The following is a 144,179-nucleotide window of genomic DNA, read 5'->3' on the forward strand; positions in this document are numbered from 1 at the left end:
GGGCCACTCTTATTTCGAGTTCGAGCAAGAGCTCACTCGACCATTATGCCTACGGGCTACATTACTTCGAGTTCGAAACATTCACTCGACTGCTAAGCCTACGAGCCACTTTTATTTCGAGTTCGAGCAAGCACTCACTCGACCATTACGCCTACAGGCTACATTACTTCGAGTTCGAAACATTCACTCGACTGCTAAGCCTACGAGCCACTTTTATTTTGAGTTCGAGCAAGCACTCACTCGACTATTATGCCTACGGGCTATATTACTTCAAGTTAGAAACATTCACTCAACTACTAAGCCTACGGGCCACTTTTATTTCGAGTTCGAGCAAGCACTCACTCGACCATTATGCCTACGAGCTCTATTTATTCGAGCTCGAATCACTGATTCAACTAATAAGCCTAAAGGCTACTTCACTTCAAGTTTGAGTAAGCCTGTGTTCGGACAATCACTCAGCTTGACAACAAAGCATACGAGTTGCCTTATTTCAAAGTTTGAGTAAGTGCTCGCTCGGTTATAAAGGCTACGAAGTCCAAATTTGATTAAGTTACTTAAATCCTTGTGAAAATATTCATAAGGCATGAATAAAATCTTCACAAGACTGGAAACAAAACAGAAGCAAGTCGGCAAAAAAGGGATATTTTTATATACAAAGTTATTTACATGATTGATTACAACATAAAAATTAAGGGCTAAGCTTCCTGGTTATCCCCAGGAGCAGTCTCTTCTCTATCCCCCCCCCTCCCCCCCGGTTCTCGGATTCACTCTTATTCCCATCGTCATCATCATTGTCATCATCATCGTCATCGAAAACCAAGGCTTCTGCATCGGCTTCGAGTTCTTTGGCCCTTTTTATCTCTTCAGCGAGGTCGAAACATCGAGCATGGATCTCCTCGAGGGTCTCCCTCCGAGATCGGCACTTAGCAAGTTTAGCGACCCAATGTGCTCGAGTATCGGCGGTCTCGACTGCCTCTCTTGCTTGGACCTGGACAGCTTCAGCATAGGCCCGATAGACGGCCACGAGTGCATCCGCACCGGCCTTTGCCTTTTTGGCGTTAGATGCGGCCTTGGCAAGTACAGAGTCCAACCGAGCCTCGAGCTCCTTTATTTTTCTTGCTTGGATCTAGCTTTTCTCTTTCATTTTTTGAAGTTGGTTTTTGGCCGATGACAATTGGGCTCGAGCAGTTTCTTTCTCTGCAGCGAAGCGGCCCACTCTTTCTTTCCACTTCAAAGACTCCGCTCTTATCACATCGACTTCTTCACGGAGTTTTCCGATCATCTCAATTTTCTGTTGCAGCTGTGAGACCGAAAGATTAGCCATCATTCCGGTATCAAGCCTATATGCTTTTAAAAGCATTATTACCTGCTCAGATAGATCGATCTGATCATGGTGAGCCCTGGCCAAATCAGCTTGGAGGTCTTTTATTTCCTCTCCCCTTTGGCCCAAAAGGAGTTTTAAGGAGTTCCTCTCCTCTGTAACTCGTTGAAGCTCGGCCTCGCATCGACGCAGCTCGGTTCGGGACTGAGAACATGATTCTCGATGAACTGCTGCGGCCTGCAAAGAAAGAAGAAATGAAGTCAGAAAAAGCAAACTTAAAGGTAACGCCATATGATTTAAGGCCTACCTGATTCAAAGCCTGTTGCACTCCGTGAAAAAGATCTGATGCCTCACTTGTACCGGCAGTGTCTTCGATGCCGATAAACAGGTCACGAAAAGGATCCTCTCCATCATGAGGCCTATCTAATTCGAGGTCCCCCAAAGCTTGGGCTTCCCGAATCGCACATGCGGAAAAAGCAGGGAAGGTGGGCGAGCCTTCGATTGCTACTGCCCCAAATGATTCATCTGGTGCATTCTCTTCGATTCTAAAAGATTCAGGAAGAGTCCCTTCAGATATATCTCCCACCCGTCGACTTCGATGAGAAACATATTCAATCTCCAACAACTCTGGGACTCTGCCCAAATCTCTCTCCGATATATCCTCAATTCAAGGCGGAGCCTTGTGAACCGCTATCGATCCAGCTGCCTGTGGAATGTCGGTGGTCTTCTTTGTTCGGGCCGCCAATGCAGACCCATCGTTTTCTTCTTCTTCTTCTTCTTCATCCCTCAGACGCAAAACTAATTCTACGGTTAAAGGAATGGCATTCTTGTTCGGCTTATGAGCCGTCCTCTTCTTCGGTTTTTGATCTTCAAGGACGGGGGCTCTTTTCCTCTTATTATCTTTCACCAGCTTTGGGACAGAGGCCGAAGCCTCTTCCTCGACGGATGAAGGCCTCAAAATCGCATCCTTGCCCACACCTGTATACGGAAAATTTTATCGAAATATGGGAAAACCATCTTATTCAAATTATCAAAAGATACGAGAGAGGTGCTCACCGTGATTTTTGGCCTCCCATCGGCCCTTTGACAAGTCGCGCCATGAGCGCTCGGCATATGAGGAGGTCAAAACCAGATCGCGTACCCAGTTCTTGAGATCAGGCACTGCGCTGGGCATCCAGGGAACCGCTGCATCTCAAAAAAGGGAATATTGGTGAGAAAAGAAATGAAAGAACAAAATAATAGAAGATAACAGTAGAATTACACTCACGCTTCATGTTCCATTCCCTGGGAAAAGGCATATTTTCGGTGGGGATCAAGTCCGAAGTCCTCACTCGAACGAACTGGCCCATCTAGCCTCGATCCTTATCCTCGTCTATACTCGAGAACAGAGCCTTGGTAGCTCGACGTTGGAGTTTTATTAACCCTCCTCGAAAAAGGCGAGGATGGTATAATCGAACAAGATGATCAAGGGTGAAAAGCATCCCCTCGATTTTACTCACAAAATATCAGATCAAAATAGCGATCCGCCAAAAGGAAGGATGTATCTGGCATAGGGTTATTAGGTATTTACGACAAAAATCTATGATAACAGGGTCGAGGGGACCAAACGTGAAAGGTTAAGTATACACGCTTAAAAACCCTCCCACGTGAGTAGTAATATCCTCTTCGGCAGACGGCACTACCACCTCTTTGTTCTCCCAGTTACAATCCTTTTTTATCCGCTCGATGTGCTCCCGAGTTATCGAGCAAATATATCTTGATACGGGCTCACATCGGCCAGGAACCAGCAAACTTTTATCGAGTTTGAAATCGAAGGTAAGAACACACGCCGCCGGAACGCACTCCTCAGGACGAGGGTCCACCGGTGTTTTATTGGCGACAGATTGGGAAGAAGAAACTTTTTATTTTTGGGGAATGGTTTTGGATGTCTTCACAATTTTGGATTTAAAGAAGGTAACGAAGATTTGGTACTTTGGAGGAAGAATTTTGCAAAGAGGAATCACTGATTTGCGAATAAACTCAGAGAATACGAAAAAGAAATTGGAAAATTTGGAAGACTGAAGATGTAAAAGTGATAAATGATGAAAGGAAGGGTTATTTATAGGTTTAAGCAATGGCGGTTCAGTATCAGCGGTGGTCGACCACCGTCTGACATGCATTAAATACCTTGAAAGACTAAATCAACGGGACAACTATCACGTGTGTCATGGTCGAGTCCGATGTAAACGTCAGCTTATAATCCGATCGAGCCGTTGAAAAATCATATCATTTCTCACCACATTCTTCCTGAGAAATGAGGGGACTATTTGTATACGGTCGAAATAGATTCCGGCCTTCGTACGATTGATCGAGTTCGAAATATAATCGATCGAAGCGAGACTTCGAGACGGGTTCCGAAGATGGCACAAACAAGCTTCGAATCCGAGGGGCCAATCAATGTCGAGCTCGATATCATTATCGACCCTGAATCCAAATCGAACTATGATACAAAGTAAAGTTATCGTGCTTGTGATCCAGAGACCGACCAACATTGACCCCGAATCAATTCAAGGGTCCGAGTCAGAATCGAGCTCAAGCCAAGATCGAGAGCTCGAGTCAAGACCGAAAACTCGAGTCAATATCGAACTCATAGACAAGAGCCGTTGTAACCCCATTAGAGGAGAGAATCTTGGCAGGAATTGCGGAAAAGCTAATTTACCATAGGTCTCCCACTATGTATTTTTAATTATATCTAAAGTAAGATCCCTCTACTATAAAAGGGGATGGTTATCATTTCTGTAGGGGGAAGTTTTTTGCTTACATTATAATTCGAGCACCATATTCTCCTATAGTGAAGAATTGTTCTTTCAAGCTTCTAAAATTGATTCCACTTGTTTAGTCCTAAAATTCATCTTCTTTGCAACCTTATCTATTTTGCATTCTTTGTAATCCATACTTGATATTTCTATTTATCCTTACGATTTCTATTAAGATTACACCACATATCCTTAGAACTACGTACAAATTCAACTCTATCCGTTTTTCGGGTAAACAATTATATTTTCAATGGACAACTTGTTTAAATTTCGATCCAAACCGCTTTATAGTTCAAAATATAAAGCCGGGTTTTGAAAACACTAGAAATATACTATAAAGTTAAAGTAAAATTCTTTTCAAAATATATATATATATATATATATATATATATATATAGAGAGAGAGAGAGAGAGAGAGAGAGAGAGAGATCCTCTGCTCTCTTTACTAGAAGAAGACAATACTTAACTAAATATAAATTCCCGAAAAGGAATAATACTGTAACGTATGAGATAGAAAAACAAAAACAAAAACAAAAAAAATAAAAAATAATAAGGCATGCAAAAGCAATGAAGTCCCACAATGTTTTCCCAAATTCATGGCGATTATTGTTCAACCAAAATATTATTTTTTCCCCGTATTTTTCTTACGTTTCTATATGTCTATTTCAAAGTGACGATCAACACACAACATATTTCATTGGGGTAAATTTCAGAAATAGTCATATAACTATGACTTTTTTCCACTAAAGTCATATAACTTTATTTTCTCACAGAAAAATCATAAAATTTTTACTAACTCACACAAAAATCACAACGACCGGAAAACACAACCTTCCGGTAGTATTTCTTATTTCATGTTTTTTAGTTTTTATTTTTTGTTTAATAAATAATAATCCAGTTAAAATAGGAATGACCCAACCCGACCCGACCAAATTCATATATATATATATATATATATATATATATATATATATATATATATATATACACACACAACACGATACTTCTATCTTTTTTTTTCTTTTCAAGGTTTTCATTCAAATTAATAATATTATTATTTCAAGAGTGTCACGACCCAAAATTCAACTAGCCGTGATGGCACCTAACCCAACCCGTTAGGTAAGCCAATTTATAAATATCCGATTCAAATAATATTTAACTGACTCTAATACACTCCCCAAGGATTGGTAGTACAAATCATGAGCTTCTAAGATTCATAATTTACAAAGTTGGTGTGAAATAAAATACATCATCTGTTTGAAAATACATGAACATATTTTTAAATCTAAAACTACCAAGATCAAGAGGCATCTATGACCAGAATGCAGGTACATCTCTAATGTCAGCTCCCGCCATACATAGCAACATCAGCATTCAAAATCTGCACGCAAGGTGCAGAAGTGTAGTATGAGTACAACCGATCACATGTACTCAATAAGTAACAAACCTAACCTTAGGTTGAAAGTAGTGACGAGCTGGGACAAGGATCAGAGTCCAACTCCAATAACTAATAACATCTCATAATAATACAATTTAAAGCATCACAAGTAATAACTCAATAATAAAATGCTCAACTCGTATAAAATTTTGAAAAAATAAATATGTCCTTTTCAATATAACAGTAAAACTCAAATCTTTTGCCGAAAGTCACCGAAAATATGAGTAAGTTTGAAACCTGTTATTTTTTTTCAAAAACTTTAACAACAGATAAGAAATCTCATTATTAGATAGCATGAGAAAAAATACTTCTATATGCCTACATATCAAGTATGCATGTCTAATGTAATGCAACACAATGATGAACGTACTCACACTCTCAGAGTACTCAATCTCACTGTCTCGCATTTTTACTCATCACGCTCAATATTCTGCACACTCAGTCGCTCGGCACTGTACAGGGCAGATCCAACCCAAATATAAATCACATCTTGTACACAGTCACTTAGTATTGTATATAGCCAATCCAGCACAGGGAAGATCTATCCCAAATATATATATATATATAATAACTGACATTCAGTCACTCAATACTATACAGGGCCAATCCAGCCAAGGAAACTCCACTCCAAATATAAATAAATAAATAAGGCAACTTCATGCCCTGAAAAATCCATCCCAAACATAAATAAATAAATAAGGCAACTCCATGCCATGGGAAGTTCATCCCAAACATAAATAAATAAGGCAACTCCATGCCCTAGGAAATCCATCCTAAATATAATGTCATTCGTGCTATAGTATCGATATCTGTATCCGCACGGACAACTCACATGCTATAATAAGTCAATCTGGCCTGCTGCGACGTGCAGCCCAATCTCATAATAATAAAGCCTATAAGGTCTGTTACGACGTGCAGTCCGATCCATATAATAATAAAGTATATAAAGCCAATATGGCATGCTGTGACATGCAGCCCGATCCCATAATTATCCTCATTCGGCCTCACTCAGTCATCAATCTCTCCAATCTCTCGGGCTCATAATGTCATGAAACTAGCCCAAAATGATGATATGATATATCAATAAATAACAACAGAGACTGAGATATGATATGCAATGAATGTATATGACCGAGTACGAAATTACAATTTAAACAAATAATTCAACAGCAACATGACCTCTGTGGGTCTCAATAATACCGGCATATAGCCTCAACAAGATTTTTAACATGATTCTCAGCTCGATTTTCCTTAACACATGAAAGTACATGGACAATGCTAAGATTATTTGACTACACAACTCCACGGAATCAATTACGTCATAGTTTCTACGGTGCATGCCCACACGCCCGTCATCTAGCATGTGCGTCACCTCCAAACAAATCATATAACACGTATTTTCGGGGTTTATACCCTCAGCTCCAAGTTTAGAAATCTTACTTACCTCGAACAAGTCGAATCCAATACCAAGCAAGATAAACAATACTCCAAAAATTTCATTCCGCGCTTATCAACCTCCAAATGCCTTTTTATCCCTCAATTCAAGCCAAACGATCTGTATCTATTCAAACAACGTGCAAATTAATCACAAATGTACTCCAATGCTTACAATTTAATAATTTATAAAAATTTCCAACTTCGCTCGAAAAGTCGACAGTGGGGACCACGTCTTAGAACCCGACGAAACTCATAAAATCCGATAACTCATTCAATTACGAGTCCAACCATACTAATTTTATTCAAATCCCACTCCGAATCGGTGTTCAAAACTTGAAAATTCATTTTATGAAATTGTAGAAAATTCCTCCGATTTCTCTTTAAAAATTAATAATCTAACGCTGAAAACGAAGATTAATTCATGAAATATAATCACAAGGGAGTCAAGAACACTTACCCCAAGTTGTGTGATAAAATTTCCCTCTGAAAATCGCCCAAACCGAGCTCCCCAACTCTGTTTATGTCAAAAATGGCGAAATCTACCGTTTATAGGGATTTAATGTTTGTAGCGCCATAGGTGGTGTGGGCCTGTGGCGCTGTTTCTAGAACTTAAAAAAAATCCTAGCGCCCCACGCTACCCTGTGCGCTGGTGACGAGATTTTTTTCTATTTCGCCCGGGTCAAGATTATTTCAGTAACCACCACTTTCACACAAGATTTATTCAAGAATTTTTCCGATGTACCAAACCTCAAAATTACGAATCACGCATTGATTCAAGCCTAAGAAATTTATGAACTTCCGAATTCCAAATTCTACATTCGATGCCGAAACCTAACAAATCAAGTTTGATTGACCTCAAATTTTGCACACAAGTCATAAATGACATAACGGACCTATCAAAATTTTCAGAACTGAATTTTGACCCCAGTATCAATAAAGGCAACTCCGGGTCAAACTTCCAAACCTTCCATTTCCAACTTTCGCCATTTCAAACCAAAATCAACTACGAACTTCTAAATAAATATTCTGACACACTCCTAAGTCCAAAATCACCATACGGAGTTATTGGAACCATCAAAACTTCATTCCGGAGTCATTTGCACAAAAGTCAAACTCCGGTCAACCCTTTTCATTTAAGCTTCCAACATGAAATTTATTCTTCCGAACTAATCCCGAAACACTTGAAATATCAAAACCGACGATTCACACACGTCATAATACATCATATGAAACTATTCAAGATTTTAAATAGTTGAAAGGAGCGTAAATGTTCAAAATGACAGGTCGGGTCGTTACAAGAACTCTCTAATTATTCATATTTTGTTTTTGTCATAATGCATTCTAACTAAGATTTGTTTTTTGGTGGGGAGGGGAGGATTCATTTTTAGTATTATTTTAATTTATATATATGAGTATTGGATCGTGCCGGGTTGAGTCATTCTTATTTAATAAAATATATATATAATTAACCGATGGGTTGGCTAATTGTATTCGCTAGCCAAAAATTATATAAAATATGTTAATTATATGTATATAATACATATATACAAAAAAAAAATATTTTATCGGCTATTATTTTTTCGAGTGGCTAAAATATATATTTCTCCTATTTTAATTAGGTTATTATTTATTAGAATAAAAATGTGAAATAAGAAAATACTACCGAAAAATTATGTTTTTCGGTCACTATGATTTTTGTGTGAGTTAGTGAAAATTTTATGATTTTTGTGTGAGAAAACAAAGTTATATGACTTTGGTAAAAAAAAATTCATGGTTATATGATTATTTGTAAAATTTACCCTATTTCATTGTTACTCAATGACTAAAAAGAAGTATGCAGCTTGCTTATATTTTTCACAAATTTTGAAACTATGGTGTGAAACATCCCTTGAATTTTTTATGGTTTCATAACATATTCATTAGTTAAATTTTCTATGGAGTTTACATTACTTAGGAGATTTTAATATCATGTATCAAAATTTTGACTAGTTCAGTTAATTTGAAACTATTTTCTACCAAGATGAACCCTTAAGATAATAATTGTTACAGTATTGATTACTATACTTGTAGAGTTACTGTCCTGTTTTCTTTTGTAGGCGAACAAATCGACGAAGCTTCTTGAATAAGTAGATTGTCAAAGTTCTCTTAGAATTTCTCAAATGTTTAGATTAAGAAAATGTAATGAGATCTAATAAAAGAAATAAATATGTTTAATAATTAATTTCACTTTAAAATGAAGGGGAGTTGATTTACGTAAGTTGACCAATATTCTTTCTAGTGGTTAGGTCTCATCTGCTAAATATCTTAAACTTGATTTACTTTTATACAATAGTTTTTATCAAGTGGTAATATAATAGTTGAAATACTTGCACAATATCACTTTCGCAAGCTGATCATTTAGCATATATTAGTAATAAGAACATCAAAACGTAATAGACGAATGTAAACTCAAATTCTGATGTGATTTGAATTTATGATTTTCTTTGAACTACTAATCTTTGTATTCACTAATCCTAGTGCGACATTAATGAAAATTACCATTATAAATATCTTCGCCATATTATATTTTATTTTACATTTTGGAATTAAAAATGACATTCTCATTACGTGTTGGAATCAGCTTAAAAGTAAAGAGGCGAATACTAGAAATGCAAAAGAATGGTGGAAAAAAAAAGAAGAAATGCAAAAGAATTGGGGTCACAATTGGAAAATACGAAACTTTTCATGAAAGACAATCGCAGTACTACTACGGAGTACTAATTAGAAAGGAGTATCTAGTGAGCCATCGAGAAGAGAAAAACGAAATGGCAGCGGAATCATCGTCGGCGGCAGTTGCAGTGTCTCCGATGACGGCGGAAGAGTTAACGCTGACGGTGAAATGGAGCGGAAAAGAGTACACCGTCAGAGTTTGCGGCGATGACACCGTCGGCGAGTTAAAACGACGCATATGTGAAGTGACAAGAGTGTTGCCTAAACGCCAGAAGCTTCTATACCCAAAAGTCGGTTCAAAACTCGCTGATGAGACTCTCCTTCTATCTCAGATTCCTCTCAAATCCTCTTTCAAAATGACTATGATCGGGTTAGCTTCTCCTCTCTCTCTCTCTCTCTCTCTCTCTCTCTCTCTCTCTCTCTCCACACAAAGCCCTGTCCAAATGGAGTGGAATTGATATAGAATGCTGATATAGCCAACTCTAACTAGTTTGGAATTGAGATAGTTGATTGATTGATTATTGTATGTATATGTCGAAAAAAGGTTTTAAGTTTTATACACTGACAGTGTAATTTACTCCATCTATTCAGGTTCACTGGTTATAGCAGATTATTATTTAATTTCTAGGTTATATATCAAGATTGTTATGAAGAGTTACTTGTTGTATTATAGTGTAAACAAATAAACAATGTATACACGGTCACAGAACTTAAATTTTTTTTAATCTCATTTTCAACAGAAAAATTGTGCAGAGACGTTTATGCTGGTTGCCAAATTGTATGATTTTAAGTATGAGAAGATGACGAGGCCAATGTGTATAGGATATTTCTGCTCGTGCTTTGTCAAATTCTAGTATAGTTTAAGATATCGTCCCACAGAGATTGAAAAATCTATGCTACAATCTTGTAATATTTTAGCTACTATTTGAGAGAACCAAATTGATGGAAAGAGAGTAGGATTTTGAATTTGTAAATTACTTAAACAAAAACAACTTTTGGAAAATTTATATTTAAAAAGTGTTGGGAATCATTGAATTCACTTGACAATATTTTTATAATGAAATCTCAAATTTTACATATATTTCACTAATGGATAATTGCTTATTGCTAATACAATTATGCTTTGCTCACTAGAAAGTAAACAATTAATAATACTCCTTGAGGTTATATTATTAACTGACTTACGACTAGTGACGATAAGACCGGAATATATATCTTGCCTGAATTGTGCCAAGAAGTAGTAAACACCTCTTGAGATTATCTTTACGAAAAAATCAATGATATTGCTTATAACAATTCCTTCGTGAGAATTAGAATTGAAGTAAGCAAAAATCAAGATTTGGAATGCTAGATTGCTGAAAATTACCCTCTATCTATTTATTCACACTAGTCAATATGTATCAATTTTGCTTCGTGAGAATTTCAAAATCAATACAAGTAACTTTAGAAATAAATAGATAGATGTAACTAATTAAAATCTAACATCCCAGCACAATATAAAAGTGGAGCTAGAGAATCCCAGTCCAAGTATGTAATAAGATTGAGAAAACTATTATAAATATATATCAAGCTTCATTAACTATCCCAACAAAAAGACACTACTCCATTATAGAGTATTTGAAAAAGAAAGGACTCTTATAATATGGCCTATATTGCCAACACTACCAGGAAATCTGAAAATTACAAGAAGTAAAGAAAGAAGAACAAGAAAGATTAAGAGACCAAAGCTTTAGAAAATAAAGTGGCTCTTTTGTTCCTTTTTTCCTCGATACCTACTACACAGAGGGTTGCCTTCTATTTATAGAAGTGCATTTCTTCTTGAAATGTTGTGATCTTAACTGAAGGAGATACATAGTGAGGAGAATGTGTCCCGGGGAAGATGCATCTCGAGGAAGATGCATCTTGAAGAAGATGTGTCTTGAAGAAGATGCGTCATAACCTTCTTGCGTTGTGAATTGAATCTGTTACAACCTTCTCGTTTCTTTCATTTTCTTGCTTTATTAATAGTATTCTTATCTCCTGCAAAACATTGTTAGAAAATACAGAGAGTCTAAATATTATATAAATACTTTTTTAAAATAGTATATTTTTAAGTATATAATATATGAATATTTTATATTCATCAAGTTTAACTTATAAGCATGTTCTCATTTCAATTGTTGTATACCAGCTAGCTGAATTGGTGAAAGGTTACTTGTGTTATTACGATAGTAAGGTAATATGAATAAACTAAGTAGTACATGTTAAATAGGTGTGGACATGAAAAATAAAATCTCAATAATCAAAATACTGTTAACTAGTTTTACATTGCTGGGAGAGGATGGAGCAAGTAGAGAGAAGGAACTCCTCTTTTATTTTGTTTTTTTGCTTTAACCGAGCAAATTACACGATAGGTATCAGTTCTAGCATATGATTTAAGTTTAATTTGGTTTCCCTAACACATGGTGGTACCCAGCATTTTGCATCTCAATGACTCAATATAGTGTTCGAATTTGGGATGCCATGTTGTGCCATTATTTTTAAGTCTACGTTAGAAAAGATAAATCTTGGATAGTTATTGACAAGTACTGCATAGCGAAGGTAGGATTCCCATGCATGTAGCAAGAGTTGAATGCTCAAAAGGATTCTAACAGTTATGTTTATCACAATGTTCAAGCTAAGAGTCTTAAGAGACCTATTTAAGAAAAGAAAAGATAAGAACAGATACTACACTTGATCTTAGCCAAAAGGTCGAGAAAGTTATATAGAAAAGAAAAGATAAAATCAGAAGAAAACATTCACGCTAATGACGATCTGAACAATTTTTGACTAGATTCCACAAAACCCTTTTCAGGAAATACTGTACTGTTGCAGATTCTGCAGGGCACCAAGATAGACTGTTATTTTTCTTATGTAGTTTTTATTTAGTGTAAGTTCTCCATAAATGTTATATTCACAGGTGAGTTTTCCATCCTCGTACCATGTTTGATTGACTATGATAAGGTGTTTATATTCTCAACATGGAAGGTGTAATATCTTATCTTGTGCATGTTTGATGTAAGGTGTTAGGCTATAGGGCAAGAGAAGGTTTTTCCTTTGTCGTCCTATCTGATTCTTTTTCCCTCTTGGATGTGAGAAGAATATCGCTTTAGTCTCTTTAGATGCAACTCTGTTTAGTCTCTACTTAAAAAAGAATACATTTTTCAGTGCAGGATATTTAAGAGGTGGGCTGAGATACAAGGCTTTTCTTTTAAGTCTTCTTTTAGATGCATATCTTGTCACAAAAGATTATGTGCAATCAAAGCTTTCTATATTATGTGGTTTCATGGTTTGGTAATAGTGAATGCTTGTTGCATGTTAGAAGTAAGTTCACCCTAACTTGAGGTTCTGGTCCATTTATGATAAGTAGAATCACAGATATTATTATAATTGTGTTCAAATGGCTGGTCATTTGAGGTAAGATCTGGCCATCTGGTGGCACCAAGCCTTACCTTTTTTTGGCGCAAGGCTCGATTTGGCAGTAACATTTAAATAATATACATGGATTGTCAGATGGAGAGAATGATAACATGGAAATTTTAATTCTAAAGGAGCATAATACGAAAGTATAAACTAACACGGGTTCACAATATGAGACATTTGTGTTGTGCTTCGTGTCTGCATGGATTGGAACCAAACTTGAACTACCGTGCGAATTATGCCCTAAGTCGTAATATATCAAATAACTTTTTTTTACTCAAAAAGTTATTATAACAAATATGGTAAACTCACCAGTAGTATGATTCACTATATTATAATATGTGAAATTAAGCACGTGTCTGTTCTTTTTCGAGAATTAGGGTGGACGGTTAGCAGGCAGCCGCTCGTGTCTATTCTTTTTCTCAGATTGGTAGCAGTAGTGTTAGCATAGTATCTCTTTATTCTTGGATTGATGGTACTATTTACTGTTTGATTGCATTCTTTCATTTTAGTTTTAGTTTTCTTGATACCTTGTTGTTGTTACCACCCGTTGCCACTAATTCTTTTCATCTTGTCTTTAGTCGAGGGTCTATCGGAAACCGCCTCTCTGCCCTCCAGGATAGGGGTAAGGTTTGCGTACACACTATCCTCCCCAGACCCCTGTTGTGAGAAATCACTGGGTTTGTTGTTGTTGTTGTTGTTGTAAGCACAAAATGTGTTTAAATTGGAACTATCAATAAAACAATTATGAAGTAAAAAAGCTTTAATTTGCATGTGGTCTATTAGTGGCTTAAATTGTCTTTCTAATATCAGCACAGATTATGATCTTTTGCAATGTAAAAATGGATTATTTTTGTCATTAATATCATAATATGGTTGAGTTCTAATCCATTTATTGTCAAAAACTACCTCCAGGTTGTATTGGATAATACAGAATTCTTCGTATTGCTAATATAGTGGATAGCCAAATAGAGGGAATTAGGAAAAATACAATCAAATGGCCAATTTGAAATATGGTTCCTAGTGTGGGGTGTAATTGACATACCAAATGTTGGCTCTCGATATGTTTGATAAAACTGCATGTCAATTTCTTGTTTGTCAATTTCACCTATATCCAGTTCCTAGTATGTGAACCAAACAACTATTAGTGGGTTGATTTCTCATTCTTGTATGACGTGATTATAATGAAGGCAAAATAGATGTTAGCATTCTGTTTCGAAGGAAAATAACAATTTCGTCTGTTTGAATTAGTGGGATTTGGAAACACATTTATGCCCTATTTATGTTATCTTGTATTGTATGAATTGATCTATGTTATATCTTTTATTCACTCTTAAAGTGCATTCACCTGTGACTTGGTGCCATTGCCCATTGTGCCATTTTTGGTCCACTCAGTTCTTTTTTTCTCGATATTTTCTAGAGAACATTTTTGATGTTTATGTTCTTGGCAACACTTGGGAGATGACAATTATATTCTTTCTTTTTCTTTCAGTTTAATTCTACTTTTTCTTCTTCTTCTACTATATATATATATATATATCCTCTTCTTCCTTTTTTTTTTGGTAACTATCCAGCTTTCATTAATTACCAAGTAAATATTTACAATTCTAGCTAGCAAAGAAAATCAAACAAAATAACTCCTAAACTTGAACTTTCCTATACTTAGCTAACTAGGAAATCTGCATTTCTGAAGAATCGAACTTAGATTCTTATCAGATCTAACATGACAAATATATGCTATTTCTCTAGCTATGACAAATATATGCTATTTCTCTAACTATGACAAATATATGCTATTTCGCTACCTATTGTACTCATTCTCTCCTCTTCCCTCCATCTCAAGGGATAAGTAATTGGGTTCGTCGTAGGTGCGAGTTGCTTGAGTTTGCAAAATTTGAATTATGAGAAATGAGTACAATAGGTCCCAATTCTAGAGATTTTTTTTGAATTGTAAAATAAAAAATTCCGTATCCAAGGTTTAGGTTCGAACCTCCACCCTTGAGGCATAAAACGCGCTCGACCAGTGGTCTCCCCATACTAGAGATTTATCTTAATCTCTTAATCTAGTTCTATTACTTTATCTAAGTTGTCTCCGTGTGACCTATAGGTCACGGGTTCAAACCGTAGAATCAGCCATTGATACTTGCATCAGGGTAGGCTGCCCACATCACACTCCCTTGAGGTACGGTCCTTCCTGGACCCTGCGTGAACGCGGGATGCTTCGTGCTCCAAGCAGTCCTTTACTTTTAATTTCTGTTACTTTATCTACAAATCTTCTATGAAGTCTTCTTAAAGGTCTTGTTGCAACAATATCTAGCAACTAACCTTATTTTTTTAAAAAGCTACCATTTAAGTGGAGAAGGGTAGAGGGGCGGGCCTATTATCCACCGAGTTTCGAACCGTACTCACCCTCGGAAATTTCTCGGTTATAAAAAAAATATAATGGGCTTTAATTTGGGAATAATGAGTATTATTTTGATTTGCAGGACTGTGGAGGATGATATAATTGTTGATCAAGTGGAATCTCCGGATATCATTGATGATTTTGAGCTTGGACAAGAGGAAGCTGTTGATATTAAGGATAAAGAAATCAACAAACAGAAGTTGAAGAGGCGTGTTGAGCAGCACAAGGTTTGTTCGCTTAACCTTTTCCACTCATATTATTAAAGTTTACACGAAACTTGTTAATATTTTAGGCCAATAGCTTTCCATACTACTTCATTTTCTTTTACTTATATGTTTCTTTTTCTTGCTTTTACTTGTATGTATCATTGGCACAACTAATTGAACACATTTCTGGAGCCGCTCGTTCTTTTGAATGAACGAAAAGGATTATAGTCAGATTGTGAAGTAGATGAATTCTTTTCTATAATTCTGGAAGAAGAATACATGACCAAAATTTTATAATAGACGGAGTTATATAGGGAAATAGAATGCATTAAATCACTTAAAAGCTCTAGACAAAAAGAGCATCCACAAGGTGATAGTCTAGTGGTTGAGGCATGGGAGTAACAACTTGGAGATACCAAGTTCGAATCCACCTATAACACTCGGTACGATCGCATCTCCTCCAGCCTTAGTGGGTAAGTTTACCTGGCACCCCTGATTGTAGGCGGTGCTGGTGGACTAATCAAGGTGTGCTCAAGTTAGCCCAAACACCACCATCATAATAAAAAATCATTTTTGGTTCATGGTGTTGGTGTTACATTCTTGTCATGAGAATCCTCTTGACCAAATGATAAATGTTCGATTAATCTGCATCTTTATAAAAGATAATTTTGGAACAATGAAAATTTACGTATGAAATCACACTTCTAAGACAAATAGTGGTGGCTCGGTGAGAATGTGGTTGATGAGGAGACAGGGTATGGATAGAGGGGCACACGGGTAATATACTGTCTTGTATTTGCGTTAAGCCCCAAAATATGGAGGCTAATGTTGTGGAGGTGGCAAGTTTCAACAAAATGACTATGGTATTTAGGCTATACGAGTTCCATTGGCACTTCAAATGACTTATTGAAGTAAGAAGACTACTTAACTGAAGTTATTTTACTACCAATGGCACCGTAAGTGGCTAAATTTGTAGAAAAAGATCCTAAATCCTAAAAATCAGCGGTCATTTTTGAAAGTCTTGGTAGAACTAATTAGGAACTTAATGGGGACGTTGCTTTAGTTTGTTATTGGTAATACTTTTACCATTTTCAAAAACTTTGTATTGGTAATTAATTGATAGAAGGTACTCAATTTTGTAATAGTTTTTACAAAAACACTAGAATGTATCCTTTATGATGGTGTAGTGTGTGCATGGAACCCGTGATCCCAATTAACCCTATCATTCTGGTCTTTTAAAGTTTGTTTCCACCTCTTGCACCATGATCATTGACGATAACATGCATTTTTATGCTAGATGCATAGAACTACTATTCTATATGAGTGTAAGAATTATTAACTATTTTTCTATTTAGCTAAGTTGCTTTTTGGTTAGATGGGGCTGTTGGTGCTCTATATTCAACTATATATAACTAAGTATAGTTATATTGAAATTGTACACAGTATATACTTTCAATAAGAAACAGCTGATATTTTATGTGGGTTAACTGTTTAAGATCATATCGTTTCTTACTTGCCATTTTTTATGATGATCACGTTTGTGATTATTCAGATTGAGCTCCGTAATCCTTGCCGTGAAGGTAAAAAGCTGCTTGTTCTGGATATTGATTATACTTTGTTTGATCACCGGTCAACTGCAGAGAACCCACTCGAACTCATGAGGCCTTGTAAGTGTCTTACCTGTTATATTTTCCAGTTACCCTTACCTTGTTTAACGTTTAATTTTTTCAATTATTGCATGCAGATCTTCATGAGTTTCTCTCAGCTGCTTATGCAGAATATGACATCATGATATGGTCGGCAACCAGGTTAGAATTTGCTTTTAGAATCATTTATAACTCTGATGTCTTTAATAAATCGGAGTATGAATTGGGAAAGAGCTTTGATCTATATGCATTGCCTTAATTCATTTTCAATTTGCAGCATGAAGTGGGTTGAGTTAAAAATGGGACAACTTGGTGTACTCGAGAATCCGAACTATAAAATTACAGCTCTGCTGGACCATATGGCAATGATAACAGTACAATCAGACCGTTATGGAGTTTTTGATTGCAAGCCTTTAGGCCTAATATGGGCTCATTTTCCAGAGGTTGACTTTTTTATTTAGTTGCTTCTTTCTTCTATGGATTTATGGCCTAGAGAGATGATTAAATGTTATGTTGATATTCTTATTGAATGTCCAAAAGATGGTAACTTGATTGGAAATGGACTGGTACCATAACTAGAACATTTATGCAGAAAAGTTTTTTCATATTTGGCACACTAACATGTAATCTTGATGTTTGCAGTTTTACAGTCCAAAAAACACTATAATGTTTGATGACTTGCGAAGGAACTTTGTGATGAACCCACAAAATGGGTTGGCTATAAAGCCATTCAGGAAGGCACACGTGAACCGGAGCAATGATCAGGAGCTCATGAAGCTTACTCAATATTTGCTTGCCATTGCAGATCTTGATGACTTAAGCGTTCTTGATCATAAGAATTGGGAGTCCTTCAATGAGGATAATTTCAAGAGACGCCGACATGCCTAAGCGTCGGGCAATTTTCTGAAACCAACGAAAACCTGTTTGTGTTGTTAGACAATACAAAAAGAAATGTATCCATTCTGTTTCCAGTACAAGGAGAAAACTGAACATTTCTGATGTATACTTCGAATTATTAGGCAGAAGGGACTATGTCTTCCTCAAGTTATTTTATATTTGGATAATTATGGAATCTTCTTGGTATATTAAGTTAAATTATTGAGCCACAGGTGGTTTTTAACATTATTGTGCAAAGTTCAGACACTAGTTGTGTTCTGATGCACTTTATCTTTCATATCCCACCTAAGAAAGTTAAAAAAAGTATAGACATATTGTAATTTTGTAGTTTTGTGTGCTATAGAAAGAAATGAATTAGTTCAAAAATTGCTCTATGTGCATAAGTTTGACAATGATATTAAATGGATTCTGGAAATTTTGCTTGTTAAAGAATTTGACAGGGACTGGCATTTGCATTGAGCATGAGATAATTTGTATATGTGGGTTACAGTCTCAGACAACTGTCTTTCTATAATAACCCAAAGGTCTACTAAAATCTTTGCTTATGCATCGTTCCAGCTGGAATCAATGAAGCCAGAATTTCTATAAAAAGGGAAAAAATAACAAAACATATTCAGATGATCATAAAATAAATAAAGAAAAAATAATTTCTTGTGTGAAATCGATTAGCCAAAAGTGATTTGATAAGGGCCGTTTGGTTGGAGGGAGTAGAAGAAATAATTCCAGCCTAAAATAATAGTTTTGCTGATTGTACTAAGAAAAATAATCCCCAAATAGCTAGTGCAATATTTGGTTAGTCATATAAGAAAAAATAATTCGCATAACTAAAGCAACATTTGGAGGTTTTAAATGATACTCGTATTAAGTTATGTCATACTATTGTTCACTACATAACACTCTCTACGTTATTAATCATTCGTAACAATCACTATGTTATTCACCACTTTTACATTATAATTCTCATATAACTAGTGTGGACTGAACGACCTGCAAAGTGTTTTAGGGAGGTTGAAATATTGAAATTGAAACGTGGGAACCAATTCTCATTTGTAACATAGTATGAATGCGATAAATTGGTTTAGATGGTACAAAATGGAAAGTATTATTAGTAGTAAGTAATGACAATCTAAAACGGCAAAAAGGGAGAGCCAAAAGCGTGAGTGACAATTGGAGATTAATCGTAACATACCATTCAAACTTCTCCCTTGAAATACGCATTCTTAGTACTAAGTCATAGTCTATACTCTTTAACTATTTTTGGGAAATCCAAAAATGTCCTACCTTAATTCATTGTCACCTTATTTATTACCAAATCCACTGTATTGTCTCTTTTTCTTCTTTCTTGTTCCTTCTTTTTGGCTTCCATTTCATCTTCTTTCTGTTAAACATTTGCAGAACTCAAACAAAAGCTTATGTTTTATGAATGAATTAGTACTGAACTTTTGTTGTCTTTTTGTCAAAGATCAATGGGCCGTGGCCTAATTTTGGTGTTATCTCTCATCCTTTTTATTTATCCAACCTGTGAGTATTATTTCTTTGAAATCATGAGACTTATCTGTGATCTGTTAGTATTTTAAAAGAAGAGAAATTTATACATATGGAATTTGTGATGGTTGATTTCAGTTGTAATGCAGATGGTTATGATCCACTGGACCCGAATGGGAATATCACTATCAAATGGGATATCATGCTAAACAATGAAGGTAGCCAAGACGTAAGTTTTTCCTACAATGAAATACAAAGGCAAATGCAGGTTTTCATGGACCCGAATATCTGAAATTAGCAATCATACGCGGACCCAGGATTTAAAGGTTCTGGGGCACATGAGCGAATTGCTCAACCATTATCCCATCGACCTTTAATCTTAAGGATTCCAAGTAAAATATATGACTTTTCTTTTAACTTATATACACATATATGTATAGAATTTTTGCCGAGGTTAACAGGGTCCAAGTGACCCCTCTACTCTAAACATAGGTCCGCCTATGTGTCAAAATAATCTGTATTTTATCTTTCTTGTTATGCATTATATCTCATTCAAGAGGCAGTGAAGACTAATTAGCAAACATTTCTCTGTTCGTTTGAACTATTTGTCTGTGCCAGGTTAAAGTTTCAATCTTTAATTACCAACTTTTCCGCCACATAGATCAACCTGGTTGGAAGTTAAGCTGGAGTTGGCCTGGCAATGAAGTAATTTGGGATATGTCAGGTGCTGAAGCTACTGAGCAAGGGGATTGTTCTGCAATCAAAGCAACACAACCGCCCCATTGCTGTGAAAAAGAGCCGGTGATTGTTGACCTCCTGTCCGGAGCTCCTTATAATAAACAGGTCGCAAATTGCTGCAGAGGAGGAGTACTTACATCTCTGACTCAAGACCCCGGAAAATATGGTGCTTCTTTTCAGATGAACATTGGAAGTGCTTCCTATAATGGATCCGAGCCTCGTGTACCTGAAAATTTCACACTTGGAATTCCTGGATATACTTGTGGTGATCCTTTTAAAGTCCCTCCAAGTAAGTTCAATGTAGATCAAGGACGACGAAAGACTCAAGCCATTGGTAAGTAAATGTAGCTTCTAGTTATCCTATAGGATTATTTTCCTGATAGTAAAATCTTAGATCTATTCAAGACTCCAGCTTTAATCTGTTTGTAACCATTATTGCAGCAACTTGGAATGTGATTTGTTCTTATTCCCAGTTTAGAGCATCATCTTCTCCAACATGTTGTGTTTCCTTGTCTGCTTTCTACAACAACACAATTGTGCCATGCCCCAAATGCAGTTGTGGTTGTCAGGGACAACTAGGAGCAGATCACTGTGTGAAGTAATTCTCATTTTCACTTTAACCCCAGTTTTCATACATTATTTTGTGCCTGATTAACAAGTCATACTCATTTTTATATTTTGTTCATCTAATTATGTCTCTCTTTTGTTGTGGTTGGAACTATAGGTATGGTGAGCTACCACCAGTTTTGCAACTAGACCATAACGAGCCGCCAAAGCCAGTAGTACAGTGTTCACATCACATGTGCCCAATTCAGATACATTGGCATGTAAAGCAGAGTTACACACAGTATTGGAGGGTGAAAATGACTATCAGAAACTTAAACTATGTTAAGAACTACAGCCAGTGGAACTTGGTTGTCTTGCATCCAAATTTGAGAAGCGTAACGCAGGTTTTCAGTTTCAACTACAAGCCACTTAATCAGTATGGTGATACCAGTAAGTTTTACCAATGCCTAAGATCAGCATTTCCTTTAAGTTGTGATATATCAATTAATTACGCCTCAACCAATGGCGTACACAGAATTTTGTACAAGCAGTATCGTCTATTGCACTACTCGACTTGTCAACTTGGTTGTGTCTTGGACCAGAGGCGGACCTATGTATAACGTTGAGGGATCACCAGACCCCAAACTTCAACAGAATCTTGTGTACGTATTTGCATATACCTTGAAAATGGTTAACTTAAATAAATTGGCACCCTAATTATTAAAAGCCTTTAGGAGGCACTAATTGAGCAGAATATTGGTGCCTCTGTTACGTTAAAATCTTGGGTCGGCCTCTATCTTGACTATGGTAGTTTTAAAAGCTTTACATCTTGTACTTGTCTTATTTAATATGAAGCGATGTCGGATGACACCCTTACTAAAGGGCGTCTCCCATCCACTAGCCTCAACCCAAACTCATTGGAGTCGTCTATATGAATCTTCTTTATCCATGTGATAACTTTAGGTTAAACTTTTTTAACGCAGATGACACAGGAATGTTTTATGGGATTGAGTATTACAATGACATGTTGCTACAAGCAGGTGAAACTGGGAATGTACAAAGTGAGTTGTTAATGCACAAAGATGAAGGGATTTTCACATTTAGGGAAGGATGGGCTTTTCCAAGAAAGATTTCATTCAATGGTGAAGACTGTGTTTTGCCTTCACCTGATGATTATCCAAGGCTTCCAAATTCTAGTCTATTTATGTCTCCTTCAATATTTACCATCATTCTTTTCTTCCTCTCCTTCATATTAACTATATTTTATTAAGTAGTTTAACAAGTAATTAATGCTATTAATTTATAGATTGATAGTGTACTCTTAATCATGTGTCAATCTCATAGAGGTCTTATATGCCTAAGTTTTACTATGCTTTTTAGTATTATATCAACATAAACTTTTCTTCTTTATAGAGAAAATCTGTGAAAGTATTAGAGAGAAATACACAACAAATCAAATGAAAAAAAATTACTTGCTTTATTGAGATTGAAAGTAGATGATATAATAGAGAGAAAAATACACCAATTAAACCAAACAAAAGATTTTTATTCTATATAGTGAAAGAAAGTATAGAGAAAAATATATATCAACCCAAACCATAAAACTTTTAAAAAAAATAAACTACAATAAGAGAAAAATATGTGAAAGTGTACTAAAAGAATTCTTCCCACCAAACAAAAATAATTTTTATTTTCCTAGTAGAGAAAAAAAATGGGTGAAAAGTATTGAATGGGATATTTTCCTTAATGTGTGTGAAAAGAGCCAAATTTTTTTTTAATTAAAGTGGACCGAAGGGAGTAATAACAATAATAAGTAATTGTATTCAGCATTCCTATGCAAGTTAGGATTTGGAAATAGTAATTGCAACTTAATTAGGTAACTTCTATTACCAAAAGTAAAAATTTCCAAAGTAGGATCCCATATTAGTTTGGCGGTTACCCTATTTTAACAGAACATCTATATATATTCTTCTCACGACTCTTCACTTATTCGGTGCAAAAAATTAGCCATGGCAGAAGAAAACCAAAACAAGAAGAAAACAAACAATCCCAAAACATATCAAGTCAGAAAAGAATGCATTAAGCGGAAAACAATGGAGCTTTCAACTCTCTGTGATATAAAGTGTTGTACTATTATTACGAGCCCTCAAGGGGAACTTCAGACTTGGCCTGAAAATTTGGATGCTGTTAAAGAAGTTCTTAATATGTACACTCAAACTCTAAGTCCCAACAAAAAAGAAGAAGAGATTGATATTCCGACGTTAGTGGATTCAAAACTTGATGCTGTGAACAAGAGAATTCGTTACTTGGAGAACAAGAATGCTGGTTTTCTTAGTAATAATAAGGGTAAGAAACAGAGGATTGAGTGATATTTGTGGATATGGATATTGATTGATTGGAAACAGTTATTCGTTTATTATTTTTAATGTCTATTTTTCTGTATTTAGATAACTACGTAGTTTAGATCGTCAAGAGATAACAATTGGGATCTTTATATTCTTTGTGGATTTACTGAAGTTGAAAGATTTATCTTTGATTTGGGAATTGTATATCCCTGAATTTCTTATGGAGAATTTTCGTTTTTGTAGATAGGTTAGGGTTTGCTATGCCTGGGTGGCGTGTACCATACACAACAGTTCGTTCGATATTTCAGATAATTTGTTTTGCGATTTAGTAGTGAAAGAATATTAAGGTATTGGAATAAAACAGTAGTTAAAGAATCAACTGAAAGAGAAATATTACATATCTGAATAATTTAGATGAATTTGAATGCTAGAAAATTGTAAACTTATATATAGAATAATGTTATAAGTGGGACTGATATCGAAAATATTGAGATGATCACAAACAAAAGTAGTGTTACATAAAATGAAAACAGATGGAGTAATACATAGATGCTTTTATTGCCTTGAGGCGAAACAAGGAATGAACTGAAAGGAGTTCCACAATCAATGCTTAAATTACATAGTTCATGAAAATGTATCAATGAAGATAAATATGGTGGAACCAGAAGCTGGAAAATGTTACAACAGAGAAAGATTAAAGGAAAGTGATGAATTTAATCACTTGCAACATACATGCTGGAATCAACCACCTCAGGTGAATCAACTGTCATAAATGCTATCTATTATTTAGCATTGACCACCAGGTGCGCGTAAAAGCTTAACAAATGTTGATGTAAAGACACATGTTGTCACAAGAATTAGAACCAAGTCTAGACGGTAGAAGAGCAAATCCATTGAAGCTGAGCACAAGAGAGGCAAGACTTCGTCTTGATCACTCACAACAGAAATTGTGAACTTTTGTCATTCCATGGCAGAATCAGACGAGGGATAGTCAGTAAGCTCTGATTATAGTCGTAGCTAAATTTCCGGTCAAATGTGAAGTTGTCCTGAAACAGGATCACGGTTCGCCTCTTTTTGTCTCAAAGAGAGGTTTGCAAATTGCTGATCGAGATCCCTACTGGTGTTGCGGCGATGGCTGGAAGATAGTTGTTGTGGCTGCTGTTGTTGTTGTTGCTGATACAATGCTCGCAGCCTTCCTCTTTCTCTTTCCAGAACTTCATGCTCCACTGCATGGGAAATTTATGAGTGGTAGTTTTCGATGAAACTAATGAAATAAAGTACCGGCTGTATAAACGTTCAACTGCTTCCAAAGACCACTGTCCCATAAAACAGATCAGTTCCCATTGTCCAAAATAGTTAATTCAACAATGGTAGTTTCCTTGATTCAAAATCTTTGGATCTAAGGAAAAATAACTGCACTTACGGGATGTGAGAATGCACGGGAGAAAAATGTATATTTTAGCAATGATACAATGAGCCCTATATATAATACATGTTATACTCCTACTACATATGGGACTAGGACATATTCTACTCCTACTACATATGGGACTAGAACTATTTACACATAACTATCTAACAGGGGAAATTAAAGATCAATTATTTAGCATCAAATTTTTTATATGAGAAAGATCAATTACTTAGCATCTTATCGTTGCAAACTCGAACGTTCCTTCTCTTTCTTTTATTTGGACAAGTAAAGTAACTTTCAATGTTATCAAAAAAGTACAGAAGAGATATATGATAATAAAGGAGCTAAACAACGATATCGTACTCCACAAAATCATCCAATCATCTATGTTTATCTGTATGCTATGATTGCTCCAAAGGTAAATAGGAATAACATTCATCCTTTGTATTTCTTTACAAAGGTAAATTTAGCTATTTGAAGGGGTGAAAAAGAAAACAGGGACCGGTTCACATTAAGGTCATCCAGATGCAGTAGAAAAGACTAGAACTGGTTTTTTTCTCAAGAAACTTTGACCTGGTCAGATTTCCATCTTATAGCAGATAATAACTGATCGAGTCCCAGCAAGCATAGTTATGCTTTTCAAAGTGACATATTTACTAATTATAGTAGTACCAGATTTCAAGAAAGACTATTCTAGTTTCCCACACATAGGGAAAAGAAAATCAATTAAACAAAATTATTAATTCAAATAGTCATGGATTTTCAGCAAGGTCATTGTCTTCCCAATGATGTATTGTGGGATGACCACTAATTGTCATTCCTGGAGATAGCTATTTTGCTAATCAAATTGAACATTGTTTGGAAACCTTTTAGTTCCAGGAAAATTGCGCCCACTTTCCCAACTTGCGTGGACCAATATCTCGCAGTTATACTTTTATTCACAGTGGAAAACATCAATCATATGATACTTAATTCAGATAAACCTAACTCCCAGCTATGCAGGGTTTGGACTCAATATACCTGCTCTACAATCAAGTTTATCAAAATAGTTAAGATTACAACACAGGAAACAAGTAGAATAGTTCAGTATAACAGATAAAGAAACTTACAATACTTTATAAGCTGTTCCTGAGCTAAATTTTCTAGGCGCTGCTTTAGGGCTTTATTCTCCATGTTGAGGATAAGATTCTGCTGGTTAAGAAATTCAAGCTCTGCAGACACTTCAGAACTTTCAGCCTGAAATCATAGCAACTAGTCAAAACATCCATTTCACATCCAGGTGTATACATATTTCAAAGGTTCAGCTGATACATGCCTGCAAAACTTGTACGTTTCTTTCCAGTTCAGCTATGTACTGAAGCTTTCTGACCCTTGATCGTTGAGCAAATTGTCTGTGTTTCATGATAGTTTATAAGGTTAATAAACTTCATACTGTTTATCTCTTCTTCTTCTTTTTTTTTTTTGGGGGGGGGGGGGGGGGCACCTATAGGACAGCTTAGATTTTAATAGAGATTTACAGCTAAATAAAAATACTCCATGTCAACTTAGACAAAGCCACTTGATTCGTGTTAAGATAGTGAAAAGCGAAGTCTGAGTAAGCACACGTTTGTGGTAATAAGTCGCAACTTTGGAGTGAGTTAGAGGTGTAATGCAAAAATATGGAATAAAAATCTTGAAGATGAGAAAGTAACTGGAAATGATTGAAGTAAATTTGTGACCAAAGAGAAACAGCTCAAGTAAGTTGAGGTGGCATGAATACGAACTATTTACCATGTCATCCAAATGGCATACTCTGTATGGATATGTTTTTTTTAGCATATCCCCTTTCCCTTTCCCATTTTTTTTTTTTTTGGGGGTGGGGGGTGGGGGGCTGCAGAGTGCCTTAAACTTACTGCTTCGCACGTTTCGTGTCAGTTTCTGATGAAGAACTCTTGCTTTGAGAAGAATCTTTTTTCTCAGCAGACCCTTTGCCAGATTCGGCTAAATCCTGCTTGTCACTTCCAGCAGATTTAGGCCTGTCTCCGTCTTGTGGGAGGCAAGGTGATACGGAGCTCTGAATACGGAGATCTTCCCTGGGAAAGGAAAGGTTACGGAGATGCAATACTGTATTTGAAGATGCATCCTTTGTCCTATTCTTCCGCCGGACTGAGGAGTTTTGATCGACATAAGAAACAGCATGCCGAGCATCTTTGTAATAGTCAAAGTCTTGTGACCCCCAGGAAGGGATACGAGTCATATTTCCGAACTTGTTATCAACTTGAGCTATGTAATCTAAGCGTGCAATGTTAGCAGCATCGAAATATGCAAAGGAGTCACTAGATGAACGTCGATGGCTGCCTCTGCGTACAGGAGTTTCTGGCTCATTAAGAAGATCGTCCAACCAAGAGGGTTGCTCCTCTATAAGACAGCTTTCAGAGGAAGTACGCTGATGGTGTGAATTTCCATCTCTGGGTTTCAGGATGCCCTTTTGGTTGACAGCAGAACTGGGAACATAATCGAGATAAGACGGGGCCATGCTAGGAAATGGACTTTTAGGAGGCAGTAAAGAGCACCTTTCCGTTGTACATCAAACTTCTCATACTAGATGGCCCCTTAGTGTTCGCCATAGCAAAGCGCACAAGATCCCTATAAGATAAAGAACGTAAATATGAAAGTGGGATAAGTAAACCTTCAAAAGTATAACAGCTCTTGATAAAGGCAAATCCAGTAAAGACAATCCCATTATTTAGGAAGCGGAGTATCACACGACCAAATCCCAAATTTCTTTTCCAATAATTACGAGTCAGATTCCAAACCTAAAACTATAGGAGATGAAGCAACAATAAGCACTGCAAACATACTGTACCATTAACTATATGAAAAAATAGCAGTCTTGTCAATGGGATATAATCAAATTCAAAGAAACCATGTTCTTTCTGGAAAATCTAGCCTTCCTAAAACACCAGGTATTTTCCCTCTGAGAAAGAGAACATATATATATGAAAGTAGGATAAGTAAACCTTCAAAAGTTAACAGCTCTTGATAAAGGCAAATCCAGTAAAAATAAAAAATAACACTTTGTGAACAGCACGGGTCCCTGTAAAGGCAATCTCATTATTTAGGAAGCGAAGTATCACGACCAAATCCCGAATTTCTTTTCCAATAAATACGAGTCAGATTCCTAACCTAAAACTACAGGAGATGAGGCAACAGTAGGCACTGCAAACATTCTGCTCCAGTAACTATATGAACAAATAGCAGTCCCTAAAACTACAGGAGATGAGGCAACAGTAGGCACTGCAAACATTCTGCTCCAGTAACTATATGAACAAATAGCAGTCCCGTCAATGGAATATAATCATATTCTAAGAAACCATGATCTTTCTGGAAAATCTAGCCTTCCTAAAAACCAGGTATTTTCGGGTATTCAGGGAATTCCCAGTTATTCTAGCAGGTATCACCCCTGTTCACTCCAGATTGCATCAATATGGATGATCCATTGGGGATCTCAAATCATTCATTATGAGCTTTAAGCCTTGCAAGCATTCTGCTCCAGTAACTATATGAACAAATAACAGTCCCGTCAATGGGATATAATCAAATTCTAAGAAACCATGATCTTTCTGGAAAAGCTAGCCTTCCTAAAAACCAGGTATTTTCGGGTATTCAGGGAATTCCATGTTATTCTAGCAGGTATCTATCACCCCTGTTCACTCCAGATTGCATCAATATGGATGATCCATTGGGGATCTCAAATCATTCATTTATGAGCTTCAAGCCTTGCAAGCTTTTGAGATCTTGTATTGATTTCTGTTCATTTTCAAGGTAGAGTTTCTGGCCCTTATAGTATGGGAACCATGAAGCACAAATACCTTATTCTGAGCAACCAAGAAAGAATAAAAAGGGGAACAAGGAAGAAAAGGTGAAGAAGGAGCACATTTATCACCAAGAGTTGGGTGAGGAGGAAGAAATGCCTCCCATTTGGAACTGCAAAAGCATTCAAAAATATAGAGACAGGCTTCAGCCTCCGGGGAGGAGGCTCATTCTTGCATTTCCTCCTCCTTTTTCCTTTCTGTTTTTGATAAGGAACGAGGAGGTGATTTGTGGGACATGGATTGTGTCAGAATCCAGTAACTGTTCAAAACCATTATGTTTTCTACAGCTCTGTACTAAAAGTAATTTAATGGTTCCAAATTTAGACTATCCTATCTACAAAGTGATTTATGCTTGGAAATGAGACAAGACCTTGAACCGCCCCCACGGACAAGCCCAATACTACCACCACAAATGAATGGGCGAAAGCACCCACAGAAAAATTATTAAGGGAAAGAAGAATTAATCACAAGTTCATAGCCTTATTCAAAAGGAAAAGAATTTTTTCCTAATGGTGTAACATGCAGGTAGACTTTTCCTCAGTTGTACTGTTATGTGGAAGAAAGAAGCACTACTTTAGCTTATCTAGATCCTTCTACCAGCTGGTATCACTTGGGACATGAAAAGCAGAAGAAACTAAATACTGTAGCTTTTAATTGGACTTTATTTTCATCATATTAGTATTGGCAATGGTTAAAACATTCTCTTTGGACGTCACGACTCAAACATGAATTTTCACATGAACATTAGGTTAGATGTATGCTTCTCAGGCTGGAAGCAGTTAGTAAAGCAAATTTATCTCACAGTATCTAGGAAGGGAGCTAAGAAGGTTGGAAATTGCCATTATCTCTGTTGGAAGGAGAAAGACTGTAAATCACATATTTGGCTTGGAATTCTTGTGTATGTTCTGCTCCTTGTAAGATCACTGGATAATATACCAATCGGGTCAAGACTATGTAAGAGGTTGTTTGATTCTAAACTTGACAACAACAACAACAAACCCAGTGTGTTCCCATAAGTGAGGTCTTGTTTTGGGGGTAGTGTGTACGCAGACCTACCTTTAAAAAGGCAGAGAGGCTGTTTAACAAGTTGAAAGCACGAAATGGGAATTGATTCTAAACTTGAAATGTTACAAAAGTATCTGGAGAGCCGATGCTCACTATTCGAAATAGTCCATCAGGAAAGGAAGCAACAATCGATGCTACTCATGAAACGCCCTAGGTGGGGCACAAAGATAAGCTCATTTTCCCTGGAGAGCTACTATTTCAGCTGCTAGAAAGGACAACCAAGCAACAGAATATGTTACCGTCTTATAAACTCATGTCACTCATTTGTTTGATGACTAAGTAATCAATGGAAGCTTTGCGAGGAGACACACCTCCTTTGTACACTTCAATGAGAAGAATTCTTTCTGTGGCAATGAAGGTTCATTTAACACCCAATTTTGACCACAAAAAAAAAACTCCAAGCATCCAAGTTCAAGAAATTAATCAAAGCCTGCCGCACCTGAAGCGGTCTGCAAAGCATGATTGAAAACCATAGCACAGCAGCACAATGAATTGATTTTATCAACATTATCTATTTGCCATGGGAAATGGGAAAGAGCTCCATCTTTATGTAAATTTAAACAATCAAAAGGTCAAAGTGTAGCCACAATCTCTCTGCAGGCTCTTCAAGATAAATCTCTATCTACAAATAGACTATAACATGAGCACCCATCCTTTTATCCCTATACGGTCATCAACCTTCTACCAAATTAACAATCATAACTTGCTTCGATATATATGGTTGGGTACAATCTAACAATCATAGTTTTGTGTGAAATAATCTTCTTTTTTATGTATACTACTTGGACACGAAATTTTCCCCCCCATTTAGTTAAATATTACCATTTACAAAAACAGTTGAGCAATCAGAAAAATTGAAGAAAACAAACTGTTTCTCCCCCAAATCTCAAACTTCAAAGCTTAAACTTGCTAGGTTTATTCTAATTCTCCTCCCTTAAACAAAGAAGTGCCAATTAATCACACGAAAAAAGGAAGGCGAAAAAAAAAAGATCAACCTTTTCTCCAAAATTTCCTTCCTCTTCTTTTGCTCGAATTCTCATAGCAACCAAACAAACGACTTCAAATCGATCAAATAACAAAAAGAAAAGCAACTACTTAACGAAAATATGGACATATTTATATTTTTTCTACTGAAAAATGCTGACCTTTAATTGATAATCAAGATAGTTGCAATGTGATTTCAGGGAAAATGGAGAATTAATCAATTCAGAAGCTCAGATTTCTTCTCTCTTAAGGCTAAGGTATCTTCTCTTTATCGAATCTTTTTCTTCTTTCTTTCTTCTTCTTATTGACAATCTACTTCTTTCTCGTTGACGTATCTCGTTGAAAACGTACACTGCCCAAAATGACCTGTTTTTCTTTTTATTTCTACTGTCTCCGCCCCACAAGCTTTCGATATTCGTGAAACAGCCCCTAATCTATTTATCACCGTTCATTTATCATAGTACTAGATAGGCGTGCAACCAATTGAACTCGGATACGTACCTTTAATGTTTCTTTGAAAATATTTATTACAATTAAGTTTGAGTAAATTAACAATTTAGTATATTTATCTTTGTATATAATTACTTAGTCAATATAAAATTAAACTTTATTAAAATAAGGTGATTACAAGCCCCGATTCTCGAGGGGGCACAATATTGATGGTAATTACGTGATGACATTTTGAATTCATATTTTTTCTTTTTAAAATATATTAATAAATAAAATAAAAAACTCTTTTCCTTTTCGCATTTGACTTTAAAAATGTTCTTTCTTGCTCTTGAATTTTCAATTTTATTCCAAGTATGCATTTGTCTTCTTATTATTGCTCCTCGATATTTGTGTAAAGTGTCCGTGTTTAAAATTAATTTATATTCATCCTCAGTCAAATTTAGAGGTTTTAGTTCTTTTTTATAGCTGCATTAGCAATTTTTGTGCTCAATCTTAATTTAAAAAATGAATTGATTTTCTGTTTGCTTTAGAAATTAGTCAAATTGACCTTAAAATAAAATGTATAAATCAAATATATGAAATTAATAAATTAATAAGTTGATCCTTGTCAAATTTTTAGTCTCATTTTACGTCATTTTATGGAGTATAATACAATTTTCGTCATTATAGTTAAGTGTTGGATTTATTTGAAAAATTAATTAGTATGATTATATTTCCAAGTATTTTTAAGTTATTAAGTCTTTATTGAATCTAGGGTATTGTGCAACAATAAATTTTACCAGAAAGAGGTAATTTAATATTGCATAATGACATGATAAAATTAGAAGTAACTAAATGTTCTCTTATTATTTTTATCAGCAAGCAAGTTAATTATAAATTTAATATGATTAAGTAGAACACAAATTTCTTTTTCTATTGAAATATTTACGCCACTTGTGGTTATTTAACAAAAAAAACTTGATTATTTTTTTTTAAAATAATTTATAAACTTTTCCAAAAATTTAGTCACATAATTTACATATAGTGGTAATTCACTATATACTAATTACATAACCAGAAGCTAAAAGATTAATATAGGTGTATGCAATTAGTAAATAGTGACAATTGTAATAATATGAATGGTTGGAAAATGCAAAGTTGAGAGACGGTTTAGGTAGAGAGGGGACGTGGGGTCCACATGGGAGAGTACAAACTACAAAGTAAAGCTATGTGAGAAGTGTGTAGTGACAGACTATGACATAAGCAAAGGTCAATTTAGTAAAGATACTCAAAATTTTAAATAGCAGCTATAGTAATATTCCTCTGTAGCCTACCATAATGTTCCATTTTACCTGAAATGACCAAATTATCCTTAGCAAACTGTGTGCTTTAACTTCCTCTTATTAGATTGTAGAATATTTTAGTTTAATCTACTTTTGCAGCTACATTGAACATATTATTAGGATATTTATTAAATGAACTTTATATGTTCAAAAACTACATCAAAAGTGTTGCAAGTTGCAATCATGTAAAAAACAAAATGAATTTAGCGCCAAGAGTAAAGTGATTTATTTTTATTTTTATGCGGAAATTAAGTATTTCATTTTATTCATATTGACAAAAAGAAAATTACATTTACATATCTCTGTCAAAAATCACTTAAGTAATATTTTATTTTCTTTAACTTTCTACTTATGGCGTTAAAACTATATAAAAAATGTAGTAAGTTGCAATTATGTTAAAATAAAAATGTTTTAGCGTCAAGAGTAAAGTGATTTATTTTTTTTTCTATACGGAAATCAATATTTTGTTTTATTCATGTTGACAAAAAATTTACATTTACGTATCTCAATCAAAAATCACTTAAGTAGTTTTTTACTTTCTTTTTCTTTCTACTTATGGCGTTGATCATTGTTTAAGTTTAGTAATAGCAAACGCATTCATATATGGTAGGCTTTTTTCATTATTTATTTTTGGTGGATATTATCAGGAAGAGAAGATTATGCCACTGGTAGGGGTGTACAAAGAAAACCGATAAACCGCACTAAATCGATAATCCAAGTCAAACCGCAAAAAAAAAAAAAACGATTGTGGTTTGGTGTTGAAAAAAAAACCCGACCATAATTAGTTTGATTTAGTTTTAACTAAAAAAAATCAAACGAAACTAAACCAACCCGATATTATATTTATTCAATTTTTAAAAATATTTTATACATATAAATATTTATCGTAATACAATTGTTCACAGTTTTATCTTTAAACGTATTATTTAAAGTTTGGACTTAACATTTTGAATGGTCCAATAAATTTTATAGCTCGTAAAGGGAGTAAGTCAAATAAAGTTCAAAGCAATACTAATACTAATAAAGGAAATTCAATTTAACACTAAGAATGACAATATTGTTGGATATCTATTTTTTTGCATTGGTTTATAATGAAAATACATAACTTAGTTTATTTTTTTCTTTAGTGCTTAATTGTGTAATTAATAGTACTTATTAGCTGTACTTATTGTATCATGACCTATATAATATTTTTAGCTTATGTAAATTTTTATTATGGCGTATTAATTAGTAATATTTTTATGCGATTTTGTTATCTTTGTTATTGAATATTTTAATACATTGCTATGACTCATCTCATATTATTGTGTTATTTTCTTGAAAAATACATTATATAGTTGTATCCTACTAGGACTAAAGAAATATTTGGAGCGCAAGTTATATATTTTGTACTATGAAAACTTTACCAAGAAAAACCCCGAAAAAATCGAGAAAAATCGACATTGCAAAACCCGACTTTATTAGTTTGGTTTGGTTTATAGATTTAAAAACACGATACCATTAATTTGGTATGATAATTAAAAATTCCGAATCAACCCGACCTATTTACAACTCTAGTCACTGGTTTTCCAACTCAGGCTTTTCTAGCAATCTGCGGTACAGTATATTATTTGTATTAAGAATTGTCACAATTATTTGTTATGAGTATAGCTCATTATTTAGTATTCCACCAAACTAGTGGTGTGTGACAGAATTCAAACAGCTCATTGTGACAGTCCCAACTCCCACATAGTTTCCAATAACAAGCCTCTATTTAATATCTTACTGAGAAAGGTGTATATTTCATTTTCTGTTTTAATTGGGAAATGAATAACTACCCAAAATATGCATCGTGTGTATTTGTAAGATATAAATATAAAAACACAAAGTGCAATCTTTATAAAATACGTAGGTTGGAAAGAGTGTAACAGGGGTGAATGCTCGTATAGCTACATATACTCTGGTTTTGGCATCCTTGAGCGACTTTGGGTACAAACTTCATTTCAAATTAAGTTCCCACCGTGCTACAACAAACCAACAACAACAATAATATAACTTTACAAGTCGGATCTGGAAAGGATAGCGTGTATGCAAACCTTATCACTACCTTGTGCAGGTAAAGATGTTGTTTCCGATAGACCATACTCTAAGCTCAAGGAAAGCATAATTACAGTGATATAGCAAACCAGTAATTCAGAAAAGCACCTTAGTCAATATCAGCACTTGGTTCACTCATAATAATCACATACTAATTCTAGGCAGCAGTTAGGACTTAGGAAGCATCTGAAAGCTTTCTGCATATCTAGCCAATAGTAAAAATATTAACAATGTAGTAAAAATCACAAAGGACCACAACATCAGAATTGAGGCTTTATTTGAGTAACGGAAAGGATAAGGGTGTTGATCTAATTGGTGATGGAGAGAGAAAGCCCGTTTGGAAAAAAGGAAAAAAGTAAGATCTGATTCCATCATCAGTCAGTCAGATAGTTAGAGTTAGTAATTTCTTCAACATTTCTAAAAAGAGGAGTTGCTCTTAGAGTTAGGAAGCAAGTGGAATAAACAAGTTCAATATGCTGGATAAGAAGCATAGTATCATTGATCGCAAAAATTTCTACAATAAATTGGGTAATTCACTAGTATAGTTCCCTAGCCATGGTTATGCTATTTGTTGGAATAATCTAGGATGATCTCCCCAATGGTTACAAATAGAAAGAGTCATACAATCTATCCATCCCATAATCAATATGATCCTTGTTTTCTTCTGATTAAAATTGCTCACTGCACATCTGTGACACAGTGAACAGAAGATATCTGAAACCAATAAGAGATTTCTGATCGGGTAAATACAAGAAAAAAAAGGTTTTTTTTTTTTTTTTTTGGGGGGGGGGGGGGGGCGGCACAGCACTTCCTACTCTCGGTCAACGGTCCCCTGCCTACTACTCTATTTGCAAAGGGCAAGTATAATAACAACACTTTGAGTGAAGGTATTATGTATAGCTCACACAGAGCAAAATTAAGCTTTGGATTTGTATTAATACAACTTGTAAACCTTGACAATAGAGGAATTCAAGACCCGAGCAACTTCTTCCATCTAGCATATCCCAGGATAAGAAGGAAGAGTATTATACAACCTATTGTGATGCCTGTTACAAAAGGCCAAAATACCCCCTGAGTGTGGTATAAGGTACAAGGTATATTCATGCCAAACCACCCAGCTATCAGCGTCTCCATAGCTATAGCAAATGATGCAATGGTCAGTGTCAACTGCAGCTGAATAAGTTCATTACGCTGATTGTCGAGTTGGATATTGACGTAATCTTCTGTGTCATCAATGTACTCACGGACCTGCAAATTATACAATAACAGGGGATTGAAGGATGCAGAACAAAACAAGGAAGACCACAGACATGATTCAAATGCAGACCAAAATAACGGAAAGGTAAGAAGAGAGTTTACAAATTGTACTTATACTACTTAAGAAGAGAGAGTAAATAAATTGTGCATGAACTTATTCATCATTACTAATTGGTAGATGATATCAGTGTTATCAAAGGTGCACTTAAGCCTTTAAGCGAGGCTCAAAACATGTTGAGCGTTTTGCCTCGCTTAGCAGGCGCGTCAGTGTTGTCATCAAGGTTCTAAGGCATAATTTTTCTTGCTAATGAGCGTAATCCGGAAGAGGCAACACCAGTGTTATTAAAAAACGCACGCTTCTCGCTTAAAGCGCAAAAGCGAGGCGAGGCGAGGGGTTTGCGCTTTTCTGCCCTAAAGCGCGGCATTGGTAAATAAGCGCACGCTTCACCCTAAAAAGCGAGAAGCGAGGCGATGAAAAAACGCAGAAAAGCTCGCTTAAGCGAGGTCCAGCGGCTGCCTAGGGTTTTCTTAAAAAAAAATTGCAAATACACTTGCGCACACTTCTTCCAAACATCTGCTTCACTGCTGCAAGCGACGATTGCAACCTTCGACTTTTTCTCTTCTGCTCTTCTTCTCCTTCAGTTCTTTCTTCTCTTCTGCTGTTCACTGTTATGCCATGTTTTAACAATTCCTTTTGTGATTTGGTTTTACATTTGCTTAATATGTTATGACTTTTGAGGATTATTGACTATCTAGTTTTAGTATCTGTTATTTACTTCTTAATTTAAGAATTGAAACATTTGCTTAATATGTTATTTTTATTGAGTTCTTCGTCATTTATCTATGCCTATTTAATTTTTTTTATTTATGTGTTATATTGCGTTTCACATGAAAAAAGCTCGCGCTTCGCTTCACGCTTCGGTGAAGCGAGGCCTCCTCCCTTTTTTCCGCTTCTCGCTCTCCAAAACACTGGGCAACACTAAAGAATTGATATTTCATTTTATTGTAAATTTTCTTCAATTTCTTTGTCCATATATTCGTATTCATGCTTATAGATATCAGTCTTGGACTACACATACATATTTGTATTTTTTCTCCATTTGTGCCTTTCTTCATTAAAACCCACGCTTTATTTACGCTTAAAGTCTCAACAGACCTTAGAGCTTTTTTGCGCTTTTCGCCTTTGATAACATTGGATGATATAACAATGTCAAAGTAAGAAAGAGATACAGCTATTATTTCATTTCTTTTAATTCTTCAGTTTGACAAGAGTGGGTTGCTCTAATAGTAAACACCCTAGGGATTGAGCTTGAGAGAGACAGAGAACAGGACATTGCACATTATCTCATCTGACTATTATAGGGGCCCAAGAGGAAACCTAACAAAAGAAAAGGAGGGAAAAGCAGAGGTAGTAGATTAGACAGAGAGTTGTATATCTGCAGTTGGAATTAGCAAGGTATAACAATGTCAAAGTAAGAAAGAGATACAGCTATTATTTCATTTCTTTTAATTCTTCAGTTTGACAAGAGTGGGTTGCTCTAATAGTAAACACCCTAGGGATTGAGCTTGAGAGAGACAGAGAACAGGACATTGCACATTATCTCATCTGACTATTATAGGGGCCCAAGAGGAAACCTAACAAAAGAAAAGGAGGGAAAAGCAGAGGTAGTAGATTAGACAGAGAGTTGTATATCTGCAGTTGGAATTAGCAAGGTATAACAATGTCAAAGTAAGAAAGAGATACAGCTATTATTTCATTTCTTTTAATTCTTCAGTTTGACAAGAGTGGGTTGCTCTAGTAGTAAGCACCCTCCACTTCCAACCAAGAGGTTGTGAGTTCGAGTCACCCCAAGGGCAAGGTGGGGAGTTCTTGGAGGGAGGGAGCCGAGGGTCTATCGTAAACAGCCTCTCTACCCAGGATAGGGGTAAGGTCTGCGTATACACTACCCTCCCCAAACCCCACTAGTGGGATTATACTGGGTTGTTGTTCTTGTTTGTTGTTGTTTTAATTCTTCAGTTTCTTTCCCAAGTCTTGAAAGCTTTCTTTACCTTACTGCTTTACCGGAATATGCTGCAAAGATCGATTATTGAGGAAGAAATGGCTTACAGCCGAGAAGTAAGGAGATTACGAGCTTTATTATAGGGGCCCAAGAGGAAACCTAACAAAAGAAAAGGAGGGAAAAGCAGAGGCAGTAGATTAAACAGAGAGCTGTATATCTGCAGTTGGAATTAGCAAGGTATAGCAATGTCAAAGTAAGAAAGAGATACAGCTATTATTTCATTTCTTTTAATTCTTCAGTTTGACAAGAGTGGGTTGCTCTAGTGGTAAACACCCTCCACTTCCAACCAAGAAGTTGTGAGTTCGAGTCACCCCAAGAGCAAGGTGGGGAATTCTTGGAGGGAGGGAACCGAGGGTCTATCGGAAACAACCTCTCTACCCCAGGGTAGGGGTAATGTCTGCGTATACACTACCCTCCCCAGACGCCACTAGTGGGATTATACTGGGTTGTTGTTGTTTGTTGTTGCTTTAATTCTTCAGTTTCTTTCCCAAGTCTTGAAAGCTTTCTTTACCTTACTGCTTTACCGGAATATGCTGCGAAGATCGATTATTGAGGAAGAAATGGCTTACAACCGGAAGTAAGGAGATTGCGAGCTTTACTTTCCCTTTTCTTTATCAAGAGGAATTAAGGGTACACGGTCTCATTTTCAATACAAGGATTCTTAAATCAAGATTTATATGATAAAAAGATGTGGCAAACTTAGGTTCCTTAAAAGTATGAATGCCTTATTTAATTCTTCTCTTATATGTGTAACTTGTATTAAAAGTAGAATCATTTCATTACGCTATGACATCGTACTATCGTGCCTTTATCGTTCATTACCCAAAAAAGAAAATAAAAGGATGATAACTGTCAACAGGAAAGAGGAGCAACAAGTCTATGCCATTACCAACATAAAAAGACGCAAAAAAATGCAAGGGATGCGAGCATATTTTTTTGGGTTTTGGGGGGGGGTTTGGGGGGGGGGGGGGGCTCACAAATTAGAAGGCCTATCCTGAAAACATAAAACAAGAGACAATGACATAAGATAATCTGATTATTAGCACTTCTTAAGAACAATATACTTACGGATAATATCTTGTTACGAGTGCCTTCCAGCTGCATGAAGTAGGCATCGAGCAACATCTCCAGATCCTCCACATCATTGTCATTAAAATGGTTGCTCACCAAACTCCCACTTCTGCTTCTGGCAGAATTAAGCCTACGAAGATTCGGTGCAACAGGAACAAAGCTATTTGAAACGATAGTTCCTAAATGAGCCTCAGATTGCTGATTCTGAATCCATTTCCTAGTCAAGTACAACTGAGCCATGTCTTCATTGTCATCTAAAAGGTGTTCAATTTCATCTCTAACCTATCATCAAAAAATCTTTACCACTGTAAGCATAACACAGAATAATCAGAGCACAGACAAGTGTCATGGAAGAGAACACTACATTTGAGTTCCTCAATGTAGCCCATATGAATAATAACCCTCCAATTTACGAATCAAAAGCAAGAGAATTAAAGTAGCAAAGGCTCATTCAGTGGCGGACCCAAGTGGTGGCTAGCAGGTTGAACTGAACCCGCTTCACAAAAAAATAATACTGTGTATATGTATAAATTAGGATTAAAGCTGTTTAAATTTTGCATAAATATTTTATTGGAACCCACTTGGCAACTACTATTTTACGACTAAATTTATATACTTCTAAGGTTGAACCCGCTTGCACAAAATCCTGGGTCCGCCACTGGGCTCATTATATGTCTCCTCATATCTATACAAAACAGGAAGAAGAATGCAAAGATCATATGCCCGCCTAAGTGATCATGGGAAAAAAAAAATCCTCCACACACTGGCAAAGGGAAAGGGAAACCCACCCCCCCCCCCCCAAAAAAAAAAGAAGATTTGTTTTGTCAGGCTATCATACCATTTCAATAGCCAGCACATTCCCGAGTATACGTGCAAAATTTGGTCCAGCATAAGGCAGACAGAATGCACTATAAATGAACTCAAGCCTTACGAGGAGGCATCAGGAAGATTAACTTAAAGTGAGCAACAAGGGCTACTAAAACTGAATGTGGTTTGACATTGAAGTTTAAGGTATACAAATTGATACCAACAGTTGTTCACCCAATAAGTCATAATGCAATTAATATGAAGTGCTTTAGTAGTAAGTCTGCATTCGAGATGATGATAACATGCCCAGTAGTTAACAAGTTCTCTTCCTGGTCAAAAATATTTCCAGCAGCCAACCATGAACACCTCAGATTGAAATCTATTCATTAGCTGACTTGCGCAGAAAGATGTTACACAAAGTGGGAAACTATATCCATAATGCCAAGAAATGAACAGAAATTACTAGAAGATAAGACCTTTATCATGTTTCAATAGCAACAGGGAAAAAACAGATAAGAATACCTTCTGCACTCTGGCAAGTAAACGAGTAAGATTGCTTTTTAAACTTCTCACTTGCTCAAGATTCTTCGTGCTAACATTCATGGCCAGTTCATCCAAAACTGGGTAAGCATCTCTCTCCAGCTCTGCTACGCTAGAGTCTAGGAATGTACAAACAACCTCCAAGGCAATCTCCAGCACCTGAAACTCAAATGGTAGCTCAGCCTGCAGACCTTCGACAGCTTCTGGAACAGATAACCAGTTTCCAGCAGTTGGAAATTGTCCTTCATTATCTTGTTCAGCACTAGTACCATCAACCTTTGAAAGACTTTTATGAGGAAGTTGTTGCCTCAGTTGATCCACAAATGGGAGAACCTCTTGACGTAGAGGATCAAGCAACAACACCTCTTCAGCTGTAATTATGGCTCTTATAAACTCCAAATTGACAACCATGGCCTTCTCCCTTGCTGCAAGTTAAAAGAAAGGAGCTTTTCAATTCCTCGAACCCCAACATCACATTTCTTTTTTTTAAAGCATTCTACTAGGTACAAGCAAATGCTAGAAAAGATACACATGTATTATATCAAAAGCTTCCAACAGCTAAGCTAAACATAATGGTTAAGCTTCCTACAGTTAAGCTAAACATAAAGGTGCATATTTTATTTATTATTGTTGGAAACACACGGACAGATTTATAAGCAGTTAAAAGGGGTAAAACAAAGTAATAATACCAAGAATGCTGGAGGAGTGAGAGAAGATTGGGCCAAGAATCCTCAAGTCCCTAGCAGGAATACCAGCGCGTTTGATAATAGCGCTCTTATCCCACTCTATCAACTCCGATTGACCCCGCTTATCGAATCTCATCCACAGCCTCGCCCCACCCACCTTCTTCTTCACCACTTTACTAGTACCTGCCGCTGCCACGATTGAATTGCTAACAGCCGCCCCATTTACCACCGGCGGAGGCGGCAACGGCGGCGCCATCGCTTTCTTCCTCCGGCGAATCGAAAATTGGCCCTTCCCCATAAAGCTCTCTCTGTATCTCTCTCACTCACTCTCACCCCTTCCTCTTTAGAATCTTCTGAGGCTGCGTAAACAAAATATGTATGTAGAATAATAATGATGAACAATTATTGGGTCGGCAATTAGGGCATGTTCATTTGATTCTTTGTTCTTAACGAAGGAAGGGCAATGAATCTTCTTCTTCTGCTGTGTCTCTTTCTCCTTCTTCTTCTTCTTCTGCTTCAAGATCTTCCATATACTGCAAGCGTCTTTTAGGGAAAAAGGGGGAGAGTGAGAATTTCAGGCGTCGAGCTTTTGTTGATGGGGGTTACGGAATTGCTAAATTTCGTAATTTCCGTCAATTTTATTTATTCCTTCATGTTTAGATGGGCCCCACAAGTTTAGTTATTTTAAGATTTCCTCATTATTTTATTTACAGTTTGGCCCCACATTTTCGTAAAGGAGTTGACCTTTCTCTATTGTTTATTTATTTACGTTTCATACAAAAATTTCCTGTTTTGGTTTAAAACTTTTTGTGATTGGTGATGAAAAGATATTAGTAGTGTGTTGGAGCAATTGAGTAGGGAGTAATAATTTATTAAATTTCATGGTAGCCATTGAGATCATATGAATTATTGTGGATGCCAAAAATCTACCATGCATTAGCAACACTAATTGAATGCAACTTGAAAATAAGTAATAATAAAAGGATTAGAACAATAAAACTAATGCAAAAAAGTAAAGAACATAAAGTTTTTTCTTTAGATGCATCTTAATCTTCTTTCAATACAAAACCTCAAGTTTTGGATCAGAATATTAAGTGAAGTAAGCTAATCATAAATAAAACGGTTAAACTTTAGCATCAGATTATCCGATAAAAGTTTGATGGTCTACAAAACTCAAATCGCTTTTGTACAGGAATATATGTAGCAATGGCTAGAGTTAGGTTAAAAAATATTTATGAGTTGTTGTTAATATTTTTTGGAGAGTTATAGTATAGTTAGAATTCGTGTGCTAAGTGAGACTACATGTTGGGTCTAATGGTGCTTATGGTTCGATTTTTGTGAATAAAGAAGACAAACCAAGTATTTCGATATTTTCCCGACACAAAGTACAAATTCAGTAGCGGACAAGGAGAAAGGAAGAAAAAGCGATAGGGTAAAACAAACCAATATTTTGGACGACCACAGTGGGAGTCGAACCCACGACCTTCTGATCCGAAGTCAGACGCGCTAATCCACTGCGCTATGCGGTCCCTTTTGTCTATATTGATTTGACTTTTTATATGTTTCCTTTTATCCAGAAAAGGATTTTTTCCCCCTCCCCGAATGCTTTTATATATCCACATATATATAGTACAACTTTTGTTTCTACTTTAATGTTTTTTCTGGGAAAAGGTTCTTTAACTCCCCTGATAGTTGAATATGAAGGCAGCAATTCAAGAACTTTGATGATCATGTTGCCCTTGTCATATGTTATCGGTTATAGGTTTAGTATCGATAATCGAACCTATAAGATATCACGGATAGAGTTTGTGTTATTTTAGGTCAATTATATTATTCTATTTATCATCAAAGAAAACCAAATAATGCACACTAATACTGTACAAAAGACTTTAAAAAATATTACTACAGTACTATATTCAGCTGATAATTGATATTTTTGAGTGTTCAAAGAATGTCAAAATTGTAAAACAGAAGAATATCATTCACGGAGTATATCCTATGTAAAATGGAATTTTCCATCTCAAACAACTTTTTCCATCTTATAGGAGATTGAGCCTTTTTAATCCCTAATCATCAGACTGACAGATGAAGCACAATGGACCGTTGAGTGAGCTTCAAAGGACACAAGTTCCAGTTTTCGATCCTTGGCTTTACTTCAATATTTGGTACTTCAGATGTACAATGCATTTCCAGTTGTGCCTATATGATTATTACGTGGTAAGAGCGTCGGGAAGATTGGTTGGTGCCCCAAGAATCTTACCTCCAACATCAGGGAAAGACTCAAATCCAGGCAGTGCTGTGACTTGTCCATTTTTACTTACATGAACTGGATATTGCATTAAATGCCCTTTCATCGGCCGATATTCATCTGCTACAAATGCTTGCCAGTTGCGTCTAGCTATCTCGTTCACACGTCTAACACATTCGATAGTCTGTGGATCCTTGAACACATCTTCAACTGCACCAAGATGTTCAGCCCATAGAGACATCCGATAACCATAAACCTGAATGCAAGAAAAAAGAAAAAGAAGAAACTCATTTCAATGGATTATAAGGTTATACAACCGCGAGCTCCTATATTTGCTCCTGCTGAACTCAAATAAAGGTAAGAAATAAATCAAACTCCAAACCTGGCCATGTGGATGAGACTCCTTTTTGGCCCATGTGTAATGTGGTTGATAAGCTCCCATAGCTATTTCTGTATCCCTTGAACCACTCAAAGATCTTTGGTTGATATTTGCAGAACCCATCAACACATATTCATCATCTGCTATCATTCCTTTTGAATGCACATATATCATAAATCTGCGGAACTTTTGAGCCAATTCCTGCAGAGGTTTGAGAGAAGAAAAGACAAGGATTTCAGTGTATAGTCAGGATTTTATTGTTGACAATAGAAATGGAAATGGATGAGAAAAGCTTTACAAAAACTTGAAGAGTTATCAGTTGACATAAATTATTGTTCTACAAGCATCATACTGCTGACCCTAAAAATAGCAGTATGATTTCCACCAAATTCGATGATTTTGGTCGTCAGGGGCAGAGCTATCGTATAAGTTACGGGTTCGGATGAACCAATAGCTTTTGTTTAGACCTTGTATTTGTATTAAAAATCTATTAAATATGTATAACTATATAATTGTGAGCTATGGATCCAATGGCTAGTTCAGAACCCATAAACTTTATATCCTGGCACCACCTCTCTTGGTCGTGATGAAACTAGCATTATCCAAAATTAGCACAACAAGTTCTCCAGTACTTCCTCCGATGACTCCCATTCATTCTTCTTCATTTCATCGTCCTATTGTTGCTTTTTCTTAAATGAGAATATAAAGAGAACTAGCAATTTATAGATGTTGCTGTTTGAGCATCACCACCATCACCAGTTCTGAAGTCTTAATTGGTGCCAACATGTATAAAATCCAGTTACTTCAATGACATTAAAACCTAATTTAGGATGTAGCTAACCAACAAATAACACTTTAGGTAAACTACTACATTATCGGGCCATTAGTGAAAGTCCCAGTCCCAGAAAATTAACATGCAACTTACATGTGAATACTCCTGGGGAGGTGGATTATCTTCGTCACATCCTCCACGCTTCTTTGCTTCTCTGTTACCAAGGCAATAGAAGTTCAAGTAATCCTGAGGATGGAAAAATTGAGATATGCCTGCATTTTCAAGAGCCTGTGCAACAATTTTGTACATCATAGCCATTGTTTGACCCTGCGATTATCCCAATCCATATCCAAGAATTAGATGTTTATAAAAGCTAGTCTGAAACAACAAATTCAAGATAAGACTAGTTGGAGTTAACCAGGAGTAAAAGTGAAAATCATGGTTCTCTTAGCTGACTACGTAAGTTTAACCGCATTTGGGTACTTGAGTTTACCTTCATCACTGGAGTTGAGCTCAAACTTCTCGTGCGATATGTTACTTTGTACTTACTTCCGTAGGAAACAACATCTACAACTAAAAAATAAAGACCTCTACTATAAATACGTACAGTACTAAATCCAAACCTGCCAAAAGAGAATTTCCTGCACTGCATTACTGGTCGGGATTCCTTCAGGCCACATTGGAACCACAATGTATGCAGCAAAAGGTTCATTTGCTGCTATTTTGCTGGCAATTTTCAAAGCAATTTCCATAGGGACAAGGTTATTCGCACCTGTTAATTATATATAATACTCACATGTTATGCATTAGTGAGCATTAAAATCGCATTTTCTTGTCAAATGCTCATTCATTTGCATCCTTTTTTTTAGATGAAGTGATAAATTTCAATAAAAGAAGGGAAAAACACCCCCATATACAAGAAGTTTACCAAAAAAGTAGAAAAACCTACAAGGCAGTACGATAAAATAATCTGGAACCAATGCCATCCTACACCAAAATAATGCCATGCATCGCCCACGGAAACATCATGAAGCATTGGAGAGAATATATGAATTAAAGGTTGCATCAGATATTACACCTATATCCCAACCAGAAATCCAATCCTCTATATCACAGTCAAGCTTTCTGTTTATAACAGTATTCTTTTGCTAGGCAAAACTTAGACTATCGCTAGAATACTCGAGGACGACTTTTGAATCTAGATAAGAACAGTTGTATACCTGCATTTCGGTAGGACGGCCAACAATATGAAGAACCAAGAAAATACTGATTCTCTATGTAAATGAAGTGTTGAGCAGATCGAATTGCTTTCACGTAAGCCAGGTGTATGCTTCTGTCTATCCTCAAATTCTTTCCACTGACAAGATTCTGTAATTGAACAGTCAAAATTAGGTATACATCTTCACATGCTGACTTGATTTCAGACACAACATTGAAACTATTTACAGATAGAACACTGTTTTTTTTACAACTTAGTGCTACCTGAGCCCCTGCTTCCTTAACGTCCTTTGGGAACCCTTTCACAGATCCTGAATCTATTGATCGGAAAACCTGGAAAAAGTAATTATACTGAAAATTTTAACATTTTAAGAAAACAGAAGACCACAACATATACAGGAGAAACATGCATGTATAGTACCTGAACATGCCAATTTTCTGGATCTTCTTCTCTTGTGACACGAACTACATGGTCACCATCAAGTCCAGCAGCAGGTATGTGGATTGATGGAATCCGGTCTAACTTAAGTAATGAATCTAACCCCGGTTTGCATTTTTTTATTCTGATCCATTTTATGGCCTTTCTATATCTCTGCTCGAAGTTTGTTAAAACATCGTAAGCAGCAGGACCCTCAATCTTGCAGTGTAAATCATGCCATGGTTCTCTTGGCCCACCTGAGCAACTCTGTACATATTATGTAAGCCTTTGAGACATTACTAATAATACCTCATATATTAATGAAAAAATTGTAACCTATTTTAACATATTTCCAGTATAATTAACATGAAAAAATTGTAGTCTCAGCTGTTAAGTTGTTTAGATAATCCATAAACTCACTATATGTCATATATACTTTAAATCTTTTAGAGACCTTGAAAAATCAAGCAAAAACCTTAGTTGAAAAGCTTCAATGAGATGCAAGACAACAGCTTACTGTGAATGTGGGATTGTGCACATCATTTTCAAAGACAGTATCAAGATCATTAAACAGCCTGTGTTCTGGAGTATCATATCGGCCGTCACATAAATCTAGGCCTCCAATAAAAGCAGTAATTTTTCGGTCATTGTCAGCTGCCTGTGTGTCAACAATCACACATTTCTGATGATGTGTGAAAATGTTTCCAACAACCTGCAGTTAAAGGTTTTCATTTGATCAAGAAGAGAATTATTACGGCAGTGATTTACAAGCAGTTGCATATAAACAAAAAACACCAGTATAGCAATAACTAAAAAGCTTAAATTATATCTTTGTTACACATACAAGAATTTTTTTTCTTACAGAAATCGTAGACATAAGTATTCATCTTGCCATCTATTCAAGCAGAAATAAAAAAAGGTACCTGTTGCTTGAAAATGCTAAGCTTACTGCTAGCGGAACGAGGACAAAGAACACAATGGACACTCGAGTGTTTAAAGTACTTTCTGGTCTCTTCGTCATGAGTCTGCATTACACCTTCCTGCAATCAAATTCATAACAACTATATCATCAAATCATTAACTGACTACTCATAGCAATTATAGCAGTAATATTACCGTCTTGAGGAATAAATCATCATTTGAAGTCTTGTCATCCCAGATGAGCAAAATGACACGAACTCCTTCTTGCGACTTGTACTTTAGCAGTTCCCCCAGCTCTAGCCAGCCAGCAGAAGGCACTGGTCTTGTAGGTTCTCTTATGAGTCGAACCGGATGATAGACAGACCAACCGACAATATATATTAAATGTTGCGCCTCCAATATGGCATGACATATGTCTTCCCAACATTTATTACGGTTAAATACCTTCTCATTATCTAGCAAAATGTTAGGGAATGTTTCATCAGGCACATGAGCATCTTGATAAAGCGTAACACTTCCTCCTTGTCGTAGAGGAAAATAAGTATGCGGGACTCCCTTTTGATCAGCCTCATTACCAACACCATTTTTATACATAGGGTTCTCTGCTGTCGGCCTATATTGGATCGACAGATGCAGTTGAGCACCCGTGTCCAAGGGATCCCCAGAAGATCCTCGAATAGGGAACCAACCATTTATTTCATCGCCTTCAACAATTTTATTAGCAGATATCTCCACTATTCCTATCAATTCAGCACCTACTCTATCATTATCCTTGACTATAAACTCTACTTTGTCTACCGCGTGAGCAACTGGTACGCATAGACGCTCATTCCATGTCGGATTTTCATCATTTGGAATTACCGCAGTTCGAGCTATACTTGCTCCAGCTAGACACATGGATACATACGGGTCACTAGTATCTATCAATCCTGACGCGTTGTTGCTGTCCTTGCTTTTCCAAGAGAACATAGGAAGACATTTAGCATCTAAGTTTGGAAGTGACTTTGCTTCTATAATCCACAAGTCTAACTCTCCGTGTAGAAGTACTGTACTTCCAGATATGTCTTGAATGTTCTCAGTAGCTTTTAAGGGCATACCAGGTACTCCTGCCACAGGGGCACTTGTCTGCCTTTCCAGCCAATTGCCAACTGAATGTATCATTTTCCTTCCTTTGTAACTGTACAAATATTAAAGAACAATGAGAAAGCACAACAACTATGTAAGTGAGGTCTAACATTAACCTCTATTATACATTGAATTGCCAAAATGACAACTTGTAAGGAATCAATAATTCAGTTTCTAGAACCAGAAATTTATATTTGTGAAAAAAAAAAAAAGAACTCTGGTTCTTGTAGTGGACCAATGAACATGCTACTCTAACATTGAGGAAGACTTATTACCTTCTACAAAAGCATTTCATATAGGTCAACTGATCTAGCAATTGAATTGTTGAGGACCATATTTGATGATATGGAGATTAGCTTTAATTTTTTGGCATCTTCAAAATTCAAGAAGGATATGCACTTAGAAACCTATGACTGAAGCTGATGCTAATTGCTAACTACAACTATCCATGTAATAAAATGAGTTATTACAAACCAAATATGATATTCCAGATTATATGACATTATGTCTTCACCGATATGCATTCTTTGCATTTCTAATACAAATTGACGTGTAATTTTTTTTCAATGTTATATCTTGTGGTTTTGTGCTAATTCCTTCTTTACTAGTCTGCTAACAAAAACCTGTGCAAAATTCAGACCCTCACTAAATAGTAGTTTATTCTGATGTTAGTTGGCTAAATAGAACAAGAAGTTCATTTATATACATGAAATAGAGAAATCAAATTTCATCTTTTCCTGATTTAGAATATCTTAAGGACATCAATTTCCTATACGCAATAGCACTAGCTCCAGCTCAAACCTTTCATAACCTCAGGTGACATATGATATCTTATTATTGGTCCTCCAGTCTACTGGAGCTCGAAATTCAGCCAAATACCAGATATTACTAAAAACATTTTACAGAATTACCAATTAATAGTAAAGATTAAGATTAAGATTAAGATCAGCTCCAAAATGAAGCAATCTTGATCAGATTAGAAGGTGTTGGCACTTATATGATCATAATAAATAGAAAGTCTGTTGATCAGTTTCCATGTTGAAACTTAAAATGATGCAACAAGCCAACAAATAACTGCGAAAACTATCAAATTAAACACAAAAAATGTCGCTAATAAGAAAATAATGAAAAGAAATCCTATGAAACAGTAGGTGCATGTGTGTATATATATATAGTCGAATCAAGGATTTAATTTAGAATGAGTGTGATCTTCTTATACGTATGATTTTTTATGTGTTCTTTTTGCATGAGTACTAGTTCGAATAGAAAATAATGGGTTTAGTTGAACTTACTAATCAGCCTAGATCCGCCTCTGCATATATAAAAAGATCATAATGAAGATTCACATTTTACATCAGGGGTTCTGTTTTCATGCATTATTTTACCTGGAGATAGAATGGAGTGAGCAGAGAAAAAATAATGGCCAATAACTGAATTGAATGTTGGTAGTTTGTCATAGTGCTTTCGAAAGGAAAAGTTTAACTGTCTGACACCGGAATTGGCGGGTAATTTGCCACGAATTGTTTACCAGCAGATCTATCTAAAGTATTTTCGTAGTTTTTTTCTTTCGGTGAAAAAAGAAAATAATTAGGCATGTTCTAAAAGGATGTAAGTAATTTTTATATCATTAGGTCACTTGCTTAAAATGTGGGATCTGTAAAATAAAAAATAAAAATATTACGGAGAAACTTTTAAAGAAAAATACATGTGATACTGTAAATTCAATTTCTGCCCCTTTTAAGAAATTCGAAACACATGAAAAAATATTTTTCTTTAAAATACGGATATGCTCTGCGTGATACTACCTCACACATTTTGTTGGTAGATCTTCGATTTAGAGTATAACTGGTGAATATCGTTTTATGTAATTCTCAAAATGAGTTACAACGCAGCAATATATTGGTTAACATTAACTGATGATACTTTTGTATCCCTTCAGGGATAGTATTGTATATATAATGATTTAGCTATTTTGGTACTTTTATGATTTGTATGGATTACATGTTCCAATATGCAATATGTTATATAACTTATCCCCTATATGCCACAAAAAAACAGATGATCGTTTAAGAGTCCACGGTTATTTCGTGTAGATGAATGTATGAGATCTTGCATAAATTCATCCTTGTTAAAAAGTCTTTTCAACCATCTTACCCAGAACAAAGAATTACCACTGTCGATGTAAATTAGTCAAACTAGAGAGAGCTCCGCATTTCAGAGAAACATTTTACCAAGCGAATCAAGTTGCTCTGGAAATCAATTTAACAGCAGAACATCCTTGAAATTTTGAGCATTGACAGGATCTGATTAGATACGAGGGTGAATGAAATACTAGTCTCTGCTTGCATCTCCAACCTTTACCCCCGTTTTCCTCCTCAAATCGGAGATTTTCCGGACAACCTACTCCAACCATTTCCAAATTTTTTTCCCCCCCTCAAAAGCGAATATTCTTTTTTATATTCTTCTCTCTTTTATATTATATTATTATCTTTCATTTTAATTTTTATTTTTTAAATTTCATTAAACAAATTCCATCTTTTATAATGATTTTGATGTATCCGAAAACGACATACCTCCCTACTAAGTTATTATGCTACTTACCGTAGTTTCAATTTTTATGTATTTTAATTTAATGTATTTTCAATTTTCATGTATTTCCAATTTTAATGTATTTTCAATTTTAGCAACATCTAATATTTTATATTCGCACCATTCATTTTTTGAGATGATTATATATTTTTTGTACAACTATAACTTATAATAAAATTAACTTATAATTTTACATAAAAATAATAAATGCACAAAAATTAATTTATCAAAATTATACGCCAAAGTTTGTAAAATTAATATTATAAAGATATTACATAAACATAATTAGGTATATATAAAGAGATAAATTAAAAGAGTTAAATAATAAAATATGCATGAATAGTAATGGGGAGATGAATACTGTACCCCATATTTGGAGGACACTATTCATCCCCCATTTTGGGGGCAAAAATGAGGGAGGGTTGGAGCTTCATTATAGCAAAAATTGCCCCCATTATGGAAAAATGGGGGAGGGTTGGAGATGGCCTTATGTAAGCATGTAATTTTTACCCTACCAAAATATTCCTACAAAATTAATAAATAAATTATTCATATTTATTTTTTTTAGATTTGTTTTTAGGATTTTTGTTAATTATTTGAAATTATTTGCATTTAGTTGCATTTGTTTTTCATTTTTGAAGTCATGAAAAATAACAAAAAATGTTTAAACCTTCATCATCTTGCATTATTAGATTTTTAATTTAATTTAACACCTAATTGCGTAATTTAATCATATTATTAAAAGAAAATCACAAAAATTATTTATTTTTGACATTGTTAGTTTTAATGTTAAAATTAGTAGTTTTACTTGTTATAACTTATGATTGATTAATTAGTTAAATAATAAAGATAAATAGTTAATTAATTTTATAAATTAAGATATCCTAGTACTTAATTAGGATTTTTAGTTAAGTTAATTAGATTTTTTAGAATTAATTAAATTAATTAGGGGACTAATTAAATTAATCGGGCTGGGCCAGTGTAAAAACCAGCTCAATCCCCAAAATCTAGCCCAAAATTACCTAGCCCAATCCCCTAACCCGTCTGAAATCCCGCCTAAACCTAAACGGTATCGTTTCAAGCACCAATTGATCCTGACTGTTGATCTTCAATAGATCCAACGGCTCGTAATTCCTTTCCCCCTAAGTATATATATGTCCAAACCATCTCCTACCCCCCTCATTCCCGTCTCACACCTCTCTCTCTGAACCACCCCCAAACCCTAGAAACTACCCCCATAACCTATCTCTCTAACCACCGCCCTAAGCCGTCGTCGAAAATCGCCTACGGCGGCGGCGACACCCCAAAGACACCCAAACTTACCCCATACACTCTCCTCACCTCCCTGAACCTCACCCTACCAACCAAATCCTCAAAAACCTCACCAATAATCATAGATCTTAGATCTAGGATCTCTGAAACCCTAGATTTGTTTTTCAAAATCCTAAATCCAACCTAGTCCGTTTATTAATCCTCCTGCCAAGATCTCCCATCAAGGATCTCAGATCCCAGATGGGAGTCTTGGCATGAGGGTTTTTAGCAGCTAGATCTATTTTTTTGGGTATATTTTATGTTATTTCCTGTTTTTCATCTTTATATTTTGTGTTTATTGTCAATTATTATTCTTTATTTATTTATTTATTACTATATGATATTCTGTTTAAATCGATTAATTAAACAAACTTAATTAAGATAAAGTAAAAACAGTGTTAGATTACTTTATTTTTCCTTTTTTGCTTTCTGTTTTTTTAATTTATTTTATCTTTATTAGTTCTGAGTTTATTTTTAGTATTACTGCTTTGTTGTTTATTTTGTTAAATTAATTGCCGTTATTTTTTTATTTTTTTATTTTTACTATTGTTTGGTTTGGTTAAGAACTTGCCCTCATTGAAGTGGCCTGTTCTACTTGGCTCATAAATTGGGCATGTCTATTCAGACATGCCCATAACTTTGTAAAAAGCTTAAGAGCCCAAAGTCCTTAGGCCCAGAGTCACCTGACTCAGGCCCAGAACCAATCTAGTTCTGAGAAAATTCCAAGACCCTTAAGGGTTAGTTTTGGAATCCTAGTTCTGAAAATTATTCAGAAAATACTAGAAACTTCTAGAATAGGGACAATTGTCCCAATGCTGAGTAGGAAAATAGGGATAAGATCAAAAAATATCCAAAAATTGGACACTTGTCCATTTTTTGAGATAAGAAAGGTACTAGAAATTGGACAACTGTCCATTTCTGTTAAGAAAGATGCCATTTTCCTAATTTATGAGAATTTTGGCAGATTCTTTTGTACCCTAATTCTCATCCCTTTTTACTCCTTTACTCTATAAATACACTCTTTCCTTTTCATTATAAGGGCGGACACATTATAGACACCTGAAGATACACAATATACACACTGAAATAGCTACACACCCACACACACAACAACACACAGAAATCTCTGCACTACCTTAAGGTTTTCTCTTCATTTCCAAAAGAAAAACTTCTGAAAAACAATCTTGATTTTTCAGAGACAAAAATATACAATCCTTTCCTGTTTTCTTTTAAAAATCAGGTTGTTCTTCCTACCTTACTAGGTTTCATTGCTGCTGCTTTACTTCAAGCTTTCAGAGACTTATTTTCTTACTTATTAATTTTTGCTGCTATCAAGGTACTTCCTTAAACAATGTAAATATTTAAATCTTGTTGTATCATGACTATGATTCTACTGGTTATCAAAAATCTGTGTTCTGTTTGAATATTGCATAAAGTTATTTGGTTGAGAGTAGTTAGTTATTTATACTGCTTGATTCATTTAAGTCATGGTAGCTTTTATATTAAAATATTCTTAAAACTGTAAAAAAAAAAACTGTTTAAAGCTTTATATATTCACAAAATCTGTATGTGCGTGTGTAATAGTAGAAGCAAAAACAACACACACAGACATTTTTTTAGAAAATTTATTAAAGTAGTAATAGATAGATTTGTTATCACTAATATAATAATTTAGCTTTTATATTATATTATCATGTACAATGTGTTGGTTTAATTAGTAGTTTTACCATTTCATTTAAAACAATCAAATATAGTAAATCTGATTCCATTAGTTCTAAGCCATGAAAAAACTAGGTTTTTCAAGCAAACCTAATAGTAATCAGGGTACATTTTCAGGCCCAAATCAATTGGGTCTACGAGATTGTACTCTGAAATTTTGACTAATAAATTAAATTGATAATTCAAGTGAAGGCAGTGATTTTTTGTTGTTTTAAATACACAATGAGTCTTAAACTTAGCACTTTAACATAAGTTACTAAGAGGCTTAGGCAATCAGTAGGAAATTATCCAAAAATTAACCAAAATTTTGATTTATTTTGTTCGTATCCCAAGACCCCTGTTAACTTCTTTTTTTAAGATAAACAAAATATAGGTAAAATCTGATAATTGTTGTTACAAATTTTAATTTCAAAATCATTCCACAAATATACACTGGGCCAGTCACTTGGATTCATTATCATCAGGCCCAAATTATTTTTTGAGTTATTTGTCCACAAATGGATATTGGGCCAGAGTCATCCAGACTCATTATTAGGCCCAAACCTTCTTGCATTAAATGTGTTTAATTGATTGAATGCTTAATAATATTGTGTTTGGACCAGAGTTATTTGGACTCCATGATCACTAGGCCCAAATCGTTTGGACTGAATTCATTTAGCTGCCTTAAAATATGCATTGGGCCAGAGTCAATTAGACTCAAGCAGGCCCAAATTCTTTTGAACTGAATTCATTAGCTAGGCCCAATAACGAATAATATATGTCTTGAGCTAGAGTTCATTTGGACTCAGTCCTTATCAGGCCTCAAACTTTAAATCTGGGCCTGCTTGACAGATAATACATAGGCTGCCCCCATCTAATACAAACAAACATATCACCTAATATTGAACCTTTATACTTAGCCATATGACATCGAGTATTTAGTTTAGAGACATAAGCATAACTTAAGGTATTTATAATCAACTTAATTATTACAATTATGTACACGCACGCGTGACATAGTTGTGATGCTAAAAACAAACCAAGGTACATGTTCGCGTGACCATGTTCAAACAATCATAATAAATAAAACGCCTTAATTAAACACTCGTAGAAATGCTTTAGGTGCATATTTTAAACTACTATCGTGATTGCGTACATGTCCGCGTGACGTGATCCCGATATCCAAAATTAAATCGAGGTATGCGTTCGCGCAACTTTGGTCAAACAATCTTAAATTAATAAAGCACAATTAATTGTGTACACGTTCGCATGACATGATTTTAGTGCCCCAAACAAAGCGGACTTACACACATATAGTCTGTTTCAAAGATTAAATCCATAAATACTATAATTAAAAGCGGTAAAAGGTAAATGCACATAGGTTCTAAAATACGTAATTAAATAATTTAGTTAAGCCAAGTATATGATTAAAGCGACCGTACTAAAACCACGAAACTCGGGAGTGCCTCACACTTTCTCCTGGGTTAACAAAATTTCTTACCCGGTCTTCTGTGTTTCGCAGACTTTAAACATAGTCAATTTCCTCGATTTGGGATTTAAAATAAACCGGTGACTTGGGACACCATATAAATTATTCCAAGTGGCGACTCTGAAATTGAATAAATAATCCTATTTCGATTAATATCACTTTAATTGAAAAAACTCCCCTATCCTTCATCGAAAAAAAGGAGGTGTGACAGCTCTGGCGACTCTGTTGAGGACCGAACCCAGAATCTCTGGTTCAAGGTTCAAGAATTTGAGCTTGTAATGTAATTTGTACTTGGCTTTATTCATTGTTGATATTACTGTATTTTTGGGCCTAATGTGCTAATTGCTGCTCATTTACCGCTTTGATATTATTTGAACTATATTAAACTATCTTCTTACGCCTCCCTTCTCAGTCTTCTAAAAATATGGTGCACACATACGCGTGTCCCACTTTTCTGTTAGAGCTCGTACCAAATAGAACGAGGATGGATTAGCTACTAGGCCGGGTAGACTTTCGTGCTCCCTGTACGTTGCCCCCACCTCGGCTCAAGTTGTCTGCTTGGGTAAGACATGTCTAGAATACACCCCCAGGTTTAAACCTAGAATAACATAGCCTCACGTCGGATCCCTAGTAGGTACGTTTGTTTGTATCACGTGCATTTGACTTAGGGGACTCATCACAGGGGTTGGGTCCGTCTAGGACAGGTATACCCGAAATAAAAGACCATCCTGATGCATCTTACGTGCTATGTGCGCATTTATTTATTTCGGCTTATTTGTTGACCGGTTAAGAAAATAGAAATAACAGAAAAATCAAGAATGAGGTAGGATAGGAAATTCACCCGGTTCTAAAAATTCCGGTATTTGAAAATTCCTCGAAACTCTGCCAAAATTTTCGAAAAAGAGAGAAAAAGAAAATGCATTTCAAAAATAAAAGTAAGTCAATATCATGCTTTTCCAATGATGTCAAAACTAACCAAACTATGCGGGTCTGAATCTCACCGGATGTGAGATACGTAGGCAAATCTCATCGGTGCCGACCCCAATTTTTTCAACCAAATAAATAAAGTATGTCCATTGATCAAAAAATAAAAAAACCGACCCAGCTTCAGTTAAGTCCTGCGCCGTTTTTGCCGGAATAGCCTTAGAATACCTTTAAATTATCGAAGGGCTATTCTCGCTAAGAACGGACATGTCTGTCAATAAGGCATCACTTTTTCCATAAAATGCCTTACCCCGGCCTCAAAACTTTATTTGAAAGTAGGAAGGGGCCATTATTGCAAAGATGATCATTTTGGCCAACGCTGCATAAATAGCCACCTTCAGGTGATTTCCCTTTGAAAAATTGAAAACTGGTTTTTGCAAAAGAGTCCGCTGCTCTGTCTTTCGAACTAGAGACAACCCTAACCCTAACCATTCACAGGTACAAAATGAATAATGCCCAGAACCCGCCGTTAAATATTGTAGAGCAGGCTCCACTGCAGCTTCAAATGTGGTGGTATGGCTTGGGTAAAGATGGTCAAGACTGGGTAGTAGAACATTTGAGTGCTCTCACGGATATTATGAAAGTCAAGCCCCAGAATGATCTGATCAAGACTTTAGTGCCCTTGTGGGATCCCGTTCATGATGTCTTCCGCTTCTCGGACTTTGAGCTCACTCACACCCTGGAGGAAATAGCTGGATATACTGGTTTTGGCCGGGACTTGAGAAAACAGCAACTTATATTCCCAAGGCCTCCCTCTGTGTTCTGGTTCTTTGATATCTTGAACATCAGTAAATAAATAAGGAAGAACAATGTAAACGATGGATGTTGCTCTTTCTACTTCCTGTACTCCAGGTATGGACATCCAAATGGGTTTGAAACGCATGAAAAAGGGTTGAACAACAAGCAAAGCAAAGATACTTGGAAAATTCATCGTCGCTTTGCTTTCATAGTGGCATTCCTGGGCATCATGGTCTTCCCAAATGAAAAAGGGACGATTGATATCTGTATGGCTAGAATTGCACAATTCCTAACTGCCAAAGAAGATCACACACTTGCTCTACTTATATTATCGGATATCTATCGGGCATTAACACGGTGTAAGGCTGGGGCGACATTCTTTGAAGGTTGCAATATCCTTCTACAAATGTGGTTAATTGAACATCTTCGCCACCATTCGAAATTTATAAGCTACGACCCAAGCAAGAGCAACTTCATTGAGAGTTATGAGGAGAGGGTAAAAGATTACAACTCTCCAGAAGGGGTTGAAGCTTGGATCGCCCACTTGAGAACTTTAAAGCCGAATCAGATTGAGTGGACTTTAGGATGGCTCCCAGTGAGGGAAGTTATATACATGACAGCCACAAAAAACTATTTGCCACAAAAAACTATTTGCTATTGATGGGCTTGAGAAGTGTCCAACCATATGCACCCCAAAGGGTTCTGAGGCAATTGGGAAGGTATCAAGTAGTGCCTGAGGGTGAAGACTTGAGTATCCAAGTTATTGAGCTACATCCCGAAGCCCCACTTCCCAAAGCTTTAATTCAACAAATCTGAAATGGGTGCCGATACTTAAAAGAGGACACCCAAGTACCTGATCTTGCCAAAGGTGAAGTAGATTCGGGCTATGCCGCATGGTTCGAAAAAAGAAATTGCATTGATGAGGAACCGGAGCCCGATCCAGAAAGGCCCTCCAAGAGGCCTCATGTTCAAGTTTTTGGTGACAAAATCTAAGAACGGTTGGCCTGGGGAGAAAAAGAAAAGAAATATCAAGCCACTATCCATGCCTTGGAGGAAAAATTAAGAAATCTCGCATTTGACAATGATTTGCAGGCGCAGGTAGCTGAAGGTGAAAAGAGAAAGTTAACCCGAGAGAATGAGGCGCTCCGAGCCTAACTCCAAATTATGAAGATAGCCGCCGAAACGCCTATAAGAAGCGAGAGAGATGAAAAGATCATCAACAACTTAAGAATGAAGGTCCATGACTATGCAGCCGACTTGATAAAAAACAAAAAAGATTTGCTAGATGCTCAAACAAAACTAGCTAAGAGAGCAGAAGAATAGGCCCACCATTTGAGACAAAAATATGGCAAAGAAATAACAATTCTAAAGGATAAGTTGTTTGCCCTTGGGAATGAGATGGTCCAGCAAACCAAAGATTTCAAAACAGAAAAAGAGCATTGCTACACACTAATTTGCCAACTAGAAGAAAGTGTGCAACAGCTACAGGACCAAAACAATACCAGCGCACAAGTGTTGGAGGCCCGGGCACAGCAAATTGGGCGTCTGCGTCAAGAGAAAGGAGTTATCAGAACCAGGATTAAGAAGATAACTGACTATGTCGTGATGAAATGTCACGAGTGTGAAGACATGACTAGGTCCATATTTTTCGCTTCTATGATGACCTTCGTTCACCAAGTAATGGATGACTTAGACCATCTTCAAGAAGATATTTCACGAAGGCCCACGCAAAGACCAGCTAATGCCCCACAGGCTCCAAGAAGACCAGTAGAGGCTCTCGTGTACTTTTGACTTTCCAGTTTTCGAGTCTGTACTTTACTGCTTTCTAGAGTTTTGTTCAAAATTGTTTTGTAATTTATTTTGAGTCTGTATTATTTTCCTTTATAGTCGTCAGTACTTTAATTCCCTGTAATGAAAAACCCAAAAAAAAGAAGGAGATATCTTTGTTAATGAAATGAAAAAAATGTGCTTTGTTATTTCATACTTATCCCCTGAACTACGTAATGATTTGATTCATGCGGCGTCATGATACGTAGGCAATCCACGTAGGATTCGATCATAACCCTAAAGAAAGCAATTAAGAAAACAAAAGAGAGAGACAATAAAGCCGGGATGAAACACACAGTCGTTGCAAAACATTTAGGAAAATGTTTAACTGTTGTGCATTGCATCCCCCAATATGCGATTCCCTATATGTTAAATGTCTCGAACTAACCAATTTGTTGTGTGTGCTCTAAAAGAACATGTTCTATTTTTAGGTGGTTGGTTTTGTAGTGATAATCTGGCTTCACACCCTTATTTCACGAGATCTAACGGAAGTATCGCCATGACCTCAGAAAGTCATCTATCCATCATTGAGCCCGAGGATAGCCCGGTATCTGCTATCCCGCAGTCAGAGTCAGCAGCTACTGAGGAAACTAGAAGGCTACAATGTCGTATGCTAGAAATGTGGGACGCCTGGTCCAACAGCAGGGAACCACCCAGTACTATTCCTGGATTCCCTGAATTTCTCCCCAGGACGGGAGGAACCACCAATGTCCATATCCCAGTGACCAACCTATTCATCCCATTTGGGTACCCCACTATGTCAACTAACTTCGCTGGTATGCCTTCTGAGGTTCGCCCCTATGCACCATCTTCAGGAATATCATCTACAGTGTTCACAGCACCACCAGCCTTTAGCATGTCACAACCAACACTACCTCGAAAAACCTTCGAACCATCAACTTTTACTTTCCAAGCTCCCCAATTCCAATTGGACACCGCTCGGGTTACCCCAAATTCCTATCCTCAACACCCACAATTTGAGTCTCATGTAGAACATGAGAAAGCTGCGAGGAATCCTGAATAAGAGGAGATAGCGCGAAAAATAAAAAGCATCGAGCAAAGTCTCAAGAACATGTAGGGCCCGAGTGGCCAGAAGAGCATTTCATATGCGGATCTGTGCCTGTTCCCTCATGTGCATTTACCTATCGGCTTCAAAACACCAAAGTTCGAAAGATATGACGGGCATGGAGACCCGATTGCTCACTTAAAGCGATATTATAACCAACTGAGGGATACTGGTGGAAAAAAGGAGCTGTTAGTGGCCTATTTCAGAGAAAGCCTCACCAGAATTGCTTCTGAGTGGTATATGGACCAAGACATCTCCCATTGGAATATATGGGATGACCTGGCCCGGGATTTTGTAAGGAAATTCCAATACAATGTTGATATATCCCCGGACAGAAATTCTTTGACGTACCTCAAAAAGAAAGTTTTGGAAAGCTTCCGAGAATACGCTATCAAATGGCATGAACAAGCGGCCAGGGTAAAACCCCCGATGGATGAGACCGAGATGGTCAGTGTCTTCTTACATACCCAAGAGACCGATTATTTCCAAAACATGATGTCTGTCATGGGTAAACCGTTCGCGGAGGCCATTAAGATTGGAGAAATGGTAGAAAATGGCCTAAAAACAGGCCGCATCTTAAGTCAATCAGCTCTAAGAGCCACTTCCCAAGCCATTCAGAGCGGCTCGGGAGGTTTAGCAAGCCGAAAGAAAAAAGAAGAGGGAGCCATGATGGCTTCGAGCTTAAGAAACTCTCGGCAACCCCGGGATTATTCTGGTCCACCTTCCAGGGCCCCGCAGCATTATTACCCCCACCAGGATGCAGCCTATGCTATGGCCTCACATCCTTATGCAGAAATGAACGCTCAACCATACACTCGACCACATCAACATTACAATCAGAACAGAGCTCCACCTCCAAGAAACAACCCTCCTCACTAAGCCTCGAATAATCCCCGTCCACCACAGAATAATTACCAATATAACACCCGTCCCCGTGAACCACCCAGAAAAGCTGACTTCACACCCATTGGCGAGTCGTACTCCAGCCTCTTCCCAAAATTAGTCCAAATGGGCTTGTTGCAGCCTGTACCTCCGAACAGACAGAACCCAGAATCTCTATCCTACAGGCCAGGTACCAGGTGCGCTTATCACTCCGGGGTGGTAGGGCATGACACTGAAGATTGTTGGACCCTTAAGAGAGCAGTCGAGAACCTGATCGAACAGAAAATGGTAGTTCTAAGGGATGAGGAAGTCCCCAATGTAACCAACAACCCGTTACTAACCCACAACAATGGGCCGGTCATCGGGATGATCTGTGAAGACAAAGAATTCGACCCCGCATTAAAAGCGATTATTTTCATTGCTAATCCAGAGAAGAAACCTAAAGCAGTGGCAAAACAGGTCAGGGATGATAAAAAGATGAATTCCACTCCCCAAAATAAAGAAAAGGACGGGGAAGAAAAAACAGGGGCAGCACATGCCAAAGAGGCCATTCTCTACATCCCAAGAGCCCCCAGAAAGGGACAGCTCATGTTAAACCCTCCCAAGAGATTGGAGCAGAGGAAAACCACGCCAAATCTGCCAAAAATATATGTACCAAGAGGGACTTACGTGGCACGGAGGCCAGTCATTCCACCTAGGCTGGATGAGCCTTTAATCATTACCCGCATGCCACAATATCCCATAAAAGACACTACTGTCGTCCCTTGGAACTACAATCAGACAATTGTCACATATAAAGGGAAGGAAGTTAAAGGGAAAGTGAATGAAACAAACCAATCTGGGAAGTATCATAACCCAGAAGAATTGAACAAAACCAAGCAGAAGCGTTTCCCCCTCAAAAGGCCTGTAACTGCTGAAGAAGCGGAGTAATTATTCCGTAAGATGAAAACCTCGAAGTATGATGTAATTGATGAACTGAGAAAGGCCCCCTCCCAGGTTTCACTCTTGTATATACTTATGAGCTCAAACGAACACCAAAAGGTGCTTCTAAAGACGCTGAATGAGGCGTATGTTCCAATTGAGACCACGGTTGAACAGTTAGAAAGAATGGCAGAGCAAATTTTTAAGGTCAACCGAACCTCCTTCAGCCGAAACGATTTGCCTCCCGAAGGAGCCGCCCACAACAAGGCCCTTCACTTGACTGTCAAATGTGAGGGATGGTCCGGAGTCAATATTTTCCCTCTATCAACATTGCAGAGGATGGAAATTGGGACTGAAAGGATCAGACCAAACAATGTTTGCGTGCGTGCTTTCGACGGTGTCAAAAGGGATATGATAGGGGAAATTGACTTGATCCTAACCATTGTCCCCGTAGATTGTGAAGTAACATTCCAAGTTCTGGACATGGACACTTCCTATAACTTTCTCTTAGGAAGACCATAGATCCATGTCGTGGGAGCTGTGCCCTCTACTCCCCATCAAATGGTCAAATTCAAACATGAAAATCAAGAAATAGTTGTCCACGGAGAAGATGAATAGTCAATCTACAGGGACCTGTCAATCCCATGTCTGGAGGCCAGAGAGGAAAGTGAACACATCGTCTACCAAGCCTTTGAAATCGTAGTCGCCGACCAGTGCGATGAAGGAACCCCATGTCCTCAACCCTATTTATCAAGCACATTAATCATAATCGCCAGTGAGATGATCAAACATGGGTACAAGCTCGATAAAGGGCTCGGGGTATCTTTACAGGGCATCACAGAACCCGTTACCTTGGCTGCCAACAAGAAGTTCTTTGGCATAGGTTTCCAAGCTACCAGTGCCGACGAAAAATGGGCCGATGAACGTAAGAGAAATGGATGGGTCCTGCCTCAGCCAGTACCGTATCTCGCCAAGTCATTTTTTAAGCCAAGGTATATAGAATAAGAAGAAGAAAAATCCTTCACGGCCGAAGAAATTGAGTACATATGTGAGGCAATGAGGTGAATGTTGTACGAAGCCCACATGGTCCAACCGAGGGAAGGCTCAAACACTGTTGAGATGCAATACATGGGGCCAAATGATAAGCTTCAAAATTAGAAGGCTACTCCATACCCTGTCAGGCGGGAATCCCGGTAGTTCAGTCTTGCCATCTTTTCTGCATTCCGAGTTATTTTAGGGTGTAACTCGAATGTTTTATTTTGTTGTCTTTTTAAATTTCGATGTAAACCCTCCTATCTTCAAATTCAATGAAATGAAATCAATATTTCATCGGCTATGAATCGTTTCCTATTATTCTTTCTGATTATGCTATTTTTCTTATCTTTCTCTTTTTAGTTCTAATAATGCGGACTTAAATAACATGACATGCCTGTGGACTTCAGGCCCAGATCCTAAAACGTTGTCTAACTGTGAAATAATGAATCAAGAACCAGAATATAATGAAGATAAGGCTTTTAGGGATTTAAATCGAGAATTGGAACAATTTGAGAATAAGCCTAAGCCAAACTTAAATGAAACCGAGCCAGTTAATTTGGGCAGTTTAGAAGATATCAGAGAAACCATGATAAGCATTCACGCTGAGGAAAAAACTAGAGATGCATTGATTCAACTTTTGTTTGAATTTAAAGACGTGTTTGCATAGTCTTACGATGATATGCCAGGACTAAGTGTCGATTTAGTGGTACATAAGTTGCCAACTTATCCAGGCTGTCCATCTGTCCAACAAAAGCAAACAAAATTCAAAACAGACATCAGCGATAAGATTAAAGAATAGGTTGCCAAAAAATTAAAAGCTGGTGTGATCCGAGTAGTCCGATATACCACATGGTTGGCCAATGTAGTCCCAGTACCAAAGAAGGACGGGAAGATCCGAGTATGTGTTGACTACAGGGATTTGAACAAAGCAAGCCCCAAGGACAACTTCCCATTACCAAACATCCACATCCTTGTCGACAATTGTGCCAAACATGAGATACAGTCTTTTGTGGATTGTTATGATGTGTATTACCAAGTCCTGATGGATGAAGAATACGCAAAAAAGACAGATTTCACCACACCATGGGGGACTTACTGTTACAGGGTCATGCCATTCGGTCTGAAGAACGCCGGGGCAACTTACATGAGCGTTATGACCGCCATCTTCCATGACATGATGCACCAAGAAATCGAGGTGTACGTTGATGACGTAATCATTAAATCCAGAACACAAGAAGGCTATGTGCGAGATTTGAGAAAGTTCTTTGAGCGTCTACGTAAGTATGACTTAAAATTAAACCATGCTAAATGTGCATTTGGGGTTCCATCTAGGAAACTCTTGGGATTTATAGTCAGTCGGAGGGGTATTGAGTTGGATCCAATAAAGATAAAATCTATCCGAGATCTACCACCTCCGAAAACCAAGAAAGAGGTCATGAGTTTGCTGGGAAGGTTAAATTACATCAGTAGATTCATCACTCAGCTCACGACCACATGTGAGCCCATATTTAAGCTGCTAAAGAAAGATGAGGCGATTAAATGGACGGATGAGTGTCAGGAAGCTTTTGACAAAATCAAAGAATATTTGTCAAATCCGCCGGTGTTGGTTCCACCTGAGCCTGGAAGGCCTTTGTTCTTATACTTGACGGTCCTGGAGAATTCTTTTGGCTGCGTCCTCGGGCAACATGATGTGACCGGGAATAAAGAGCAAGCCATATACTATTTGAGCAAGAAATTTACTGGTTATGAAGCCAAGTACACTTTGCTGGAAAGAACTTGTTGTGCCTTAACTTGGGTCGCTCAAAAGATTAGACATTATTTGTTGGCTTATACCACATATCTCATAACCAGAATGGATCCTCTTAAATACATATTCCATAAACCAATGCCTACGGGAAGGTTAGCAAAATGGCAAATCCTGTTCACTGAGTTTGACATTGTCTATGTCACCCGCACGGCGATGAAAGCTCAAGCCTTGGCGGATCATTTAGCTGAGAACCCGGTTGATAATGAATACCAACCCCTAAGCACATACTTTCCGGACGAGGATAAACTCAGTTGAAATAATTCCAGAGCACACCAATGCTTGGAAAATATTCTTTGATGGAGCTGTAAATGCAAAAGGTGTCGGGATTGGGGCAATTTTGATTTCGCCTACTGGTCAGCACTATCCTGTTACGTCCCGACTTCGGTTCTTCTGTACGAATAACATTGCTGAATATGAAGCTTGCATCATGGGCATGAACATGGCAATTGACATGGATATAGAAGAATTACTAATCATGGGAGACTCTGATTTGATCATTCGGCAAGCACAATGCGAATGGGAAACTCGAGATATCAACCTTATCCCATATAGACAACATGTGGAAGATCTCAGCAAATAGTTCAAATCCGTTGAATTCAAGTATATTCCTCGATTCCACAATGAGTTAGCCGATGCACTAGCTACCTTAGCTGCAATGCTGCCATATCCAGGCAATGTCCATATTGACCTGCTGGAGACTCAAACTCGAGAAAGACATGGTTATTGCTATGCAGTTGAAGTAGAACCAGATGTTCAACCATGGTACCATGATATCAAAAGGTTCTTGAAAATAAAGGAATACCCCGAGCAGGCCAGTGGAGACCAAAAGAAAACCATTAGAAGGCTTGCCAGCAGTTTCTTCTTAAGCGGAGAAATGTTGTATAAGAGAACTCCACCTTTGAATCTTTTAAGGTGTATGGATGCCAAAGAAGCCGAAAAGATCATGAATGAAGTGCATTCAGGAGTATGCGGGCCCCACATGAACGGATATGTCCTCGCAAAGAAAATCCTGCGGGCAGGTTATTACTGGATGACCATGGAAAAGGATTGCTTCAGTTTTGTCCGGAAGTGCCATCAGTGTCAAATACACGGTGACATGATTCATGCACCGCCTTCAGAGTTGCATCCTATTTCAGCACCTTGGTCGTTTGTTGCTTGGGGTATGGATGTCATTGGGCCGATCGAGCCTAAAGCCTCAAATGGGCATAGATTCATCTTGGTTGCCATTGATTACTTCACAAAATGGGTCGAAGCGGTCACTTTTAAAGCCGTCACCAAGAAAGCAGTGGTGGACTTCGTACATTCCAACATTATCTGTCATTTTGGTATTCCAAAAACTATCATTACCGACAACGCTGCAAATCTGAACAGTCATTTGATGAGGGAGGTATGCGAACAATTTAAAATTACGCATCGCAATTCTACCCCTTACTGACCCAAAGCCAATGGTGTCGTTGAAGCAGCAAACAAAAATATCAAGAAGATACTCAGGAAAATGATTCAAAGTTCTAGACAATGGCATGAGAAACTGCCTTTCGCATTATTGGGATATCGCACAACCGTGCGCACATCGGTTGAGGCCACGCCTTACTTATTGGTTTATGGCACTCAAGCTGTTATACCTGCAGAAGTTGAAATTCCCTCTCTTAAAATCATTGTTGAAGCTGAGATCGAGGATGATGAATGGGTCAAGACCCGGCTAGAACAATTAACTATGATTGATGAAAAGCGGATGGCCGCAGTTTGTCACGGGCAGTTGTACCAACAAAGAATGGCCCGCGCCTACAACAAGAAAATGTGGCCCAGGAGATTCGAAGTGGGGCAACTCATTCTGAGACGTATTCTCCCGCATCACGAGGAAGCAAAAGGAAAATTTGCTCCAAATTGAAAAGGTCCGTACATTATAAGAAAACTGTTGCCGGAAGGGGATTTGTACTTGGGAGACATTGAAGGAAATGACCCTGAAACAGTTGTCAATGCGGATGCGGTCAAAAGGTATTATGTTTAACCCCTTTAGATGTCTTAATACTCTCCGATTGGGATGACGAAGGCTTTCATTCTCGCTACCCAAACACTATCAAGTTTTTCTAAACCCTTTGAGCCGGTTACTCTTCTTTGATCACACTCCTTGGAACCTGAAAGTTCAATTATAAAAAAAAACAATCAAATCAATCAATCAAAACAAAAATGAAACAAAAACAAAATGTTTACTTGAACTACGTTAGACTTGATTCCGAAAGGATACGTAGGCAGCCTCACTCTGGAGTTCAGTCACACCAAAATAAAAATTCAAATTCCCTCGAAGATGAAACTAGGGCAGGATTTATAATGGTTTGGCGACGCTTTCGCCTGAAAGGTTCCAAGGTTGTAATTCAATTCAAATTTTTTCTACCCAAATCCTGTTGAAGTCCTTCCGATCAATCGGTAGAGATGTCCAAAATTAGAGAATACAGTGACTTGGATTTAATGCGACCAAATGAGAGAAATTGAAAATGAGAGAGTCTCGTTAGTGAAAACACGCAAAGAGCACTACAAGACGATGGTGAGAAGAGAAATGAGAGAGGTTAACTGGTGAAAACCCGCAAAGGGTACCACTGATTGAAAAAGAGGATAATTGGTCACTGACATGAACACAATCCTGGGCAAGGTTTCTCAAATCTTGAGGTATAAGCTATGATGGATTTCTGAGAGTTGGATGGTTCGCACAGATCGCGCATCCAGTCCAAGAGGCATGTCATATTCATTGAAGTCCGCATACACTCCAGATAAGTCCTTCTTTTCTTCCCCCGAAATGGATACCTCTTGTCTAAATTCATTCATCCATTCCGTTGTTTGTTTTTCTTTCAATCCCTTTCGGTCTAATTTTATTCTAAAATAAGACAAAGAAAGGATGGCAAGACTAATTTACAAGGTTCTCATTTGATACAAGCTAGTACGCAAAAGTGCCCAGCCTCGGCAGGTGCATCGAGTCGACATCGACTGGCCATGATGGCTGATGCTTTGAAGTCAAGAATTCCTGAAAGGAAAGGGATCAAAGTCAAAATGCCGCAAAGGCAAAAGAAAGTTAAAGAAGGTTAAGTCCCGCGTGATTAACTGTTCTGATAAAGTTTTGGAAAAGTCAAGATCTCTAGGGTTAGAAATGAAACCAATCCCCAGCAAGTAAGCAAGCAGTTGAGATCTTCGTCAAAAGGACGGGCCGAGATCAATTTACCAAAATAATCAAGGCCACAAAACCAACCACCATTTCAAACTGACAAATTGTTCTTTGTTGAAGAAAACAGGAAACGGGTGCAACCCGAAAGCAACCTTGCAAAAAGCAGGGGCAACCAAAAGGAAAACCGCGCAAGGGCTGGAAATAGCTTTGCAATAACAACTTCAAAAGGGAAGTCTACTCCAAAATTCTTTCCCCCATTCACTCACTCTCTGAAAAATAAAGGAAGGAAAGAAGAAATGATGTTGAAAATAATTCAAAACTACGGTCTCTGATCCCCAGCTGCGTCTTTTCCAACATAGGGTCTCCACTCCCTAGTTGATGCCAGCGTAACCTGATGACTTTACAACATAGGGTCCCACTCCCTAGTTGATGCCAACATAACCTGATGACTTTCCAACGTAGGGTTCCACTCTCTAGTTGATGCCAGCATAACCTGAAGACTTTCCAACATAGGGTCCCACTCCCTAGTTGATGCCAGCATAACCTGATGACTTTCCAACATAGGGTCCCACTCCCTAGTTGATGCCAACATAACCTGATGACTTTCCAACGTAGGGTTCCACTCTCTAGTTGATGCCAGCATAACCTGAAGACTTTTCGGCATAGGGTCTCCACTCCCTAGTTAATGCCAACATAGGGTCCCACTCCCTAGTTGATACCAGCATAACCTGGTATTTTTTTCCAACATAAGGTCTCCAATCCCTAGTTGATTTTACTTTTAGACATAGGGTCTCCACTCCATAGTCTACATTTACTCTGGGTACACTATTCCCGTCTTTTTATCGCTTTCGATAATGAAGTAGTATAGAATTTTGTTACGATAACTCACGAAATTTTCCTAGTGAAAACTGGGGCAGAAAATTCCGTTCGTTTGTTTTGATTCTTGAGCAGGTTATTCCTTAAAGTACTGGGTTCGAGACGACCAAAAGAAGACGTCTCAATCCAGAATAAAAGAAAAGAAGAAAAAGAAAAAAACCAAAGTACAGAAGCAGAGAAGATATGGGCTGCTCAAGACGAGATTGAAGTCCCAAGTTTTGCATGTCCCATCTTGATCCGAAAAGATGAAGAAGATTGAACCAGTACCTGCAGCTAACAAGCATCAAGATCCAGATTAGAGTCTGCATAAAGAGCCAGCCAAGACTCAAGACCAAGCTTCGAAAAATTTACAGATAGAAATCTTGTAACTCGTAGCTGATAGGCTTAGTTAGTTTTCTTTATTTTTTACTTTGGTGTAATAAGGAGTTCAGCAGCAGTAACAACAACAACAACAACAGCAATGAAATCACAGTTTTCCGGTAGTCCCAGCTACCAAAACTTCTAGAACTACACTGACATGATTCCTTTATAGCCAAGGATATGTAGGCAACCTTTGAAGCAAGGTTCGGTCAAATATTTTCAAAACGCTTCCCATGGAGTATCAAAAAGGGTAACATTGGTCCATGACTGCTCACTTTGTCTTTGCCCGAAAACTCTTCGTGTTTTCGAGCAAAAAGGGGTAACTGTGAGCATGTAATTTTTACCCTACCAAAATATTCCTACAAAATTAATAAATAAATTATTCATATTTATATTTTTAGATTTGTTTTTAGGATTTTTGTTAATTATTTGAAATTATTTGCATTTAGTTGCACTTTTTTTCATTTTTGAAGTTATGAAAAATAACAAAAAAATATTTAAACATTCATCATATTGCATTATTAGGTTTTTAATTTAATTTATCACCTAATTGCGCAATTTAATCATATTATTAAAAGAAAATCACAAAAATTATTTATTTTTGACATTGTTAGTTTTAATGTTAAAATTAGTAGTTTTACTTGTTATAACTTAGGATTGATTAATTAGGTAAATAGTTAATTAATTTTACAAATTAGGATAGCCTAGTACTTAATTAGGATTTTTAGTTAAGTTAATTAGATTTTTTGAAATTAATTAAATTAATTAGGAGACTAATTAAATTAATTGGACTGGGCCAGTGTAAAAACCAGCCCAATCCCCAAAATCTAGCCCAAAATTACCTAGCCCAATCCCCTAACCCGTCTGAAATCCAGCCTAAACCTAAACGGTGTCGTTTTAAGCACCAATTGATCCTAGCCGTTGATCTTCAATAGATCCAACGGCCCGGAACTCCCTTCCCCTAAGTATATATATGTCCAAACCCTCTCCTACCCCCCTCATTCTCGTCTCACCCCCCTCTCTCATACCTCTCTCTCTGAAACACCCCCAAACCCTAGAGACGACCTCCATAACCCATCTCTCTAACCACCGCCCTAAGCCGTCGCCGGAAATCGCCTACGGCGGCGGCGACACCCCAAAGCCACCCAAACTTACTCTCCTCACCTCCCTAAACCTCACCTTACCAACCAAATCCCCAAAAACCCCACCAATAATCATAGATCTTAGATCTAGGATCTCCGAAACCCTAGATTTATTTTTCAAAACCCTAAATCCAACCTAGTCCGTTTAATAATCCTCCTGCCAAGATCTCCCATCAAGGATCTCAGATCCTAGATGGGAGTCTTGGAATGAGGGTTTTTAGCGGCTAGATCTATTATTGTTTTGGTATATTTTATGTTATTTTCTATTTTTTATCTTTATATTTTGTGTTTATTGTCGATTGCTGTTCTTTTTTTATTATTATTTATTAATTTATCACTGTCTGATATTTAGTTTAAATAGAATAATTAAACAAACTTAATTAAGATAAAGTAAAAACAGTGTTAGATTATTTTATTTTTCCTTTTTTGCTTTCTGTTTTATTTATTTATTTTATCTTTATTAGTTCTGAGTTTATTTTTAGTATTACTGATTTGTTGTTTATTTTGTTAAATTAATTGCCGTTATTTTGTTTTTATATTTTTTTTTACTGTTGTTTGGTTTGGTTAAGAACTGGGCCTCACTGAAGTGGACCGATCTACTTGGCTCATAAATTGGGTCTGTGTGAATAGACAGGCCCATAGCTTTGTAAAAAGCTTAAGAGCCTAAAGTCCTTAGGCCCAGAATCACCTGACTCAGGCCGAGAACCAATCTGGTTCTGAGAAAATTCCAAGACCCTTAAGGGTCAGTTTTGGAATCCCAGTTCTGAAAATTATTGAGAAAATACTAGAAACTTCTATAATAGGGACAATTGTCCCAATGTTGAGTAGGAAAATAGGGATAAGATCCAAAAATATCCAGAAATTGGACACTTATCCATTTTCTGAGATAAGGAAGGTACTAGAAATTGGATAGCTGTCCATTTCTGTTAAGAAAGATGCCATTTCCCTAATTTATGGGAATTCTGGCAGTTTCTTTTGTACCCTAATTCTCATCCCTTTTCACTCCTTTACTCTATAAATATACTATTCCCTTTTCATTATAAGGACAGACACATTATCGACACCTGAAGACACACAATATACACACTGAAATAGCTACACACCTACACACACAACAACACACAGAAATCTGTGCACTACCTTAAGGTTTTCTCTTCATTTCCAAAAAAAAAACTTCTGAAAATCAATCTTGATTTTTCAGAGACAAAAATATACAATCCTTTCCTGTTTTCTTTTAAAAATCAGGTTGTTCTTCCTACCTTACTAGGTTTCATTGCTGCTGCTTTACTTCAAGCTTTCAGAGACTTATTTTCTTACTTATTAATTTTTGCTGCTATCAAGGTACTTCCTTAAACAATGTAAATATTTAAATCTTGTTGTATCATGACTATGATTCTACTGGTTATCAAAAATCTGTGTTCTGTTTGAATATTGCATAAAGTTATTTGGTTGAGAGTAGTTAGTTATTTATACTGCTTGATTCATTTAAGTCATGGTAGCTTTTATATTAAAATATTCTTAAAACTGTAAAAAAAAAAACTGTTTAAAGCTTTATATATTCACAAAATCTGTATGTGCGTGTGTAATAGTAGAAGCAAAAACAACACACACAGACATTTTTTTAGAAAATTTATTAAAGTAGTAATAGATAGATTTGTTATCACTAATATAATAATTTAGCTTTTATATTATATTATCATGTACAATGTGTTGGTTTAATTAGTAGTTTTACCATTTCATTTAAAACAATCAAATATAGTAAATCTGATTCCATTAGTTCTAAGCCATGAAAAAACTAGGTTTTTCAAGCAAACCTAATAGTAATCAGGGTACATTTTCAGGCCCAAATCAATTGGGTCTACGAGATTGTACTCTGAAATTTTGACTAATAAATTAAATTGATAATTCAAGTGAAGGCAGTGATTTTTTGTTGTTTTAAATACACAATGAGTCTTAAACTTAGCACTTTAACATAAGTTACTAAGAGGCTTAGGCAATCAGTAGAAAATTATCCAAAAATTAACCAAAATTTTGATTTATTTTGTTCGTATCCCAAGACCCCTGTTAACTTCTTTTTTTAAGATAAACAAAGTATAGGTAAAATTTGATAATTGTTGTTACAAATTTTAATTTCAAAATCATTCCACAAATATACACTGGGCCAGTCACTTGGATTCATTATTATCAGGCCCAAATTATTTTTTGAGTTATTTGTCCACAAATGGATATTGGGCCAGAGTCATCCAGACTCATTATTAGGCCCAAACCTTCTTGCATTAAATGTTTTTAATTGATTGAATGCTTAATAACATTGTGTTGGGCCAGAGTCGTTTGGACTCCATCATCACTAGGCCCAAATCATTTGGACTGAATTCATTTAGCTGCCTTAAAATATGCATTGGGCCAGAGTCAATTAGACTCAAGCAGGCCCAAATTCTTTTGAACTGAATTCATTAGCTAGGCCCAATAACGAATAATATATGTCTTGGGCTAGAGTTCATTTGGACTCCGTCCTCATCAGGCCTCAAACTTTAAATCTGGGCCTGCTTGACAGATAATACATAGGCTGCCCCCATCTAATACAAACAAACATATCACCTAATATTGAACCTTTATACTTAGCCATATGACATCGAGTATTTAGTTTAGAGACATAAGCATAACTTAAGGTATTTATAATCAACTTAATTATTACAATTATGTACACGCCTTACAATTATGTACACGCACGCGTGACATAGTTGTGATGCCAAAAACAAACCAAGGTACATGTTCGCGTGACCATGGTCAAACAATCTTAATAAATAAAACGCCTTAATTAAACACTCGTAGAAATTCCTTAGGTGCAGGATTTTTATCGTGATCGCGTACATGTCCGCGCGATGTGATCCCGATATCCAAAATTAAATCGAGGTATGCGTTCGGGCAACTTTGGCCAAACAATCTTAAATTAATAAAGCACAATTAATTGTGTACACGTTCGCGTGACATGATTTTAGTGCCCCAAACAAAGCGGACTTACACATATGTAATTTGTTTCAAAGATTAAATCCATAAACGCCATAATTAAAAGCGGCAGAAGGTAAACACACATAGGTTCTAAAATACGTAATTAAACAATTTAATTAAGCCAAGTATATGATTAAAGCGACCGTGCTAAAACCACGAAACTTGGGAGTGCCCCACACCTTTTCCCGGGTTAACAGAATTTCTTACCCGGTCTTCTGTGTTTCGCAGACTTTAAACATAGTCAATTTGAAATTTAAAATAAACCGGTGACTTGGGACACCATATAAATTATTCCAAGTGACGACTCTGAAATTGAATAAATAATCCTATTTCGATTAATGTCACTTTAATTGAAAAAACTCCCATAGGAAAAAAAGGAGGTGTGACACTTTAGATAATGCAATGTATATATCCAAGCGGTTTTCGTTAAATTGTTCACCAAGGCAAAAACTGACCTGGATCTCATTTCGTAACTGCACGAGAATCAACAAAAAATTAAATAGCAGTGATTTGAGTGCATCCGAGTCGTATAGCAATGGAGATACAATAACTACGTGACAGCTGAAACTCTTACAATGCTAGCCTTGAATCATTTGAAGTCTCTTCATTCTAATTTAAGTACAAATGAAAATAGGAGATTACTTTTACAGCCCAAGGAATGGGGAAAATTTTCAGGGCTCCCCCAGAATACAAGCAGAGGAGGTACCTACCATCATTAAACCGAATCGAATCCCACAAAGATACATGGTTCTTGAGGTTTTTCTCGACCTTAGTACCAGAAACTAAGCAAATGGAGGAGCAGTGTCAGTCGCATTTGATGTTTCTATAGATCCTCCTCACAAACAGATGTGAGCCCAAAAATCCAACAGCACCTATGTTTAAATGACAAACAGATATGGTGGATTAGAATAAATGAAGCAGATAACATTGGAACTCCAAACGAGCAATAGATTCAATGTGGCAAGAATGGTCTAACTGGTATTTGTACTCACCGCAGAGAATTCCTAAGCCGAGACAAAACATCAGCGTGTATCCAAAGTAGAAACTGGTCTGGAAGAACCCTGACATCTTAGTCTTCACATAGTAGTAATATACTGAGTACAGATAGACATAGACAGCTGTAGAGGCGGCTGAGAAAAATGAAGTCCATTGCCAATGATAATTCTCAGCATTTAACAGGAAATATGTGCCCACAATGGTCACACAGACAGTAACAACAATGAGAATCAGGAATACCAAAAGCATAAACCCGTAAACATAGTACACCTGCAAAAACCATGACACGGTATATTAGCAATCAATTCAATACTTTAATATGTCACTACCTAACAGAAGGGGTTCTTTCATGTGTCCCAGATAAAAGGGTAGCCCGGTGCACAAAGCATCCCGCGTTCACGCAGAATCCGGGGAAGGGCCGCACCCCAAGGGGTATGACGTAGGCAGCCTACCTGATGCAAGCATCAATGGCTGATTCCACAGCTCGAACCCGTGACCTATAGGTCACACGGAGACAACTTGACCGTTGCTCCAAGGCTCCCCTTCATGTGTCCCAGATCAATTTGAAAAATTATACGAAAAGTAAGACTACCATGCAAGCAATGCATGTTTAGCAAAAGATAAATGTTTTATTCAAAGGAGTTCATTGAAATTTTACATATCACCAGAAAAAGGGCACGAGGTGGACCCATTGGGTCAGCACCCTGAAACCGTTGAGTTCATTTCATGCTTATATTTATATGCAGGAAGGTTGAAGCTATGAAGGACTGAATTCGAATTGTTTCTCCCTGAATCCATGGAAGTTCAGCCATTATTTTTTATTCAAACTAACTTAGTAAACGGTGAGTGGTACACAAGCCTTAAATCGGGTTATAGTTTACCTTGTAATTCCAGAAGGATGTGAAGACAAAATACATCTCAATAAATATGCTGCCAAATGGTAGCAAACCCCCCATCAAGGAGATTACAGATGGCGTCAAGTACCACTTTTTCACAGGTATAGGGCGAGGAATGGTCTTGACACGGCAAGGATTGTTTGGAGCACCACTCCAGTTTCTTCCAACAACTGTACCCAGAAGAGCCAGGGGGAAGGAAATGAATGCCCAGATGACGAAGACAACCACCATTGTGCCAAAAGGAATGGCTGCTAGAGACCCATAAAATATGGCAATTGTGTTCAGACTTCAGAATGAAACCAATTCCAAAGCACAAAAATGGAAAGAGTGAAGCTGTCAGAATCATCGACTTGATCCAGCTTTTCCCTGCAATAAGTAGATAAACAGCATGACTATTGTACTTGTAAGAGAGAGAGAGAGAGAGAGAGAGAGAGAGAGAGAGAGAGAGAGAGAAAGAGAGCGAGAGAGAGAGTTGTCATCCCAAATTTTGGCAAGTAAATTGAACAACAAACAAATAAAGCTATGCACAGTGGCGGTACCCCAAAACAGGGGCCACTAGCAATATGTCCTATAGTACACATATATAAATGATAGACAAAAGATCCCAGCTTGGACTCTTTTCCTTAGACTGATGAAATAGAAGTGCTGATCAACAGAAAAGCCAAAGGAGAGAGAGATAGAGTGTGTGTGTGTGTGTGTGTGTGTGGGGGGGGGGGGGGGGGGTCCAGTAAAAGTATAGTGCACTACAAGGATATATAGATAAGAAATGAAACGTACCACCATTTCGCGAGTACATTGCACCACTAACGTAGCCCGAAATGAATGATGTCAAAGCATAACATACTATGAATGTCGTTACAATGGCTCCTCTCCTGGAAAAGAATGCACAAATTCTATTTCAGCTGACCATCTTAAAAAAGTAACAAATGAACAGAGCTACTGTAACAACTACTTGTAGCATCTAATAATTCCATTACAATGCTATAACTTAACTCAAAACCATGAAAACAGAAGTACCATAATCTACTCCTACATAAATAGGCAACAACTACAGTTCAAAGGTTGATATCAAGTATTTAACATACCCAACATACAACATCCCCACAATTGCCAACAGAATGACAAGGAGAACAAGCAATGCCAGCTGTGCCCCAGTACCAACAAGAGCAGAAAGTAACACTAGGGTACGAGGAGTCCGAAATACATCTCCATGAACAAGTTTCCAACCAGACTCTTCACTCACATCTCTTTCCTGAAACGAAAACAATAATGGTTAAGAAAATAATAATAAAAAGTTAAAGCTTATCCAACAGAATGCTGTTTAACCACGAGGTTGTTACCAGAGTCTCCAAGTCATCATCTTCCCTAGCATATTTGGCGTAATCATTCCTCAGCGTCCGCATCAATATCATAGACACCAGACCAGTAAGAAAGATGACCATCATGAAGGAGTTAAAGATGGAGAACCAATGAATCTGCAGAGTACATACCAAATTACAAACTACACGGCGAAAAATGAATCCTATGGTACTAGCTTAAATACAAAGAGATGCTTTAAAACATTAGATTGATCCAACTACAATGATTAAATATATTAAAAATAACAGATAGCGGTCAGGAAAAATATGCATGCAAAGGTCAAATGTGTTAAGGTAACGCACCATCACTAATTCAATAGTTGGAGTGGACCAATAAAATTAAGAGAAAAAAAATTATGCAATTAAAGTCCACCTGATGTTCAAAAAATGGGTAATCCAAGTAAACTTCAAAACGGCGAGCAAAACTGATATTGGTTGGTTCCCATTTGACAGAATATGTCATGTCCAATGTTCTGCTAGCCTCCAAAGGCTTTGAGCCCTCTTGAGAAATATTGACATGAATGATCTGCAAGAACAAAGTCATGGTGAAAATGAATATGCAGACTATCCACCAAAACTGGATGAGATGATCAAGTCACAAACCTGGTCCTTATTGTATCTAATATGGATGTTCTTATGTGTGTAAAGTACGTGCTTATTATCACTGTTTTTGTCAGGATGTTGCTCTCCAACAAAACCTATAACACAAGCAAAAACAACTTAGTACCACCTACATTTCATCTCTTGCCAAGAAAAGTTAAAAGACTGAGAGAGTACGTACCCCACAGCGGCAGGTCATCTGAAAAAATTCAACAAACCGGAAACAAAAGAAGGTAAAGGTCAAGACAAGAAAAATCATTAGAATTCAAAAGAATCTAAAATAAAGCAACAGAAGGCAGAACATCTGGAAAACGGGGGGAAAGTTCAGTGCTGAAACAGAAGTAGGTAAAAATCAAGACAACCAAATTAACTTGAAGTCAACAGTAATGTGGCAATTAAACAATAAATAAGAAAGTATATTTTATATTAATGTAGTAACAACTTTCAGAACAATACTTCAATAAGAAAATAACAGAGAGGTGAAGCCTCACCAATATATGATGCATTAGGCGTGAAATGCAAATGTATTTTAATAGAAGAATAGCCAGTATCTGAACATATACTATTCTTAGATTTTCATTGGTCTAGAACTGTACAGTTTCCGAAGGATAGCTTCAGTTGAGGCTTGGGTTGAAGAGATGAAATATAACCAAGATATATCTTTTTTATCAGAGGTTGAATCGATCATCACAAGAAGGATTACGCCCTTGCCCTCATTAAAATAGGAGGATATTTTCTTGCAATTGCCAACAAATAAGGGATAAGAAAACCGAGAAAAGGGTTTCAAAGTCATGCAGAGGTGTCATTGCAGGGAATCTTCATAAGAATGCATAAAATGTTCCAATTAATCTAAACTTCTCACTGCAAATTCAGACTTCCTTCAGCCATAAAATTAAAGTAATACCAAAGAATAAAAAACAAGAAAAATATACCAAAGAATAAAGTTTGTTACCAATGAAGAATTCAAACCAATAATTGTTTTCAATAGCATCTTTGAATTGCTTGACCTTCGCTTCATCAAGTTCAAGCTCACAAATGCTACCCTTGTCCACGTTTTCTATCAAACATAAATAGTCCATGTCAACCTCAAATCAAACAAGAATAGCCAGGAGTCAGACTGAAGGGGATTCACATACTTTGAAACCTTATGTCAATCTGACTATCAATAAGCTCGTTTCCACCCAAAACTTCACCAAGGCCACCCCACTTGTGAGAACCAGAAGCATGACAGAATGGAAGGCTGTAATAGTTGTATGTTTCCTGTGGGTTATTATACGGCCCAACTTTGTTTACCCACAGAGTAACCGGGTCATCTGGTTGATACTGTTGGACAAAGCATAGGAGTCAGATAGAAGCATTTGCATGTAGCAAGTCCTACGTAAGAAACAAAAGCAAAAGCATATTGCAGAATACATCCACTTAATTACTGCACATTGTAATACTTCCCAGGAATTTACAGGAAACAAATATGAAGATTAAATATTTTCTCCTCTCTAGAAGATACTTCAACTCACAAATGTGCATAAGTGAACAAAATTTAGGGCAACGAAGCAGACAAACTTGCATTGCTTAAAAGCACAAGCAAAAAGAAAGGTACAGGATTAACATCTTAACCAAACACCAACAGGCAGAAGCATAAGGGAAAAGATACCCTAAAATACGACTGCCCTTTTTTTAATCAAGTAGAGAATGCCCTTACACCACATCTGTCCATTAAGCAGCATAAGTGCTAGAACTGAATAGATTGAAATGTCAAACGAGCTATAAATACTCCTGAATAGAAAATCCTAGATCATCACCCTTGCGGCAGGAACAAGTATTATCATAATATGAGAGAGAGAAAGTGGCAAGACTGAGTAGCTCTTAAGATCTTTCCCAGAAAAGCAGTATAGTTATAAACACATGGTGAGAGAAATAAGAAAGTGGAAGTTGAACCTGTGAACTTGTTTATAACACCACAGCCTAACCAATTGAGTTAACCAATTGAGTGAGGCCTAATTGGCCAGAGTTAATATAAAATGAGTGGGCAGCTCAAATTATCCAATATCGATCTGTATAAACAAATCCATTTGCACAACAAAATGGAGAGCTTAAAAAGTACATATGTCAAAAATAATAGAGTATTACATAGCTTACTCCCTTAAGATCGATATGACACTGAAACCATAAGTTCAAATAAATTGCTGAATGGCCATTAGTTACTTGAACAAACTTCAGCTCAAAAGTTTCTAAATTCCACCAGGATCAGTCAATAAGCAGTTTTATAGTTATATATGCAACATGCACCATCAACTACGATTTCACCATCTTCAAATGCGAGACTCTCTAGCACCACCGCCAATCCACTACGCGCACCTACTAGATACCCACTCTACCAGGTCCACCAGTCCACTAATTAGCCTTTTATAATAGAGTATGCCCCTGAAGCTACTTTTAATGGATACTTTAACCTCGCTCATCGACAATGTAGTGCACCTGTCTCATCAGTTCACTCCTAATTCCTCCAATAGCAACACATTGAAGCCATCTAATATCTGAACTAAAAAGGGATCACCTTTTCGTCCCTTTCTTGATCTTTTCATAGTAATAAGTTGAGTTCCACCACTCAACCATGCAAACTCACATAAATCACCTCATTTCTATCTTAGACGCATGAAATTAAGCAAAACAATCTCACATCAAACCTCAGTCATTGCAACTACATATCATCTGCAGAAGGCAACGGCCATGATCGAATCCTCCTCCGAATAGCCGCAGAGGCACATTCTGAGGGACCTGTAAGTGGCTTTTGTTTCACTATTTTACAACATAATAATCAGCAGATATAACCAAACAAGTGTTATACTTACGAATAGCATATAAAACACCTGTATGACAAATTTGAGATCAGGAGCAAGAAAGTTCGTTGAGATCGAAAGTCAAACCATGCAATTTGCATTAACAAAACGGTAATTACACTCATTCCCTTGTGAATCAATCTATCAAAACTTGCAAAATTCCGAAATCAGAGAAGCAATGCACAAAAGAAGATCTCGCAATTGGAGTTCCCATAGATCTGAAAAGCATAAGGATGCTTCTAACCGAAAAAGAAACAAAATGAATGTGTACAAATTAAGAAATTGAAAGAGAAGAACGATATTAGGGTTTTCCGCGGTTCCTATATCGAACATTTTACCTTGTGATCGGACTCGGAAGCAAGCGCCGGCGAGACGACAAGGAGAGCGGCGAGGAAGGAGAACAGAGTTAGTGATCGGACGGTGGGCCGCATCATAATCGTCGGCGACGTTAGGGATTGGAATAATGGCAGAAGAGACGGGGGATCCGACCCAAAGTCGTGAACGGATTTTATATTAGTAGATGATGATCTGATTTTTTGACAAATAGAGACCCAGAGAGAGGGGGGAGCAGCAGAGTACTATAAAAGCTGTTTAATTATCACAAATAAACAGCTGAATGACAAAAAGAAAAAAGAAAACTACAAATAAAACTGTAATCTCACTAATTCAAATCTGTTATGAAAATAATTAAATTGTGAATGTTCATTTATTACTCCGCTATAGATAATTTTTCTGAAGAAGATTATTCATTTAGTATTATGTTAAAGTTTATCTACAAGCAGCTGATACAGGCAGGTTGCAAGCAGCTCAATTAAATGATTTGCAGCAGTTTCTTATTAAATAGGCAGGTTGCAAGCAGCTCATGCAGACAGCTTACAAGCAGCTAAAGAAAAGTCTTGCAGCTGCTTCCTGAAAAGCCTCGCAACTGCTTCATTTCTTCTATAAATAGAGGAGTTTTCAGTTCATTATGTACATAAGTTTCAAGTTTGAATAATATATCAGTTTCTCTCTATACTTGTCTTTACTTTACAGTTTTTATTTTATAACACGTTATCAGCACGAGACTCTGCCATCTCGAGAAAATACTTTAAAAGTATCAGAGGTACGAACTTTCTTTTTCTAAATAATGTCAAATCTTTCTAAACTTGGGTTTGTAGCCCTGGATAGATCGGGCAAAAGCTACATGTCTTGGGTGCTTGATGTCGAAATTCATCTTGATGCGATGGGTCTGGCAGACACCATCAAAGATAAAAATCAGGCATCAAACCAAAATCGTGCCAAAGCAATGATATTCCTACGCCATCACCTTGATGAGGGCCTGAAAATAGAATATCTTACTATTAAAGATCCAGTCATATTATGGAATAATTTGAAAGATAGATATGACCACCTGAAGATGGTCGTTCTTCCACAGGCACGTTATGATTGGACTCATCTAAGGCTACAAGATTTTAAATCTATCAGTGAGTATAATTCTGCCATGTTCAGAATTATTTCTCAATTGAAACTATGTGGTGATAATATTACTGATCATGATATGTTGGAGAAAATTTTCACCACTTTTCATGCCTCGAATATGCTCCTGCAGCAGCAATATCGAGAGATGGGATTTAAAAAGTATTCTAAACTTATCTCACATCTTCTTGTAGCCGAGCAACATAATGGGTTGTTAATGAAAAACCATGAAAGCCGACTTACTGGTTCTTGTCCATTCCCTGAAGTGAATGAGACGAACTTTCACCAAGCTAAGCGTGGAAGAGGATGTGACCCTAGTCGTGATCATGGCCGTGGTCGGGGAGGAAACTCTAATCGTGGTAATAACAATGCACCAAAGAACCCTCCTCACCACCAGCAGTGAAAAAGGAAGGAACAAAAGTATGAAGCGGTGCAAGAAGCAAAGCCAGAAAATGCATGCTATAGATGTGGAGGAAAAGGGCGCTGGTCACGTACATGTCGTACACCAAAGCACCTGGCTGAGCTGTATCAAGCCTCCCTGAAGAAGACAGAGAAAAATGCTGAAGCAAATTTTATTTCTGAAGATAATTTAGACTTCATGCATTTGGATGTAGCTGATTATTTTGCACTCCCAGAAGGAGAAACAAGTCATGTGATCAGTAGTGAATCTGTAGAAATGTAAATATTTTAATTTTTGTTGTTTTTAGTAGATAGTATGGTTATGTAATTGTTGTACATAAATAAAAGTTATGCTTTGATAATAATGTTTACTATCATATTTATTTTGTTATGTCATTTTGAAGAAAATGGATAATCCTCAAATTATGTTTGGATCAAAGACCAATCACGAAGATATTTGTGTAATTGATAGTGGAACAACTCATGCCATATTCAAAGATCAGAAATACTTTTCTTATTTGCATAAGGAAAAAGCAAATGTTTCTACAATTTCTGGTAATATAAGTTTGATTGAAGGCTCCGGAAGAGCTATTGTATTTCTGTCTAAGGGAACAAAACTTATTATAGACAATGCATTATTCTCCTCCAAGTCCCGAAGAAACTTGTTGAGTTTTATAGATATCCGCCGAAATGGGTATCATGTTGAGACAATAGATGAAATGAACGTGGAATATCTTTGTATTACAAAGAATATTTCTGGCCAGAAATGCATTGTAGAAAAGTTACCAACTTTATCTTCTGGCTTATACTATTCAAAGATAAGTACAGTTGAAGCACACTCTATCGTAAACCAGAAGTTTACTGATTCAAATACTTTTGTGCTTTGGCATGGCCGTTTGGGCCATTCTGGATCAATAATAATGAGACGAATTACTGAAAATTCGAGTGAGCATCCATTAAAGAACCTGAAGATTCTTACAAATGATGAATTTTCTTGTGATGCTTGTTATTAAGGCAAAATGATCACTAGACCATCACCAATGAAGGTTGGCATTGAGTCCCCTACCTTTTTAGAACGTATACATGGGGATATATGTGGACCTATTTACCCACCAAGTGGGCTGTTTAGATATTTTATGGTCATAATAGATGCATCTTTAAGATGGTCTCATGTTTTCCTACTATCATCTCGCAACCTGGCGTTTGCAAAGTTATTAGCTCAAATAATTCGATTAAGTGCACAATTCCCAGATTATCCTATAAAGGCTATTCGCCTTGATAATGCTGGAGAATTCTCATCTCAAGCTTTTGATAATTACTGTCTATCAGTTGGAATAAAAGTTGAACATCCTGTAGCTTATGTTCATACTCAAAATGGCCTTGCAGAGTCATTTATTAAACGGCTGTAATTGATAGCAAGACCACTACTTATGAAAACAAAATTGCCCACTACTGTTTGGGGCCATGCTATCTTACACGCAGCATTACTTATCCGTCTCAGACCAACACATTATAATAAATACTCTCCGTCACAATTAGTTTTTGGTCATGAACCAAATATTGCCCATCTACGAATTTTAGGATGTGCTGTATATGTGCCAGTAGCACCACCACAGCGTAGTAAGATGAGCCCCCAAAGAAGGTTAGGAATATATATTGGGTCTGAATCACTCTCTATTATTCGCTATCTTGAACCATTGACGGAAGATTTATTTACTGCTCGATTTGCAGATTGTCGATTTGATGAAACAAATTTCCCACAATTAGGGGGAGAGAAAAAGGTAATCAAAAGAGAAATTGTGTGGAAAATTTTATCATTATCTCATTTTGATCCACGTACCCCTATATGTAATTAGAAGGTCCAGAAGATCATCCATTTATAAAATATAGCAAATCAAATGCCAGACGTGTTTACTGATTTAAAAAGGATAACTAAGTCACATATCCCTGCAGAGAATGTGCCTATACGAATTGATGTCCCAGCAGGACCATCTACTAGCATAAGAACTAGTGAACCTAAAGCACACCTGAAGCGTGGTAGGCCTTTGGGTTCTAAGTATCGAAATCCTAGAAAAAGAAAATCGACAAATGATCAAAATGATATTATGAAGGGATCTCCTGAAGAGACCCAAGATCTGATTAGTTCTGAGATTCCTGAAGAAATCAATGAACCCGAGACTCAAGTGAGTGATGAACTTTTAATAAGTTCTACTGGTGATGGGATTAATTTAAATCGATCTGAAATAGTGGTGAATAATATTTTTACATATAATGTTGCACTTAACATTATGCAAGATAGTGAGGATTGTGAACCCCGATCTGTCGAAGAATGTCAACAAAGATCTGATTGGCCAAAATGGCAAGGGGCAATTTAATCAGAATTGAACGCACTTGCTAAAAGAGAGGTCTTTGGACCAGTAGTCCAAACACCTGTTGGTGTAAAACCAGTTGGTCATAAATGAATTTTTGTGCGAAAAAGGAATGACCAAAATGAAGTTGAAAGATACAAGGCTCGCCTTGTCGCACAAGGATTCTCACAACGACCTGGAGTCGATTATGAAAAAACATATTCACCAGTTATGGATGTTATAACATTTCGATATCTCATCAGTTTAGCCTTACGTAAAAGACTTGAAATACATATGATGGATGTGGTTACAGCCTATCTGTACGGGTCACTTGATAATGAGATTTACATGAAAATCCCTGAAGGATTTAAAATGCCTGAAGCATATTCGAAATCTCGAGAAATGTATTCAATCAGATTACAAAGATCTTTGTATGGTTTAAAGCAATCTGGGCGCATGTGGTATAATCGCCTTAGTGAATATTTACTGAAAGAGGGTTACATAAATGATGTTATTTGTCCATGTATTTTTATAAAGAAAATGACATCAGAATTTGTTATACTTGATGTTTATGTTGATGACATAAATCTTGTTGGAACTCTAGAAGAGCTCCAAAAAGCAATTGAATATTTTAAGAAAGAATTTGAGATGAAAGATCTTGGAAAAATAAAACTTTGTCTTGGATTGCAAATTGAACATTTAGCAAACGAGATCTTTATGCATCAATCTGCTTATACAGAAAGGGTCTTAAAACGCTTTTACATGGACAAAGCGCACCCATTGAGTACACCAATGGTTGTTCGATCACTTGAAGTGAATAAGGACCCGTTCCGACCTCCAGAAGAGGATGGGGAACTCCTTGGTCCTGAAACACCTTATCTCAGTGTAATTGGTGCACTTATATATCTTGCTAATCCTACAAGGCCTGACATAACATTTTCTGTTAATTTACTAGCAAGATATAGCTCTTCTCCTACTCGGAGACATTGGAATGGGATTAAGTATATTTTGCGATATTTAAAGGGAACTCTTGATATGGGTTTGTTTTATTCTAACAAAGGTAGTGCAGATCTTGTTGGTTATGCAGATGCAAGTTATTTATCTGATCCCCATAAAGCTCGATCTCAAACCGGGTACGTATTTACATGTGGAGGTACTGTCATATCATAGCGCTCCACAAAGCAGTCAATTGTTGCTACTTCTTCAAATCATGGTGAGATAATAGCTATTCATGAAGCAAGTAGGGAATGCGTATGGTTGAGATCAGTGATTCATTTTATTCAAGAAAAATGTGGTTTAGAGTGTGACAAAAAATCCACAATTTTATACGAAGATAATGCTGCATGCATAGCCCAATTAAAGGGAGGATTTATAAAAGGAGATAAAACGAAGCACATTTCACCAAAATTATTCTACACACACGATCTTCAGAAAAATGGTGATATTGATGTACAGCAAATCCGTTCAAGTGACAATCCGACAGATTTATTCACTAAATCTTTGCCAACTTCAACTTTTGAGAAGATGGTATACAATATTGGAATGAGGGGACTCAAATATTTGAAACAAGGTTTTCATCAGGGGGAGTAAAATACGCGATGTACTCTTTTTTTTCCTTACTAAGGTTTTTTCCCACAGGATTTTCCTTATAAGGTTTTTAATGAGGCAGCTAGAAATGCGTATTACTAAATATGTGTACTCTTTTTCCTTCACTAGAATTTTTTCCACTGGGTTTTTCCTAGTAAGGTTTTAACGAGGCACAATACCTTTTAATGAACATTCAAGGGGGAGTGTTATGAAAATAATTATATTGTGAATGTTCATTTATTACTCCGCTATAGATAATCTTCCTGAAGAAGATTATCCATTTAGTACTCTGTTGAAGTTTATCTACAAGCAGCTGATGCAGGCAGGTTGCAAGCAGCTCAATGAAATGATTTGCAGCAGCTTCTTATTAAACAGGCAGGTTGCAAGTAGCTCATACAGACAACTTACAAGCAGCTAAAGAAAAGCCTTGCAGCTGCTTCCTGAAAAGCCTCGTAGCTGCTTCCTTTCTTCTATAAATAGAGGAGTTTTCAGTTCATTATGTACAGAAGTTTGAAGTTTGAATAATATATCAGTTTCTCTCTATACTTGTCTTTACTTTACAGTTTTTATTTTATAACAAAATCCATTTAATTTCTTTTTCTACTCTCCTGTGAATGAAAAAATAAAAAAATGAAATCAACAACTAATTTCTTTGGAAAACGAAATTAACTGTAAATAGTGTAGGGTCGTTGAATTCGCTGTGTAAATATCTTAATTCAGGTTGCTCTATCTTGAATAATAATGCGAAAATTGTTAAACACACTAAATAATAATGTAGAAATTGAGAAATTAATCGATTTAGCCATGAGCATGTTGAATAGAGCATGTATAACTCGGTATGAGCTTAGCCAAACACCCTTTATGTTAATAGTTAACTAATTAACGTAATAATACTAATTGCCTTTTTAACAATATTTATGTATTGAGATATTTTATCTATTGTTGATAATATACTTGTTCTTATTCCAAGTTATATCTCTCATAAAATAATATCCTCCTTGCATTTTATGTAACATTTTTTTTAGTTATTCCAAAACGAATACGATTTTTTTATATTTAAAAATAATTTAATTTTAATAATTATAACACAGAAATATTATAATATATTTAAGATCACAAATTTTAAAAGTCATGTCCAATCAAATATAGTGATACAAAATAAAATACAAGGAATATATAGATGCTCTCATAAGTTGTATGAGTATTAGTAACGCAGAATATAGTATTGCAAACTATACGTTGCTTTAACCAGAAACCAAAATGAACCATTAGTAGTGCAGAGATTGAATTAATAATGCATTTTATATTGCAAAAATAAAACTGTATATTACTCATTTCAAGTTTTAAGCTGAGATTATTTTTCTTATGCGGCCAAACCTTAAATTTATTTTCCTAATTTCGTGTTTGGACATTGAATAGTAATAATTCTTTGTTCCCAAAAGAAAATTATTGTTTAAGATACAAAGCCAATGCTTCTAATTTTCAGTGTGAATTAGAATATTATTTTTTTTTTTTGAAATAAAATTAACAAATTCAAAAATTGCATAGTGTTTCCTATAAATCAGAATTTATAGTTAAGGAAATTGTTTAGAATCAGGATAAAGAAAATGTTTGCAAGTATGGTAACAAAAACTGTTTAATTTATCGAATAGCGATAGCCCTATATATACTAGGAGTTAGGACAGATGAGTAATAATCCGTTTATAAAAACTAAAATAAGGAATGAGAATTTCTAATACTTAAAAGCAGATTATCCTAAGGCTCAATAATTTTCCGCATGCGGTCATTTAAAGAGTTGAAAAACCCATGATTCACAAGTTTTATGCAGTCGACAACTAATCGTGATGGTCCAAACCCAAAAGGCAACTAATTTACTGTTCATTTCGTCTCAAATTATCTATCATATTTCTTAATGAAGATCAGAGATGAGCTCAACTAGTGGTCGACAATGGAGGAAATGAAGATTCTAGAAAAAGCTCTCAGTCTTTGGATGAGAGAAAATGAATTTTATTTGTGCAAATCTTAATACATTTCACTACTACATCACATATATATACAAGTGGAATTTAACCTCCTAAACTTAGCATCATTATTTCACTAACTAACTAATTGAGAAGCTAACTAACTAATCCGATAATTAGTTATAACTAACTAAGATATCTATATGTCAGTCATGTGCTCCTGCTTCCTTCAATACTCCACCTCAAGCTAGATGATGTGAATAAATTGAGCACCCTAACTTGTTCATCAAATATTCATGTTGTGATCTTCCCAAGGCCCTAGTGAATAGGTGTGTCGCTTGATCCTTTGACATCACATATTTTGTTCTTACAATGCCTTATTGAATCCTTTCCCTAATAAAATGTAGATCTATTTTTATGTGTTTAGTCCGCTCATGAAATATAGTATTCGCAGCACTTTGAATCGCTGCTTTGTTATCACAATTCATATCAACTTCTACACCCAATTCTTTGCACAACCCTGTTAGCCATAAAATTTTTGAAACACCTGATGCCATACTTTTGTACTCAACTTCTGCTGAGCTTTGCGACACTGTGCATTGTTTCTTTGATTTCTATAAAATCAAGGAGTCTTCTAGCTTTATTACACACCTAGTCACAGATCTTCTAGAGATGGGACATGATGCCCAGTCTGCGTCGCAAAATGCATTGAGTTTTATCGACTGTCTTGAGTTCATCAGCAGTCCTTGTCTTGGGGTACCTTTTATATATTTGACCACTCTGACTGATGCTTCCATATGTGATCTTTTGGGACAATGTATGAATTGGTTGAATACATGTACTGCATTACATATGTCTGGTCTTGTCATTGTAAGGTACAATAATTTCCCTACCAGTCTTTGATAGGGTCCTGCATCCACCAGTTTCTCATCACCTTGCCAGTTATTGTGCTCGTCATATCAACAGTAGTGAACTTGTGATTGCATTCCACTGGTGTGCTTGCTGGTTTTGACCATGTCAGCCCAAGTTCAGTGATCAACTCAAGTGCGAACTTTCTTTGGTTCATCAATATGCCTTGTTTTGATCTTGCTATTTCAATTCCAAGAAAAACCCTTAGTTCTCCTAGATCTTTGATCTTGAAGCTATGTTGCAGTATGTATTTGGCTTTTGAAATCAACCTCTGATCATTCCGAGTTATAAGAAGATCATCAACATACACTAAGATGATCACCATTTTTATGCCCATTTTTTTGGTAAATAGTGAATAGTCAAAATGGCTTTCTGTGAAGCATGATCCAATGAGTGCTTCAGTCAGCTTTAGGTTCCATTATCGTGAAACCTATTTCAAGCCATATAGGAATTACACAGCCCGCATACTTTCTCCCCCTGGTTGGAAAATCCTTATGGCAGGCACGTATAGACTTCTTCAGTTAAATCTCCTCGGAGAAATGTATTATAAACATCCATTTGGTATAGGTTCCAGTTGTGTGCAACAGCTAATTCTAGTACAACTCTGACGGTTACCATCTTAACCACAAGGGAAAAGGTTTCTGATAGTCCAGTCCATCTATTTGGTTGTACTTTTTGGCCACTAATCTTGCTTTGAATCTTTCCACCTCACCGTTGACTCTGTATTTTATTTTGAACACCCATTTGCATCTGATTGGGACCTTGCCTTTTGCCAAATCTACTAATGACCAAGTGTCATTGTCTTTAATAGCATTTAACTCAGTCCGTTCTTATTCGCCCTCGTGATCGACGTGTTAACACACCATATTCAAGGGAAGGTACCATGGTGCATGTTATTCACCGATGACATAGTTCTGATTGATGAGTCGCGAGCCGGTGTTAACGAGAGGCTAGAGATTTGGAAACAGGCTCTTGAGTCTAAGGGTTTCAAGTTGAGCAGGACGAAGACGAAATACCTGGAGTGTAAATTCAGCGCTGAGCCAGGGGAAGTGGGCGTGGATGTGAGGCTTGAATCACAGGTTATTTTGAGTAGAGGCAGCTTCAAGTACCTTAGTTCGGTTATCTAGGGGGGAGGGGAGATCGATGAGGATGTCACACACCGTATTGGGGTAGGATGGATGAAGTGGAGGTTAGCATCTGGAATCCTATATGACAAGAGAGTGCCACCAATACTCAAAGGTAAGTTCTATAAAGCGGTGGTTAGACCGGCCATGTTGTATGGGGGTGAGTATTGGTCCGTTAAGAACTCACATATCCAGAAGATGAAAGTAGCAGAAATGAGGATGTTGAGGTGGATGTGCGGGCACACTAGGATAGATAAGATTAGGAATGGTGTTATTCGGGAGAAGGTGTACGTGGCTCCCATTGATGACAAGATACGGGAAGCGAGGCTTAGATGGTTCGGACATGTTCAAAGGAGAAGCCCAAATGCTCCGGTACAGAGGTGTGAACGGCTGGTTGTGGAGGGCACGAGAAGAGGTAGAGGGCGTCCTAAGAAGTATTGGGGAGAGGTGATCAGACAGGATATGGTGAGGCTCCAGATTTCCAAGGACATGATACTTGATAGGAAGATGTGGAGGTCGAGTATTAGAGTTATAGGTTAGGATGTAGTTGAGTCTTGACTTACTTTGTACCATTGTAGGACTGGCCACGTAGGGTTTTTATCTAGAATAGCTAGTGACAATGTTGTGTTTTACTACTTCGCTTTTCAGTGCATGTCCTATTTACTAGCTATCGTTTTTGCTTTGCATCTTTCTTCTGCATTTCATGGTGTTCCTATTTTTTCTATGATTATTGTGGTGATATTAATATTGTCTCCTCTTGTCGTTTTGTCTTTTTATTTTCTTGAGCCGAGGGTCTTTCGAAAACAGCCTCTCCACTCCTTTAGGGTAGGGGTAAGGTTTGCGTACACACTACCCTCCCTAGACCCCATTAATGAGATTCTACTGGGTTGTTGTTGTTGTTGTTGTTGTCATGATACATTGCTTCCACCCATATAGGATCTGTCATGAATTCTTCATAACTGAGGGGTTCCTTAGTGGCAGTAAACTTGGACAAGCAACTCTGATAGTTGGCTGAAATACCCCTATGATAAAGGTATTCTACAATGGATATTTGTAGGCATTCATTGTTGAGTACTTTGCTGATGTGCCATTACATATATAATCTTGCATCTATATAGGTTCCTTCATTGTTCTTGCTGATTTCCTCAACTGCTCAATTCTCATGTTGTTTGCAATATCATCTAGAGTAGACTCTATCTGATCTTGATCATTTCCTAGATCTGATGTTCCTGATGGTTGGAGTAGATATGCACCTACTGAATTTTTGTGTGTGTCTGCAGTTGGTGAGTTTGGATGAGATGGAATGTCTACATCTGGTGGCTCCTGCTCAGTTATGGCTTCCACTCTTAGAATATTTGTGGTGGATATCACTATATTATGGAAGACCTGCAACTTTCCTTCCTTTAACAACTGAAAAGGAAAGATGTGTTGTATGAACTTTACATCACTGCTTACAAAAAATATGTTAGTTAGCATATTGTAAAGTCTGTAGCCCTTTTGAGTGGATGAGTAGCCCATCAAGACAGCTCCAATCGACCTAGCTGCAAATTTGTCACTGTGAGCACGTAATTTTTGCCCGACTAAAATACTCCTACAAAATTTACAAATAGATTTTTGCTTAATTATTTTTAATTCTCATAGAATTTGTAGGAATTTTTTGTTAATTAATTGTTTGCATTTAGTTGCATTTTCATGCGTTTTTAACATTCTTAAATCATAGAAAAACACCCAAAAATGTTCAATATTTCATTGCAAAGTATTTTAGATCTTAATTGCATTTAGAACTCAATTACATGAATTAGTTACATTATTAAACAAAAATCATAAAAATACCATGTTTTTTTATTTATATTTTTAGCTTTTAGTTTTTTTTTCTTCATTAATTTTAGGTTAATTAATTATCTAAATTTTAGAAATAATGAGTAGGTTAATTTTGCAAATTAGTATTAAGATAGAATCTAATTAGAATTTTTATTTTTAAATTTGTAGAATTTTAAAATGAAAGAAAAACAAAGAAAAAAGAGCAAGAAGAGAAAGGGGTCAATTTTGTTGCAAAACCTAACTGGGCCGTTCTATTGAGCCCAGTTCCCTTTTACCCAGCCAAATCCCACCAATTTCATATCCGGTCCAGCCTCATTTAAACCAAAACGACGTTGTTTTAGTAACGGCAATCTTGGCCGTTCATTTTCCCAATCCAACGGCCCTCAACTCATCAACATTCCCCCTTATAACTGTCCGAGAGAGACCGCCATACCCCCATGAACCCTCATAGACCCTCTCACCCCCATAACTCGTCTCTCTCACACCCTCTCACACTCGCCGTCCGCCACCTGCCGAAAATCGCCTACGGCGGCGGCGCCACTCCAAACCACCCCAAATTAACAACCCACAATCCCCAACCTCCCCTCATCACTAATATACCATTAGTTTTCCCAAATTCCCCACCAAACTCGCCCAGTTTCAGATCTAAAATCCAGAAAAAACCTAATATTTTTCTCTTCTGATTTCATGGGCAATATCAACCCGATTTGGTCTAAAACTTACGTTAATCGATTACTCTTGACAAGAGCAATCGATTGACGTTAAATTTAGCCCATTTCGGAGCCACCGGATCCCGATCAAGTCACCACTGACTGGCCAGCTTTGTGGGAACCTCCATTATCTTGATTCTTTTCTTCTTCTGGTAATTTTCTTATACCTAGTAGTGTGGCTCTACTGTTATTTCTGTCTTCCTCATTTTGTTTTTATTCTTTGAATAATTATGTGTTCAGTTGTTAGTTCTTGTTTGATAGCATATTTAGTTTAAAGTGTATTTGTTCAAATTAATCCGTTTTAGCAGAATATAGTAGCGTCTTTTTTTGTGTGGGTTTGGTTAATTCAAGCATGTTCAGATTACTCGTTAAAATTATTTTGATTGTCTAAAAAATTATCTAGCTGAATCCGGAATTATTTTGATTATTATGTTGTTCATTTAAACTTTCCCAATTAACATCTTAAGTAGTTTGATAATTCAGGTTTAGTTGGTATTTAGCCTAGTATAGTTTGTTTTAGATAATCATGGTTCAATTCTGATCTAGAAAAAGGAGCAGTAATTCTAGATAAAGGGATGGGGTAATTACAGAAGGTTGGAAGGGCAATGTAGTCTTTGAATTTGAAAGAATCTTAGGCTATAACTGATTGAGAAAGTTCTAGAATAGAGATAAGGGACTAAAATGTAACAAAACAACTGAATTAGATCAGATTTTGGGGTTAAAAGGGTTAAAATCAGAAGTAAAAGGGCTAAAAAAATGTGAGTAAATATCTGAATGGACAGCTGTCCAACAACTGTCCAATTCAGTTTTAAAAGATGTATTTTCTCCTTATTTTCAGGGACTGACACCCATCAGAATGATTCCCTCACCCTTATCTATATAAGGTCTAAAATTCCTTCACTCAGACAGAGGAATTGACTGCATTTTCCAAAATTCCATTCCTTTCCTCTTCATTTTTGAGTAGAAAAACTTCATGAGATTCCAGCCTTAGAGTTTTAGAGAAAACATATATATAAAAAAATAAAATAAAAAAGAAGAAAGCTCCTTTTTTCATCTTTTCTGGGATCTGAAGTTGGTTTTCTTGGCTCCGTTTGCTGCTGGTTCTTTATTCTTATTGGTTTTGTGCTCCTGAGTTTGTTCGTGCTGCTGCCTTTTTTTTCATTTTTCAATTCCAGAGACTTATTTTCAATTTGTTTTGGTTCTGCTATAAACAGGTATGTGCTACACAACTGCAATACCTATTTAAGTATATGAACAAAGTTTGAGTGTCAATAAATGTGTTAGAAGCTTTCTATGTATGCTAATTGATTGCTTAAGCTACACGACTGCACTAAGTTCTTCTTTGATTTAGTTTTCCTATTCAATATTAAATGTGTAGCTTAAACAAGAATTGGTCTTACTTAGTTTCATATTGATTAGAAGTGATTCCTTACTGATGTACATGCCAAAATTGCTCAAATGCTTTCTGGTTTTGTCCATAACTTATAGGTTTTATTTTAATCTCGAATAAAGTATAGGAAAGTAAACAACTTATGAACGTTTGTAGAAATGCTTTTAGGCACCATTTAATCAAATTATCCTGATTATGTACACGTTCGCGTGACACGATTACGATTGTTAAACTGAATACTCATAGAAATGCTTTTAGGCACGGCTTAGCTTATTATCGTGATTGTGTATACGTTCGCGTGACATAGTCATGATTTTCAAGATTAAATCGAGGTATGCGTTCGCGCAACTTCGGCCGAACAATCTTAAATTAATAAAGCATGACTAATTGTGTACACGTTCGCGTGACATGATTTTTAGCGCGCTGAATAAAGCGGATTTACACACATGTGATCCGTTTTCAAAGATAAATCCATAACACCAAAATTAAAAGCGGTAAAAGGTAAAACGCACATAGGTCGTAAAAATAAGTAATTAAACAAATTGATTAAGCCAGGTATGCTTAAAGCGACCGTGCTAAAACTACGGAACTCGGGAGTGCCTCACACCTTCTCCCGGGTTAACAGAATTCCTTACCCGGTCTTTCTGTGTTCGCGGACCATAAATAGAGTCAATTTTTTCGATTTGGAATTTAAAATAAACCGGTGACTTGGGACACCATAAAATAATCCCAAGTGGCGACTCTGAATAAATAAAATACTCCCATTTCGATTAATGTTACTTTAATTGAAAAAACTCCCCTATCCCCTTGGGAAAAATGAGGTGTGACAGCTCTGGCGACTCTGCTGGGGAATAAGAACCCAGAATCGTTGGTTCAGGGTTCAGAATTCAAACTTGTTAATATGATCTATATTTGACTTTATTGATTGTTGATATTACTGTATTTTGTGGGCCTAATGTGCTAATTGCCGCTCATTTACCACTTTAATATTATTTGAACTGTATTAAACTGTCTTCTTACGCCTCTCTTCTGAGTCTTCTAAAAAAATGGTGCACACGTACGCGTGGCCCACTTTTCTGTTAGAGGTCATACCAAATATAATGAGGATGGATTAGCCATTAGGCCGGGTAAACTTTCGTGCTCCCGGTACGTCGCTTCCACCTCGGCTCAAGCTGTCTCCTTGGGTAAGCCATGTCTAGAACACACCCCAGGTTTAAACCTAGAATAACATAGCCTTATGCCGGATCCCTCATAAATATGCTTGTTTGAATCACGTGCATTTGACTTAGGGGACTCAACACAGGGGTTGGGTCCGTCTAGGACAGGTGTACCCAAAAGAAAAGACCATCCTGATGCATCTTACCTGCTATGTGTGCATTTATTTGTTTCGGCTTGTTTGTTGACCGGTTAAGGAAAGAAAATCAACAGAAAAACCAAGAGTAAGGTAGGATAAAAAATTCACCCGGTTCTGAAAACCCCCGTATTTGAAAATGCCTCGAAACTCTGCCAAAAATTTTGAAAAAAAAAAGAGAAAAGAAAATGTATTTTTAATTTTTTTTTAAGTCAATATCATATTTTTCCAGTTATGTCAAAACTGACCAAACTATGCGGGTTTGATTCTCACCGGATGTGAGATACGTAGGCAAACCTCGTCGGTACCGACCCCAATTTTTCCAAAAAATAATGTAAACAATTAAATAAAAAGTATGTCCATTTGTTTTGGTCAAGAGAGTAAACCGACCTAGTTTCGGTTGCGTCTTGCGCCGTTTTTTCCGGAATAGCTTTAGAGTACCTTTAAATTGTCGAAGGGCTATTCTCGCTAAGAACGGACATATCTGTCAATAAGGCATCACTTTCCCATAAAGTGCCTCACCTTGGACTCAAAACTTTATTCGAAAATGAGAAGGGGCCACTATTGCAAAGATGACCATTTTGGCCAACGCTGCACAAATAGCCACCTTCAGGCAATTTCCCTTTAAAAAAAACTAAAAATTGGTTTTTGCAAAAGAGTCTGATGGTCTGTCTTTCGAACTAGAGTCAACCCTAACCCTAACCATTCACAGGTACAAAATGAACACTATCCAGAACCCGCCATTAAATGTTGTAAAGCAGGCTCCACTGGAGCTTCAAATGTGGTGGTATGACTAGGGTAAAGATGGTCAAGACTGGGTAGTAGAACATTTGGGTGATCTCACGGATATTATGAAAGTCAAGCCCCGGAATGATCTGATCAAGGCTTTAGTGCCCTTCTGGGATCCTGTTCACAATGTCTTCCGCTTCTCGGACTTTGAGCTCACTCCTACCCTGGAGGAAATAGCCGGATATACTGGTTTTGGCCGGGACTTGAGAAAATAACAACTTATATTCCCAAGGCTTCCCTCTGTGCGCCGGTTCTTTGATATCTTGAACATCAGTAAAGAAATAAGGAAGAACAATGTAAACGATGGATGTTGCTCTTTCTACTTCCTGTACTCCAGGTATGGACATCCAAATGGGTTTGAAACGCATGAAAAAGGGTTGAACAACAAGCAAAGCAAAGATACTTGGAAAATTCATCGTCGCTTTGCTTTCATAGTGGCATTCTTGGGCATCATGGTCTCCCAAATGAAAAAGGGACAATTGATATCCGTATGGCTAGAATTGCACAAGTTCTAACTGCCAAAGAAGATCACACACTTGCTCCACTTATATTGTCGGATATCTATTGGGCATTGACACGGTATAAATCTGGGGCGACATTTTTTGAAGGTTGCAATATCCTTCTACAAATGTGGCTAATTGAACATCTTCGCCATCATCCGAAATTTATGAGCTACGACCCAAGAGAGGGCAACTTCATTGAGAGTTATGAGGAGAGGGTAAAAGATTACGACTCTCCAGAAGGGGTTGAAGCTTGGATCGCCCACTTGAGAACTTTAAAGGGGAATCAGATTGAGTGGATTTTAGGATGGCTCCCAGTGAGGGAAGTCATATACATGACAACCACAAAGAACTATTTGCTATTGATGGGCTTGAGAAGTGTCCAACCATATGCACCGCAAAGGGTTCTAAGACAATTGGGAAGATATCAAGTGGTTCCTGAGGATGAAGATTTGAGTGTCCAAGTTATTGAGCTACACCCCGAAGCCCCACTTCCCGAGGCTTTAATCCAACAAATCTAGAATGGTTGCTGATACTTGAAAGAGGATACCCAAGTGCCCGATCTTGCAAGAGGTGAAGTAGATCCGGGCTATGCCACATGGTTCGAAAGAAGAAATTGCATTAATGATGAGCCAGAGCCCGAGCCGGAATGGCCCCCCAAAAGGCCTCATATTCAGGCTTTTGATGAAAAAGTCTGAGAGCGTTTGGCCTGGGGAGAAAAGGAAAAGAAATATCAAGCCACCATCCTTGGCTTGGAGCAAAAGTTGAGGAACCTCGCATTTGACAATGTCTTACAGGCACAAGTAGCCGAAGGTGAAAAGAGAAAATTCACCCTAGAGAACAAGGCGCTCCGAGCCCAACTCCGGGACATGAGGATAGCTGCCGAAACACCTGTAAGGAGCGAGAGAGATGAAAAAATCATCAACAACTTAAGAATGAAGGTACACGACTATGCAACTGACTTTATAAAGGCTGAAAAAGATTTGCTAAATGCTCAAAAAAAGAGCAGAAGAACATGCCCACCATTTGAAGCAGAAATACAACAAAGAACTAACAGTTCTGAAGAAAAAACTATTTGTCCTTGAGAATGAAATGGTCCAGCAAACAAAGATTTTAAGACAGAAAAAGAGCATTGCTATGCATTAATTGGCCGACTAGAAGAAAGTGTGCAACAACTACAGGACCAAAACAACACAGACGCACAAGTGTTGGAAGCCCGGTCAGAGCAAATTGGGCGTCTGCTCCAAGAAAAAGGAATTATCAGAACAAGGATTAAGGAGATAGCTGACTATGTCATGATGAAATATCACGAATGTGAAGACATGACTAGGTCCATATTATTCGCTTCCATGATGACCTTCGCTCACCAGGTAATGGATGACTTAGACCGTCTTCAAGAAGATATTGCGTGAAGGCCCGCTCAAAGACCAGCTAATGCCCCGCAGGCTCCCAGAGTACCAGTAAAGGCTCTTATGTACTTTTGAGTTTTTAGTCTTTTTTCGAGTCTGTACTTTACTTTTTTTTCGAATTTTGTTCAAGGCCGTGTCGTTGTTTATTTCGAGTCTGCATTGTTTTCCTTTATAGTCGTCAATATTTTAATTCCTTGTAATAGAAAAAAAAATATCTTTGTTAATGAAAAATGAAATGAAAAATGTGCGTGGTTTTTGTTATTTCACACTTATCCCCTGAACTACGTAATGATCTGATTCATGCAGCGTCATGATACGTAGGCAATCCACGTAGAATTCGATCATAGCCATGAAATAAAAAAAAAAGAGAAATAAAGTGAGAAAGTATAAAAAGAGAAAAAAGTGAGAAAGTAAAAGGGGAGATAACAAAGCTGGGATAAAACACACAGCCGTTGCAAAAACATTTAACTGTTTAGGTGCATTGCATCCCCAATATGCGATTCCCTATGTGTTAAATGTCACAAACTAACCAGGTTGTTGTGTATGCTTTAAGAACATGTCCTATTTTTAGGTGGTTGGATTTTGTGGTAATCTGGCTTCACATCCTTACTTCACGAGATCTAAAGGAAGTATCGCCATGGCCTCAGAAAGTCATCTACCCATCATTGAGCCCAAGGATAGCCCGGTATCGGCTATCCCACAGTCAGAGTCAGCAACTGCTAAGGAAAATAGAAGGCTACGATGCCGTATGCTAGAAATGTGAGACGCATGGTCCAACGACAAGGAACCACCTAGTACTATTCCTGAATTGCTCCCCAGGACGGGAGGAACCACCAATGTCCCTATCCCAGTGACCAACCTATTCATCCCGTTTGGGTACCCCACCATGTCAGCCAACTTCACCGGTATGCCTTCTGAGGTTCGCCCCCAGGCACCGTCTTTAGGAATAATATCTACAGTGTTCACAGCACCACCAGCCTCTACTACGGCACAACCAACAGTGCCTCGACCATGCTTTGAACCATCAACTTTCACTTTTCAAGCACCCCAATTTCAACTGGACATCGCCCGTGTTACCCCAAACTCCTATCCTTAGCACCCACAATATGAGTCTCCCATAGAACATGAAAGGGTCGTGAGGAACCTTGAACAAGAAGAGATAGCTCGAAAGATGAAAATCATCGAGCAGAGCCTCAAGAACATGCAAGGCCTGAGTGGCCAAAAGAGCATTTCGTATGCTGATTTGTGCATGTTCCCTCACGTACATTTGCCCGTTGGCTTTAAAATGCCAAAATTAGAAAAATATGACGGTCACGGAGACCCAATATCCTACTTGAAGTAATATTGTAACCGGCTGAGGGGTGCTGGTGGAAAAGAGGAGTTGCTAATGGCCTATTTTGGAGAAAACTTTACCGGAATCGCTTCTGAGTGGTATATGGACTAGGACATCTCCCAGTGGCATATATGGGACGACTTGGCCCAGGATTTTGTAAGGCAATTCCAATACAATGTTGTTATAGCCCAGGACAGGAATTCCCTGACCAACCTCAAAAAGAAAGCCTCGGAAAGTTTTCGGGAATATGCTATCAAATGGCGTGAACAAGCAGCCAGGGTAAAACCATCGATGGATGAGTCCGAGATGGTCAATATCTTCTTACAAGCCCAAAAGGCCGATTACTTCCAAAACATGTTGTCTACCATGGGCAAACCGTTCGTGGAGGCCATAAAAATTGGAGAAATGGTAGAAAACAGCCTGAAAACAGGCCGCATCATAAGTCAATCCGTTTTCAGAGCCATTTCCCAAGCCATCTAGAATGGCTCGGGAGGTTTAGCAAACCAGAAGAAGAGAGAAGAAGGAGCCATGATGGCTTCAAGTTCGAGAAATGCTCGCCGACCCTGTGATTATTCTTGTCCGCCTTCTAGGACCCCGCAACATTACTACCCCCATCAAGATGCAGCATATGCCGTGGCACCGCCTCCCTCTGCGGTGATGAATGCCCAACCTTACACACGGCCACAACAACATTACAACCAAAACAGAGCTCCACCTCCAAGAAATAACCATCCTCACCAAGCTCCATATAATCCCCGTCCACCACAGAACAACTACCAACATAACACACGTCCCCGGGAGCCACCCAGGAAAAGCGACTTCACCCCTATTGGTGAGTCTTACTCTAGCATGTTCCCAAAGATAGTCCAAATGGGTCTATTGCAACCTGTGCCTCCAAACCAGCAGAATCTAGAATATCCATTATACCGGCCCGGTACCAGGTGTGCTTATCATTCAGGGGCAGAAAGGCATGACACTGAAGATTGTTGAACTCTTAAGAGGGCAGTTGAGAATCTGATAGAACAGAAGAGAGTAGTGTTAAGGGACGAGGAAGTCCCCAATGTAACTAACAACCTATTACCGGCTCATAATAATGGGCCTTTCATTGGGATGATCTGTGAGGACAAAGAATTCAACCCAGCTTTAAAAGCTATCATTGTCATCGCCAACTCAGAAAAGAAACCCAAAGAGGTGGCAAAACAAGCTAGAGACGAGAAGAAGATCAATTCCACTCCCACAAGATGCAGAAAAGGCTGTGTAAACAAAGACAAGGGCAATACCTGCTCAAGATGCCATTCTCTACGTTCCTAGGGCCCCCAGGAAGGAACAACTCATGTTGAGCCCTCTAAAAGGATTTGAACAGAGGAAAGCCACGCTAAATATGCCAAAGATGTATGTACCAAAAGGAACTTATGTGGCGCAGAGGCCAATAATCCCACCCAGGCTGGATGCGCCTTTGGTCATCATCCGCGCACCGAGGAATCCCACGAGAGACCCCACTGCCATCCCTTGGAACTACAATAAGACAGTGGTCACATACAAAGGAAAGGAAGTCATGGGAGAAGTAAACAAAATGAACCAATCTGGGAAGTATCACAACCCAGAAGAATTGAACAAATCAAAGCTAAACAAGGAGAAGCGGTTTACACTCAAGAAGTTGGTGAGTGCTGAAGAAGCAGAGGAGTTTTGAAAACTTCGGAATATGCCATAATTGATAAACTTAGGAAGACTCCTTCCCAAGGTTCACTTTTATCCTTGCTGATGAGCTCAAATAAACATCAGAAGGTGCTTCTAAAAACATTGAATGAGGCGTATGTCCTGATTGAAACTTCAGTCGAACAATTGGAAAGAATGGCTGAGCGATTTTTCAAAGTCAACCGGATCTCCTTCAGCCGCAATGACTTGCCTCCAGAGGGAGACGCTCACAACAAAGCCCTTCATTTGACTGTCAAGTGTGAAGGTTATTATGTGAAGAGGGTTATGCTAGATGGTGGTTCTGAAGTCGATATTTGCCCTCTCTCAACACTACAGAGGATGGAAATCGGGACAGAAAGGATTAGACCAAACAATGTCTGTTTGCGCGCTGTTGATGGCCAAGCGAGATACGATAGGGGAAATCGACTTAATTCTAACCATTGGCCCCGGTGGACTTTGAAGTAACATTCCAAGTTCTAGACATGGATACTTCATATAACTTTCTCCTAGGAAGACCATGGATCCATGCCGCAGGAGTTGTGCCCTCTACTCTCTATCAAAAGGTCAAGTTTGAACATGAAAATCAAGAAATTGTCGTCCATGGGGAGGATAAACAGTCCATTTATAGGGACCCGTCAGTCCCGTGTCTCGAGGCTAGAGAGGGAAGTGAGCACATTGTCTATCAAGCCTTTGAAATTATGGTTGCCAACCAGTGCGAAGAAGGAACCCCGTTTCCTCAACCCTGCTTATCAAATGCATCAATCATGGTGACCAATAAAATGATCAAACATGGGTACAAGCCCGGTAAAGGGCTCGGGGTATCCTTACAAGGAATCACAGAGCCCGTCACTTTGACTGCCAATGAGAAGTTCTTTGGCAAAGGTTTCCAAGGTAGCAATGCCGACATAAAATGGGCCGATAAGCGTAAGAAAAATGGATGGGTCTTGCCTCAGCCAGTCCCGTATCTCGCCAATCATTTGTTAAGCCAAAGTATATAGAAGAAGAAGAAGGGGCCTTCACCACCGAAGAAATTGAGGACATTTGTGATGCAATGAGACAAATGTTGTACGAGATTCACATGGTCCAACCGGGGGAAGGCTCAAGCGCTGCTGAGGTACAGTACATGGGGACAAATGATAAGCTTCAATGTTGGAAGGCTACTCCATTCCGAGTTATTTCAGGGTGTAACTCAAATGTTTTTATTTTGTTGTCTTTTCATTTCAGTAAACCCTCCTATCTTCAAGTTCAATGAAATAAAATCAATATTTCATTGTCTATGGATCTTTTCTTTTATTTCTTTCTGATTTTGTTATTTTCTTATCTTTTTCTTTTCAATTCTAATAATGCGGACTTAAATAACATGACATGCTTGCGGACTTCATGCCCAGATCCTAAAACGTTGTCTAACTGTGAAATAATGAATCAAGAACCAGAATATAATGAAGATAAGGCTTTTAGGGATTTAAATCGAGAATTGGAACAATTTGAGAATAAGCCTAAGCCAAACTTAAATGAAACCGAGCCAGTTAATTTGGGCAGTTTAGAAGATATCAGAGAAACCATGATAAGCATTCACGCTGAGGAAAAAACTAGAGATGCATTGATTCAACTTTTGTTTGAATTTAAAGACGTGTTTGCATGGTCTTACGATAATATGCTAGGACTAAGCGTCGATTTAGTGGTACATAAGTTGCCAACTTACCCCGGCTGTACACGTGTCCAACAAAAGCAAAGAAAGTTCAAAACAGACATCAGTGACATGATCAAAGAAGAAGTTGCCAAACAATTGAAAGCTGGTGTAATCCGAGTAGTTCGATACACCACATGGTTGGCTAATGTGGTTCCAGTACCAAAGAAAGACGGGAAAACCCGAGTGTGTGTTGACTATAGGGATTTGAACAAAGCAAGCCCCAAGGACAACTTTCCGTTACCAAATATCCACATTCTTGTCAACAATTGTGCCAAACATGAGATACAGTCTTTTGTGGATTGTTATGCTGGGTATCACCAAGTTCTGATGGATGAAGAAGACGCAAAAAAGACAGCCTTCACCACACCGTGGGGCACTTACTATTACAGGGTCATACCATTTGGTCTGAAAAATGCTGGGGCAACTTACATGAGGCTATGCCTGCCATTTTCCATGACATGATGCACTAGGAAATTGAGGTGTATGTGGATGATGTGATCATTAAGTCCAGAACGCAGGAAGACAATGATCGGGATTTGAGAAAGTTCTTTGAGCGTCTGTGTAGGTATGACTTGAAATTGAATCCAGCTAAATGTGCATTCAGAGTTCCATCTGGGAAACTTCTGGGGTTTATAGTTAGCCGGAGGGGAATCGAGCTAGATCCAACAAAGATAAAGTCTATTCGGGATTTGCCACCTCCGAGAACCAAGAAAGAGGTTATGAGTCTACTGAGAAGATTGAATTACATCAGCAGATTCATTGCTCAGCTCACCACCACTTGTGAGCCCATATTTAAGCTACTGAAGAAAGATGCAGCAATCAAATGGATGGATGAATTTCAAGAGGCTTTTGATAAGATCAAAGAATATCTGTCAAATCCGCCAGTATGGGTTCCACCCGAGCCAGGAAGACCTTTGTTTTTGTATCTGACATTCTTGGAAAATTCCTTTGGTTGTGTCCTGAGGCAACATAATGTGACCGGGAAGAGAGAGCAGGCCATATACTACTTGAGCAAGAAGTTTACCAGTTATGAAGCCAAGTATACTTTGTTGTAAAGAACTTGTTGCGCCCTAACTTGGGTCACCTAGAAGCTCAGACATTATCTTTTGGCCTACACCACATATCTCATAACCAGAATGGATCCTCTGAAGTACATATTCCAGAAACCAAGAGTTTGACATTGTCTATGTCACCGGCACGATGATGAAAGCTCAAGCCTTGGCGGATCATCTAGCTGAGAATCCGGTTGATGATGAATACCAACCCCTAAGTACATACTTTCCAGACGAGGAAGTAAACTCAGTTGAAATAATTCCAGAGGACACAAATGCATGGAAAATGTTCTTTGGAGCTGTAAATACAAAAGGTGTCGGGATTGGGGCAATTTTGATTTCGCCCACTGGTCAGCACTATCCGGCCACAACCCGACTTCGTTTCTTCTGTACGAAAAACACTGCCGAGTATGAAGCTCGCATCATGGGCATGAACATGACAGTTGATTTGGATATTGAGGAGTTGTTAATCATGGAAGATTCTGACTTGATTATCCGGCAAGCCAATGACGAATGGGAAACCCGAGACATCAAGCTTATCCCATACAGGCAACACGTGGAAGATCTTAGCAAACGGTTCAAGTCCGTCGAGTTCAGGTATATTCCTCGATTCCACAATGAATTAGCTGATGCATTAGCTACTTTGGCCTCAATGTTGCCGTATCCGGGTAATGTCCACATTGACCCACTGGAAATCCAAATTCGAGAAAGGCATGGTTATTGTAATGTAATTGAGATAGAACCAGATGTTCAGCCTTGGTATCACGATATTAAAAGGTTTTTGAAAACAAAGGAATATCTCGAGTAGGCCAGTAGAGACCAAAAGAGAACCATTAGAAGGCTGGCCAACAGTTTCTTCTTAAGCGGAGAAGTTTTATATAAAAGAACCCCAGACCTGAATCTTTTGAGGTGTATAGACGTCAAAGAAGCTGAAAATATCATGAACGAAGTGCATTCGGGGGTATGCGGCCCCCACATGAACGGATATGTACTTGCAAAGAAAATCCTGCGGGCAGGTTATTACTGGATTACCATGGAAAAGGATTGCTTAAGTTTCATCCGGAAATGCCATCAATGTCAGATACACTGTGACTTGATTCATGCACCGCCGTCAGAGTTGCATCCTATGTCAGCACCTTGGTCGTTCGTTGCTTGGGGCATGGATATCATTGGGACGATCGAGCCAAAAGCTTCAAATGGGCACAGATTCATCTTGGTTGCCATTGATTATTTCACAAAGTGAGTAGAAGCAGTCACTTTTAAAGCCGTCACTAAAAAAGCAGTGGTGGACTTCGTGCATTCCAACATCATTTGTCATTTTGGTATTCCAAAAACTATCATTACAGACAATGCTGCAAATCTGAACAGTCACTTGATGAGGGAGGTATGCGAACAGTTTAAAATTATGCATCGCAATTCTACCCCCTACCGACCCAAAACCAATGGCGCCATTGAAGCGGCAAACAAGAACATCAAAAAGATCCTCAGGAAAATGATTCAAAGTTCTAGATAGTGGTATGAGAAGCTGCCTTTTGCATTATTGGGATATCGCACAACCGTGCGCACATCAGTTGGGGCCATGCCTTACTTATTGGTTTATGGCACTGAAGCTGTAATACCTGCAGAATTTGAAATTCCCTCTCTTTGAATCATTGTTGAAGCTTAGATCGAGGATGATGAATGGGTCAAGATCCGGCTGGAACAATTAACTATGATTGATGAAAAGCGGATGGCCGCAGTTTGTCAAGGGCAGTTGTACCAACAAAGAATGGCCCGTGCCTACAATAAGAAAGTGCGGCCTAGGAAATTCGAAGTGGGGCAACTCGTTCTGAGACATATTCTCCCGCATCATGAGGAAGCAAAAGGAAAATTTGCTCCAAATTGGAAAGGTCTGTACATTATAAGAAAACTGTTGCCGAAAGGGGCATTGTACTTGGGAGACATTGAAGGAAATGACCCCGAAACAACTGTCAATGCGGATGCGGTATAAAGGTATTATGTTTAACCCCTTTCGCAGTTTTAATACTCTTCGTTTGGGATGACAAAGGCTTTCATTCTCGCTACCCAAACACTACCAACCTTTGCAAACCCTTTGAGCCGGTTCTCTTTTCTTTGATTACCCTCTTTGGAACCTGAAAGTCATGTAAAAAAATGATGAAAAGAAAATAAAAATAAAAAATAAAGTTCCTTGAACAACGTTCGACTTGAATCCGAAAGGATACATAGGTAGCCTCTTTCTGGGGTTCAGGCACACCAAAATAAAAATCTAAATTTTCCCAAAAGTTAAAACTGGGGCAAAAGTTATAACGGTTCGGCGATGGTTCCGCCTGAAAGTTTCCAATGTTGTAACCCGATCCTAATTCTTTTACCCAAATCCTTTTAAGTCTTTCCGATCAATCAGCGAGAATGTTACTTGGATCTGTTGCCACCAAATGATGAAATAAAATGAGAGAGTCTTATCAGTGAAAACCCTCACGGGCACCGTAAGATGATGGTAAGCAGAGAAATTGAAATGAGAGAGTCTTGTTAGTGAAAACTCACAATGCGCACTACAAGGCGACTGTGAGAAGAGAAATAAGAGAGGTCAGCTGGTGAAAACCCGCAAAGGGCACCACTGATCGAAAAGGGGAATCCTCACAGCCATCAACATCGAGGGAGTCATGGCAAGGTTTCTCAAGCTTGAGGTATAAGTTATAATGAATTTCTGAGAGATGGGCGGTTTACACAGATCATGCATCTAGTCCCAGAGGCATGTCATGTTCATTGAAGTCCGCATGCACTCCAGATAAGTCCTTGTTTCCTTTCCCCGAAAGGGATACCTCTCGTCTAAGTTCATTTTGTCCATTTCTTCGTTTGTTTTTCTTTGAATCCCTTTCGGTCTAATTATGTTCTGAAACTAAGACAAAGAAAGCATGGCAAGATTGGTTTACATGGCTTTTGTTTGACACGAGCCAATATTCAAGAAGTAACCCAGCCTCGGCAGGTCCATCGAGTCGACTTCGACTGGCCATGATGGCCGATGCTTTGAAATCAAGAACTCCTGAAAAGAAAGGAAATCAAAGTCAAATGCCCACAAAGACAAAATAAAGTTGAAAAACATTAAGTCCCACATGATTAACCGTCATGGTAAAGTTTTAGAAAAGACAAGTTCTCCAGGGCCAGAAATAAAACCGGTCCTTAGGGAACAAGCAAGCAGTTGAGATCTTCATCAAAGAAGCCGGGCCGAGATCAAGTGACCCAAACATTCAAGGCCACAAAACCAACCACCGTTTCAAACTGACAAATTATTCTTTGTTTGAAAAACAAGAAAACAGGTGCAATCCAAAAGCAACCTTGCAAGAAGCAGGTGCAACCAAAAAGAAATTGCGCAAGGGCTAGAAATAACTTTGCAGCAACAACTCAAAAAAGGGAGGTTTTCTCTAAAATTCTATTCGCATTTACCCATTCTTTGAAATAGTAAGAAAGAAAAGAAATAATAAATGATGATGAAAATGATGAAAAAAAAACAAAGAAAATTCAAAATCATGGTAGTATAGGGTCTCCAATCCCTAGCTGCGTTTTTCCAACATAGGGTCTCCATTCCTTAGTTAATGCCAATATAGGGTCTCCACTCCCTAGTTTATGCTAGCATAACTTGATGCCAATATAAGATCTCCACTCCCTAGTTGATGCCAATATAAGGTCTCCACTCCCTAGTTAATGATTCTCCAACGTAGGGTCTCCACCAACTAGTTGATGCGAGCATAACCTGATGCCAACATAGGGTCTCCACTCCCTAGTTGATAATTTTCCGACGTAGGGTCTCCACTCCCTAGTTGATGCAAGCATAACCTGATGCCAACATAGGGTCTCCACTCCCTAGTTGATGCCAGCATAACATGATGCCAACATAGGGTCTCCACTCCCTAGTTGATAATTTTCTAACATAGGATCTTCACTCCCTAGTTGAGGCCAGCATAACCTGATGCTAATATAGGGTCTCCACTCCCTAGTTGATGCCATCATAACCTGATGCCAACATAACCTGATGCCAGCATAACCTGATGCCAACATATGGTTTCCTTAGTTGATGCCAGCATAACTTGATGCCATCATAACCTGATGCCAACATAGGGTCTCCACTCCCTAGTTGATGCCAATATAGGATCTCCACTCCCTAGTTGATGCCAATATAGGGTCTCCACTCCCTAGTTGATGCCAGCATAACCTGATGCCAACATAGGGTCCCCACTCCCTAGTTGATGCCAATATAGGGTCTCCACTCCCTAGTTGATGCCAACATAACCTGATGCAAACATAGGGATTCCACTCCCTAATTGATGGCTTTCCAACATAGGGTCTCCAATCCCTAGTTGATTTTACTTTTAAACATAGGGTCTCCACTCCCTAGTCTACGTTTCCTCCGGGTACACCACTCCCACCCTTTTTATCGCTTTCAATAATGAAGTAATATAGAATTTCGTTACAATAACTCATGAAATCTTCCTAGTGAAAACTGGGGCAGAAAAATTCCATTCGTTTGTTTTGATGCCTGAGCAGGTTATACCTCGAGGCACAGGATTCAAGACGACCAAAAAAAGAAGTCTCAGTCCAGAATAAAAGAAGGAAAATAAAAGAGTTGAAACTAAAGTGCAGAGGTAGAGAAAAGATGTGGACCGCCTAAAACATGAATCAATCCACAAGCTTGTCCCATACTGATTTGAAAAGCTGAAGAAGAATGAACTAGCACCTGCAGCTAGCAAGCATCAAGATTCAGATCAGTGTCTGCATGAAGAACCAGCCACGACTCAAGAACAAGCTTCAGAAGATTTATAGATATGAATCTTGTAACTTGTAGCTGGTAGGCTTAGTTAGTCTTTTTCATTTTTGACTTTGGTGTAAGAAGGAGCTCAGCAGCAGTAACAACAACAACAACAATAACAACAGTGAAATCACAGTTTCCTGGTAGTCCCAGCTACCAAAACTTCCAGAACTACACTGACCTGATTCCTTTATAGCCAAGGATATGTAGGCAACCTCCTAAGCAAGGTTCGTCAAACTTTTTCAAAGTGCTTCCCAATGGAGTATCCAAACGGGCAAAAATCGCTCGTAATTGCTGACGTTATCTTTGCCCAAAAACTTTTCATGTTCTCGAGCAAAGAGGGGTAGCTGTGTGAGCATGTAATTTTTGCCCGAATAAAATACTCCTACAAAATTCACAAATATATTTTTTCTTAATTGTTTTTAATTCTCATAGAATTTGTAGGAATTTTTTGTTAATTAATGGTTTGCATTTAATTGCATTTTCATGCGTTTTTAACATTCTTAAATCATAGAAAAACATCCAAAAATGTTTAATATTTCATTGCATACCATTTTAGATCTTAATTGCATTTAGAACTCAATTACATGAATTAGTTGTATTATTAAACAAAAATCATAAAAATACCGTGGTTTTTTTTATATTTTTAGCTTTTAGCTTTTTTTTCTTCATTAGTTTTAGGTTAATTAATTATCTAAATTGTAGAAATAATGAGTAGGTTAGTTTTGCAAATTAGTATTAAGATAAAATCTAATTAGGATTTTTATTTTTAAATTTGTAGAATTTTAAAATGAAAGAAAAACAAAGAAAAAAGAGCAAGAAGAGAAAAAGGGCCAATTTTGTTGCAAAACTGAACTGGGCCGTTCTATTGAGCCCAGTTCCCTTTTTACCGAGCCCAATCCCACAAATTTCATTTCCGGTCCAGCCTCATTTAAACCAAAAAGATGCCGTTTTTGTAACGGCAATCTTGGCCGTTCATTTCCCTAATACAATGGCCCTCAACTCACCACCATTCCCCCTTATAACGGTCCGAGAGAGATCCCCATACCCCCATGAACCCTCACAGACCCTCTCACCCCCATAACTCGTCTCTCTCACACCTTCTCACCTCCGCCACCCGCCGAAAATCGCCTACGGTGGCGGCGCCACTCCAAACCACCCCAAATTAACAACCCACAATCCCTAGCCTCCCCTCATCACTAATATACCATTAGTTTTCCCAAATTCCCCACCAAACTCGGCCAGTTTCAAATCTAAAATCCAGAAAAACCCTAATCTTTTCCTTTTCTGATTTTATGGGCAATATCAACTCGATTTGGTCTAAAACTTACTTTAATCGATTTCTCTTGACAAGAGAAATCAATTGACATTAATTTTAGCCCATTTCGGAGCCACCAGATCCCGACCAAGTCACCACTGACTGGCCAGCTTCATGGGAACCTCCATAATCTTGATTCTTTTTTTCTTTTGGTAATTTCCTTATTCGTAGTTATGTGGCTCTACTGTTATTTCTGCCTTCCTCATTTTTTTATTCTTTGAATAATTCTGTGTTCAGTTGTTAGTTCTTATTTGATAACATGTTTAGTTTAAAGTGTATTTTTTTTAAATTAATCCGTTTTAGCAGAATATATTAGCATCTTTTTTGTGTGGGTTTGGTTAATTCAAGCATGTTCAGATTACTCGTTAAAATTATTTTGATTGTCTAAGAAATTATCTAGCTGAATCTGGAATCATTTTGATAATCATGTTGTTCATTTAAACTTTCCCAATTAACACCTTAAGTAGTTTGATAATTCAGGTTTAGTTGGTATTTAGCCTAGTGTAGTTTATTTTTCTAATCATGGATCAATTCTGATATAGGAAAAGGAGCAATAATTCTAGATAAAGGGATGGGGTAATTACAGAAGGTTGGAAGGGCAATGTAGTCTTTGAATTTGAAAGAATCTTAGGCTATAACTGATTGAGAAAGTTCTAGAATAGAGATAAGGGACTAAAATGTAACAAAACAACTGAATTAGATCAGATTTTGGGGTTAAAAGGGTTAAAATCAGAAGTAAAAGGGCTAAAAAAATGTGAGTAAATATCTGAATGGACAGCTGTCCAACAACTGTCCAATTCAGTTTTAAAAGATGTATTTTCTCCTTATTTTCAGGGACTGACACCCATCAGAATGATTTTCTCACCCTTATCTATATAAAGTCTAAAATTCCTCCACTCAGACAGAGGAATTAACTGCATTTTTTCAAAAATTCCATTCCTTTCCTCTTTATTTTTGAGTAGAAAAACTTCACGAGATTCCAGCCTTAGAGTTTTAGAGAAAACATATATATAAAAAAAGAAAATAAAAAAAAGAAAGCTCCATTTTTCATCTTTTCTGGGATCTGAAGTTGGTTTTCTTGGCTCCGTTTGCTGCTGGTTCTTTATTTTTGTTGGTTTTCTGCTCCTGAGTTTGTTCGTGCTGCTGCCTTTTTTTTCATTTTTCAATTCTAGAGACTTATTTTCTATTTATTTTGGTTCTGTTGTAAACAGGTATGTGCTATACAATTGCAGTACCTATTTAAGTATATAAACAAAGTTTGAGTGTCAATAAATGTGTTAGAAGCTTTCTATGTATGCTAATTGCTTGCTTAAGCTACACGACTGCACTAAGTTCTTCTTTGATTCAGTTTTCCTATTCAATATTAAATGTGTAGCTTAAACAAGAATTGGTCTTACTTAGTTTCATATTGATTAGAAGTGATTCCCTACTTATGTACATGTCAAAATTGCTCAAATGCTTTCTAGTTTTGTCATATGAAATACTTGCCAAACATGTATTAATCTAAGGTTGTCTTTGGTTTGAGGTTTCAAAGGATTCAAGTTGGGAATGGACTGTTGAGATTTGGTAGCTGTGGTAAAGCTGCGTTTTGGTTTGTGAGTTACCCTGTTTAGTGGTCTGTAATGCTTTATGGCCCATTTAATCCTTCATACTCTCATGAATATCCAGCTTTAATGTCTCCTGTGATGTAATTATTTTGGACAAAACTGATTCGAATGCAGTCTGCACATAGATATATTTGTGTTTAAGTTTGAAATGAAGATTCACCTTCAGTTAGTTCAATTCTCTTAGAATAGCAAGCTTTATAATTTATTCTTCAAAACAGTTATTCTTTCCCCGTTTATCTTATTGTTGTATGATTTGTTGCAAGGCATATATCATATGAAGCATGAATAGTCTATCAATTGATTACATGTGATTTGAATATGAGAATGTTTGTTCATATAGTATTCGATTGTGCTCCAAATGAGCCTGCTTAGCAGACAACTGAATATTCCCTCATTTTGGGCCCATGTCGGCTCATGAACGAGATATCTAATCCCAAGTTTCTACCCTAATAGTCTAAAAATCACAAACAATAATCCCATGTCCATAACTTATAGGTTTTATTTTAATCTCGAATAAAGTATATGAGAGTAAACAACTTATGAACATCTGTAGAGATGCTTTTAGGCACCATTTAATCAAATTATCCTATTATGTACACGTTCGCATGACACGATTACGATTGTTAAATTGAATACTCGTAGAAATGCTTTTAGGCGCGGCTTAGCTTATTATCGTGATTGTGTACACGTCCGCGTGACATAGTCACGATTTCCAAAATTAAATCGAGGTATGCGTTCGCGCAACTTCGGCCGAACAATCTTAAATTAATAAAGCATAACTAATTGTGTACACATTCGCGTGACATGATTTTTAGCGCGCTGAATAAAGCGGATTTACACACATGTGATCCGTTTTCAAAGATAAATCCATAACGCCATAATTAAAATCGGTAAAAGGTAAAACACACATAGGTCTTAAAAATAAGTAATTAAACAAATTGATTTAGCCAAGTATTATTAAAGCGACCATGCTAAAATCACGAAACTCGGGAGTGCCTCACACCTTCTCCCGGGTTAACAAAATTTTTTTTTCGGTTTTCTGTATTCGAGGACCATAAATAGAATCAATTTCTTAGATTTGAGATTTAAAATAAATCGGTGACTTGGGATACCATAAAATAATCCCATGTGGCGACTTTGAATAAATAAAATAATTCTATTTCGATTAATGTCACTATAATTGGAAAAACTCCCCTATCCTCTCGGGAAAAAGGAGGTGTGACAGTCACCTCCTCCCACATTAGTGGCAAAACATAGGCGGGTATAGACCTCATATAGTGATGGTGGTCTCCCATATATAACTTCAAAGGAGGACTTTCCTGCTAATACTGATAGAGGAAGCCTGTTGATCACATAAACAGCAACATGTACACATTCTCCCCAAAATTTAAGGGGTAAATGCCCTTGAAGTCTTATGGCTCTAGCCACTTTCAGTATATGTCTGTGTTTTTTTTCCAACCACCCCATTTAGTTGTGGGTTATTTACCCACGAACTCTGATGAATCATACCATGAGATTGAAAAAGAATTTTGCACTTAGAGTTAAAAGAATTCTTTGCCATTATCCGACCTTAATATTTTCACACATACATCAAACTGATTTTTTATCATAGTCAAGAAATCCTTAAGTACAACTGACATTTCATAGTTAGATAGAAGTAAACAGATGCAATTGTACCTACTATAATTATCCACCACAGTAAGAAGAATCTAAAACCATCACGAGTTGATATCCTATAGGGACTCCATACATCTAAATGTGTCGAATGAAAATGTTTATCATAAATGGAAGTACTCTTTGGAAATGGCAATCTTCCTTATCTAGCTAGAGGAAAGATTGTGCATTCCTTTATTCTATTGCTATTTGGCTTAAATCTCATATTTGGAATCTACTTCACCACTATGTCAGGGGCATGTCCAAGTTTTCCGTGCCAAATTTCCAAGTCTTTCTCTTTCTCATGTTCACAAGGTACTTGTATAGCTGCAGCTTTGGCTTTTACTTTCTTTTGCTGCAGGTTGTACAGTCCTTCCAGCTCCTTACCAATCCCCTTCACTCTCCCAGTGTGAAGGTCCTGCAGTATCCAGAAGTTAGGATAAAATGACATAAAATACCTCAAATCCTTTGTTAGCTTAGAAACTGACAGCAAGTTATACTTGAAACCTGGTATATACAACACATTCTTAATGATTTCATCCTTGCCAATTTTGCATTCTCATGTGCATGATATAACTAGAGATTTTCAATCTGGTAAGTATACCTTTGTTCCCCTTTTAATGCTATTGGTGTATAATTTGTTTTTCAATCTCTCATTTTGAACCATATGATTGGTTGCACCAGAATCTACTATCCAATTTGTATTTTCTATTATTTCAGTGTTTTCTACTGTATCATTTACAACAAAGGTATTAATTGTACCTGCAAAGTCTTTCATGTGGTTACCAGAATTGTCCTTGTTGATTGACTTTAGTATTTGATCATACTACTCCTGAGTAAACACAATTTCTTGTCCCTACATTGTGTTCCATGTGGATCGATTCAGCACATGATTCTCTTTATGTGTTAGTGGAGTGGCTGATGGTTTGCATAGTGTATTCTGCCCCTCATGAGCTGTTACAGTAGCCACGGGTCGTTGCTGGTACCCACTTGTCTTCTTTCTCATCTTAAAGTCTAAGGGATATCCATGTATATTATAGCAAGTCTCCCTGGTGTGGCCTTTGTAATTGCAGAAGTCACAGTATAAGATATTCCTTCTAGGTTTATAGTTGTTCCCTAAATTCATTCCACCTTTGTTAGTGAATAATGCAACTCCATGTGATAAACAACATGTGTGAATTTTCCCAAGGACCTTTGGCTCTCTTATGAAATTATCATTGAATATGCCTTGTTGATAGTTGGAACATGAGACATCATCAAAATTTGACTTCTAGGCTAATTGTAGGTTTCGTTTAATCCCATTAAAAATTGCAGAAGTCTTTGATACTCAAAGTGCTCAGCATAACTCTTGGATTCTGCAAAATCACATCCTGGGCAAGGTATAAGGGCAACATATTCTTCCCATAGATCTGTCAACTGTGAGAACTAAGCGAAACTGAAGAGATCCCTTATGACAATGTAGTTATCTCTTTATGCAGATAGAAGATGCGAGGTCCATCTACCTTGTCATATTTATCTTTCAGATCTGCCCATACTTTGTGTGCACTCGATTTGTACACTATTCTACTAAGCAATTCTTTGCTCATAACATTCATAATCCAAGACAAGACTATGGCATAACATTTTTCCCACAGTTCATGCAAGGATCGATCAAATTTACCTTTAGTACATCGTTCATCTACAAATCTTAACTTACTTTTGCCAATTAACCCAATTTTCATGCACCTACTCCACAATGCATAGTTTTCAGTACCAGTCAACTGGATAGAGATTGAGGAACTATCTAGAGTGTCACATGGCTGAAGGAACACAGGGTGATGGTGATCTATGGTGGTTCCAGCACTGGTTCCAGCTGGAGTTTGTTCTTCAATCGCCATAGGTGACGAATTCAGTCAAGTTAAGTATTTATTCTTCACAAATCACAGATTTCACATATTGTGAATCAGAAGAGAAAAAAACTCAAACTCTAGCTCAATCAAAAATAAAATTGTTGTTGATTGCCAACGAATCTCGAGTCGCAATAATCAGAATCAACGACCACAACAAGTCTAGATCTATATCCCCTGCACCATAATAAATATTAGAGATGAGCTCAACTAGTGGTCGACAATTGAGGAAATGAAGATTTTAGAAGAAGCTCTCAATCTTTGGATGAGAGAAAATGAATTTCATTTCTAAAAATCTTAATACACTTCACCACTACATCACTTAAGAGTACAATGAGCTAATCCATATATATATACGCTCTACAATTAGTAACTAATCTAGAGCTGTATCTACACTTTACACTAGCCAATCCGATAATTAGTTATAACTAACTAACAGCCTACTATGCGAGTCACGTGCTCCTACTTCCTTCAATATTTTTCTTTTACACGGTCCTTAAAAAATATTAATTAAAATATTTTTGACTATTTTACCCTTATTTATGCCTTAAGATATATTCTCTTTTCATTGAATATTTATTCTATTTATGTGCCATATCCATCTTCAAGAATAATTATTACTAAGGGTAAAATGAGAAAAAATAATTAATTTTGTATTGAATTTCTAAAATGATAAATAATTTGAGACAACTATTTTTAGAAATCACGACAGACAATTTGAGACAGGAGAGTACTAATTGTGTCATGTAATAGATGAAAGAAAAGGTCGTGTAATATAACTCTAATTTTAAACGGCAAGAACATAAATGCTCGACTTTTTTAATTTAAAATATTCATTATGTGTTTTACGCGCAAACAAACAATCTTGTTAAGGGATCCTTTGTAAAGTTTACGTTTCTTTTTAGTATTTAAGGGTGTGATCTATCAGTTAGTGAAATTAGTAAGTATAAATCTTGAAGACCATGATTTAAATTATGGCTAAAAAGAAACGTTTTTCAATCAGCCTAAGTTTTGGTAGACATAATTAACGAAATTTATGCCGGTAAGAATAGTAGATACTAGATAGAATAGTTGAGGTGTTAGCAAATTGAGTCGTACATTAACAACAAATCCAGTATTCACAAGTGAGGTCCGGGGAGGATAGATAGTACACATACCTTACTCCTACAATGAATGTAGAGAGGCTGTTTCAGTAGTGTTTACCCGTAAAACGGTACAATTAAATTTATACATGGTTTCTAGACAAGTGAACTAATTTGATCCTGAAATAATATAATAATCGAAGAAATATGCAGTACTTAGTCGTGGAATGTAGATAAAATAGCAAAGATAGTGATTCCGTGAACACGGTTTCCGAACAGAACATGATGAGATCAAAAAGCAAGAGAGTAAAATTATATAAAATTTTATATAGAATATAGTATATGTTCTAGCCAGAACTTTTATGTATTTTACAATGGTAACTGAGCTCACTATTTATAGTTATGCCTAGGAAAAAAGGTCCTAGGATCATTCCCTCCTTTAATGCCAATTATGCGGGTCATTGATGAAGATGTAACGTTGAGCGTAAATGCCAAATATTTTGTAACGGACCGTCGCTCTTAATGCTATAGAATATTCCTTAGTAAATGCTACCGAGCGCAGAGTATTTAATACACTTTTATGAACGTTATCTGTTCCGGTGACAAGCGTAGTGGCTGCGTTCAGTCCTTAACCATTCCATCTTGGATTTCATGTGTCCTCCTTTTAGTCAGCCACGTGTCCTATCATATTTTGCCCTATACAGATAGTCCTCCTACTTTCTGGTGACATAACTTTGTGTTACCGGGAAGTTGGTAGAATTTCCTCTGAAGGTCTCTGACAGTTGATTAGATGCATGTCTCTCCGTATTTAATGCCCCGAACATGCGTCATCCCATGATTCAGCACAACGTTTGCCGATTATCGAGGTAATCATTGCCATGAATTTAGCCGCCAATATTTTACTTATACACAACTTTCTTTTCCTTTGCATTTCACAATTGCTTGAGCTTCTGATTTGCATCCTTGTTTTCCATCCTTTTTCTAATTTTTTTCAAACACAAACTCTTTACCTTCTTCTTTTCTAATGGTTTCTTCCTCCAAACGTGGTGGTTCTACAAAGAATAAGAACAAAACAGAGGACTCCGTTCCTCCAACAATGGATTCCATCATCCCAAGAAGGCTTAATACTTCGAAGGATTTTGAAGAAAAATTTCCTACTGCTAACCCTCGTACATACTTTTTCACGTATCCCTTTACTTTGGGTGCATTTTCTTTTAGCGGAGAGCTTGATTCCGTGGTTGCGGAGTTTTCCCTTCGCTACCATGTATATTTGGCACAGGTAAGTCCTTTAGTGTGGAGGACGATCGCCTGCCTCCGATGTTTGTGCCTAGAAACTGGGGAGGAGCTAACCTTAGCTCATGTGGTGAATCTCTATTCTCCCAAAATCTTCCGCGGGGGAATGATAAACCATTGCAAGCATGGCCAGCATGCTTTGTTGTCTATCATGGATGATGACAACGACCGTGGATGGATGGAATGGTTCGTTGCACTTGCCACCAACGACATAATTCTGACAACGGCTTCATCCTTTTCGGTTGCTTGAAACTGCACTCGTAAGTTCTTTGTATAATATTCCTCATACTAGATATTCTTCTATGGTCATATCATCTCTTCACCCTTCCCATGTTTCTTCAACTCGATGGCTCCCACCGGTGGTGGAAGGTTTGAACCGGTGGGTTCAGAAGATTTTGGACGTCACAACGCCCGAAACTCGTTCGTGGAAAGAACTGGCCCTTAAATACGAGTGGAAGGCCAAAAATCATGGTAACTCTAATTTATCTTCCTTCCATTTTTGTATATGAAGAACGTGGTTGAACCCTTCTGACTTTGTTCATGGAATTAGGTCTACCTGCGGGCTCTGTTGTTGTCCTCGAGGAGAACATTCTGGCTGATCCTGCTGATGCAGCGAGGCTGCTTCAGGAAGCACTTACTCAAACAGGTATCTCCGAGCCTGTTTCAGGTGCAAATATTTCTTTATGGAGTCTCTGGCCGGAGGATAAACAAACAAAGAGAAAACGCTTTTCTGCGGTCGGGGAAAAGAATAAAAGGGCAAAGGTTGATGTCCCCGAATCATCTCTGGCGACGATGATGGCTGGTCCTCCTTCTGGGCCAGTCGTAGACACTAAGATGATTGATGATGATGATGATGAAGCTGTTGATGAGGGAGCTTCTTTACACAGAAGGCGACGATCCTCATCATCATAACAAGGATGCTCGACCTGTTGAGATAGTTACACCAAGTAAAGACGATGTCTCGGCACTTTAAGGAGAATCTGATTCGGTAGAATATGCCAACTCCCGTTTTTGAGCCCCAATTGCTGCAACCGGTGCTGCGGGGCTGAGTACCAGGTCCTTATCATCTTTGGTTGGCGAGCATTAAATAACTAGCACTGCATTTGATGCAGCTGCTTCTCACTCTTCAACTTTATCAGCTTCATCTCCATCTTCACCAACACCAGCAACTGCTATATCATTTCTATCTTAGTTTACTCTTCCACCAGCGGTTGCTACACCATCTCCATCGGCCGCACCTGACCATGAAGAAGGTGTTCCTCTTCCACAGCGGTTCATGGAAACTTGGGTGTTACACCCCATATTTTCGTATGTGAGAGTACATCAAAAGTCAATTGATGTAAGCTCAAAAATGAGATCGTCCTTTAAAGTACATAAAGTAAGTTAATCATGTTACCTTGGAGGTTACAAATCTTTAAGATCATGGATAATAACTACCAAAAGGGTTGAAAGGCTTAGGATCTAAGCAAATTGAAGAAAATAAGTTTCATCGAGTGTTGTCAAGTTGGGAATGCTATAACATTTACTTTTGGGGTGATACTAGGGTTATTAACATGATAGGAGGTTATGTTATTAGGTATTTTAGTCGTATGATAGTCTTGTGTTACATTTTGAAGTCAAGCGAGTTTTGAAACAAAAGTTGGCAAAGGTCATCACAAATTACATTCATAATGTGCTGAATATTAGGTCAAATATAGCAGAGCTTTTCTCCCAATATACTTAGAATTACAAGATGATCCATATATAAAATTGAATAGCTACGAGTCTAGTTTCTAACTCATTAAATAGTTCACCGATACGATATCGGAGTAGAGAGATATTTGCAGTTTTGCGAGACTGCGCAGACTACATAGGTGATAAGTAGGTGGGTCACTAAAGCTTTTTGAGCAATACCTTTCGTGCATTATATGAGGTCTTTTTGGGACATATTATATACTAAATTTAAGGTCTTGGAATTTAGTTTCCAATTCTTTTAAATGTTCATTCATACGACATCCAGATAAAAAGATATAAGCGTTGGAAGAAGGGCCAATGTTAGGGTGCCAAGTAGCACCTTTTCGACTTTTCAACAAATTGGATATTTATATCCCATATGTAGTCTCTTTCTTCATTTTTCCAGAGACCATGACCAAATAAGACCCATAAACTTAACCTTAAGCTCTCTACAAGGGTTTGAAATAATATTAACATCCCGGGTATGAAATCAAGAAGCGATAACATTAGAACAATCCTTACGACGTAAGTATCGCTATATCACCTCTCTTTTTCTTTGTAGTTTGAGTTTTGGAAGATATTTAATAGTTAAGAAAATTCATACTTTCTATGTTTAAGATTTGAAATATCAAGAAAAGTTGATAAATTCGTTTCCTAATAGTTAGAACTCGCGGGACGATGATCCGAAGCTGTGAGTTCGAGTTATTCGACTTGTAGTGGACTGTTTTGTGTTGTTTTTGGGCTGTCTATTTTGCTACTGTTTAACGGGGTTTTGGAGGATAAATGGTGTGGATAAATACCACATAATGGAAAAATGGTGGATTAGTCATTTTTTGTAACATTTTCGGTGTGTTTGACACTACTATAGTTGTCGTTTTGGGTATGAAGTGATTGGTGTGTTGGGCTGTTGTAAGCTAAATATAACATGGATTTCGACTTGAATCCACTGTAGGAGGTTATTATATTGTTTTCTTGCATGTTCTTAAGGTTATCTTGATGTTGATTAAGTTAAATGGATGGGCTAGACATGAACTAGTGAATAAAGTTGCTAATTGAGGATAGTTAGAGTTATGGATTATTTTCTTTGTTATAAATATATGGTATAAGTCTGGAATCATTAATGAATGAATTCATTATCATGTTAATGATACTGTTAAGTTAAATTAAGAAGTCTATAAGGGGTGATATGGGGTATACATGTTTCAATCGGAGCTTGCCGCTCGTGGTGAAGTAGTTATGACTTGTTGTTGTTATATATGGTGTATTATTGTTGATAATTATGTATTGATGGATTTCTCTGATCATTATTGTTGGTATATGATATTGGAGGAGGCTCTTGTTATAGGGGAGATGCTGCCCAAATTTACATAAGCGAGCTACTAGTTTAAGTTGCGGACTTAGCCTTTACTCAACACTGATTTTGAATCTCTTTATGATATGGTACATTGAGTTGAGTTGTTTGAAGAATTGCTTGGAAGGTATTAAGGACTCAATGGTAAGGCTATCCCTTCTTTTCTTTTGGCATGATCCATATGATACAGCGAAACAAGCAAGCACACAACTTTCATAAATAATTCTATTCCTAGAAGTACTAGGGTTGCCTATGTTCTTGATTCCCCATATGTCCTACTATCATAGTGTCTGTTCATGGGTGTCATGACATTCCGAGAGATCTTATTGACTTACTTCATTATGCATTGCATTCATTTATACATGTATATTGACCCATGACTAGATGGCGTTATATACGCATATAATATATGTATATGGGGTATGGGAAAATGTTATGGCATTATATACGCACCGCCACCTGATCAGCTAGTCTACGTTGATGATTTCGCCCACAGAGGCCGAGATGATATGATGGGATGCCCTCAGAGGCTTAATGATATTATGTACGCACACACCTATGCATGATGTGACATTTATATGCATATGCATGATATTATAAATATTTCGTGATTCACAGAGCTATTCAGACTTAAAGGTTGAGTTCTTTACTCCATATTTCTTTCATGTCTTTTATATACTGCTTTTATGCCTTACATACTCGGTACTTTATTTGTACTGATGTCCCTTTTACCTAGGGATGCTGCGTTTCATGCTCACAGGTCTCGATAGACGGGTTGAGAGTCCTCCTAGTAGGCTATCAGCTCAGCGGAAGGTGTTGGTGCACTCCACTTGCTCCAGAGTTGCCTATTTGGTCAGTATGATTTGGACATATATTAATTGGTATGGCGGGATCCTGTCCCGATCTTTATGATGTTTATGTACTCTTAGAGGCTTGTAGACATATGTCATGTTTATGGATACTTGTATGGCCTTGTCGGCCTATATTTTGAGTGTACAAATAATCATGTCAGCCTTATAGGCCCGTATGCCACATGTATAAGTTTCTATATCATGTTGGGTCGTCCTATGTCTGGTATTTCATTATGTTTTATTCTGGTTATCTCATGATGCCACTTCTCGCCCATTTACCCATGATGGTATGATAAGAAAGATAGGTTACGTTGGTGCTCGGTTAGGTAAGGCACTGGGTTCCCATCGCGGCCTATCGGTTTGGGTCATGACAAAAGTGGTATCTGAGAAGTTCTGTCCTAGGGTGTCTACAAGCTGTGTTAGAGTCTTGTTTATGGGTGTGTTGTGCACCACACTTATAAGTATGAGGCTACAGGGCATTTAGGACTGTCACTCTTTCTTCTTACTCTAGATCGTGTGGTAGAGCTCAGTTGTAAGAATTCAAACTGCTAAATTCTATTTTATTTGTAATACAACGATATCTACATCGAGAAAGACGGTAAGAGATTGAATATGGCTGTGGAAGAGTTGAGTAAGAGGAACTCGATTTTGCATCATGCTTATGATGAGTAAATGTAAGGTCTTCAGCAGATCATAGATGTACTAAGATGTGTAAACTTCTTGATAAGGAGCCCTAAGGCATGAATATCTATCTACCCATATGGTAAAAAGCAATAAGAGTATCAAAAGGTAGATACAAGTTTTAACAAGTAAAAGAAGTAAGGTGAAGAAGGGTACTCGGTACCCAGTTAGTGAAGATTACCAGTATTTACAATTCAAGCAGAAAAATATAAGCATTCTGAGTTACTTTCAACAGTAACAGAGATATATACAATTGACCACACCCATCTCAATTATGCCCTATGGGAGCTGACATATACAGTTTAAGAGAAGTATAGGATATCAGGATCCAGCTGAGGTTAGAGTAACCCAAAATTGTGGATGGATTATTATCATTAGCTAACATTTCCGAAGGATAGTGCAAAATATGGTAATAGTTCTCATTGTGAGACATCCAGATAGTGCACACTAAAATAGTACAGTCAGATATGAATACTACAATGTTCAGAAGTTTCAGAAGATAGGCAGTAAAATCCTAGAAGGGATAAATATTTACCTTAGTATGACTCCCTCCCCTAAAAAAAAGAGAATGTTAGGCGACCCGAAGAGCCAGTGAGATGAAGCAAGGGGATCTATAAGTGAAAGAATGTTTTGTTGAAATTTTCAGAATAAAGTTATAGACAGAAATATTAGGGGGAGAATATAAAGAGAGTAAATGAAGCATAATGAGTAAGATGTGATAAATGGATGATAACGGTAAATCAAAATATGACAGAATTACAGATTCTATAGTCAAGTGAAGGAAAAGACAAGAGGTGACAGACCTTGAGACAATAAAAGAGTATAAGCTATAAAGTCATGTCCCCATTTCAAGAAATAGGTTGGTGACTCGTACGTGATTACCAGAAGGAAAAGTTAGATTCCAGGAGTAATAGAAATTAGTGTGGGCTAGTGAATAAGATAAACTGAACATGAATTCGAGACCGAAGGATTTGATAATAGTCGACATCGTGAGAATTTCAGAGATCGCATTCCGACAATAATAAAATGGAAAATAGAAGAATAACCTTTAAAGGTCATTCAGGAAGACGCTTACCTAAAGCAAGCACTGTGAGCAGAGTTAAGATTAAGGGACTAAGTATGCCAGTTACACTAGGTGTTACCCTCGTGCGTAAAAAAATATCAGTTATCCTTAGTACAAAAGGTTACCGCAAGATGAGTAAGATGTCAGTGAAGATGTGAAAAGACGCCAAAGATGATGAGGCGAAAGGAATGAGATTGCATTTATTCAGATCCCAAGAATATGTTACGACTCCAGAACATTAAGCAATAACGACCTCGGGGAGAGGAAGTAAAGGTTCCTGCCCGGGATGTTATTGATAAATAAGTGCAAATGAACACTTGATACATAAGGAGCCAATGCGAGGGGTAAGTTCAAACAAAGAACATATCCCAAGGGAGATTACGTGGAATATAGATATGAGAATAGACCAACGAGTAGTTAGTAATTGATTCACGAAGAGTCTAGTTATGGCTAGACAAGAAGATACAGACAAATCGGCAGATTATGCAAGATAAACATAGTGAAACCCAACATAAGGAATTCAGTCTCGCAAATATGATAACATCGTGATCCTTGAGAAATATTCAGATAGGAGTTGGGGTTGTTAAAAGTACCGTATAAGTGTTACAAAAATAAAGAAGAAATGTTCTTGTAACAACAGTCTCACTACAATATTGTATGTACTCCATAAGAAAGTGGCACCTATCGTGGTTAATGAACAGGAAGAAAAAAAATCAAAAGCTGATATTTGAGATCATATGAGTTACAGGAAATTCCAGTATTTGTGGGAAATGAGATAAGCCATGTATTCATGCAACAAGTGGCAGAATGACCAGGAAAAATAATTGCTTATGTTTAAAGGCAACTGAGAAGGCACGAAAGGAAATCTATGGTGCTAGCAAGTTAAAGGAAGGTTGCGAGTAGTATGAATAGATATGTGTAGATCATAAGCTAAAGTATCGTAGAATGACAAGGGTTTAGGTAGATAGGAGTAAGGATAAGTAAAGATGAGTGAGAAGGTGATAAGAATAGGTAAGGCCTCGTGATTAAGCCCATCAAAATAAGAGAGCTGATGGTTTCCGTAAGTTATAGAAAGCTCAGTATAGCTTGAATTGACTCGGAGGAGTCTAAGACTAGGAGCAATTAGAAGAGATGAAATGCTTCCCTGGTAGTAGAATAAGGGTGTAATTGTGATAGATAAGAGGATGACGTTTAGGCCTTTGATTGAGTAATGATTTTGAGAGAAAACAAATTCATGAATTGCACTATATTAGAACCCATATGATGAATTACGTTGGGATGCTATGAAATATGGTTATTGAAGTATAGTATTGTCCCTAGGTGGATCAGGAAAATCACTTCAAATGTTCCCCGATGAGATGTGAGCCCTAGTGATAAGGTATTACGTAAGAGGTTTCAAGTTATCAATGGTAGATTATAGATCAATATTAAGGTGAATTGATAATAGATGGGTAAAGGTTACAAAGTATGGAATGAGATTAGGTCGTCATTATTAATATGAACGGTAATTAGGAAGCATTAAGGGACATAGATTTATACATATACGATAAGCATCGAGATAGTAACCTTGAGTTGGGTAGCAGACCTCGGTAACAATAAACCAAAGTAAGAGTTATGGTATAGTATGGAGGAAAAAATAGAGAAGAGTTGCATAGGCACTTACAAGGTCAGTGTCCTACAAGATACATGATAGAAGGTAGCAACAGTTACGAGATTGAAAGGATTTCGACCGCAAGTCGTGGTGTGAGGAAGAGGCCTAAATGGGGAATACCCTGGCCTTTGAATTTATTCACAGAACAGTTGCCTAGATGGAAAGGATAATATTAAAGTATTCATAAAAGCTATAGGTTATGAGACTGATAGGCGCATTAGTCAACATTCGAGGACGAATGTTCCAAAGGGGGGAATGATATTACACCCCATATTTTCATACGTGAGAGTACATCATAAGTCAATTGATGTAAGCTCAAAAATAAGATCATACTTTAAAGTACATAAATTAAGTTAATCATGTTACCTTGGAGGTTACAAATCTTTAATATCATGGATAACAACTACCAAGAGGGTTGAAAGGCTTAGGATCTAAGCAAATTGAAGAAAATAAGTTTCGTTGAATGTTGTCAAGTTGGGAATGTTATAACATATACTTTTGGGGTGATACTAGGGTTATTAACATGATAGGAGGTTATATTATTAGGTATTTTAGTTGTATGATAGTCTTGTGTTACATTTTGAAGTCAAGCGAGTTTTGGAACAAAAGTTGGCAAAGGCATCACAAGTTACATTCATAATGTGCTGAATATTAGGTCAAATGTAGCAGAGCTTTTCTCCTAATATACTTGAAATTACAGGATGATCCACATATAAAATTGAAGATCTACGAGTCTAGTTTCTAACTCATTAAACGGTTTGTCGATACGATATCAGAGTAGAGAGATATTTGCAGTTTCGCGAGACTACGCAGACTGCACAGGTGACAAGTAGGTGGGTTACTAAAGCTTTTTGAGCAATAACTTTTATGTGTTATAGGAGGTCTTTTGGGACATATTATATACCAAATTGAAGGTCTTGGAATGTAGTTTCCAACTCTCTTAATTGTTCATTTATATGACATCCATATAAAAAGATATAAGTGTTGGAAGAAGGGCCAATGCTAGGGTGCCAAGTAACACCTTTTTTACTTTTCAACAAATTGGATATTTATATCCCATTTGTCGTCTCTTTCTTCTTTTTTTTTCCAGAGCCCACGACCAAATAAGACCCATAAACCTACCCTTAAGCTCTCTACAAGGGTTTGAAAGAAGATTAACATCCCGGGTACGAAATCAAGAAGCGATAACATTAGAACGATCCCTACGACGTAAGTATCACTATATCGCCTTTCTTTTTCTTTGTAGTTTGAGTTTTGGAAGGTATTTAATAGTTAATAAAATGCCTACTTTCTGTATTTAAGATTTTAAATATCAAGTAAGGTTGATATATTCGTTTCCTAATAGTTAGAACTCACGGGACGGTGATCGGAAGCCGTGAGTTCGAGTTATTCGATTTGTAATGGACTATTTTGTGGGCTATTTCCTGTTGTTTTTGGGCTATTCTTATGTACCTCCGGAATGAGGGTATGTTTATTATAAGATAAATTCGAGAGGATAAATAATTTTTTTTAACAATTAATTAATTTAAACAGAAATAAGCATATGAGATTTTCATCCTTTACTATCTCTCACTAATAATTTACGATATATATCAAATAATGTAATTAAATAACGGATACAATTTACACAAGTAATTCATACTTTGAGTCCTAAACTACCCGGACTTTAGCATTAATAGTTTTTACGCACGGACTCTCGTCACCTCGTACATACGTAGCCCCCACAATTAGCAACAATTATTAATTTAATTACCTATGGGGTAATTTTCCCCTCACAAGATTAGACAAGAGACTTACCTTGTCTCAATGCCCACTTCCGATCACGATGTCGTGTAAAAATCCCAATCCGGTGCCGAAAATCCGAAACTATCCAACAATTATATGAAATAATTAATACATGTTAAATAATTCGAAATTTATCTATTAAATAAATAAACCTATCCAAAATTGTAAAATTCCTAAAATCCACCCCGGGCCCACGTGCCCGGATTTCGGAAATTTTCGGAGGAAATCGTTACTCATAATCTCAAGAACTCAAATATACCATTTCCATCCAATCCCATAGTAATTTTCGTGGTTAAAATCCAAAAATACAAATTTCTAGGCTTTTCTTCAAAACCCCAAATTTCTACTAATTTTCATGAATTTTCACGCCTAAATTCGTATATAAACCAAGTATTTAACTTGCAATAGGTAGGAATCACTTACCTTGACATAAATGATGAAAATGGAGCTCCAAAATCGCTCCTAGGTCGGCTCCCATGGAGGAAATGAGATGAAATGAGCCAAACCCATTTTTTTAAACTTATACACTGCCCATGCGAACCTTCATCACGTTCGCGAGCCTCCCATCTCGTTCGCGATGAACAAAATTCTCAGAAGCCATTTTCAAACTCTTCTTAGATATCCTCTAGTATAATGGTCATAACCTTTTGTACAAAACTCCAAATCATGAATGGTTTGACTTTCTGGAAAATAGACATCAAGGGCTATAACTTTCATATGTTGATCATGTCCCAACCCCTTATAGATTTTGAGATATAAGCTGCCAAAATCATCCCTATGCAATACAAATTTCTTCTTCATCTTCCCAGACAGCATGTAGTGTACCAGCCATAACCTTTTGTAAACAAATCCAAATTCTAAATGGTTTACCTTTCTGAAAACTAGACACAAAGGGCTACAACTTTTATTTTTTGTTATCTCCAAATTCCTTATAGATTGTGAGATATGAGCTTCCGAAGTCAAACCTGCGGAACAAAGATTTTCTTCTTCGCGAATGCGAAGAACAAAATCCCAGTAGCCAAATCCTTCTTCGCGAACGTGAGAGGATCCTTGCAAACGTGAAGAACAACACCAGACACCAGCATCTGCTATTGCAAAACAGCCCGAAATGATCTGAAACCACCCCGAAACACACCCTAGGCCCCCGGGACCCCGTCCAATCATACCAACCAGTCCCATAACATAACACAAACTTGCTCGAGACCTCAAATCACATCAAACAATATCGAAATCATGAATCGCACCCCAATTCAAGCTTAATGAACTTTAGAACTTCAAACTTCTACATTCGATTCCGGAACCTATCAAATCACGTCTGATTGACCGCAAATTTTGCACACAAGTCACATTCGACATTACGGACCTACCCTAACTTTCGGAATCGGATTCCGACCCCGATATCAAAAAGTCAACTCCCCGGTCAAACTTCCAAACTTAAATTCTTGTTTTAGCCATTTCAAGTCTAATTCAACTATGGACTTCCAAATAAAATTTCGAACACGCTCCTAAGATCAGAATCACCATACGGAGCTATTCCCAGGCTCAAAATTCCAAACGGACCTCAATTAATCCAAAATCTACTCCAAACCAAATTTAAAGAACATTAAACCTTCAAATAGTTGATTTTTACTATTAATCGCCAAAACGCTCCTGGGTTATCCAAAACCCGATCCGGATATACGCCCATATCCAAAATTATCATAAGAACCTGTTGGAACCTTCAAATCCCGATTCCGAGATCGTTTACTCAAAAATCCAACTTTAGTCAATTCTTCCAACTTAAAGCTTCCGAAATGAGAATTTTCTTTCCAAATAAACTCTGAACTTTCGAAATTTCAATTCCGACCACGCGTGCAAGTCATAATACCTGAAGTGAAGCTACTCGTGGCCTCAAACTGTTGAACGGCGCGCTAGGGCTCAGAATGACTGGTCGGGTCGTTACATTCTCTCCCACTTAAACATATGTTCGTCCTCGAACGTGCTAAGAACTATGTTGGAGTTGTTTAAAATCAATGTCTAACACCTCGTGCATCTACTCGTTCTACCACAGCTCAGTTGATCATCTTTACTCGAGCAAATTTGAAGATTCCTCTTTCATTTATTGAAATTAGTCTTAGAGCCAAATTCCACATCCGGAATTCTCTGTCAGGCGTGTTTCCATCATATGAACGCCATACCAACCATTACATGATACACCAATACATGATTGCTTATCTTTGTTGAATCCACACCTTGCACCGAATAATTCACATGACCATAATAACTTCCTCTGATAATGATAGTCGAAATTTCACGAATCCGATACTCACAATGCACCTCATGGCATATATAAGTCTTGCTCCAACTCTTGCAATACCGCCACAACGGAAGAGATGTGTAGAAATTCATAAACAACTGCCGAGTCAACAAACCATTGAATCTCTCCTCTTGACTAGAATCATCACCTCATTATGAACCAAATAATGGTATTTGCTCTTTAATATACTGCATATAATCCGATCGCACTGATCCCAGATCCAATAATCTAGTCTCTCCCAGTATAAGCTGCTCAGGCAATAAGCCATCCGAGACACGATCAAAAGTCTCATGTGATGCCACAATATGCCAACAAGCTACCAACCCGAATGTGATACCTAAGGAAAATGAACTCTGGAAAGGAATACTCAACCCAGGTAACTAACTAGACAACCGAAAAGGTGTTATGAACCTTCCTCAGAAAATGGAAAACAAAACACATGAAAATAGATATAGGGAACTGTACTCAACATCACCTTGTTGCGGCGTGCAACCCGATCCATACATGATACCGTTGCGGCGTGCAACCCGATCCATACATGATACCGTTGCGGCATGCAACCCGATCCAAACAACATACCCGTGGCGGCGTGCCACCCGATCCGTACAAAAAGAATCTATAAGAAAATACTTACCGAGCTAGAATGCTCATTACTACAAAAATATCCGAATATCGGACACAAGCACGCTAAATGCATAATATCATCCCTGGAAGGACCGACAGCGCCATACGCTACAAAATTCAAGCATGACTAAGGTGCGATATATGATCTTAATCTCGAGAGCCATCCGGCTCACATAGCACCATCGCTACGCGGAACCTCAACACATAATAAATTTATCAACCCGTTTCACAACTCTCACGGCACAATATAGTATTACATGAAATAACCGATGACAAAACGACATCCAACGTCCGAATACTCTTCCATTGAGGTCTATTCCATCCACAGACCTCAAGACAATTCTTCTCGCATCGTACTAGGCTCATAACCTTTCAAGGATCCATAATAACCCTTTTTCCCATAACACACAAGAATAGCCATCATAATCGGAACAAACTTCCATAGTCCACAACCAAATGAACCGAGCGCTCTCCAGTCATAAATTCTCGAATCAACGATATTACCACAATCTTCATACTTGGTTTCAATCTTCACTCAATCAAGTGACTACATGTCACTCTTACACAATCTTTCCATGAGACACGCTCCCACGGCCTTCCACACCAGGTAACATGTTTGCACATCCATGCTACTGGTTACACTAATGCTGTAAAGCATATCAAGAATCCACAAATCAATACACAAGGTCTCTTACACCTGACATCGATCTTAGGTGATGCCGAAAATAATACCATCTTTCTTTAAACATCTAAATCCCTTTTCCTGCTCATCCGAGCTCATGACATCCTTGTCAACACCGAACTGAAATCTTGAATCCTCAACTTTCGAATCCCATGCTACTTAATGCACTTAATTACGCTAATGCGCAGGAGTACAAGAATTCCATCATAACTCCCGAACCACTAATTGGGTAAATACTTCATCATATAGAAACCGTCTACTTAACTTATTTTAGGACCATTGTAATACGCGACTGGATCCTCATATCCGCAGAAAAATACCGGCCTCAAGTAGTGGTCTAAACCACCATAACTCTTCTGGGATCCCTCTACACATAACATGCCCTAATACTTGAATTCCTTAAAATAAAATCAATTACGGCGGCCGTCAAGCCTCGCGCGTACCACCACAAATCACATGCATAATTCAATGCACTGAAGGAACTGATCATTGTCACCATCATGCCAATTCAACCATTGTTAGCCGACCCATCTTTTCTCAATTTATTCTCAACTTGCCTTAGAAATAATAATAGCTCCATTCATTACATCACGAACTCAAATCCGCACTCATCCCGAGTGACCTTATTTCATGAACCTCGCTGTTTCAAAATCCACAAATCATCTCATACCCCTCCTTGTGCGCACTTTTTCATCTTCAACTGTTACACCCATTCTGATACTTCTTTTACGAATCTGAATGTATTTTCTTCTGTTTCTCAAATGCTACACCACAATCTGAAGATAACGCAGAGTACTCCAAGCCTCGTTTCATAATCTGCTGCAAAAGCTCGATACTCAACCATACTACGGACTCGAGATCCTTAGACACCACACTTTAAATTTTTGAACCCTCTAAGACCGTTATTGAGAGTCACTTGTTCTGACTTGTTCCCAAACGTGATCAAATCCAAGGCCCTGCTAGCACATGGACACTTTCTCAAGGAAACACCCGGCTGTCTCACTTTCCCTGTGCATTACATCTACACGAAGCATAAACTCCGAGTCTTCCAAAAACCTGAATATGAATCGATAAGGCCAAATATGGCACACATTCCCCAAATCCTTTGCTCAGATTACCACTGATGTTTTCTTTTCTTAGTTGCAATGACCCACCAATACACAGATAACCAGGAACCTCACAAATAGACAACCATGCAATCCAATTGTAGATGGTGCGGCTCTCCCACTTAGCTTGAAGCTACAATTACATAACTCTTGAACCCACCGAGATTCTTTCTTCATCATCGACATGATCTTGCACACGCAACTTGCCAAATTTCTCGAAATCCTTCTATTAACCTTTAATAAACACTCTGAACCACTAGCCACATTTACATATTAAATCTCTTACCGGGTAGCCAGTAGAATTCTTCGCAGAAGCTTCATCAATACCACGCAACCGCTAACCTGCTCACAGAAGATAACTCACCTGTGAAAATTACATGACGACATATTCCAACGCCACTGCACTGGGTGAAAATTCTACGAAATCAGTAGATCATCCTGAGTCCGAGCTCATTCACCAGCTGCACTAGTCCGTTCACTCCTCATGAACGTCAACTAAAGGTGCGACAATATATTCCAATCCAAAGTCATGTTGTATCCTTATTCATATTAAGTAACTCCCTCCTGTTGTATCCAATCTTCCTCAATATAGCAGCTAATATTACAACTTAAGTCCATAGACCTAGTCACTGTCCATCCTAAATCCCAAATCACTTTAAACTTTCCTCAAGCCTTGTGTAGTTATCCTACCACGTAACTCATATGCTACCTTCCCACTCTTCTTTAAGCAACTACTTGACTTCTGTTTCTCACACTTGGCCTCCTAGGAACTTAACCACCACAAGATACCTTCCACATGTCCTTTCTCATCCTTCACTGCCCAGTTGTTGCCTTAACTAAAAATCCTTCTCTGTAGCACTTGAACCAATAGCTCGTTACCAACTTTAAACCTTTCTGACGATCATCCTTCTCGAGACATCAATACTAGGAACGCAGCATCGATCCTGAATTACTGCAACCGCGATCTCTAACCACTGCTTCCCCTATACCAATTCCTAATACCCCGTCGTGAAGGCGAGTTGAAGAAAACCATAACACCGGCGAACATTAACGCATTTTACAAGGCGATGACACCACATCAAAATTGAGAACTCTACCCCACTCGAAAATATCAAGCTTCTTTACTCCATCAACCCCAAACCTGAACATTCATAGTTCGATTGCCTTTTCTCCACTGGAATTAAAACATGGAACCTCTGAATCATGTACTGAGAAAACCTTCTTTCAAGTCATTTACTGCCCTAACACATAGACGGGCATTTTACCATTTCATAAACACTGTGCGATAACAACGCACGAATCGTCATAACAATCAATGTCATATCTCAAAACCTTAGGTAGTACTGATACTTAATTTGAAATGACAGAGCGACCTTTCGCAAGGCGACGACAATAACCCAATTAATTATACAGGGAGAAGCATCTTGTACTACATATGTAGTACCATTAAAAATTTCCTCGATCCCCAATTTTTAACAAGAGCTTCACGTCACATAAGATTGAGTAGGAAGTAAATAAAGGCATAATCCTCAACGGAATCAAATCGCACGACGAGGAATCAAAAAGGGAAGCATTCCTGCCTTGTAGCCTCTCGAAGATAAGTACAGATGTCTCTGTACCGATCCACAAGAATCTACTAGACTTGCTCATGACTCGTGAGACCTAAGTGAACCTAGTGCTCCGATACTATGTTGTCACGACCCAAAATCCTTAAAGGCCGTGATGGCGCCGGACACCGCTGTCAGACAAGCCAACAATAAATACTAATTAAATTCTCATTTTAATAATTTTGAAGTCATAGTTGTTCCCCTCAATTAAATAGCAGAAGATGAAGTTTACAAAATACATAATAATATCTTTAAAAATTTCCAATACAGTGCAACCCATAATCACCCCAAAACCCGGTGTCACAAGCGCATGAGCATTTACTAGGGAATTAAAAATAAAATACAGTATCTGTCCAGAATACAAATTAGACAGGAAAATATAATATTTCTGAAGGAGACTCTGTTGGCTGCGGATCGTAATACAGAATGCGGCTCACATATGTCCCCACAATTATTAACCACACCTCTGCGCCCACAAGGCCGCTAGACAAATATGTACATGCACAATAAAGTGTGCATCAAGTGTAGCATGAGTATGAAAACAACGTGTACCCAGTAAGTATCAAGCCTAATCTCGAAGAGGTAGAGACGAGATGGCCGACTTTGACACTCACTATGGGTCAATAATATTAAATAATCAGGAAAATAGAAATATTTATATCAACGTGATTCACAGAGTTAACAATAATTTTATTGAACTAACAGAAGTAAATAAATTCTTTCAATTCCAATAAATTTCCAGCTTATCAATTAGCCTCATTTACAGGAATAACAATAATTCCTTAACAAGCAGAGATAATTAAATTCTTTAAATTCCAATAATTTCCAAATTTCAATTAGCTTCACAAGCTGAAATAAACTATCAAAGTATCGTGTAATTATTATTATTAAGCACGATTTCTGTCGAGGTCATTCGGTTGGATCTAGAGTGTCGTGTACACTGCCGAGGGACGTGTGGCACGATCCATAGATGCCTCTATCCTGCCGAGGTGTTCGGCCTGCTCCACAATAAAGGAGGTCATTTTCTTATGTACCTCCGGAATGAGGGTATGTTTATTATAAGATAAATTCGAGAGGATAAACAATTTCTTTTAACAATTAATTAATTTAAACAAAAATAAGCATATGAGATTTCCATCCTTTACTATCTCTCACTAATAATTTATGATATATATCAAATAATGTAATTAAATAACGGATACAATTTACACAAGTAATTCATACTTTGAGTCCTAAACTACCCGAACTTTAGCATTAATAGTTGCTACGCACGGACTCTCGTCACCTCGTGCGTACGTAGCCCCCACAATTAGCAATAATTATTAATTTAATTACCTATGGGGTAATTTCCCCCTCACAAGATTAGACAAGAGACTTACCTTGTCTCAATACCCACTTCCGATCACGATGTCGTGTAAAAATCCCAATTTGGTGCCGAAAATCCGAAACTATCCAACAGTTATATGAAATAATTAATACATGTTAAATAATTCAAAATTTATCTATCAAATAAATTAACCTATCCAAAATGGTAAAATTCCTAAAATTTACCCCGGGTCCACGTGCCCGGATTTTGGAAATTTTCGGAGGGAATCGTTACCCATAATCTCAAGAACTCAAATATACCATTTCCATCCAATCCCATAGTAATTTTCGTGGTTAAAATCCAAAAATATCAATTTCTAGGTTTTTCTTCAAAACCCCAAATTTCTACTAATTTCCATGAATGTTCACGCCTAAATTCGTATATAAACCAAGCATTTAACTTGCAATAGGTAGGAATCACTTACCTTGACATAAATGATGAAAATGGAGCTCCAAAATCGCTCTTAGGTCGGCTCAAATGGAGGAAATGAGATGAAATGAGCCAAACCCACTTTTTAAAACTTATACACTGCACAGGCGAACCTTCATCGTGTTCGCGATCCTCCCATCGCGTTTGCGATGAACAAAATTCTCAGAAGCTATTTTCAAACGCTTCTGAGACAACCTCTAGTATTATGGTTATAACGTTTTGTAAAAAACTCCAAATCACGAATGGTTTGACTTTTTGAAAACTAGACATCAAGTACTATAACTTTCATATGTTGATCATGTCCCAACTCCTTATAGATTGTGAGATATAAGCTGCTAAAGTCATCCCTACGCAACACAAATTTCTTCTTCATCTTCCCGGATAGCCTATAGTGTACCAGCCATAACATTTTGTAAACAAATCCAAATTCTAAATGGTATACCTTTCTGAAAACAAGACACAAAGGGCTACAACTTTTATTTTTTGGATCATCTCCAAATTTTCCTTATAGATTGTGAGATATGAGCACCGAAGTTAGACCTGCGGAACAAAGATTTTCTTCCTCGCGAACGCGAAGAACAAAATCCCAGTAGCCAAATACTTCTTCGCGAACGTGAGAGGATCCTTGCGAACACGAAGAACAACACCAGACACCAGCATCAGCTTTTGCAAAACAGCCCAAAATGATCCGAAACCACCCCGAAACACACCCGAGGCCCCCGGGACCCCGTCCAATCATACCAACCAGTCCCATAACATAACACAAACTTGCTCGAGACCTCAAATCACATCAAACAACATCGAAATCATGAATCGCACCCCAATTCATGCTTAATGAACTTTAGAACTTCAAACTTCTACGTTCGATTCCGGAACCTATCAAATCATGTCCGATTGACCTCAAATTTTGCACACTAGTCACATTCGACATTACGGACCTACTCCAACGTCCGGAATTGGATTCCGACCCCGATATCAAAAAGTCAACTCCTCGGTCAAACTTCCAAACTTAAATTCTTGTTTTAGCCATTTCAAGTCTAATTCAACTATGGACTTCCAAATAAAATTTTGAACACGCTCCTAAGATTAGAATCACCATACAGAGCTATTCTCAGGCTCAAAATTCCAAACAGACTCGATTACTCCAAAACCTACTCCAAACCAAATTTAAAGAACATTAAACCTTCAAATAGTTAATTTTTACTATTAATCGCTAAAACGCTCCTGGGTTATCCAAAACCCGATCCGGACATATGCCCAAATCCAAAATCATCATACGAATCTGTTGGAACCTTCAAATTTTGATTCTGAGATCGTTTACTCAAAAATCCAACTTTAGTCAATTCTTCCAACTTAAAACTTCCGAAATGAGAATTTTCTTTCCAAATCAACTCTGAACTTTCGAAATTTCAATTCCGACCACGCGTGCAAGTCATAATACCTGAAGTGAAGCTATTCGTGGCCTCAAACTGTTGAACATCGTGCTAGGGCTCAAAATAACCGGTCGGGTCGTTACAAATATAACATGGATTTCGACTTGAATCCACTGTAGGAGGTAATTATATTGTGTTCTTGCATGTTCTTAAGGTTATCTTGATGTTGATTAAGTTAAATGGATGAGCTAGACATGAACTAATGAATAAAGTTGCTAATTGAGGATAGTTGCAGTTATGGAATATTTTCTTTGTTATAAATATATGGTATAAGGATGGAATCATTGATGAATGAATTCATTAACATGTTAATGATACTGTTAAGTTAAATTAAGAAGTCTATAAGGGGTGATATGGGATATACATGTTTCAATCGGAGCTTGCCGCTCGTGGTGAAGTAGTTGTGACTTGTTCTTGTTATATGGTGTATTATTATTGATAATTATGTATTGATGGATTGCTCGGGTCATTTTTGTTGGTGTATGCTATTGGAGGAGGCTCTTGTTACAGGGGAGATGCTGCCCAAATTTACATAAGCAAGCTACTAGTTTAAGTTGCGGACTTAGCCTTTACTCAACACTGATTTTGAATCTCTTTATGCTATGGTATATTGAGTTGAGTTGTTTGAAGAATTGCTTGGAAGGTATTAAGGACTCAATGGAGTTAAGGTATGCTAAGGCTATCCCTTCTTTCCTTTTGGCATGATCCATATGATGCAACGAAATGATCAAGCACGTAACGTTCACAAATGATTCTATTCCTAGAAGTACTAGGGTTGCCTATGTTCTTGATTCCACATATGTCCTACTATCATATTGTCTGGTCATGGGTCTCATGACATTCCGAGAGATTTTATTGACTTACTTCATTATGTATTGCATTCATTTATAGATGTATATTGACCCATGACCAAATGACGTTATATACGCGTATAGTATATGTATATGGGGTATGGGGAAATGTTTTGGCGTTATATACGCACATCACCTGATCAGCTAGTCTACGATGATGATTTCGCCCACAAAGGACGAGACGATATGATAGGATGCCCTCGGAGGATTAATGATGTTATGTACGTACATATCTATGCATGATGTGACATTTATACACATATGCATGACATTATAAATGTTTCGTGATTCACAGAGCTATTCAGACTTATAGGTTGAGTTCTTTACTCCATGTTTCTTTCATGTCTTTTATATACTGCTTTCATGCCTTACATACTCGGTACTTTATTGGTACTGACATCCATTTTTCCTGGGGACACTGCGTTTCATGCTCGCAGATCCCGATAGACAGTTTGAGAGTTCTCCTAGTAAGCTATCAGCTCAGCGAAAGGTGTTGGTGCACTCCACTTGCTCCGGAGTTGCCTATTTGGTCAGTATGATTTGGACATGTATTAATTGGTATGGCGGGACCTTGTCCTGACCTTTATGATGTTTATGTACTCTTAGAAGCTTGTAGACATATGTCATGTTTATGGATACTTATATGGCCTTGTCGGCCTATGTTTTGAGTATACAAATTATCATGTCGGCCTTATAGGCCCGTATGTCACATGTATAAGTTTCTATATCATGTTGGGTCGTCCTATGTCTAGTATTCCCTCATATTTTATTCTGGTTATCTCATGACGTCACTTTTGGCCCATTTACCTATAATGGTATGATAAGAAAGATACGTTACGTTGGTGCTCGGTTAGGTAAGGCACTGGGTGCCGTCGCAGCCCATCGGTTTGGGTAGTGACATTGGGGTAGAATTATGCTGCTCCTTCTAAAGATCCTCAAAGAAGGAACATCACTCTTTTGGTCTCTACCGGGTGCAACCTGCTATCGCGGCTGGTGGAGCTTGCTAATTACCTGAGGCCTTTGGCTTCAGAAAAAGACTGGGAAAAGATTCAAACACTCTCAGGAGAGTATTTGTTTAACAATGCTATGCATAATGCCGCAGCGGTACGTTCCTTGTTTCCTCTGTTATTTCTTCTACTTTGAACGAATGTATTCTAAATTTTACCTCTTATTATTTTATTGGCCAACTTTCTTGCTTTTGAGGGCCTTCAAAGGTTGATTCGTGAGAAAGAAGAACTTAGTTCTAAACGGGATTAGCTTTTGGCGGAACAGGACCAGACTGTTCTCTATCTCTCTGAACTGGAAACCAGAGCTACTGAGGCCGTTGTTTTGGAGGCTCACTTGCAGCAAAGCAAGCAAGAAGTGGTAACCCTTAACCAAGAAATTTGGCCGCTGAGGGTTAGATTTGATGAGGCTAAGGCCAAATGGGCAGAAGTCCAGAACGTTATTCTTGTTGCAGCCGATCGTGAGGCTGCCTCCGCTGAAAGAGTGATTAACTTGGAGGCAGCCCTGAACTCCAAAAGTGAAGAGCTTGCTGCCGTGGAGGTGAAATATGCCCAACTAGAAGAAAAGTACAGGAAAACTATAGAGTATAATAGGCTCTTTAGTTCAACTGTCCGCGAGCTCGACGTCGGCCTCAAATTTGCTAGATCCGCTCGGAAAATCCTTTCCGCTGAGATTACTTGACTCAAAGAATAGCTTAAGCATCGATCGACTTCCCCCATTGTTGAAAAAACTTATTCCATGTATATCATCAGGAGAAAAACCTTGGAAGAGGCCAATGCTGGTATCATTGATGTTGATGCTGAAATTGCTAAGGCCCGAGAGCTTGAGTTGGCTGTAAAAAGTGGACTCCCTGCTCCAGTTTCTTCTGATTCCGGTTCTGAATTTTTGGAAACTGAAGAGGGATCGGAAGGCGATGAGGCCGAAGACCAAACTAGGGAAAGCGTTAAGCCATCGGCGGAACCACCTACTCTCCCCGGCAATGCGGATGCTTCTCTTCCTCCTGGTCTCGGAGGCGCTGCAGTTTAGCTTTTCCTTTATTTTCTCATTTTGTACTTGTAACGTTTTGGCCCGTTCTTGTGAATAAAGACATAATTTTTGTTCAAATAACATTTGAGTCTTACTTTCGTTTGTATATCTATGCAAGCTTTTAACTTTTGCATTTGCTCAGGCATTCCGCGCATATTGTTCAATTTGCGCTTTATTATGTGTAGTCTCGGATGCTTTTTCTTCAAAGCATTTTGGTTTCTAGTATTATCCCTTTTACGTAAGGGTTTTTATGAATTTTTGCGCAAGTTTACTTTTTGCGTCCTTTTCATATGCGGCTTCGGGTGCATTTCTCCCTGATGGCATTTTGGATTCCGGGCATTGATTCTTCCGAAACCAACCCTTTAACATGAAGGTTTTTATAAGAGAGAGTCCTCTTATGTTTACGGTGCTCTTGAAGAGGTCATCTCTTATTCATTACAACACTAACATTTGAAGTACTTGTTTAAGTTTCAAATGACAAAATCAACTCATCACTGAGACAAGAAACAAGAGAAAAGCAAAAGGAATTCATTTTATTCCTTCTATTTTCAGAAATTACATAAGCATTTTGCTATGCAGAAAAGAAATTGCCATTACTTGTGGCTATCTTGTACAACTTATTTCTATGGGGATGGATGCGTAGTCCCAGGTCCTGATAATGCATTTTGTTTTTGGATTTTTGTTCCCGGTTGACGTGGCAGTTATTTTTTCCGTATCCTTATATCATCCCCCCCAGTGTTTGAATGCTAAGAATGCGAATTGGAACACTGGAAGTCTTGTATCTTCGAAGGTCCATACCAATGAATTGCTAGGTAATCCTTCACTCAGCAACATATCTTGTTTCCCCTTAGGAATCCATGCTATCGTGCGAAAGAATACCTAACAGTCCTCTAGCAGTTTGTGCCCGTGAATGGTCGGGTAACCTCTGTTCGGTAGCAAACTTAACTTCCCAGTGGGAGTTTGCTATCGAACCAAAGATTACCTAATCATCCCCGAGTGGGAGCTTGTTCATTTGCCTTGCTATCAAAGGTCTTATTGCTGTTGTTTTCGTAGTATGCATTTTGTCACAGCCTCGTTAAAAACCTTGCCAGAAAAACCCAATTGGGAAAAAAACTGAACGAAGGAAAAAAGAGTGCAGCACATACTTTCTGTTTGAGTGTTGTTCATCAGCAATAATATCTTTTGAGGTGTGCCACGTTCTAGTTGCTGGGCAATATATTCCCAATGACAACTGAAATACGGTAAGGACCTTCCCACTTTAGACCTAGCTTTCCCGTGTTGAGCTCCCGTGTATTTTGTGTTACTTTCCTTAGAACCAAGTCTCCTACTTTGAAAAAATGGAAACTGGTTCTTCGATTGTAATATCGCTCTATCCTCTGCTTTTGAGCTGGCATTCTTACATGCGCTAAGTCCCTACATCCCTCGAGCAGTTCCAAGTTGATTAGCATTGCTTCGTCATTCGATTCATCATTTGTTTGAGAATATCTTAAAGTGGGTTCGCCCACTTCAATCGGGATTAGGGCTTCAGCACCGTACACGAGGGAAAAGGGAGTTTCTCCTGTACTTGATTTGGTCGTTGTTCGATAGGCCCATAGAACTCCGGGCAACTCTTCGGGTGATTTGTCTTTTGCTGCTTCCAACCTTTTCTTGAGGTTTTGAATGATCCCTTTGTTTGTTGACTCCACTTGACCATTTGCGCTCGGATGATAAGGTGAGGATGTGATTCTCTTTATTTTCATGTCTTCGAAGAACTTTGAAACTTTTGCACCGATAAATTGTGGCCCATTATCGCATGCTATCTCTTTTGGTATTCCGAACCTGCAAATTATATTTTCCCACAGGAAATAGACCACTTCGCGTTCTCCGATCTTCTAATAAGAACCTGCTTCCACCCATTTAGAAAAATAATCAGTTAAAATTAAAAGAAACCTTACCTTTCCGAGAGCCGGTGGCAGCAGTCCGACGATGTCCATCCCCCATTTTAAGAATGACCAAGGGGACAGAACCGAATGAAAGGGTTGTGCCGGTTGATGTACTAATGATGTGTAATGTTGGCACTTATCACATTTTCGTATGAAATCTTTGGCGTCTTGTTCCATGCGAGGCCAAACCGTATTAATTTTAGCACCAAAGACTCTGCGCCTAAGTGATTGTCGCATATCCCTTCGTGGATTTCTCTCATGATATAGTCAGCTTCTGATTCTCATAAACACCGGGTCAGCGAGCCTTGGGAAAGATTTTCTATACAATTGGCCTTTCCTGAAGCTATAACGTGCAGGTTTGGTGTGATGCTTTGGAATCGTCAGGCAACTTTCCGTGCTCGAGGTAGTTGATTATTTATTTTCTCCAGTACGAGACTACACTAGCCGAATTCATTTCATAATAACCATCTGTATTAAGGACTGAACTCATCAGTTGTTCCACTGTTCCAGACTTCGATCCCTTTATTTCCTTCGATGAACCTAAGTTTTCTAATGCATCCCATTCTGCATTATCCTCTCTCGGGATATGAGTGATTGACCACTCACGGAATCGTGCCAAAAGAGCCTAGACCTTTATCACGTATTGATGCATACATTCTTCTTTGGTGTCAAAGATCCCGTAAACCTGATTTACCACCGGCTGTGAGTCACATTTGATTTTGATAACCTCAGAATCAAGTCCCCGGGCCAGTTCGAGCCCTACAATCAAAGCTTTATACTCTGGTTCATTATTAGTTAAAGAAAATGTTCTGATAGCTTGCCTTAAGGTTTCCCCCGAAGGTGTGATTAAAACTATTCCGAGCCCGGACCCTTTTACATTCGAGACTCCATCCGTATATAAGGTCCAAACCCCTGATGTCGATTCCGACACCATGAATGCCTCCTTGGTTGCCAAAGGTAGCAGTCCCGTACCAAAATCGGCCACGAAGTCAGCCAAGATTTGGGATTTAATTTCAGTCCTCGATTTATATTCTATGTCGAATTCACTCATTTTGATGGCCCATTTGGCCAATCTGCCCGAGAGTTCGGGTTTATGAAGGATGTTCCGCAAAGGAAAAGTAGTCACCACAGCTATTGGGTGGCATTGAAAATAGGGCCTCAACTTCCGAGCGGCAACTACGAGAGCTAGGGCCAGTTTTTTCAAATGTGGGTAGCGAGTTTCTACTCCCTTTAAAATTTTTCTAACGTAGTAAATAGGAAATTGCATACCTTCGTCCTCCCGGACTAAAACTACACTTACCGCAACTTCTGAAACGACGAGGTAGACTAGCAATCTTTCACCTTATTTTGGGTTCGAGTGCAATGGAGGGCTTGATAAGCACTTCTTTAGGTCCCTCAAAGCCTGCTGGAACTCCGGCATTCATTCGAAATTGTTCTTCTTTTTTAGCAATGTAAAGAAGCGATGACACTTTTTCGACGTTCGGGAAATGAACCTGCTCAAAGCTGCTAACCTTCCTATGAGTCTTTGGACTTCCTTCACATTTGATAATTGATCCGGGATATTGTCTATGGCCTTGATTTTGTCGGGGTTTACCTCAATTCACCTTTGTGGGATCAGAAACCCCAGGAACTTACCGAAGCTGACCCCGAACGCCCAATTTTCGGGGTTAAGTTTCATGTTATGCTTCCTCAGGATATCGAATGTTTCTTGCAAATGCTTAAGGTGGTCACCTGCACTCAAAGACCTAACTAGCATATCGTCTATATAAACTTCCATGATTTTTCCTATTTGCTTTTCAAATATCTTATTTACGAGCCGTTGATAAGTGGCTCCGGTGTTTTTCAACCCGAAAGGCATTACATTGTAACAATATGTACCAAAATTTGTTATAAATAAAGTCTTTTCCTGATCTTCCGGGTTCATCTTAATTTGGTTGTACCGGGAATAAGAATCAAGGAAACTTTTCAACTCATGCCCAGCCGTGGCATCAATCATTTGATCGATATTTGACAGTGGAAACGAATTATTCAGGCACGCCCCATTAAGATCTTTATAGTCTACACACATACAAAATTTATTTTTTTTCTTAGAAACTACTACTACATTGGCTAGCCAGTCTGGATATCTTACCTCTCTGACCGAACCGATTTTAAGCAAGCGGGTTACCTCTTCTTTGACAAATTTATTCCTGGCCTCGAAAATAGGGAAATTCTTCTATCGTACCGGTGGTACGTTGGGGTCCAAACTCAGCTTGTGCACGACTATTTCCGTCGGGACACCTGTCATATCCTCGTGCGACCATGCAAAAGAATTAACGTTAATTTTAAGGAATTCAATAAAGTCAGACCTGAGCTCGGGGTGTAGTCTTGTTCCCAAGTGAAATTTTCTTTCTAAAAATTCTTCAAATAATGACACTTGCTCTAGTTCCTCTGCCGTGGATTTCGTTGCGTCCGTTTCTTCCGGAACTTGGAAATATCTCGACACCTGATATTGTTCCGACGATTCTGTCCCTGGAATAACCTCTTCTAACTCGGGAGTAGGCGCCGGTTCCTGTAATTACTATATTTCGCGCTCCTTCCCTTTGCTACTGGAAACTAAGATTGCATTAATCTCCCTCGCTGCTGGTTGGTCACCTCTTATCTGTTTGATTCCTTCGGGCGTCGAAAACTTTAGCAATTGGTGATACTTGATATCGCCCAAAATCACACCTCAGTTTCGGGTTGGAAAGCGGTCGATTGCAATAATAATTACCCAACTGGGAGTCGAGATCGAATCCACAGGGAGCATAGATGGGATTTGGTATATATTCGGACTAAGCGCATAAAGTGTCTAAGATGCACTTCCACAAGCTATGCTTTGGTTCTACTTCTAAATTATGCTACGGTTTGCAAATGTAAAGCTAGAGAATAATATTTTTGGTGTTGTTTTTCAAGTATGTAAAAGATCTAGGGTTGTGACTTCCACCTATGTGTTTGCCTAATGGGTTCTGGGCTTTAGAGCGGGTTTCGTTAGTCGGGGTGTATTATAACAATTAACACAGAATTACTCACTCAATACCTCTCGATAATATAGTGGTTTTGCCCAATTTGGGTCTCTCTCAAGTCCAAATAGATAATGCACAAAATAGTTGATAAGTGCTCAAGTCGAGTTTTACTATCTCTAGATTCAACCCTTTAATTGAGACTATCAATTTCTTGAGTTCATCCCAATTTCTTGTTATCCAAGTTTTCTTAGACTAAGTCTCTCTTTCTCAAGTAGAGACTAAGTCAAATAGGCTTGAATCAATATTTGCAACCATTAATTCTACAATTATAGCAAGAACTAGGCTAAATATTACATACCCAACCATAAACAAGCCCTAAATCAAACACCCATTAGGTACCCACACTAGGGTTGGGTCACAACCCTAACTAGAAATTTAGCTACTCATAGTGGGTGATGAAGAAAATAAAGAAGAAAGTATGATTAAACTCATATTTAATGATAAATAGATGAAAATCCAATGTAAAATTGACAAGCTATGATAACGTTTCCTAAAACAGTAAAGAAAAATGGCTACCAACTTTCAAATATTCAAAACTTGACCTAGTTTCGTCAAAAAAGACTATTTATACAAAGCTGAAATTTTCAGACAAAATTGCCCTTTCGGAGGTTCTGCGGCCGCACAATTCTTTGTGCGATCCACACTTTGTTGCAGCTCTTGACATGAGTGGTTTCTGCGGCTGCACAATTCTGGGTGCGGCCGCACTTCTTGAGTTATGCGGACCGCACAATTCTGGGTGCAGCCACACATTTGATTTTCGCGGCCGCACAATTATAGTGCGGTCCGCAGATCTTGATTGTCTTGAATTCCCAACTCTCAAAACCTTGACTTCCGCGGCCGCACAATTATTGTGCGGTCCGCAATTTACATTGCAGCACTGTCAAAT

The 144,179-nt window shown here is 37.6% G+C and overlaps 6 protein-coding genes, 1 non-coding gene and 2 pseudogenes across 9 annotated transcripts; 3 read left to right on the forward strand and 6 right to left on the reverse strand.

The window, feature by feature from the left end:
- Positions 1-9,567: 9,567 nt before the first annotated feature.
- On the forward strand, positions 9,568-18,483 carry LOC107763910 (ubiquitin-like domain-containing CTD phosphatase). The gene is made up of 6 exons (XM_016582415.2): positions 9,568-10,070; positions 15,625-15,769; positions 17,301-17,415; positions 17,493-17,556; positions 17,672-17,837; positions 18,037-18,483. The coding sequence occupies exons 1-6, from the start codon at positions 9,583-9,585 to the stop codon at positions 18,280-18,282; spliced, it is 1,224 nt and encodes a 407-aa protein (XP_016437901.1). The 5' UTR covers positions 9,568-9,582; the 3' UTR covers positions 18,283-18,483.
- On the reverse strand, positions 12,281-12,443 carry LOC142173999 (U2 spliceosomal RNA; annotated as a pseudogene).
- Positions 18,484-19,526: 1,043 nt separating the features above from the next.
- Positions 19,527-23,594, forward strand: LOC107763917 (COBRA-like protein 6). Of its 3 annotated transcripts, XM_016582423.2 has the most exons (7): positions 19,527-19,812; positions 19,926-20,005; positions 20,395-20,848; positions 20,956-21,112; positions 21,239-21,510; positions 21,596-21,722; positions 22,044-22,176. In XM_016582423.2, the coding sequence occupies exons 1-7, from the start codon at positions 19,758-19,760 to the stop codon at positions 22,045-22,047; spliced, it is 1,149 nt and encodes a 382-aa protein (XP_016437909.2). In that variant the 5' UTR covers positions 19,527-19,757; the 3' UTR covers positions 22,048-22,176. The 3 variants fall into 3 exon arrangements, with proteins under 3 accessions (XP_016437909.2, XP_016437908.2, XP_016437907.2); XM_016582422.2 differs by lacking the exon at positions 21,596-21,722 and having other exon boundaries at positions 19,528-19,812; positions 19,915-20,005; positions 22,044-23,594; XM_016582421.2 differs by lacking the exon at positions 21,596-21,722 and having other exon boundaries at positions 19,530-19,812; positions 22,044-23,594.
- Positions 23,070-23,429, forward strand: LOC107763918 (agamous-like MADS-box protein AGL81). Its single transcript, XM_016582424.2, has one exon. The coding sequence runs from the start codon at positions 23,070-23,072 to the stop codon at positions 23,427-23,429; it is 360 nt and encodes a 119-aa protein (XP_016437910.1).
- Positions 23,595-23,982: 388 nt separating the features above from the next.
- LOC107763912 (uncharacterized protein At4g06598) lies at positions 23,983-27,441 on the reverse strand. Its single transcript, XM_075238668.1, is given in 5 exon segments — positions 23,983-24,631; positions 25,926-26,052; positions 26,132-26,207; positions 26,709-27,367; positions 27,369-27,441. Coding segments are annotated over 5 exon segments (1,113 nt in total). The 5' UTR covers positions 27,423-27,441; the 3' UTR covers positions 23,983-24,434.
- An 8,095-nt stretch (positions 27,442-35,536) lies between these two features.
- Positions 35,537-41,301, reverse strand: LOC107763915 (magnesium transporter MRS2-4-like). Its single transcript, XM_075239745.1, has 4 exons — positions 40,992-41,301; positions 40,285-40,727; positions 38,953-39,237; positions 35,537-35,815 (listed from the first exon to the last, which is right to left on the reverse strand). Exons 1-4 carry the CDS (start codon positions 41,284-41,286, stop codon positions 35,537-35,539), a joined length of 1,302 nt encoding a protein of 433 aa, XP_075095846.1. The 5' UTR covers positions 41,287-41,301.
- Positions 41,302-42,443: 1,142 nt separating this feature from the next.
- TRNAR-UCG (transfer RNA arginine (anticodon UCG)) lies at positions 42,444-42,517 on the reverse strand. Its single transcript has one exon. It is a non-coding gene; the product is annotated as a tRNA-Arg (tRNA).
- A 359-nt stretch (positions 42,518-42,876) lies between these two features.
- LOC107763913 (phospholipase D gamma 1-like) lies at positions 42,877-49,468 on the reverse strand. The gene is made up of 11 exons (XM_016582418.2): positions 49,362-49,468; positions 47,140-48,121; positions 46,947-47,063; positions 46,541-46,735; positions 46,027-46,290; positions 45,870-45,938; positions 45,608-45,755; positions 45,011-45,159; positions 44,541-44,714; positions 43,619-43,816; positions 42,877-43,492 (listed from the first exon to the last, which is right to left on the reverse strand). Exons 2-11 carry the CDS (start codon positions 48,103-48,105, stop codon positions 43,199-43,201), a joined length of 2,574 nt encoding a protein of 857 aa, XP_016437904.1. The 5' UTR covers positions 48,106-48,121; positions 49,362-49,468; the 3' UTR covers positions 42,877-43,198.
- Positions 49,469-73,485: 24,017 nt separating this feature from the next.
- On the reverse strand, positions 73,486-80,265 carry LOC107769928 (transmembrane 9 superfamily member 1-like; annotated as a pseudogene).
- Between the last annotated feature and the right edge of the window lie 63,914 nt (positions 80,266-144,179).

Source organism: Nicotiana tabacum, chromosome 19, assembly GCF_000715075.1.
Source record: "Nicotiana tabacum cultivar K326 chromosome 19, ASM71507v2, whole genome shotgun sequence".
NCBI classification, from domain to species: Eukaryota; Viridiplantae; Streptophyta; class Magnoliopsida; order Solanales; family Solanaceae; genus Nicotiana; species Nicotiana tabacum.

What these genes read in the sequence shown, in the direction of transcription:
- LOC107763910 (XM_016582415.2), top strand. Translation starts at nt 9,583, where the DNA reads ATGACATTCTCATTACGTGTTGGAATCAGCTTAAAAGTAAAGAGGCGA. An exon ending in TTCAAAATGACTATGATCGG is followed by an intron (nt 10,071 to 15,624) that starts GTTAGCTTCTCC and finishes TTTGATTTGCAG; the next exon opens with GACTGTGGAGGATGATATAA. An exon ending in ACTCGAACTCATGAGGCCTT is followed by an intron (nt 17,416 to 17,492) that starts GTAAGTGTCTTA and finishes TATTGCATGCAG; the next exon opens with ATCTTCATGAGTTTCTCTCA.
- LOC107763917 (XM_016582421.2), top strand. Translation starts at nt 19,758, where the DNA reads ATGGGCCGTGGCCTAATTTTGGTGTTATCTCTCATCCTTTTTATTTAT. An exon ending in ACAATGAAGGTAGCCAAGAC is followed by an intron (nt 20,006 to 20,394) that starts GTAAGTTTTTCC and finishes TGTCTGTGCCAG; the next exon opens with GTTAAAGTTTCAATCTTTAA. An exon ending in TAATCAGTATGGTGATACCA is followed by an intron (nt 21,511 to 22,043) that starts GTAAGTTTTACC and finishes TTTTTAACGCAG; the next exon opens with ATGACACAGGAATGTTTTAT.
- LOC107763918 (XM_016582424.2), top strand. Translation starts at nt 23,070, where the DNA reads ATGGCAGAAGAAAACCAAAACAAGAAGAAAACAAACAATCCCAAAACA.
- LOC107763915 (XM_075239745.1), bottom strand. Translation starts at nt 41,286, where the DNA reads ATGGGGAAGGGCCAATTTTCGATTCGCCGGAGGAAGAAAGCGATGGCG. An exon ending in TCACTCCTCCAGCATTCTTG is followed by an intron (nt 40,728 to 40,991) that starts GTATTATTACTT and finishes TTTAACTTGCAG; the next exon opens with CAAGGGAGAAGGCCATGGTT. An exon ending in CTCGTAACAAGATATTATCC is followed by an intron (nt 35,816 to 38,952) that starts GTAAGTATATTG and finishes TATAATTTGCAG; the next exon opens with GTCCGTGAGTACATTGATGA.
- LOC107763913 (XM_016582418.2), bottom strand. Translation starts at nt 48,105, where the DNA reads ATGATACATTCAGTTGGCAATTGGCTGGAAAGGCAGACAAGTGCCCCT. An exon ending in TTAAGGAAGCAGGGGCTCAG is followed by an intron (nt 45,756 to 45,869) that starts GTAGCACTAAGT and finishes GTTCAATTACAG; the next exon opens with AATCTTGTCAGTGGAAAGAA. An exon ending in CTCCCCAGGAGTATTCACAT is followed by an intron (nt 43,817 to 44,540) that starts GTAAGTTGCATG and finishes AAACCTCTGCAG; the next exon opens with GAATTGGCTCAAAAGTTCCG.